Source organism: Enhydra lutris, unplaced genomic scaffold, assembly GCF_002288905.1.
Source record: "Enhydra lutris kenyoni isolate GAN:26980312 unplaced genomic scaffold, ASM228890v2 scaffoldscaffold8, whole genome shotgun sequence".
Lineage (NCBI taxonomy): Eukaryota > Metazoa > Chordata > Mammalia > Carnivora > Mustelidae > Enhydra > Enhydra lutris.
Window position 1 is genome coordinate 45,936,545 of NW_019154092.1, and position 140,253 is coordinate 46,076,797.

The following is a 140,253-nucleotide window of genomic DNA, read 5'->3' on the forward strand; positions in this document are numbered from 1 at the left end:
ATGGTGAGTGCTGTGAAGTGTGTAAACCTGGCGATTCACGGACCTGTACCCCTGGGGATAAAAATATATGTTTATAAAAATAAATAAATTAATTAATTAAAAAAAAGTTAATCAGTTAATCATTAACTTTAAAAAAGGGAGATATAAAAGAGCATATATACAATAACATCTCATTTTGGTTAAAAACTGCATATAAATATACAGATGCGTTTTTTTAAAGATGCAGAAAATAAAAAGTGTTATCCGTGGTTACCTCTGAAGTAGGAGTATAGTTGTTATAAGTTGAATCATGGTGTTCCCCAGAAAGACATGTTGAAGTCCTCATACCCTGGTACTTTTTGGATCATATTTGGAAATAGGGTCATTGAAGATGTAATTAGTTAAGAAGTCATACTGGAGCAGGTTGGTCCTTACTGCGATATGCTGCTGTCTTTACAAAAGAGAGAGGCACAGAGAAGAGATAGCCACATGAAGACACAAACACACAGGAAAAACATCATAAGAAAATGGCAGCAGAAATCAGAGGGGGTGGCTGCGGGCCACTTAACACCATGGACCAGCTACAACCACCAGAAGCTGGAATAAGAAAAAAAGATTCTCCCTTACTGGTTTCAGAGGGACATCTTGCCCCCACCCAGATTTTGGACCTGTAGCCTCCAGAGTTGTGAGAAAATAAATTTCTAGTGTTTTAAGCCACCCGGTGTGTGGTGCTCTGTTTCGGCAGCCCCAGGAAACAAATACAGTAACGCTGGTCAAACTTTTGCTTAATCTTACGTTTTCACTTTCGACAAATCATATATATTAATTTTGTCATTTGGAAAGGCCATTTTAAGAAAGAAGGAAGTAATGAAAAAGAAGGAGGGAAGGAAGGACGGATGGACAGAAGGACGGACAGATAATAGTGGGACTGATATTTTTCATTGTTAACCACCTTGATGATGCCAGGGTGCATACTGGATAAAAGAATAAGAGAAGTGATGACTGTCCACAGGAACACTGAGATGTCAGCAGCACAGTCTCTCTCTTTTTGTCCCTCCAACACTCCCTCCCCTGGTACATAATTGCGTCTTAGCCTCTATTAAATTCCTCCAACTGCTAGCAACGTGCCCCCTGACTTGCTATTTCCATGCCCTGTTCCTCCATCAAGCAAGCCCTATCCATTCTCAGATCCTTTGCCCCAGGGCTCTTCTCTGTATCTGACATCCTTTTACTTATTCATTCATCAATCATTTATTGGACATTACTCTGGGCCCGGCAATGGACAGGAGGTGTAAAAATAAATAAGAACAGCCCTTGCCCACACAGTTCAGAGTCTAGAGCAGAAAGACAGGAAACAGAAAGTTCATTGGAGTGGAGGTGCTGTCACAATATGGAGAGGCTTGCAGGGGTGAGGGGAGACGTGTGGTGTGAGAACACTGAGTTTCCAGCCCCCTCACCTAGACTCAGAAGGGGGTGGGGACTAGGGAAGGTGAAGCACATGGAAGAATCAGTCCAACCAAAAGAGGAAGGGGGCTTGACCAGTGAAGGAAGAAGCAATACTGCACTGATCCAGAAATGGGAGAGACCCATGGTCCCCTTGGAGAAATATTGGGGTTCAAGTGGGCATTGGTGAGCCATGTTGCCAGAGTGGGAGCCAGGGCCCCATGGCCTCCAGCGGGTCAGACACGGCAAGATAAGAACTCTGAACTGGACTCTGCATGCTGGGAGGGAAGAGTCCAGAAGGTTAGCAGGGAAGGGTTATAGGATCAAAGTCCCAGTTTAGAAAGATGACCTTAGGAAAGACGTGGGAGGCTGTCTGCAAACAGTAAGGATGAAGACAGATAGAATCACTGGAAGGCCAGGCATGAAGAAGAAAGGCCTGTAGGAAAACACTAGGGTTGAGGGGGAAAGGGTTGGGGGGTGCACTGGAGAAGCTTCACCAACACACTGGTTGAGAAAAGGGAGCAGTAGAGCGCACCCCAGGAGCAGATCCTAGGCCTGCCATTTACCTGCAGTGCTCAATGGGGCAGATATTCAACATCTTTGTGCCTCTGTTTTTAAACCTATAAAAGAAGAACAATGTAAGATTTACTTCCTTGGGTTGTAATGAATTCTAAATATGGCAAATGCTGAGAAACTAGGGGGCACCTGGGTGCCTCAGTTGGTTGAGCATTGAGCTCTTGATTTCTGCTCAGGTCATGATCTTGGGGTCATGGGATCAAGCCATGTGTCAGGCTCTGGCCCAGTGGGGAGTACGCTTGTCTCTGTCCCTCTGCTCCTGCCCCTGCTCATGCTTTCTCTCTATTTCTCAAATACATAAATAAAATAAAAAATTTTTTCTAAAGATTTTATTTATTTATTTGACAGATGGAGATCACAGAGAAGCAGGCAGAGAGAGAGGCTCCCTGCTGAGCAGAGAGCTCGATGCGGGGCTCGATCCCAGGACTCTGGGATCACGACCTGAGCCGAAGGCAGAGGCTTAAACCCACTGAGCCACCCAGGCGCCCCAATAAAATAAAAATTTTTTAAAAATTAAGAAATTGTGTGGCATGAATTACACATCTATAAGTGTTACTGTTCTTATTCACACACATATACACGCACACACACACACACACCATATGTATATGAGTCAACAGGCTTTTGTGATATATGGAAAATGTGATATATGTGGAAAATGAGGGCTAGAGAATAACACTAACACAATGCTATGTGTCAGCCTAGGCACTGGTGCTTACCTGCCCTACTTCACTTTGAAGCGAACTTCATTCAGGTCTTTTCTTAGATGTGACTTCCTCTCAGAAGTCCTCCTGACTGCTCAGGTCTGGATTAATTAATCCTCCTTTGTATACTCCTATAGCACTATGCACTGCCCCTCCCAGCACTGACCACGTGGTGTGACCAGGCTCCTTCCCTGTCTGAACGCTCCATGAGGATAGGGAACAACTCCATGGTGCCTGTCATGGTATTCCCAGTGTTGGCATAGTACCAGCATTTAGTATAATCATGATGAGCATCTGAGTGAGTCATTTAATTAATTAACTAATTTGTCCAGATGAAGGGGAGAAGCTGGTGAAGTCACATTTGAACACATCCAGATTAAGGTGCCTGTAGGATATTCAGTTGAAATTACCTCACTGGCAATTGGATATGGGTTGTGGAGCTCAAGGTCATGTATCAAGACTGCAAATAGACAGTCTGCACTAGCAGCCTCTACAAGGGAAAAGAATCATGAGGGGGACCTAACAGGAAGTACTAGACATACTGGAAGAGATTGAGTGAGTGGCAATGGGCTGGTCTGACCTTGTTGCCTCTGACGTATGGCCCTCACATTTCACAAAACCAGACCTTTTTATAGACGGAGATCTCTTAGAGCCACTAAAAAACACCATGTAGGTTGCCATCTACCCCACTTATACATTAGCCCATCTCTGCTAGCTAACACTGCTTGAGTGCTTACCATTCACCAGATATTATTACAAAGGCTTTACTTGTATTATCTCATTTAATCCTCATGACAATGCTATGAAGCAGGTAAAATCATCCTCCTCATTTCACAGATGTAAAAACTAAGGCACTGAGAGCCAATCTATTGTAGTTTCCTCTTAAACATTAATGGAAGATAGGGGCGCCTGGGTGGCTCAGTGGGTTGAGCCGCTGCCTTCGGCTCGGGTCATGGTCTCAGGGTCCTGGGATCGAGTCCCGCATCGGGCTCTCTGCTCGGCGGGGAGCCTGCTTCCCTCTCTCTCTCTCTCTCTGCCTGCCTCTCTGCCTACTTGTGATCTCTCTCTGTCAAATAAACAAATAAAATCTTTAAAAAAAAAAAAACATTAATGGAAGCTCTCTAGGTACATTAGAAAACCAAGTTGTCTGGTTGACAGAGCCACCTAACTAGCAGGTGAAGACAGTCTCTAAGTTGGTAAGACCCACATGGCTTATGTAAAATGTCTGAAGATGTTATCTATTAAGAGCAAGGCCTTATCCTCCCTTAAGAGCAATGCCTCCTCTTGACTTTGTTCGCTGGCAATGCCTCCCTGGCACTCATTCCTGGCAGTTGATTGAACGCATTAAATCAGCCCACAGAAATAAGTCAAACTCTATTAGTCACTCTGTAAAAATGCAAAGTCTATTTATTTATTATGAGTTATTCATAAACATCAAGACTAGACTCTATAATTTAATACCACCTGCAATGATTCCTGAAAGTGGCAATATTTTAACACTGCGATCTGATTAATTGACCTGTTCAAACAGAGCTCCAAATCAAGCGTAACTTCCCTTTGGCAGAAGTGTATTCATCTTCATCTCAAAGCCAGCCTTCTCAACTCATCAGGGGAGAACAAAACAGCTCATCAAAAGAAATCAATTAAAATCATCTGAAATAATACATACATTCCACTAAAGAAATATTTATAAGTTCCTAATACTTCCTTTTTTAAAAAATACAAGGGGGCTCACAGGAGGCGCAGTCAGTTAAGCGACTCACTCTTGGTTTCGGCTGAGGTCATTATCTTAGGGTCCTGGGATGGAGCCCTGCATGGGACTATACACTCAGCAGGGAGTCTGCTTGAGGATTCTCTCTCTTCCCTTTCCCTCTGCCTCCCTTCCCCGCCCCTCAAATAAATAAATAAATCTTAAAAAATACATATAAGGAAGTACCTAGTTTATGATTTCAATTATATAATGTTTGAAAAGACAAAAATGTGTCTTTTGGTGTCAAAAGGCAGGACAGTGGTTTTGTTTAGTGGTCAAGGTGGGGAGACCCAATGCCTGGGATGGAGCATGGGAGGGACTCTGAGGAACTGAACATGTTCTAGGTGCGGCTTCCCTGCCTGTGTCACTTTGTGAAAATCCAGCATATGTGTATTTTATTTCTACATGTTACACTTCTCTAAAATGTTTGCAAAAAACTAAGGGAAAAAAAAGTAATTCATACTTGGGCAGTAACATCAGCCAGCGATTTAACTAAAACTGATGATATCCCAACTCTTCCACCTCCTAGATGCATTTGGTGGGCAAGTCATATTAAAGGAACCTTGATTTGCTCAGTAGTAATGTAAGAATAATACCAACTTCATAGATGGGTTAAATAATTATACATATATAAAAACATATATGTATAAATATTTAAATATATAAATAATGTCCATATACACAATCTGTCAGTCTGTAGCTTAGTATGCAAATTGGGAAAATTGGACACCCACATGAAGAAAAATGAAACTGGACCATTTCCTTACACCACACACAAAAATAGACTCAAAATGGATGAAAGACCTCAATGTGAGACAGGAATCCATCAAAATCCTTGAGGAGAACACAGGCAGCAACTTCTTCCTAGAAACATCACCAAAGGCAAGGGAAGCAAGGGCAAAAATGAACTATTAGCTCACTGAAAAAAATAAAATAAAACTTTTTAAAAAATGAACTTTGGGGACTTCATCAAGATAAACAATATTCTGCATGGCAAAGGAAACAGTCAACAAAACCAGAAGGCAACCTACAAAATGAGAGAAAATATTTGCAAATGACATAATAGATAAAGGTCTGGTATCCAAAATCTATAAAGAACTTATCAACTCAATACCCAACAAAATACCGGTAAGCTCCCTACCCTCACTGGGCTTCCTCCTTCTAGAGGAGACTCTGAAGGGTTTCACAGTCAGGTAAGGATGGTAAATTGCATACTAAATTCTTTCATCAGAGTTTCACAATGTTCAACAGGAATAAATAAACCCATTCACTCTCTTTTACCATCATGTCTCAATCTCACTGGATACTTTTATCATGGCATACCCATTAATTCTTCCAGAACCCTGAGAAGCAATGATGTAAGTTAAAATAACACCAAGAATTCAGGAAAATGAGAGAACAGTAAAGACAGTAATAGTCAGAAAGGCTTAGAGGAAATGAGATTTGCCTGGAGAAGTCGGTTCTCATTTTCAGACAAGTTTGCCCTCACACATTAAAGATGAGTTTTGGGGGCACCTGGGTGGTTCAGTGGGTTAGCATCTGACTCTTGATCTCAGCTCAGGTCTTAATCTCAGGGTTTTGAGTTCAAAACCCCATACTGGGCTCCACGATGAGCATGAGGCCTACTTAGCAAAAAAATAAAAATTAAAAAAAGAGGGGTGCTTGTGTGGCTCAGTCTGTTAAGCATCTGCATTCCACTAAGGTCATGATCCCAGGGTCCTTGGATCTAACCCCACATCCAACCCCAGCCTCTCTGCTCAGCGGAGAGCCTGCTTCGCCGTCTCCCTCTGTCTCCCCTGCTTATGATCTCTCTCTCTCTCTCTTTTTCTCTCTCTCTCTGTCCTGTTCTCAAAAAAATCAATAAAATCCTTAGAAAAAGAGAAAAAGAGATAGAGGAGTTTTGGTCTTTGGTTTGCTAAATATTCTAATACCAACATGCTTGGAACTTAGCTGGCTCCTCACATGCTTGCCCAAGGTCACATGCATTGTAGAGTGACCGTGTCCATCTCTTGGACCTGTAGAGAAGCAGGAATCTGAAGGAGGAGGCTTGCCAAGGAGGACAGGGATTCTGTAAATGTCACCTACTTCATGACTTCCGCTAAATCTGCCCTGGTGGCCACGGAGGCAGCCACTAATACACAGGATTCCAGAAGCTCACAAACATCCTGCCACACCTAAGGTGAAGAAAATAACCTCATATGCAAAAATCTATTTGATTATCCAAATATGTTGATGGGTCCCATTAAAGGAAAGAGCTATTCATTCCCTGGGAAGAGGTATTTTCTTACTTAAGAGCAATTCCATAATCCCTCATTATTCTACTTAAAAGTGTTTCGACTTAACAAAGATCTTAAACACTATCTAGCCCAGGGTTTATGGAAGTTTGATTGCAACCACCTATGAGTGAAATCAATTCAGTAAGTTTCAACCAACATTTTTCTCTAAATGAAAGAGACTGGAATGGAATAGATTAGAAAATATCAGGGCATCAGATATGGAGCAAGAATAATTCTTTTACTAAATTTTTATGTTTATGTATATATTTATATACATATATACTTATATGGGATAATAATATCAAATGTAACTGGAAATATTTAAAAGCTAGTGATGCAGCCTAATGCCTCCATTGTATGTACGCGTATATTGAAGTCCAGAGAAGTAAACCAACTTGCCCAAAGACACACAGCTAATGAGTGCCAAAGCTATACTCAGACTCTAGCTATCCTGAATCCTTGGTCAGTGCTCCTGGCACTAAGCTAATTGATTTTGTTCACAAACAAAATTACATCTTATTTCCACCTTTTAAAATACACATTCCTGATGTGAAGACTTGTTCAAAGATATATTTTCCATAACTCTCTGTTCATTGTCTTAAACAAAACTCTAAACAAAATCATAATGTTGCCCTTTGCTGAGATCTATACCAGACAGAAATGGAGCCTGAGGCAAAACCCAAAGGTGTTTAATTTTTTACCTAGGAAACTTCCTCACTAAATATGACAGAAGGTAATATAGCCAGAAGCACTGTAAAATTCCTTTTAAACAATGTATCTTTTAAACAGGTACGGCTTATAAAATAAACCATACTGTCCCATTTTCTCCTTTATGATCTAATTTTCTTGTCAGCAGAGCTTAGGTATTTTTTACCTGAAGAAGAAAAAGATTACTTCAAGCTGCAGTAGTGACCTTGCCCCCCCAACCAATAGGAGCTTGTTATAAATAATAACAGTGTGATCCTCAAGGTTTATAATGCTTTAAATTGCACAGCATACTCTCAAGGGATTTGGGTCAGGAAAAAAAAAACCTGAAAACATAGCATTTTCAACTAATCTCTATAGTGGAAAAGTTGATAAAGAGGAAGAAAATGGACATGAGTTTTTTTTGTTTTTGTATCTTTTTCTTCTTCTTTCAATCTTACAAATAATTATGCAAGGAACTTCAAGCTACTTAGAATGAACTCTGAGCCTGCAAAAATATATACATATATATATATTTATGCTCATGTTTCTGAAAAGAATTCTCTAAAACACTTACTGGCATGTAGTAAATACATGCTGACAGGTGTTTCAAAGACAACTTTTATTTTTGTTTTGTTTTTTCCCTCAGGGCGACTTTGTGAACCATCATTTCTCTTGAAAGGCTTCTCTCCCTGAGGTGTTCCACATATATACTATAATAATAAAATGAAACAGAGGCAATTCAAAATATATGTAAGAGATAATGTGGACAGAATAGATTTGATAGGAGCCCATGGCATTGGCTTGAGTGATGGGGAGACTTTCCATTGAAATGCCCTAGTCCTCTGACTTCATGTTATGTCCAGAGGAAAAAGAACTGTCCACCTCAGTGTCTATCCTGTACCAGTTTGGGGGCCCACCGAGCAATTGGGTTACTTAATAGAATGACTTTGTATAAATCATTCATTAGGCTCTGACCCAGCTCCATGAAAGGAAGGTCATGACTTACCAACAATTATCTTTCACATGTTTTCTTTTTAATTCAGTTACTTGCTACTAGAATCTCATTCTCTCATTAAAAAATAAAACAGTACAGTGTTAATAATAATCACTGTAATTATAATTAATACTTATTACTTTATTTGTGTCGTTCTCATAAAGGAGATGAATGTAAGTTCTAAGAAGGCAAAGGTTTTTGTCTACTTGGGCTTCACTGCTTTATTTCCATTATTTTAAATAGTTTATGGCATATAGTAGATGCTCAGTTATTGTGGCTGGAAATCCCCATTATACAGTTGAGAAAAGTGAGACATAGAAAGGTTTCTTGTCCAAGGTCAAACAGATAGAAATTGGCAAAGCCTAGATGTTGTCAATGTCACAATGTCACAATCTCATTTCATGCCATTCCCCAAAGCCAGAGGAGATAAAAAAAAAAAAAAAGTGTCCTTTCACAAATCAAGTAAGTCATTATTGCAGATATTAATAAGCAGTTCAAAAAAGAAATAGAAATATTCCATGAAATTATGAAAGGAACAGCCAAAACAACCTTGAAAAAGAACAAAGTTGAAGGACTCATATTTTCCAGCTTCAAAACGGACTACAAAGCTACAATAATCAAAACACAGTAGAGTTTACAATACATAGGTAATGGCTCATAGTGTTATTTAGTGGTGACCTGCTGTCATTTATTTCTACATGCCATGTTTTTCAGAACACCATATTTAATAATATTTGGGTTTTTCTTATTTGAAAGTTCTTCTCATAGAACTAAGTTCTGAAGATATAACAGAAAGTAAGAAATTGCATCCCACTAATTGACAGATAATCACTGTTAACATTTTGGAGTGTTTTAAAATCTCTGATAAATTTCTATGAATATAATTACTGGATTAATGGATATGATCTCAAGAATATGCAGTCTGAGCTTGGAATTGTTATGACAGAGCATTCTACTCACATAAAAAAGGCAGGAATAGCCTTCCCTGCTCAGTGATGATGGAGAAGTGTGTAGTTGCCCATAATTTGCTAAATGCACATTAGATAGAATATTATAACAAAATATTACAAGTATAATATTATATGTTACAATGTTATAATGTTTCTGTCTTATAAAGTAAAGGTATCCTCCCCTGTAGTCAGAACTCACTCTCCCAACAGCCATTTGTCTGTAGAAGCCATTTTTCAAGATTATTTATAATGGGAATATTTTGCTAACAAATTTAAATGATGTGAAAATGCTTTTCCATTTTCTTGCCTAAAAGGACTAGGAAGATCAGATCTATCAGCTGACACTAGAGTACATCCTTCTGACTCCAGACCCAATATTCTTCCCATTACGTTGCTTTTTCTTAGTATAAGATTCACTAGTAAACAGATTAGGGCTCTTGAGAATGTGGCCCAGATACATTCTGATGGGTATTAAAGTCAAAAATAAAGTCTAGTGCTTTGAGATTACAGAGTGACCAAAAATACGGCCAAGACTGGGAAAGGCTAGAGTAATGAAGAGAGTAGGAAGGAGTGGGAGAAGTATGTTGTTGTTCTGGCTCTAATTGCTGATCGCCCTAAGCAGAGTCTTAAGCTTGCACAGCCCATGAGTAAGAAGCTAAGGGCAACTTTCAAAGGCAGAGATTAACACCCACCCAAAATGTTCAACTTTCCATGACCCCCCTAACCAAGAGGAACTAAAATTAGATGGCCAAGTAACTGGGTTCAAGTTACACATGCACTGAAGCAAAGGAAATGCATGAGAGTGCTCAACACCAGATGGCCTGAGACAGAATGAGACCAGAGGCCCCTATTTTTCTTTATTTTTCACCATTACCAGGAAAGCCATTATTTTTAACAATTTAACATCTACGGCTAATAGAGGTAATTTTCTCACAGCATATACACAGGTATCACTGTATTCACATACCATAAACATTATAAACCATATGCCAAAAAATAGATGTTTTTAATGAAATAAAATTAATTTAAAAATAAATGTTAATATTCCTGTTCCACCCACCAGTGGATCATCTCACATCCTAGACTACACCCACGCTCCTGTTTGGTCAGCTGACTGATGCAGCCTATGTTCCTACTTACTGAGTCTTCTCTTCTTCTTCTTCAGATTTATTTACTTATTTTAGAGAGAGAGAGCACATGAGCAGGTGGAGGGGCAGAGGCAGAGGAAGAGACAATCCTCAAGCAGATTCTCCAATGAGTGTGGAGCTCAGTTCCAGAATGGTGAGATCATGACCTGAGCAAATCAAGAGTCAGACACTTAACCGACTGAGCCACCCAGGCCTTCCAATGTGCCTTCTTCTGTTTGATTCAAGTTATCTTTGTCTTAAGGGAGACTTGCTTGTGATAGTAACTGAAGTTTAATTTTTTTCCTATTCAAAATTTGTCTGATCTAGATTTTTTTCACATGATATTCAATAAAAGAATGATAATACCCAAAATGCTATGCTGAGTCTCACATCACAATCTCACTTCATGCCATTCCCCAAAGCCAGAAGAGATAAAAAAAAAAAAAGTGTCCTTTCACAAATCAAGTAAGTCATTATTGCAGATATTAATAAGCAGTTCAAAAAAAATAGAAATATTCCATGAAATTATGAAAGGAACAGCCAAAACAATCTTGAAAAAGAACAAAGTTGAAGGACTCATATTTTCCAGCTTCAAAACGGACTACAAAGCTACAATAATCAAAACACAGTAGGGGCGCCTGGCTGGCTCAGTTGGTAGAGCATGTGACTCTTGATCTCGGGGTCATGAGGTTAAGCCCCACTTTGGTTGTAGAGATTACTTAAAAAAAAAAAAAAAAAGACAGTATGGTACTGGCATAAAATGGAATGGGATTGATTGTCCTGAAATAATGTATAATGAAATATGTATAAGCCCATACACTTATAGTCAATTGACTTTCAACAAGGAGGCTAAGAAAACTCAGTGAGGAAAGAGCCTTCCCTATAAATGGTGCTTCGACAACTGGATATTCATGCCCCGAAGAATGAAGTCAAACTGCTCCCTCACACCTCATATGAAAATTAACTCAAATTAGAATGGTCTTAAATGTAAGAACTAAAACTATAGGACTCTAAGAAATCATGAGAAGATATTTAAAATCACTAATAATCAAAAAATAAAAATTGAAATAATTAGAAACAATTTTTCATCTCCCTAACTGATGGAAGATATTCTGAAGACCAGTTCAGGCTAGGTTTGGAAGAAAAGGTACCCTGATGTATTTTGATGATTATGTAAATTTGCACCTTCTGGAAAGCAGTTTGGTAACATGAATCAATGTTAGACTGCATATACAGCTTGACTCATTAATTCCACTCAAAAGAAATTATCTTTTTAAGATATCTGATAAAGATACACAGTTGTATATGTGAAAATTCTTAGAAAGCATTGCAAAGAAGAGCAGAAAACTGGAAGTATAAACATATAAATACATAAATTTATATAAATATATAAATGTCCATCAGTTAGGGCTTGGTGAAAACATTCACAACAAAATAATAAGCACCCATTAAAATTGTTGGTGGATACATATATTTTATTGACATGGAAAAACAGGGATAATTTATTATAAAGACAAAAAGGAAAGTAGGCATCCCTAAGCCAGCTGGGGAATACAGAAAAGGGAAATTAACACTCAAAGGAAATATCCAAAGTGCTGAAGTTAAATTTTGTGCTCCTCTCTGCTTTTTCATAGATCAGACCTGTCTGTATACTTCCTACCACATGCTAAAGTTTGATTTTTCTCTTATAAATATTTCTAAGAAGTACATCATGCACTTTAAACAGTTTCCTGGCCAGAAACAATTTGGATGTTGGAAATGACAGTTATAGGCTAATGTAACAATTCTAAATGGGCTGACAGGTGTTGAGAAGGCTGGAACCATCATTAGACAATTTCTTCCAATTATTCTAGCCAATGTCAGGAGGATCTGATCTTTGGATAATTGGGATTGATAACCCTGAGCTACTGGATAATCCCCAAAATTCTAAATCCTCTTATGCAAAAAAAAAACAATAACAACCAACATTCCCAAATAATTAGTGGTAATTCTTTGCAGTATAAAACATGAGTCTGATGAATCCTTCCATATTCACTCTTAGAACACTCTGGAAAAAGGACCTGTATGGTCCACAGATGTATTTATTCCTTCCAACAAGTTCTCTGGAGACAAGCATCTGTCAACACAACTTAAATCTAACCCACCCAAAAATAGAGCAAAAGTCAATAGCTTTGCTTCCCGTCTTCTTCAAGAGAGTGCTTACAGCATTAAAACAGCCCCTGGAAGATGAGAGATCAACTGTCTTATCACTTGTCAACTGCTTGAGCCACATTTCATAACGATTGCGGTCATATCTCTGATAGCCACAAAAAAGGTTCCCTAGACACATTACAGTATCCATAAGTCCATGGGATCAAGCAGCCTGTAAAGCCCCATAGTGAGAAAATGCTGAGGACCCAGTCATGCCTCAAACACTCCTCTTCCTTCCTAGGTCTCAGGCTACAGCACACACTCTCATAAACTACCCATGCATCACCCTAACCAACAGGAGATGGACATTCCAGGCAATCAATCAAGTGTATATTCAGTTTCACTTCTGAAATGCTCGATTAAATGTGGCTGTAAGTCCTTAAAGTTAAAAAAACAACAACCAAGTAGGCTTGAGTAAAGTGAATGATTCCAGCAAGTGTCACATCTCCAAGGGTTAGCTCTTTCCCAAGGAGAAGGAAAAGGACTACTTGTCATGTGACTCCAAAAATCACTAGTGAAGAAACCTTAACTTTCTACTCTGTCTCATTCATGAGAAATCTGGTGCTTCTTGACTAATGCTAATGCCAGCTCAATCGTCTTCAAAGATTTACTCCCATTATATTTGTCTTTTTCTGTATTCTGTCCATCCACGTTCTTGCCACCAACTCCATTTTTGAAACTCTATGGGATATATAAAAAGGATCACTACTTAGCTGTTGCAATTAGGAGAGGGACGTATTTAATGTCACATGGGAAGCACCTGGGTGCCTATATTTCTCTCCAATGGATCCATTTTCAGCTTTCACTCTGATCAAGGAGTTATTTTTCCTGTGAACAATGGAAAATCATCTTCCTCCAAGCACTAAAGGGTCAATCATGGAAAACACAAGGGCAGATGGCCAAAGCCTTGAGAACAACTGGAGTAGAAGATGAGAAAGCTATGGGAACAAACAACTTTTATCCCATTCTTGGAATAATAATAATAATAATGACAGTTTTGCTGGAGGTAATAGGCTACCCAGTGAATATAGTAGAATACTATAAGTAAAATAATTTTTTGCCCCTTCTTAAAAACAAAAACAGCATTTTCAGCCAACTGGGTCATGATAGAAGCAAGTGTAATCTCTGGATACACCAATAAGGAAAACTAGCTCCATGGAAAATACTTCAGAGAATAGCCACAGTTTATGCAATGGTAGGAGAGATGTCCAACTGGACAGAAACAGGGCTCCTTCTGTTTACATTAGCTCACCATTTCCTTAACAGGAAAAATTATATCAGAACCCAACTATGTCACTTTTAATTTGTTGTACATAATTATTTTTAAATGTACAGAAAACATGTGTAACTTTCATCCCAAAGCATGAGTTCCATCATCATGAACTAATAGATCTTCACAAATTTCTGAATGGAAGACCACCTCCAGATAGCATGGGAAAGAGATCTCCAAATATGGTGGACCCAAATGACCACAGCAGGCAGGATTCAAGCACCTGGCTGGGGAGGCACAGACTACGTAAAGAGTGGTACCCTGGAATGTCACCTACCTTATCAGATTTCTAATGTGTCTGGGAGTACTCTCTACATTTACTTTGGTACTTAGGTGACAAACATGTGATTCTGATTCTTCTTTCTAAGCAAGAAAAAAGGAGCCCTACTTTTTAAAACATTATCTGCTTATATTAACAAGCAAGGGTTCAAGCAGAGTTGCCTTCTTCGTACTGACCTGGAAAATACCTCAGTTCACAAGCATGATTTGCCTGAGGTGTAACAGGATAGTCAAAACTCTTCACAGAAATAGGCTTCGTTTTCCCCCTCCTTCCCCGCTCTCCCTTTCCTTCTTTTTCTCCTCTTCTTCCTCCTTCTCTTGCTGCTTCTGCTTCTTGTTGTCTTTTAGTGCTTCCAATGTTTCATAGTTACTATTATTCAAATATGGCTACAATTTCTAAGCCAAATACTAGTGTTTATTATCTACTGTTTCAGATGAACCATGTTACTGCTGCCTTTCTGAAAAGAGGCAACTGATTGGTGTTTCCCTCACTCTATAGATGCTTTGTTCAAATGTCAAATTCTTGCTCTTTCTGAAGGTATCAGTAATTATGCTGTACATTAGTAAAGCTTTCACCCAATACACTTTTGTGAAATACTATTATGTGCTAGGCACTGGATGCCTAAAGTTGAAAAAAGCAAAGTTCTTGCCCCCAAAAACTCCTAGAGGAAAAAAAAAAATAAGATTGCACCATATAAACCTAGGTACCATTATACAGATATGAACAAAGGCCATGAGAACATGAAGGACTTGGTGATTTGGGTGGTTGTTCCAATGTGGTTTACCAGTTGTCGATAATACTTTGGGACCTGAAGAATATTCCTATGGTGTCACTCAGTGCTCTGAGAGAATGGATCTACTTTCCCTTGTCAGGGATTGTACAGAGGATTTTACAGGCTCAGATCAAGCATAATACCACTATTACTATTCATCAGGCTAAAGGGTCATTTTTCTTGGATTCATCTCTAGGTGTCTTCTCTCCTAATTCAAGCTCCGTGGAGTCTTGGCTTCATAGGGATGTGAAGCAATTGAGTTATGTAAGAGCTAGATGAACAAAAGGTAGATGAATAAAAAGAAGTCATTCCACACTGTAGACTTAGAGAAATTAGAATGAAATGGGAAAAAGAAATGAGGAGGGTGGTCAAGAGCTCTTTCAGAAATTTATTAATAATATGCCCAAAACCACTAACTGTGCAATCATGTCTCCATCTATGATATGTATGATATGCTGTCTCAAAAATGGGATTGCAACTCAACATTTGAGTCAAATTCTATTTCAAATGTATCCTGGGGCAATTTAAAAAAATAATTTAGTAAATTTCCTTGTAAGACAGAAACTATTTTACAATGTGAATAATCACTCCCTTATTTTACGTCTCATAAGTTGGCGTTTTGTCAAAGCTGCTTAATGCATGTCGAACTGCATCTCATACTTGATGCTCAAAGAGAAAAAGACATACAGAGGAAATGGCCATAAACTGGCAAGCTTTTTGTCCATATGAAATCTGGTCATTAGGTTCATGACATCCGGGGTTCTACTTTTGGATAACTTGCACTGGGTAGACCAGTATTCCAGCAAAAAGGCAGCGTAAGAAAAGGGAAAGTCTACTCTAGAACACCCTGGTTTAGATAAAGAGAGAAAAAGAAATCTAAGCCAGTACTTCTCAAAGTTTAATGCACATGTGAGGCACTTGGATTTTTTTTTTTTTAATCCAGATTCTGATTCAGGAGGTCTGGGTGAGGCACAGAATTCTGTACGTCTAGCAAGTTGTTGGGTGATACCACACCTGCTGATCCACAGACCGTATTTACATGGCAAAAATCTAAGCTAATTCCTGAAATAGAGGCTTAGAAGTATACCTCGTCCTATGCAGTTTGCCAGGAACTTGAACATCCAGGTACAACATCCTTGAGGTCTCCAAACCATAACAGTGAGGAAAAGACAGAGTAAAAGGAAACTCCCTGAGACAATATTTCCTGTTCCTCATTTTCCTTACATTGCAACACTCCTATCCACCATGGGGGTGGGGGAGAAGGATTGGGAGTGGGGGCTCTTTGGCTCAGCTACCATAACATTTTCAGCAGTCTTTGTATTTCCTAACAGTAAGGAAAAGGCAGGACATACTGGAGATGGTCAAAGGTTGTAACTTTGATCTCAGGCAATATCGTTCCACTGAGCCACCCTACACTCACTCTTTCAACAAAATTAATGCAGGGCTTTTACCCTGGCTCTCTTCCTCTCTTGAGATGTCCCTAGAATAGTGCAGGATATGTAAAGTTTTTCCTTTGAACTAAGGCAAAGGGAGTACCTAAGCCCCAGAACACCTTTGGGCTCTGAACATGGTATCAACTTTGAAACTAACTGTGAGACAATGGTTTGATATTTTTAGAAACACATATGTACTAAAAAAAATAATAGATACACCATTGCACCAATTTTTTAAAAAACCATGGCCTAAATAAAGGTATATAAAGAACTTCTCTTCATCAGGGCCTTGGGATAATGTCTACATGTTGGTTTTCTCAACAAAGAGAAATCCATAATAGACTGTACCTCACATTGCCACTATCAGGCTCCATTTCTATGTGGGTTTAGAGAACTCCCTAAAACCACAAATCAGCCATAACATTCATGAGGACTTAACTTCCCATTTAGTTGGAGTAAATTAACAAAAAGGAGACTCAAAATCAAAATAGTGCCACCTAGAAATGGCAGACAGCTCTTCTCCAAGCTGGGAAAAAAAAAAAAAAAAAAAAAAAAAAAAAAAAGCTTGACATAGAAATAAATCAGTAAATCAGGACTGCTGTTTCAAAGATACTTTAGATAAAAGTAGGATATGACAGCAAAGAGTCTGGCAAAATGGCATGCCGCGCCAATTAATTATCCATTCTTTCTTCTTAAAATCACCTTCGTGATGTATGTCTTCTGCTTCAAAGGAAATCCGGCATAACATGAAACAATTTCTATCGCTAACTACCTTTTCCGTGTCCATAAAACCACTATTAGTGGAAGTCTAAGTTAAGCCACTCTAACAATATACAGTCACGTAGGATAGATATTAATATTCTATATGCTAATACACCCTGTAGATGCTTGTAAATATTAGAGATATACAGAGAAGGACACGGGAACATAATTTTTATGTCACCTTTTTTATTAACACAGTCTTTATTGTAAAACATAACCTGAGAGTGTTTCAAGACATAGGACATATCTGCCCTCTGGTGGAGGGATGGGATGATGACTTCAGACTTTACTGCTCTGCTTCCCACAGCAGAAATTGTGGACCTAAAGTAGCATCTTTATAGAAAGGGCAGAAGATTATGATGTCATCCTGACGGTGTTTAAAAAGACACACCGGGGGTGGGGGGGCACCTGGGTGGCTCAGTGGGTAAAAGCCTCTGCCTTAGGCTCAGGTCATGATCCCAGGGTCCTGGGATCGAGCCCCGCATTGGGCTCTCTGCTCAGCAAGGAGCCTGCTTCCCCTTCTCTCTCTCTCTCTGCCTGCCTCTCTGCTTACTTGTGATCTCTGTCTGTGAAATAAATAAATAAAATCTTAAAAAAAAAAAAAAAAGACACATCGGGGATGTCTTCAGAGTAGCTGAGTCACTTCTGCAGAGACACAGTTATATGAGACTTGGAGAAGGCCTACCTAAGAGGTCATCCTACAGGAAGCTGACAAGCCCCAACCCCTCGTCCCATGACATGTCCCAGAATCTCAGGGGAGGAAGCATTTCCAGTAACGCAGGACCCTTCCCTCACACCGTCCTCTGGCCCAAGGAGTTCCGGTCTCATGGTAGGGTCTCAGGAAGTCGAGGGCCACTTACAAAAACTGAAACATCTATCTTCATTGTTATTTCAGAGGCAGAAGGTAGCAGTGCCTTAGAACAAAGTGACGCAAAGCTGGGGAAAAGACATCACCTTGCTTTCCAAGTCATCACGGGAAGGGAGCGGCCATCGGATGGCTTCGGCAGTATGGGTGCATACACATGAGGCCACAGGGCCCTTCGGGGTGGGGGGGCAGGCACAGCCCAGCTTCCCAGCATTGACAGATGTTCCCATAAAGAGCAGCTCCACCTGCAGCCTCCCTGGAACCCACAGCACCAACCAGAGCCTCGGCAGAAATACTCTCAGAAGACCCTAGGAATAACTGGTTGTTGGAGATCCTGAAATCAGAGGACAGGAGGACAGGAAGGAGCCAGAAGGAAGAGTATTTGTTATTAAAAGCATCTTTTTCAGCTCAAGCTGCTGTCACCTGAGAGAGTTCCATCAGTCTTGTGCACAGTCGGGAACCTTTAGACAATGTCATGGAATTAAGCCTTGTCACAACTCACCAAGATGCCACATAAATATTGTCGCTGCTAAAACAGCAACAGCTCTGATGAATGAAGATGGATCAAGAACTAAGGAAACAGAAGAAACTACTTTGGGGAAAAATCTAAAAACCCAGACTCCACAGAGATAAAAACCCTAGAGGATCCTCAGTTGTCTAAACCTCAAACACTCAAGGAGCCTGTCGACATCTCTTATATTTTATCCCTCCCACCACTGGAATTCATGTTTCGGGAGTATATTCCAATAGGTCTTTTCCTTCAGGTGTCTGATCTCTCCCTTCTCCAAACTCTTCATCACCATTCATGTGACACTTGTTCCTAAGTTTTCACCTGTGAATCTTTCCATGTCACTTTTAAATGCCATTTCTGGGGTGCCTGGGGGGCTCAGTCGGTTGAGCGCCAAACTCTTGGTTTCAGCTCCGATCATGATCTCAGGGTCATGAGATAGACCTCTGCATCAGGCTCTGTGGTCAGTGAGGAATCTACTTGAGATTCTGTCTCTCTCTCTCTCCCTCCCTTCCCCTCTACCATCCCCTGTCTCCAAGCCCATGTGCAATCTCTCTTTCTCTCTCTCTTTCTCAGAAAAAAACACCATTTCCTCCACAGTGTCTGGCACTGACTAAGGGACCAATAAGTCTTAAACAAATACATTTTTATGAGTGAAATATTGTCTAAAGCACAGAAGACAAACCATTTGAAAAACTACACGGAAACCAGACTTCACCTTCACTCCTCCTGCTGTTTCCATGTCTTCCTTTAGAATAAATATAACATTGGGAATATTCCAGGAATAGGATATCAGAATCACAAGATACCTAAATCCTCACCCATAATTCCCACATTATCCAAGTTTTCTAAAATAAGATATACCACTTTTGACATCAAAATCAAAAGGCAAAAATATTTCAAATTTCCTCTACTTGATTACCTTTCTATTTCCCCTACTTAATTATCTTTCTTAATTATCAAACTATTTCCATCTACTTTTTTAGGGTGACCACCTTTTCAATCATCCAGTGTCAAAGCCTCGAATTTTCCTGGATTCCCCTGTTCCTATTTATTGCCTCTCAAATGCAAACCATCTCCGTGTGTCATTTGGGTTTTGACCCAACACCCAACAAAGGGGTCTGTTCGTGTTCTGCTATACAAATTGTTCAATGTGCCACCACCGTATTCATGCTCACTCCCTTTTCCTCACTGAACACTCTCTCCTACCTCCTCTCACCACACCAAATCCTCCTCCTCCTTTGAGGTCTACGTCAAGGTGCCCCTCTTCAGGGACTCTCTCTGTGAACCCCAAACTTCATAGTGATGACTTTCTTCCCTGAAACTAGGACACCTATAGTCCACAGGACACACCTGACAGTCTCCATTAGTATGACCATCTGTCTGGGTTTCCGTGGCACCGTCCCGGTTTGTACCTATATTCCTGGTGAAATACTTAATAGTGTCCCTTTTCCCACTCAGAAACACCCCAGTCTGGATAATAAACTGAGATCATTCATCCACCTTTGCAAAAATCTCACCTCCTTAGCTGACAGTAAATGACTCAATGATAGAGACTCTATCTAGCACACTCCTCTGTGCCCATCTGCACATTTGCTCCCAGTAGCAGCTCAAACAGCATTTGAAAATCAACTGGTTTTATTATCTTTGACAATGGGCAGGCACGGGATATGCTTATCTTGCTTATAAACAGTCTACACAACAGATAGCTCTATACGGAACTACTTATCCCTGCTCTCCACCTCCCTCCCTCCCCTACACACACACACACACACACACACACACACACAGAGTCTGGCCAAAGTACTCATCCCTACTCTTCCACAAGCACCATCTTTCTTGAGCTCCTTATTCCAGGTGGGTGGGGCCAGGAGTAGGGCTCCCTTGTGCCTTGTAGAGCCCAGAACCACACTTCTGGATTTTAAATGCTCTTACTAGGGAGTGTTCTGCAGCAAAATTGTAACAGTTTGTCACCAGTGATGCTCCTGTCTTCCTTTAGCACATCCACTACCCCCGTCATTCACAAAACAATTAAGGAACATTTGCCATGTCCTAGATACCATGCAAGGTGCTGGGGACACAAAAAGCAAGCAGACAGTCCTTCCTGGTAAGAACTTGGAATTTGGTGGCAAAGAAAGGCAACAATCAGAACACTGTATAACAGACGCTATTAAGAAACACATCATGTGCTAAGGGAGCACACAACAGAGATTATCTAATTTGAAGTGGTCTACTTGCATAAGTTGGGGGAGGCTTCACAGAAGTGACATATGAGCTGAGTGGCCAAATAAAGAATTAGAAATAAAAGTACACCTGGAAGATAATTGCAAGAAACATGCCCTGAAAACAGGAACTAATTACGTGTGCAAAAAACATGTCAGGCAAGGGACCTGGATGTGGAGGGGGAAAGGACAGTAAACATGACTGGAAACATAGACTGGAGCCAGACAGAACATCAGATAACACGCTTGGAGTTTGGGCCTTTATCTCATAGGAAAAGAGAAATCAGAAAAGGTTTGCTAGAGAATGGTGTGACTAGATTTGTGTTTTAGTAAGCTTGCTCTTGTAGAAAGCACCAAAATTCACAGGCAGGATGTTAGAGCCTGCTTTCCTGAAAGGAGAGGTTGAATGGGAAAGCTGTGTTTGTAGAGTAAATATGCTAGTTACACTTAGTGTATGTTTACATGGGATGGCTGGATATGAGTGGAAGGTCAATGGAGATTATGAAGGTGCTAAAGTCTTCTCTGCCAAATACTCATTCCACTCATCTGGTGCTCCTCATATCCACTCTCTGTTACTGGTTGAATTTTGAGGGAAAAGCAATGATGATACAGGAGGTAAGGGTAGGAGGAGACTGCAAGAAAGGAAGAGAGCTTCTAGCTTGAGCTACTGGGTAGATGTGATGCTACTAACAAAGTTGGAGAATAATACAGGAGACCCAGATTTGGGGGAGGTATAATGATGAGCTTGGTTTTAGACATGTGACATTAGAAGTATTGGTAGGCGTTCCAGATGGAGGAATCTAATAGGTTATAGAATTACCTGTGTTAGAGATCAGGGAAAGACTTGCTCTGGAGCTAGATACTGGGGTGCTATTGGAACTATGGGAGGAGGATGTCATCCAGGGAAAGGATGCATATCAAAATGAAATTCTTTTCATTGTAGGAGAGATGTAAGTAAGGCAAGCTGGGCAGGGGGACACCCATCATGTCAACTTTGATCTGTTGGCAGTGCCTCCTTGGAACCACCAAGAAAGATTCTAGGGCCCACATTCAGGGTGCCAAGATGGACTCACAAGGTTGTTAGTGGAGAATGAGAAGGTCTAGACATAGCGGTGCCAATACCATACCAGATTTAAGAGGTTGTGAGACACAACAGTGCAAATGAACAGCAAAAAGCACATCAGAAAGAAATGTTCAACAGGGCCAAGGGCCTCAGGAGATCACACAGAATCAAAGGCTGGAGAAGAGAAGTGGAAGCTGGACTGTCTCAGTGATTGAGAGGCTTGAGGAGTAAAAGGGAGGAGTTGAGGAACCTATACCTCAAGAAATCCCCAGGGTCTTTCTTCCCACTCCTGCAGTATGTGCCCAGGGAAGCAACAGACACGGCACCGTCCCCACCCACCATTTCAATGAGTGCTGACTTCTCTCACTCTCTCCCACACACACCCCCACACCAGGCCAGAAAGCTTAACTATCCTTTGATAACATTATGAAATAAATGAGGACTTTTCAAATTGAAAGACGAAAGCCAAAAGAACATCTCTATACAAAAGGACACAGGCCTGGGAGCAGGCAGGCGCTTTTTCACTAAGAAAATAAATAAATAAAAGGGAAGGAAATAAGGTGAAAAGGCAGCAGGCCTCTGCCCACCCAGGGATGGAGCTTTGAAAGGACAAGTGGGAGGGGGGCACCCTTCCCGGTTCCAGCAAAATTGGTGAAATGCAACAAATTTGAACACAGCCCTAAATTTCAAATTAGAGCTGCCTTTGATTGCAAATGTTTAAACTTATATTAAAGGAAAATGGCCATCAAGGGGATTGCTTCTGGAGCCGGGCTCAGCATGAAGTAATGGAACCGTTCCCTCATTAGAATGAATAAGGGACAGAGCCATGATGGAAACCTCAAGGATGGCTCGGCCCGGGCCGAGCTCGGGCCATTTTTTACGCCGCACTGACCCCTAGAGGTTCTCCCTTTCATTCGGAATGTGCTAGGCGTTCGGCCCGGGGGGAAATAAATAAATAAATAAAGGGAAAATGCGGCTCTACTTACTTAAAATCAAAAGGGGTGTGGCGGGCAGGGGACAAGAGGAAAACGGGATCTCACTGCCAAGGGTCACCCGTTAAAACCGCCTCAATAGAAGCCAACTCCGTCCCGGCACCGCTCCTGCCCCGGCGCCCGCAGTGAAGCTCGCCCCGGTATTAGACAGATTGGAAACAAGCGCGTGCATTTTATTTTTTTTAATATTTTATTTATTTATTTGACACAGAGAGAGAGAGAGATCACAAGTAGGCAGAGCAGCAGGCGGGCGGGGGGGGGGGGGGGGGGGGGGGAAGCAGGCTCCCTGCGGAGCAGAGAGCCCGATGCAGGGCTCGATCCTAGGACCCCGAGACATGACCTAGGATGAAGGCAGTGGCTTAATCCACTGAGCCACCCAGGCGCCCCAAGCGCGTGCATTTTAAACGTGCCTCGGGACGTCTGGGTGGGTCGGTGGGTTGGGCCTCTGCCTTGGGCTCAGGTCAGGGTCTCAGGGTCCTGGGATCGAGCCCCGCATCGGGCTCTCTGCTCAACGGGGAGCCTGCTTCCCCCTCTCTCCCCGCCTGCCTCTCTGCCTGCTTGTGATCTCTCTCTCTCTCTCTCTCTCTAATAAATAAATAATATCTTTTTAGAAATAAATTTTAAAAAATAATAATAAACGTGCCTCTGACTCCTGCCCCACGTGGCAGCTGAAACCCGAGCCCAGCCGTCAGCCAGTCCGGTCCCGGGTCCCCGCTCGTCCAGCGGTGGGAAGTTGGGCTCCTGGTCTGAGGACCCAGGCGGCCCGGGGGTCCTGTCTGCACCACCAGCCTGGCTTCTCCCTCTGCCTCCTTTCCCTCCGAAAGAGGAGGTGGGGTCCCGCCCTGCGATCGCCGGCGCCGTCAAGGGGATGCCTAGCGCCTCACGGCCGCAGGCTGGGGAAACCGTGGCGCGGCGAGCTCTCCCAAGGATCTTACACCACATACTTCCAGCAACTGAAATGTGGATGTTTAACACGCAGCCACTGGGGGATCTGCCCCCATACCGAGGAAGAAGAAAAGAAATCACCCACATGGAACAACGGGGGAGCTGCGATTCCAAGTCCGCAAGCCTGACTTTGGGGGGCGGTTGATTCTGAGGGTGCACCCCCCGGATCGCAGTGAGGGGTCAACCCCACTCAGGGCAGACAGGCCAAGTCGATCGGTCCCAGAGGGGCTGGGATATGGGCTCTAAAATTCAAATGAGCCACCGTTCTGGTCAGGAAATCTACACGGTGTCACAAATAGGGACAAAGGAGAATGTAAGGGTCTTTGGAAACAATAGTTCTAAAACCACGGCTCAATCCCTCTCCAAAACACCATGTAGGACCTTTTTATCCTTGAGGCAACTCAGACCTACCTAAGGGGCCATGCCCTTCCAGGCCATCTCTGGGTTTAAATTGGCTTTGTCTGCAGCTGGCCGAACATCGGGGCTCAGGGCTCCCTGAGGACCCGTGCCCCACAGAGGGAATGGTCACTGGGGTTAATGGGAGAAGCAGCACTGTGCCGGGTCCTCGTTCCCTGATTGTCCTGGTCCCAGCACGTAAGAGTTCAAATGAGGCTCCCAATCAATATTTCTCTGGGCAGTAATGGTCTCACCTACAAGAGGGCTACCCCTAAGCTCCTTTCCTCAGCAGTGATGATCATTAACACCTCAAACAAAACCAGCCTCTCCAGAGCACGCACCTGGGAAGAGGCTGAATTTATTGAAAAGTGGTGAGCCTGAGAAACACAATCTCAGATAAATCTCTTTATCCCTATGAACTCTGGAAGAAGGATTTTTAAGCCTGGATCTACATGGGTGGATGTTTTTTTCTTTTTAAAAATGAGTCCCTACCAGGGTTAGGAGCAATGAGGTGGGGGAGGCATGATTTCTAGTCTAAACACTTGATGTGATACCAAAAATAAAAACATGAAATGTCATTAAGCAACCCACATCCTGTGGCTAAACCAGTTGCCAGTTCCACGAAGATTAGAGTTGTGCCTTCGACACTGTCCCAGACACTATTCATCTGGCATTTCAGGCTGCCTTTACTACTGATAATTCAGTAATAGATTGGGCAGTGATCTGATTTGACGGGTGACTTAGCTGAAATAATTGGATTGACAATTTCCACAGCTGAGGAAGTTACACACCACCTTTCGCCCATTAGGATCTCGTGCATTTCCTTCAATAGATTCAAGAGCACCATAATTATTCACAAAATTTTCCAGCTTCCACTGTAGTTGTGGCTCAGAAAGTATGCCAAGAAGCTAAGCACGAGAAATACATAAATATGTAACCGTTTACCGCATGTATCCACCTTACTATTGGCAAGTCAGTCTACGGCTTCCACTCTCCTTTACAGGGAATCCTGACACAGTCCTAACACGCATAGGACCACATGTACCTTCAAAATATATCTTTTTGCACACACACATCTGAGTTTCAAAAAAGCATCAGATCAAACGCTGCTACCAAGTTCTAAGGCTTCACAGTGACATCTATAATCTCTAAAAAACGGGGAGAATACAAATCTTACCAATGACAAAAGGATGGGATTTGTACTTACTTTCTTCTCCTGTTCTGTTCGTTGGGCACCTTTCATCCAAGGGAAGGAGGCATTTCTTCTTGTCCCATGGGGCTAGAAGGTAGAGGACAGCAGAAACAAGGCAGCCAAGAACAGGCGTGGAAGTGAACGCTGCTGGCTAACTCCCGCCCGCAACTCAGCCCAAAAAGGCAACTGCTCCTTTCATGGCCTCTTTTGGCCTAGAAATGAGAGAATGTTGTTGTTGGTTCTCAACCTCAGGAGCTTCCAAGGTGAAATTCAAAATCAGCCCCATTTGCCGAGCATAGGCATGTCCCTCCAGGTCGGAAGGGGGGCAGTTTCGACGAGCAAGGGAACTTACTATAGGAGGCACATCTTGGGCTCCCCAGGACTAGCAGATCTCTGCACCGTCCTTTAGAATCCTCAAAGTTGAAACAGAGGCCTCGCTAGGGTTCAGTCACCGTGTATAGCGTCCAGAGGGTCTCAGCAACACCTTACTCTCTCAAGGCTGCCTCCTGGAAATGACTGGTCATGGAATGTACATCCCAAAGACAGCGGAGAGGGCGGGGTGCCTCTCATTGCCCTGGGGTGGGGGTGCAGCTGGAGGGCCAGCCAGGGGTTACGTCCTCTCAATGACCCAGTGACAACACTACTGTTCCTCCAAAGTCTACAGAAAACTAAAAATTCTATCGAGAATGTCTTCCTTTTCCTTCCAAATGTTGGGTTCGTATAGAATGATTACAATAGGGCAGAAAGCCTGGTAGGGTTTTTTGTGTTTTTTTTTAAAGATTTTATTTATTTATTTGACAGAGAGAGATCACAAGTAGGCAGAGAGGCAGGCAGAGAGAGAGAGGAGGAAGCAGGCTCCCTGCTGAGCAGAGAGCCCGATGTGGGGCTCGATCCCAGGACCCTGGGATCATGACCCGAGCCAAAGGCAGAGGCTTTAACCTGCTGAGCCACCCAGGTGCCCCCTTGGTAGGGTTTTTAAGACTATTATTTGTATTAAGAAAGTGCTAACTGAGTGTTATTCAATTTAGAAGGCATCACCACTGCCCCTGTATCTGAGTCAAACAGTTTAACTTCAAGGAGGGCTGGCAGTTGCCTGAAGGTGTGATTGTAGAAACACAGAACCATCAACTAAATGGAGGCAGTGGGTGTTAGAACTGAAAGTTGCCAAAAGTGGCAGGCGTGCCCCACAAAGGCTGTTGATCCCTTTGAAATACTTCCAATACAGATTTGGGGTGAAAATGTAAGTTATAACAAGGGTTGTGAAGATAACTGACTCTCAGGATGCAAATACCATGGCTTGGCGTCCTCGTGCATCACAAGACGGAAAAAGAGTTAGTTAGCGTTCTTACACCAAGGCTCCTGGGATTTGAATCCTGGCTCTGCTGGTCACTCACGCTTTGATCTAAGTTACTTAACCTTTGTGTGCCTCCGTTTCCCCATCTGTCAATATCACCGTCCTCATAGCTTCCCTGTGAGGGTTAACGGAGTTCGTATTCGTGGAGCGCTCACGACACCGCTTGGTACGCGGTAAGGGCTGTGCAATGCTCTGTATGTGTGTGTGGAATACAAACACGATGGTGAAGAGGCCTTGTTATTTACGGGAAAAATATTCTGAGACGAACAACAACGCCTTTTCCGTCAGCCATTAGATCCTAACTTTTTTTTTTTTTTGCACTGTGAACCCTTTAAGAGTCTGATAGGAGCATGTTCCTAAAGCATGACAGTAAGCTTTGGCGTACGATTTCAGCACATTTCTGGACCCAAAGTAGTCCACGGGCTCCAGACAAGGAGTCCTGCATTAAACTGAAATCAGGTATTTAGAGTGTAAAGAACCAAATTACATCCCCCTCAAATTCCTATGTTGAGTTCTAAACCCCAGTACCTCAGAACGTGACTTATTTAAAGAGAGGGTCTTTAAAGAGGTAATTGAGTTAAAATGAGCTCTTTGGGTAGACCCTCGTCTAAGCTGACTGGTGTCCTTGTAAGAAAAAGAAATCTGGACTCGGACATGTCGAGAGGGAGACAACCATGTACAGGCCAATGAGAGACGCCTCAGGGGAAATCAGACCTGCCACCCTTTTGATCTTGGATTCCAGCCTCCAGAACTGTGGGAAAACAAACTGTTGCGTAAGCCCCCTGTGGTCTGGGGCACGTTCTTTCAGCAGCCCTGGCAAACCAACACACAGGGTCATAGGAGCAGGGAGAATAATGGCCCAGGCCACACCAAAGAGCCGAAAGAGTTGCAAAGAGGAAGGACACTTATGTCTTGACACTGATGTGGGGATCTTGAAAAGAAGCGAAGAGAAACAGTTGCTGTTATGAATTCTCTGGAGACCTTGTTTCAAAATCCTACCTCTTTTGAAATTCTTCAACTGTCACAATGTGAGACCGAAAGAGAGTGTCCAAACGAGCCAGCAATAAATACAAAGCTTTCAGATCCAGATGGATTTAATTATGTGGTGAGAGAGAAAGACTTGGGGGCAAGTGCGTACAAGCACGGGTGATGTACATGTCGGTGTTGGGGGTGGGGCGTGGCGTGGCGGGGGGAGGCTGTGGCTGTCCTGTGTCAAACACACCAGTCCGCTTTGGCCAGAGAGCCGAGATGGTATCTCCCACGATACTTATGCTGTCGCCATTCATAATTGAGGGTAATGGCAAGGCCGCGTCTGCGGGCGGATAGGACGTGAATGTTAACACCGAATGATGGTTCTAGGAAAATAATAGCCCCATTCTGTGAGCCAACCCTGCCTGTTTTTTCCTTTCTTAGTGCAGGTCCTGAAGTGCAGCTCTGCACGCTGTGGGAATGGCCAACAAGAAGGAAGATGGAAGGCGAAGGGAAAGCAGCCTCATCATGGAAACATTTCCCTTTGATCTAGCCCTGGCTAGGATTACACAGTAGCCCTGGGAAAGAACCAGGATGAGATTCTGAGAGAGCCTGGCGAATACAACCTCCAAAGAGTTGTTTTAGAAACTCAGCACTGACTTTCAGCACCTGCTTCATGAAGCGCATTTCATTTAAGTACTTCGTGGAGGTTGATGAATGAGCTGGCACGGCCCATCTAAAATTTTCTTGAATAAAAACAATCCAGAAACTAGCTTGCCTACATTTTTTATGCTATTTTTAGAAAGAATGTAGCACTCGAGAAATATACGAAATTGATGACTTGTTCCCAAGAGTAAGAAAGTTTCCCATTTACCCTGCCTGGGTCATTACCTCAGCGTGGCCCATCTGAACCTGAGCTATCTTGACAGCCAGTAAAAAATGAAGGTAATGAGGCTGCCTCTCCAACCAAAGGCCAGGGAAAGTGAAGCATTAGAGAAATAAAGCATGCCATTTCAGCGAAGATGCGAAATGCTGAAGAAGCAATATTTGCTAAAATATCTAAATGTGGCTTCTTTCAACATGGGACGAGTGTGCCCATTTCCTTTCGGACTTTGACATAAGCCCTTCCTTTACATTTTTCTTTAGCATTCCGTTTTAAAACATATGTATTTCTATTACAAGATGTATTTTCTTACTTTCTTGTTCTTCCCAGACCCTCTGCTCCCCTCAGACTCCCCATTGCCACTTAGTAGAAGTCCTGTTATTTCTCTCACTTCTGGGGTCTTCACAAGGATATTGCCAGAAAGGTTGTTCTCTCGTTTTCACACAATACATTCCTTTGTAGAATCGTGGTGGTCCCTCATGCTGTTCTTCCTGTGAATGTTCTTTTTGCCCCCACAGCCAGAGTGGACAGGTGCGGAAGATGTCCTGCATGTTCCCTGGCCCTGGGCTCTGCCCTGGATCTGGTATCCACCAGCTGAGGGGTCTTCCTAAAGGTCCCCAGGACTCCTTCTTCTCATCTGCAAAATGGGGATAATAACCCTTCTCTTGTGGGGGTATGGTGAGTCTGGAATGTAAGGAGGTGTGTGTCTGGCATTGTTTATTATGTCATGAGATAGCTCTGGAAGTTCTGCTATGAACATAGGAGTAAGAACTGCTATGCTTTTTCCATGAAAATAAAAATAGGCCGTAATAGGAAAAAAGGATCTATCCTAGAAGTGTTTGATCTGTGTAACTTCTCTCCGCACTAATAGAAAGTTTAAGGCAGGGAGGGCCACTCATTGCAGAGCTCAAACCCTTTTCTAGTGTGGCGCCTTAATTAATGTGACCACAGGAGTTACCCTGGGCTTATGCCCCATGGATCCTTTCCCCTTGTCATCTGTATCTTTACACACAGTTCGTAAAGTAGCTAGATCGTTTGAAAGAGCATCACTGGGTCAAACTGTTAGCTATTTACTAAAGTCACTAATCCAGTAGCCAATTTTCTATTCTTTAACATCACCATAGAAGACCAAGTCAGATGCCAGCATTATTTTCTTCAGGAATTAACCAAAACCTGTCACCAACACTGTCTGACAAAACAAAGAAATGAGTCGGCCACCAAGGAAGGAAAGAAATGGAAAACTGAAATTTACAATAAGGAAGATGCTACAATCATTGGAGCGACACTGACCAAGATCTACCCAGAAAGTCCGCCTCTTGGCAAAGCGTCAGGAGGCTCACACACTGATAAATGAGAAAGGCAACATGCCCTTTTCCAGACAGATTGGCTGGATCTATTCTGTGCATCAGCCATATGGTAGATGTCGTGGCCAGAAATCCCTCCTATCCATATTTGTTTAATGCTAGGATAGCCAAAGAAATTCTCATCACTAAGAGTGAAATAGCTTAGTGTCTTTCTCAAAAGACAAGAAAGAGATCATTCAGAATACTTAAAAAATGTTAAAATGAATATCAGTTTAAGTTATGAATCCATAAGAATATCATTAAGATTATATGATAACATTTTCCTCTTGCACAAAGAATGTGATCACCACACAAACAGCATCTCCACATTACAATGGATTAGACCAGAGGACAAAGGTGATGTCTAACGCATGTGTTGCATTTGGAGAGTAGGTGATATTTGCATTATTGTATCCAGCACAATCCTGAGCGTAGATATCAAGGTGAATGGATGCAACTCTCTGAAGCAAAATACAGAATGAGGAAAAAACAGAGCAGTTGACTCATATGTGTATCTGACTTTCATTGAATTTAGAATTTCCCTATGCACAGAATATGAGGCTACTCTTTTGTTCAATCCTCTCAATAATAAACAAAACCCTTTAAGATGTGTTAAGACTAAAAAAGCTATGTTGGGGCAGCTGGGTGCCTCAGTCAGTTAAGTGTCTGCTTCAGCTCAGGTCATGATCCCCGGGGTCCTGGGATCCAGCCCTGCATCAGGCTCCCTGCTCAGCAGAGTCTGTTTCTCTCTCTCCCTCTGTTGCTCCCCCTGCGTGTGCATGCTTTCACTCTCTCTCTCTCTCTCTCTCTGTCTCTCTGTCAAATAAATAAATAAAATCTAAGAAAAAAAAAAAGATATGTTACCAACTTTTGTTATTGAAACAGCAGAGTAATGCAATGCCCTTCCACAGATGAATGGATAACAACAAATAAACAAACATCCCTGCAATAAAAGAATGAACCATGACTTAATCTCAAATGCGTTAGGCTAAGTGAAGGAAGCTAGTCCCATAAAGCTGTATACTGTATGATTCCATTCACATGACATTCTACAAAAGACAAGGACTATGGGGAATATAGAGGGGACCAGTGGCTGACAAGGGTTTATGGTAGGGAAGGGGTTGACGGCTAAGGGGTGGCACAAGGGAATTTGGGAAGGTGGTTGTGAGAGAACTTTCCTCTCTCAGTTATGGAGGAGGATATACATAAATCAGTCACTACTCATAGGCCTCAATACTCAAGTACTCAAATACTCCAAAAGCCTGAACTTTAGTGCATATGATTTTAAAACAAATATTTTTTTAAAAAAACAGAATGGTATGTAATCCTTCAGGCATGGGGGAGTGTTTTAGAATTCTCTACTCACCCATCCCCCATTCACTTCTGGGGACTAACATTTACCTGAAAGGCAACATAGAATGCACAGATATCTTCATAAAGATTTTTTTTTTTTTTTAAGTCTCTGTCTTCCCGCCAAGCTTTTGGCACCATGGACATTTGTGGGTGCTGTTCTGTGCCTTGTAGGATTTGTAACAGCATCCCTGTCCTCTGCTCATTTGATGTCAGTAGCGACCGCAGCCTCTCCCTTCTTTGGGAGACCCACAGACGTCTCAACACCACCATATTCCTGGTGGAAGGAGCCGGGGAGAGGCAGGCAGAAGTACTCCAGACTGAGAATCACTGCTTCAGACTAATGTTTAGAATTACTTTATAGAGTCGTATATGTCAAACTATGTATGGTATACTAAATAGGAGATTTAGTTTTTGAGGGTAATTTTTTTTTAAGATTTTATTTACTTATTCGACAGACAGAGATCACAAGTAGGCAGAGGAGGCAGGCAGAGAGAGCTGGGGAGCAGGCTCCCTGCTGAGCAGAGAGCCCGATGCGGGGCTCGATCCCAGAACCCTGGAATCATGACCCGAGCCGAAGGCAGAGGCTTTAACCCACTGATCCACCCAGGAGCCCCTTGAGGGTAATTTTGACTATATATATTTTCATTTTCTTTGATGACTTTGGAACCTCAGGACTCCCCAGATATGATAACTCTATTTTGAGTTGGTTTACCACTTTTACTAGAGGCATAAGTTTAGAACCAAAAAAACTCTAATATGATAGAGATGGATTATTTAAAAGGATGGACTTTTTAAAAGGTCTGAAAAGTATTAAATTAAAGGTAGGAAAGACCTATGACTTTGTAATTGCTGAAATAATTATTATTGCTCAAGTTTAGTGGAGATTATTGCTTTTTCTTTCCAGGGGGCAAAGTGTTTGCAAGATTACTCAGTCTGTGGCCTTGTTGTTTATTCTTACACCATTTATTTGCTCCAGATTAAGAAAAAAGAAAGCAGTTACGTCTTAATTATCTTATATAATTTGTGAAGAAAGAGCAGCAAAGAGATTCTCTTGCTTATTTTATGTGATAAGTACAAAGAAGTATTCCTGTGTAGTAATAAAAGTTGAAAAATGAGGCTTTATTGGAATGGCACTAAATGCTAATTGCTCTTTAAGTATGATCATTCTAGAATACCTAAATACTAATTTGATTATCAACAGAACTTTGCTCAAGATCCTGGTAATAACCAAGTTAGTATATGCTACCAAAATATTTACCACAAAGTGTATGGTAAAGAATTTGGCATCAGTCAAAAAGGACAAGGGGCACCTGGGTGGCTCAGTTGGTTAAGTGTTCAACTCTTGGTTTTGGCTCAGGTCATGATCTCAGGGTCGTAAGGTCAAGCCCCCTTCCCCATCCTATGACCCCCCAACCCCCGGTCTGGCTCTGTGCTCAATGTAGAGTCTGCTTGGGATTCTCCCCCTCTCCCTTCCCTTCTGCCCCTCACCCCAGTCTCTCTCTTTCTCCCTGTGTCTCCCTCTCTCTTAATTAAATACATAATAAAATCTTTAAAAGAATTCTTATTTTAAAAAAAGAAAGACCTACCATGGTCTTCAGTTTGTGAGAGGTAATGTATATCATACTTGATAGGAGTGTCTCTATCTTAATTAAGGGTTTTAGCTGGTATGTATAGAAGAATGAAACTCAACCATTCTCTCACACCATACACAAAGGCAAACTTGAAATGGGTGAAAGACCTCAATCTGAGGCAGGAATCTACCAAAATCCTAGAGGAGAACATAGGCAGTAACCTCTTCGACATCGGCCACAGCAAATTCTTTCAAGACAAGTCTCCAAAGGCAAAGGAAACAAAAGTGAAAATGAACTTTTGGGACTTCATCAAGATCAAAAGCTTCTGCACAGCAAAGGAACCAAAAAAACTGTTTCAGTCAACAAAACAGAGGCAACCCATGGAATGGGAGAAGACATTCACAAATGACACCACAGACAAAGGGCTGATATCCAAGATCTATAAAGAACTCCTCAAACTCAACACCCAAAAAACAGATAGTCATGTCAAAAAATGAGTAGAAGACATGAACACACACTTCTCCAAAGAAGACATACAACTGGCCAACAGACACATGAAAAAATGTTCATTATCACTAGCCCTCAGCGAAATTCGAATCAAAACCACATTGAGATATCACCTTACTCTTACACCTGTTAGAATGGCCAAAATCAACAGAACAGGAAACAACAAGTGTTGGAGAGGATGTGGAGAAAGGGGAACTCTCTTACATTGTTGGTGGGAATGCAAGTTGGTGCAGCCACTTTGGAAAACAGTGTGGAATTCCTCCAAAAATTAAAAATAGAGCTACCCTATGGCCCTGCAATTGCACTACCGGGTATTTACCCCAAAGATACAGATGTAGTGAAAAGAAGAGCCATCTGTGTTCATGGCAGCAATGAACACCCAGTGTTCATAGCAGCAACGGCCACAGTCGCCAAACTGTGGAAAGAGCCGAGATGCCCTTCAACAGGCAAGTGGATAAAGAAGACGTGGTCCATATATACAATGGAGTATTATGCCTCCATCAGAAAGGATGAATACCCAACTTTTTTATCAACATGGACAGGACTGGAGGAGATTGTGCTGAGTGAAATAAGTCAAGCAGAGAGAATCAATTGTCATATGGTTTCACTTACTTGTGGAGCATAAGGAATAACATGGAGGACATTAAGAGAAGGAAAGGAAAAGTGAATTTGGGGAAATTGGAGGGGGAAACGAAGCATGAGGGACTGTGGACTCCGAGAAACAAACTGAGGGTTTTGGAAGGGAGGGAGGCAGGGGGATGAGTGAGCCTGGTGGTGGGTATTAAGGAGGGCACGTATTGCATGAAGCACTGGGTGTGGTGCATAAACAATGAATCTTGGAACACTGAAAAAAATAAAATTAAGATGTTTTTAGAAAGGGGGTTTTAGCTGGGAGTGTCAATAGGTAAGCTGTGTAGACCAAGGACAAGAGGGTTATCTGAGGAATTCAGACCTGGTCCAAAAGGATAGAAACCCAGCAGAAATGTGACTCAGAACATCAGATAATCTAAAGGCACTTGAGCAAGACCAGGCAACAATATTTAAAAAGGCATGGGGCTGGAAGAGTTAGTGGCAGGGAGAGCAGATATAAGTCACTATAGTAACCCAGATAGGGTTAACAAAGCCTGATATGAGTAACCTAAGAAAAATGATAATGAGAAGGAAAACTTGAAAGAACTCTGGGTGACTTATTGAACATTAGCACACAAAACAAAGTCTAAATTTGGGCATGTACCAGTTAGCAACAGCTTGTTGGGGGGAGATTCATTCATTTCATGTTGATATTATTGATTTAACAAAAAGCCCAGGGGAGGTATGATCAGAGCTGGTCCAAGAATTCAACATCGCCATTGAGAATCTGGCCTCTTGCTGGGTTTCCAGTCCACCTTCCTTGCAGTGCTGGTTTTTCATCTTCATATTTGTCTCTTTGAGGTCACATGACAGTTGCTGAAGATCTAAGCATCAGATCTTAATCAGGAGCATGAGGGTTGGCACCAGAACATCTGCGAATGGCTAGTGGGTTAACCAACCCTCTGTGCCTGCCACAGATGGTTAAATAAGGAAATGGAAAAGATAAGAGGTTTCCTTTTCTATTTGAGGATATGATCCAAATTTAGGCGTAGACATCTGAATTAACAAGAGAGCGCACTAAGTGGACATGTTCGTCAGAGTATAGGTTTCTTCCTTGTCACATTTATCTCTTCCCTGAATTCCTCCATATCAGGTAGGGATCTCCCATCGTTACCTCTTGCCTCTCCACTGGTCTTCAGGGATATGGCAGTGGAGCCTATTGGATTTCATTAAAAAAAAAAAAAAAAAAAAATTAGAAGAACAAAGATTGTGACTGTTCCCTGAATGAGTTTAAAGTTCCAGGAAAGCAGAATGTGTTTTGTTCACTGAGTCACTGTGTTTCCCCAGGGCCGAGTGTGAGGTGACTAATCCATCCCTTCTCACAGCAGCTTTGGGAACACTCAAATCTGGTTTGCTCCAAGGCAGCACCACAGTTTTTTAAAAATAACTGTTATAGCTATACAGCTGTGATTTCCTCATTTATAACATTATACTGAGTGACTCTATGTTTTGGGGGACACAGGGGAGGGAAAGAGAAAGATTTTCAAAGAAGGCATTCATGCCACCATAAACAGCATTTTTCACCGTGCTGTCATTTGTATCTTTCTCCTTACGTTTCCAAATGTTTCTATTTTCACACAACTAGCTGTTGTTGGGTGCCAGGCAGTTCAGTGTAAATCACATTGCTATCAGGGCACTGGGACAGCTCATCCTCCACTTCCCCCCTCCCCAAAATATCCCCTGCTTGGGTTCTCTCTTCGTCCAAGGAACGCTTGCCCAGTCAGAAAAATTCAGGGTAGCTCCTCAGAAAGCAGATCCTAATCCCCCCAAAAGTCACTCGGCTTGTTTGGAGGGAAGGGGCTGCTACTCTTGTGAAATGCACACCACACACCAGCCGCTGGCATACATATTCTCCATCGAGAATTTTGTGGAGGCTGCGGCTACCTCAGAAGCGCAGGTTATCACAAACCTTTGCATCCAATGGCAAGAACAGCCTCCTTGACTCCAGGGGTCCCTGAGCCCCAGATAAGGAGTCCTGCATTGAGGTAGTGGTCTTCAAACCCTTTTAATAATAAACCCTTTCTGGGGTGCTTGGGTGGCTCAGTCGGTTAAGCATCTGACTGTTGGTTTCAGCTCAGGTCATAATCTCATGGGTGATGATCTCATGGGTTATGGAATCGAGCCCCGTGTAGGATCCCCGCCTCAGTGGGGAGTCTGCTTGAGATTCTCTCCCTCTGCCCCTCACCCCACACAATCTCTCTCTCTCTCTCTAAAATAAATCAATCTTTAAAAAAGCTTTCAAAAACAAAAGCATATATCCCAATTATTTGGGGATATTTACTTATAAATTACATGCATGTGCTACTCTACTAATATGTGTATAATAAAACACTCAAAAACTTAGATCTCAAAAGGATGAGAAGCAAACAAATATCAAAAGGGCATATTTTTCTCACCCCTGGTGAATGCTTTTATTCATGCCTTAGATGCATGTGTAGACACACCCCACTTTAAAGCCCCTTTCCCCAGCGCCTATGGTCCAGTTGCATCTTGCCTCTGGACTTCCTACAGCATCAAGCTCATGAAGCAAAAAGCTGAATGTACTACAGCAGAAAGAAAATGCTAACCCCCCAGAGAAAAAGAACTCCCAACATTCTGTGACTAAGTAAGAAACTGCATCTGTTCCCACCTCTTATAAAAGAGAAGTAATCCCAGTAAAGATTGCTTAGCAGAAGAGATCAATGGAAAAGCTTTGACCATTCCCACATAAAAGAAGCAGGTTTCCTATTAAAAAAATAAAAATACAAAGCACCCTGCCCTATATAAGCTTTCAGGAGAGTCACACTGCACTTAATAAACCAAATTGTGTTGTTCTCTGAAGTCACAGAAAGAAATGCAGCTTGAAACCCAAGTGAGGAAGAGCATTGGAAGGTTGCAGGGCATTCTAGAAACAGAAGACCTCTGCATATTTCTGGCCAGAGTAAGTCCTTTAACTTGCCTGCTTCTTAGATTCCTCAACTCTTAAATGGGGATAACGTGCCTATAACATAGCTTAAACGTAAGTTAAAATTCAAACATGACATTAACGGGGGTGAGTGTTCTATAAATTATGAGATGCTATAGAAGTAAAATAAAAACGTGTCTTCCTGCTATAAAAACAAAAGCTGAGTAATCAACAAAGTAACTTACATATATATGCCCTTCTAGAGAAATCAGTGTGTAACTTAAATTTTTGGAGCCCACCCCAGACCCTTTGAGACATGCGGATGATATCTCTCTGTTCCTGTTCCCAATCACAAAGCCATCTCCAGCGAATCCTGTTGGAAGTGTCTGATGGAACCATCGTCGTAAACCTGCACCTTCCGCGGGGGCCGTTGCAGTGTATTTTGTATGGAGGTCATGTCTGAATCCCCGCAGCGAAGGCAAGCGGGGTCGGGGACTGTGACAGCCCAGGCAGGGGCTACGGGCCCACAAGGTTTAGTTCGGCCTCCCTCTGCTTCTGTGGAGAAGCTTTCCGTCCTTTCTCCTCCGCAGACATCCCCGCCTGTGATGGAGCAACTGTCTCAGCAAATGAAAGGTCACTGAATGAGCTCCGGAAGCTTTGGGGACCTACACCCCAACCTAAAGCACCTTGTGTCCAGGAAGCACGGGCCAGACTTACACAAACATTTTTAAAGCTTCAAAATTTATTGCTGTACATTTTCGCATAGCATTTACTATGGAAATACTAATAGTGCAAATGTTTATTTTGGACTTTGTAGCATTTGAGAGATCACAAAGCTTTTTTATATCTTTTGCAATCATTTATGAAGATCTATTTTATTCAACTTATCTTTAAAATTCAAACGAGTAATCTTATATTCAGAGAGATTACATAATGCTTTCTAGATCTCTTTTCTAGGACAAAGAAATACACTGGAAGCCACCGGGGGCGTTCCTTCCCTCGATAATACATACGTCTCGCAATACCTGTCCCAGTGCAAGACTCATTGTTCATTTACAAATTCATTCAGCAAATATTTATTGACAAAACTGTTATGTGCTGGGCACTGTGCTAGGCCCTGGGGACCTTAAGATGAAAAGATGCAGTCTCTGCTTTCACGGTGCTTACAGTCTAAATGTAGAAACGGACATGCAAACAAATTTACAATACAATACAGTAAAGTGCTTCCATGGAGGTATTTACAAAATGCAGTGAGAACCTGGAAGAGGGAAGAACATCTGCCTGGAGAAATCAGGAACAGCTTCAGAGAGGAGGTAGCCACTGAGCTGAGACTTGACCAATAACCGGGAAGTTGCCATGTAGACAGGCAGGCAAAGGGAATGACAGGTGCAAAGACACAGAGGCCCAAGGGACACTTCAAAGGACTGAGTAATGCGGTTTTTCTTGCGCTGAAGGTGCAGTGGGGAGAGTGGCAGGATGAGGCAGACAGATGGGTGGATTTCAGACCATGAAGAGCCTTTTGATCATTCATCCATTTATTCAACAAACATTTATTAAGTGCTTACTATGGGCCAGGCACTAGGCTAAGTGCTGGGGTTGAAACAGGGAACAAGACAGACACATCCTCGCTCTCATGGAGCTTACATTCTAGTAAGAGATAGACAAAAAGTTAACAAATAAATACAGATGTGGAAGAATTCTACAAAGGAAATAAACAAGAGTGCTGAGGCAGAACATGAGTCTTATGGGGGGTGGAGAATAGTTACAGTTATTAGAAAATGCCTCTTGGAAGTGACATAAAACAGACATCTGCAGGGGTTATAACAAGAGCAAGCCCCAGCGGAGCGCTCACTATGCACCAGGCACTGTGCTAAACACTCTATAAACAGTATCTCACTTAGTCCTCACGACAACTCTATGAGGTAGGTATTATTATTCCTATTTCACTGAGGAGGAACGGGCTCAAAGAGATTAAGTAACCTGACAAGTCACACACATGGCAAAATCAGGGTTCAAACACAGGTTCTCTTCACTGCAAAGTGCTCACTCTTAAAAAGTTCTTAAAATAATTCTTAAAAATTACACAGAGAGGTGTGAAATTTTGAGTGTGGAAACGATACGGTCACGTTGGTTTTGAGGACCATTCTGATGACTACATGGAGGAGAAAAGGGAGCAGTGGAGAGAGAAGGAGAAGGGAAGGAAGGAGGGAGGGAGGGAGCAAGGGACTGAAAGTCCAGAGGAGAGGAAAGGAGGTTGTAGGAAGGTGGTGTTTGCGGGAATGGAGAAGAGGTATGGGTGTGAGAAGTGCATCTAGCAGTTCTAACAGGACTGATGGGACAGTGGATGCAAGGGAAAGAGTGGCATCTAGGATCACTCATGGGCGTCTGCCTTGAGCAATTGGATCAGAGGACTTGCTTTTACCCTAGTTAGGGAATGCAAGATGGTGGTAGATTGGGGGGATAAGATAATGAATTTCATTCTGGACATGTTGTCCTGTGGATATCTTGGGAATACCTGGATTTATGAGATGGTCCCAGTTGGACACCATGTAATGGCTTTCATACCTTGTTCTCTACCTGAGCAAAGTATAGAAGAACAAAAATCAAAGTTGTATATGTGTGTACATTGTGTTTTTGCTTTTACAAAAGCTGTTCATAAAAGCATGTCTATCTTGGTTGGATAACTTTGTAAAAAGAACATGTGACCCCCAAGGTGAAGTTACCCCAAGCTTGATAACAAAAGAGAACTCATGAACTTGAGGAAGTCTAAGAAAAGCCTTTGGACATCCATTCTAAGTAGTTACAACAGGTGTTAAAAAGAAATCAGTATTAACTTCCTATTGCCAGCCCCACTGGGGCAGTTTGATGGGCCCAGAACATGCCTCCTTGGCCAATGGTCTGCCCAGCGTCTGCAAGCATCCCTCTCATTTGCCAGCGAGACTGCTCTGAGGATACTAGTGGCCTAAGGCCCAGAGATCCAAGTTGAACATAAATCAGGAATTCCAAAAAGGTGTTATTTACGTAGTTTGGCATAAGGTCCAGAGAGACAACAGCCCCACCTAGCCAGATGTATTGCTTTGACTATTTTCTCCCCCTTCCTTAGGAACGGGAAGGGTGCTGGAGGTAGCCGTAATAGAATGTACATGTGGCAGTTACATGGACTTGGTCACACTGGGGACCACATCATTTCTGGGTCTAATGTTAGAAGAACTCAGAGTGAAGAAGTACGTATACCCTTCCCACAGAAAGGTATTATTTCTCAAAATGTGTTTAAATTTGCTAATGAACACTCCCCTCCTTTCCTTGGCATCAGATTAACTTAAACATGTTTTGATTTTAAAATTCACTTAATGACATTGTGCCAGTTCTAGTAATTTAGGTATCAAGGAATTCAAGCGGGAATGAAGTTACACTGAGGAGTTTTAACAACAACCAGACGCTAATACTGCGGAGGCCAGGTACTGATTAGAAAAGTGATACGATCTGGCTCACGAAGCACCTCCGTCTAGAAAGCTGCGTCTCTCTGTGGCAAAGAGTCTAACCTGCACCTGCTAACTCGCAGGGCCAGTGGACATTAGAAGATCCAAAGTGTCCCAGAAAAAAACCGACAGACGTGGACCTGGCAGTACTATCTGGAGGGTACCTGCGTACCTCACTCATGCCCAAGGGAACAAAATGCTTTATTTTTATAGAACTAACAAAAGTACTAGTCACGGGAGAAAAAAAAATCACACATACTAGATGGTAACTTAGAAGTCAGGGGAAAGCGGCACGTTTCCACGCTTTCCGGAGGCGAATTTCAAATGCATGAGCTACTCTCCACCTCCGTTCGAAACCTAAGGCCCAGGGATCACAGCTGACTATAAATCAGGAATCCTAAGGGGGGAGGCTACTTATTATGTGTGCTCTTTAACAGAAAGAATTCCAATCAGTCTGTGAATATAATCATTTATTTGTCTTTACAGTGATGATGGAAGAATGTACAGGTGTCCTCTTTCAATAAAGTATAAAAATCTGTTTATATACAGTGAAGTCACAATAATCTTTAATTGGGAGATTTATTTGGTACTCCTGATCGGTTCATATTAAAACAGGGGGAAAACAAATATTTCACGTCAAGTGCTACATTTCCAGTAGATCGCACCTGGCATCAAAAGCTCAGCTTCATCTTAAGGGTCCTGCTTGAAATTACAAAAGTCTAATTTTAAGTCCTAGGACTCAAAATAAACATCATTTTTTGAATAATAGATATATACATCAAAAATACATCTAAAAAGGCATTGGTTAGCGCTCTTAAAAAGCTCTATGTGCTCGGATATGTTTTTTCTTACAAGCAAAACCCAGTGGAAACGCTTTTGTTCAATTCTAGAAATTTGCTCTTGGGGAAAGTTGGTCGAAAGTTACCTGTAAGGAAAAACAAACAAACTTAAGTACTGCGATGATTTCTCAGGTGAGGTCAGCAGAACTTTAAAAAAGTACTTAGAAGCTTAATTTCACTTAGAACCACATTTTTAAAGCCTTAACATTTAGTTATAGCACTTTGCACATAAAAAGAGTTTCAACATATCCCCTCATTATTTCAAGTGCTTTAATAATAAATTTATACTCATGTCATTTTCAGAGAAATCAAATGTATAGCTTTGTATGCTGACGCAAATATTTTCTATCTATAATTAAACCTGTACAAAAAAGGAAATCATACAAATAAAAAAAGAAAACCGTAATAGACAGCTAAATCCAAACAGGTTTTTTTGCCCTTCTTCTTATTTTTTCTTATTAATATAGAATGTATTATTTGCCCCAGTGGTACAGGTCTGTGAATCATCAGGCTTACACATTTCAGCACTCACCATAGCATGTACCCTCCCCAATGTCCACCACCCTGCCACCCCATCCCTCCCACCAAACACAAAATTTTTGAGAGAATTTAGAAAAACGTCAACTAACCATGATTTATTTTACTTCGGAGCATTTACGGCTGACAAGCACTGAAGCCTTCTCATCATTTGACCTGGCTGATCTGGTATGGAGCAATTGCTGACAGGACTATTTATAGATCTGATCCTGTATCCCATTTGTAGCTAAATATTTTGACATCTTTGGTTTTTACAGTTTTCTTCCTCTTGCAAGCACTCCTAAAATTTTGATAACTTGGCTACCCCGTTATGACTGTAAAACTTTAACACAGTAAATCTCAACCTGTTGTTGAGGACATACATAAAACAATTAAATCAAGGCCCACGTTGCTAATAAGGAGCGTGAGGGAGCCGTGTCACGATGAGGCTGACAGACCCGAACGGAACTACATGGTGCTGGTTCCATCTCTTACAGCCATGTGACGAGGGCCATGACCTACCCTTTGGTCAAGCCCAGTCCTACCTATTCTGCAGGTTATCATGAACATGTAATGAAGTCCAGCAGCAGTGGTCTGGTTTATGAAACACTTTAAGTGTACAGGAAGCTAAATGAGTCAGTTAGGCAAATTTAATTTGCTAATTAAGGAATGCTTCTAATTCTTCCACAACCTTCAAGTCCACTAGCCTGGTCTAATAATACCATTCTCAAGTTTGCAGTGTGATACATACACTATGAAACTCTCTCTACCCAACATGCCGAAATAACAGCTATAGTAAGTATATATTAAAAGTCTAATCACTCAGTATTAATTAGTTTGTTCCCACCATTAACCACATTTGTGCCAGGCAGTGAGCAATGCCAGCTTTTATATGAGCAAAGTGCCTCGTCCCTGACACATGCTGGCTCACATAACTTAGGGTGCCGCCTTGATATGCACCTGCAAAGTAATCTGCAAAGCCAGCAAGGGTCTAGTGAAACCTCAGTTAGATGATCCTCAACTGTCTTAAACTGTTTTTAGAAGAGCCCGAGAGACAACAAAAAGCTGGAAAGCTCTGAAGAAGAGGGGGGCTTTTCTAGAGTCGGTTCTGAGAAAGCACAGACACCGTCCCGATGGCCACCCCGCGTTCCAGAGACAGTGTGGCGGAAGGCCTCAGATGAAAGAAACACGGTTCAGGCCTCCCTCCAAAGGATTTGACAAACACCAACCACACTCATCAGAGCCCATAAAACATACCCTTGCCAGAGCAGAAAACAAGAATTAAGATGAACATGGCGTCTCCCTGTCCTCAATAAGGGGGAAGAAAAAAAAGTTAAAATAGCACTGAACTGGATTGCAACATTCTGTGTGTTCAGAAAATGGTCACCAAAGGGTGACACTGTCACTGAATATGTAATGGAAGGCATTACAATTATTACCTGATTTCTCATCCCTGCGGCATGAGCTGCACTCCCGGAATTCCCACAAAGGCACAGATGGGATGGGATGGTTGTGTGAACCATGAACTCAGCCTCCCCGCACAGAGTACCCCGTCTATGTCTGTACCAAACAGGCCCCTGGCCCTCCCCACAGTGGTTCCAGGGAAAAACCTGGAGCCATCCACACCACTCTCCCCCGTCACTTCCACTCACTCACCTGATCCACTCGATTCTGTCTCCAAATACATCTCAAATGGACCTTTGCTTAACTCTTTTTCTCTGCACCCACTATCAACACCCCTGTGAAGCCACTGTCTCTCTCGCTGCCAGACTGCAACCACCTCCCCACTGGTCACCCTGCTTCCAGGCTCTCCTGCTCCCATCCTCTTTCTCAGGGAACAGCCGCAAGGATCTTATAACCATTTTTTTTTAAAGTTTTTTTTTTTTTATTTAATTTGACAGAGAAAGACACAGTAAGAGAGGGAACACGAGTAGGGGGAGTGGGGGAGGGAGAAGCAGGCCTCCTGCTGAGCAAGGAGCCTGATGCAGGGCTCGATCCCAGGACCCCGGGATCAGAACCTGAGCCAGAGGCAAATGCTTAATGGCTGAGCCACCCAGGGGCCCCCACAAGGATCTTATAAATGAGCACATCTCATCACCTTCCTCAGGCTTCAGTGGATTCCCACTGGCTTTGATGTTAACCAGTAACCCATAAGGCTAAGTATGATTCGATTTACCTCTTCACATTCTCCCAACCCTCCCCAGATTACATTCTAACTGTGAAGATCTCTTTTTTGTTCCCTAAAGGCAGCAACTTCTCCTTGTTGTTTCTTTTGACGGGAACCCTTTCTACCCAGACTCTGGCCTACCGCTGCTCGCCCCTGAGACTCAACGTCAACGTCACCGCCTCAGAGAGGCTTTGGTGACCCTTCACATCATACCAGCTCCCCTGCCACCGGCTCTCTGGGTAGTTTTGCTTTTCCTTCGGAGCACTTATCGCAGTTGGTAATTACGGAGCTATGTCAGCATTTTTTCAATACAACTATACAGTAAGTTCTGTGAGCACAGGGACTGTGTGGTCGTGGCCACCACTGTGTCCCCAGAACTAGCACTGAAGGTAAGAATGACTAGTGGGATGAGGGGCAGGTCCCCAGACTGAAAGGGACAGGCAGGACAGGTCCCAAAACAACTGGAGTTAGGACTCTCACTCTGTTCCTTTTCCCTCTGTCTCTCTTTCTCTCCCTGATACCCTTCAGTTTTGGCTTCAAAGGACACAAATAAATAATCGGCTTATGGGGAGCACAAAATAAGACAAGACCCACCAAAGCAAAGCAGGATGGCAGTTGGAAAGCAAGGTGCCGCACGAGCCCTTGGGGACTTGACCACAACAACCTAACGAGAAAATACAGCCATCAGGACACTGCCTGTGACACTCACGTGAGCTCATAATCGGGTCCAAGTTTGTATGCTGTAAGGTAAATTATTTATTCTCTTATAAAATGACCTTCCCATTCTTTCTGTATCAAGCCTGCACTAGAGAGAACCTAGAAAAAAAGAGGGTCTTTGCCTACCTTACAGCCATAATTTTAAGGAGGGCACAACAGACCCCAGAAAGAGCGTGGTGGGGACAACAGCCACCTTCATCTCCTGCAGCCACTGCCCCCTACCTGGAAGAGTCCTTTGTCCCTTCCCCTGCCTGTTTCTAAGGACACCTTGCAGGTTTTCCACCTGGCATTAAAGAAGGAGGTTAGATCCCTTGCGAGTGGCTGCAGGGCCGTGAATGTCTGCATGTCAAGAGGACGAAAGGACAGGATTCTTAAACAGAGAGGAGGCCAAAAACAGTACCTGCCTGTCTCTGCAGCAGAGAAGCTTTTTTAGATTCGGCTGAGGCAGGCTACAAAGGCCAAAAGCAAGAAAAGAAAACACCTTCAGTGGTAAATCTCTCTCTCTGCTCCCAGTTTACCTGATCATCTTCTTAGGCTTCATCTCCACTGTCCATTTCAATATCCATCTCTTCCGTATCAGCAGCTCGGGACAAGATGTCTGCCATCAGTGCTTCTTCCAATTTTTTGCGTACTTGCTGTACTCGCTCTTCCTGTTTCCTTTTACAAAATATAGTAAAAATACACTGACAGTCTGGCAAGTAATGGGAATATGCAACTGGTACTACAGGTTATCTTTAGTTCAAAATCATGCAAATTCCTGAGAAGAATACATTTCCTTCTCCCCAGACTTTGCAAGACTTTCTCCTACGCCCACAAAACCAAACTGCACAGAAGGTGAGCCTTGCCAAAAAGAGGAATATTTAGATAAGCAGGTATTCCACACCTCACAGAGAATTCTGGTAGGAGTAGATTTAGCTCAGTGACTTTTTCTTCAACTTCAAAAACTTCAAGACTTGGGGTTATTGTTATAAAGGATATTAGAAATAACTTGAAAGCAGGAATAAAAGAAAAAATTATATGGAGAATAAAGAAGAGATTTTTTTTTCAACCAAGCAGAGAGATGAAGTGAGGACATGACTGAGTTTGGCATTCTGCGGCTATGTTAGGGGAAAGACAGAGCTCTCTCCCGGGTTCCCAGTCCTGCTGACAGCAGCATCGTAAAGAAGCCAAGACCACAGGACCCTATGTACCACGGAGAGAAACTGAACAGCATCTCGTTGACATGAGTGGCGTGGTTAAGAACATGCCACAAGTTTCTCTGTGTTTGGGGGATTGCAGTGGAACCTCAAAAGTGAAAGTTAGTAATACCAAGTCATAAAAGAAAAAAAAAAAAGTTTCTGAACCATTTGATAGGAAACAAAGCACAGGAAGAAAGTCTATTGTTATGTACTTAAGGTTTCAAAATCAGAAAAAAATTCAGTCGTTCCCTGACAGTACAAGAGAGGGATTCCCAAAATAGTTGTTTTTGTTTGTTTGTTTGTTTGTTTGTTTGTTTTTTGACAGAGAGAAATCACAAGTAGGCGGAGCAGCAGGCAGAGAGGAGGAAGCAGACTCCCCGCTGAGCAGAGAGCCTGAACCGGGGCTCTATCCCAGGACCCTGAGATCATGACCTGAGCCGAAGGCAGAGGCTTAACCCACTGAGCCACCCAGGCGCTCCCCTAAAATAGTTCTAATGAGGCAAGCCAGTAAATAGCAATTCACATCCAGAGCCAAGAGAGGAGGCCAAGAAGAAACACAAGAGAAGGGAAAACAATGGAAAGAGTCTTAGGAAAAAAAAACATGAAAGGGAAAGAAGCAAAGGTATGGGTAGAAGCGTTAGCCCTGACTTTCTAGTGGGACAAAGCACTTCTTGAGACCAGAGGGAAGGCAGTTAGGATGGATGTCAAATGGGAAATGGAACAGTAACAAGTAAGAGACACAACAAGGAATACTGAGGGTTCCACAGTCAGGGTAGGGTGGGGTGATATTCTCTATTGATATTGAGGAAAACAAAGCACAGCACTGCTCGAACCTGGGAATGCACAAGGGTAGGAGGGGAACGTTCTGGAAATTGGTGCTAAGATTCACTGAGTATGTGCACTTCTTGTGTCCTCAACCATTTGTAAAGTTACATTTACTAGATTCCATCTGATCTATTTCATGAGACTCTATCCAAGATGAGAAGCTAACAGAAATCACATAGGCACAAAAACTTTAATGTCCTCTGTACCCAAGTCCAAAAACAGCACAAGGAGTTAAAAGGTATAGGCTTCCACTTTTTATTGAATTTTCACAAAGAAGGAGACTGTCACTGAGTTAGTCTGAGCTCTCTAGCTTCTGTCATATTAAAAGGAACTGGAGTTGAACAGATTTTTATATAGTTGGAGCAGGGTCAAGAAGAACACACTGTTTATTTCTTACATAGTTAGTTAGTCTTGCCTCTGGCCTTGTGACTCAAGGTTTATGACAAATGGCATATCAGTCGCATTAGCAATCTCTCACTCCTAATAAGAGAGTATGAGAATCTGCGCAAGTGCCCTAGAGTAATCCTGTTAGGAAGAAAATAGAGCAAATTGTGCTTTTGGCTGGAAAAGTATATCTTAAACTCTAATGTTTGCTTGATTCTCTTTTGTCTTGAGCATTACTTCCCATACTTATGGAAGCTGAAATTAGAGCATTTGCCCATTGTGGCAGGAAGAATTCTAACATTGCCCTGGCCCTGGATAGACTCCTTAATATAATTTCTTCCCCCTTAAGGATAGGCAGAACTTGTAAATAGGCCGGGCTATCCCTCTATGACTAGGTTACTAATAGACAGACCTTGAGTTAATCAAAAGTGATTATCCCAGAGGGCCCAGCCTAATAAGAGAAACTTCTAAAAGGGGCTATGCCCTTCCTGGAAAAAAGCTGGAGAGGGAATGTGGAGGGGACTTCAGGGCAAGCACTGCCATCTGACTCTAAAGCCTAGAAACAGCCCTATCCCACATCCAGCAAGATACTCAGAGGCCCCAGTCCTACAACTAAAAGGAAATGAATTCTGCAACAGTCACAGGAACCTGAAAGAGGACTCTCCAGAAGGGAATGCAGTCCAACCAACACTTTGGTTTCAGCCTTGTAAGACCCTGGGCAAATAATCCACTTGTGTCTGGCCCAGGCTTCTGGCCTATGGAACTGTGAGTGGTTGGGTGTTGCTTTAGGCTGTTAAGTTTGTGAGAACTTGTTACTTATAATAAAAAACAAATACAGGGACACCTGAGTGGCTCAGTTGCTTAAGCGAGGGACTCTTGATTTCAGCTCAGATCTTGATCTTGGGTTGGGAGATCGAGCCCCACCTCCAGCTCTGAGCTGTGGTGAGTCTGCTTGGGATTCTCTCCCTCTCCCCCTCCCCCATTTGCTTGAGCTCTCTCTTTCTCTCTCTAATAAGTAAATCTAAAGAAAAAAAAAATAAAAAAAAATAAAAACAAATACAGAAGGTGCCTATGTGGCTCAGTTTGTTAAGAGTCTAACTCAATCTCAGCTCAGATCTTGATCTCAGGGTCATGAGTCCAAGCCCCAAAAACAAAACAAAAAAAAAACCCCAAATACATCCATGGATGAAAACATTATCAAATATGCTAATATATATGTGTGTTTAATAGTCTTTAGTTAAAGGTTTAATATAAACAGAATATTGGCTGCACAGTTACAGAAAGGGTAAAAGTTCCATGTGCAGTAATTTATTTAGAAACTGCATTAATTCAGTAAGAAATGTTTGCTTAATAATTTCTGTTACTACAATGAAATCAGATGGAAAATTTGTTAAACAAGTTTACCCTAAAAGGAAATCACGCAGATCTGGCTTTGAGATTTCCTCTACCATCAAAAGATCTGCTGTTAAAGCCATCAGCATTCCCATGACATCACTCAGAGGCCCTCAGTCAACAGCCGTGATGACCTGGCAGAAACCCTGCTGATTAACTGGGTATTCATTCCAAGACAGGTAAGAACTTGTCTCCAGAGGAATTTCCTTCCTCGAGGGTAAGAATAAGCCAAAGAGCAAGGTGACTCCTCCCCGTGATTTTACATTTTGTTTTTCTTTAAAAATAAAGCTGATCGTAAATTCCATACAATCAGTAAACATGAATGCAACTTTGAGCTATGCTACATCTTTGCAAAAGGAACTACTTTAAAGCCCAAGAAAGGCTTTCCAATTACAAATGTAGCTAGACTCATTCATTTAAAAACATTTTCATGCCAACTTTTTATGGATTTAGAAAAAAAAATACAAACACAAAACATATTTTAAAATTATATGATTCAAAAGTGCCACCTGCTGGTTTTGTCTAGGAATAATACTCCAATAAAATCTGATTTAACATTCAGAGGGTAGAAATAGTGAAGTAGACACACTGTCCTATTTTTAAAGAAAATACAATACACTACAGTCTCATTATAAGGTAATGATACTCAAATTCATAAATCCCATATAAGAATTTCTTTCTGGTCTTAATATCTGAAATAGTTTGCTTCTTTTGAGCACAATTTTCTAGGCATTACCAATGTGGATTGTATGTTTTCTTTTCACTATTTGCTGCTAAAAACCTAACTTGTGCAGAGCGCCTGGGTAGCTCAGTGGGTTAAGCCTCTGCCTTCATCTAAGGTCATGATCCCAGGGTCCTGGGATCAAGCCCAGCATTGGGCTCTCTGCTCAGCAGGGAGCCTGCTTCCCCCTCTCTCTGCCTGCCTCTCTGCCTACTTGTGATCTCTCTGTGTGTCAAATAAATAAATACAATATTTAAAACAAAAACAAAAACCTAACTTGTGGCCCCGTCTTAGGAAGCAGAAGATGGTAAGACATGCAGCTTTCTCCTTGCCTTTCTCCTGACTCTGCTTTACTGCTTTATGCACTACCCATTGCTTGATCTTTGCCATTTGGCTTCTCATCTGGCTTTATTGTGTGTGTGCCTGTCTTTGAAACCACCTGAAATCTTTACTTGAAACAAGATGAAGTGGAGATAAATAAATCTCTAAACTGAGCTTAAGAGAGTAAATATAATCAGGATAAGCAAACTGAACTCTAAAACACAACTCCGCTTAAAGCAGCATGGTTGTGATCTGCTTTAAAGAGAGACTGGTTTGCAGAGAAACCAGTGCAGGAAGCAATCACAAAAGGCATCACTGAATGCGAGGGATACTTCAGAGCAGAAAGCCAGAACTCCCAAGTGCAGAAGACACTCAGTGACAATGTAGAGAGAGTACAACCGATGGGTCCTTCGGATACCACCATGACTTCCACCTTTTTCCAAGCATGTATTTGTTTTAACACCTTCTGTTAATTTCACAAAAGATCTGTTAAAATGTATCCAGTGTAAAGAACAAGTTTTTGAAGCTATGTTAAACGGCCTTACCTAATGTCTTCATCTGTGACAATGAAAGCCTTGCAGAGGGGTTGAGATGTGTTCAGCCAAACAGCGGGGTTCTTTTCCACAGCAGCAGAGGAGACCTGCCCTGTGATTGGTGCAGAGCTGGTGTGCAGAGCGCTGGCAACAGCAGATAAGAGGGTCTCATCATTACTACCTGGACCAACTCCTGCAATTAGAAATATATACCAGCTAAATTTTGGGAAATTTCTAGATGCGCTAAGCAAAGCTTATGTAACCTAAAACAACTGATATTTTTATGTTTGTCTGGAATCATATATTTAAAACTGACACAAGCCAAAGAAGTAAAGGATAATATCGTATCTACTCATAGTTACTGTATACTAAAGAGTTCACATTAAAAGAAAACAGTAACAACAGACTCCTGGGTGGCACAGTCAGTTAAGCATCTGACTCTTAGTTTCGGCTCAGGTGACGATCTCAGGGTTGTGGGATCGAGCCCCATGTGGGCTCCAAACCCAGCACAGAGTCTGCTTCACTCTCTCTCCCTCTGCCCCACCACCCAAAATAAAAAACTAAACCTTAAAGAAAAAAAAAAAAGTAACAAAATGGCTGAGCATTTCAATAAAACTTTAACACAACTTCAAAATACATTTTCCAAGCCAACTTTTTAAAGTTGGCTACATTTCCCCAAGCAGGGTCAACTATTTTAGTGATCTAAATGCATTCTAAAGTCATATTATACCCAAGTCTCCCTATTAATGTATCCCTAAAGTCCTAGAAATAGTTTCTCTTACAGTTTTTAACATTAATTTCTACCAATATCTCCAAATTTTCTTTGTTTTGGGATTTCAAAGGAAAAGCCAATGCAAGCATGTTCTACCTACAGCTTTCACATCTTTTTCAAATGCCAAACAAAATATCCAAATTAATAGTATAATTGCATACCTTGACTATTTCTAGGGGACTACTGGTAGGCAACATGACCACATTTAAACGCATTGCTTAAAGTCCTAAACTTATTAAACCAGTTAAAGCAATAATTTTCAAGAACATAGAGGGATGACACAATGTCATAACCATGAATGAGGAGAAATTTTGAGCAATCCACACTATCAACATTTAGAAGCCAAAGTTCTAATGCTTGAGAAGCAATGCTTCTCTATAATTGGAATTAACATGGGAAATGACAGGCACACTAGGTAACTGAGTTCTACAACCCAGACCGCACTTGCTGCTGTTACTAGACCGAGGTGCACCTGTTCCCACGGCTACAGGCAGCAGGAGTTGGTGCAGGGAGAGGCAAAAGAGTTGTTAGCTGTTCTTTAGGTAAGAGGAAGAGTGAAAGGGCAAGTGTTGGAGCCAGATGCTGCTTTGAGCAGGAACCTTGAGAAATTCTGCCATTCAGCTGCATTTGGTTCTAAAAGCAGCACATGGGTTAATTTATATGATGAACCTAACCTAAAGCCAAAATTTTTAAACAGAAAAAAATCTGAAACATCCCTGCAACACACAAGCTTTTCAGATCCATTTTTCCTGGGTTTACTAAAACACAAAAAGAACATCATCCAGCAAGGCATCCAATCCCCCAGTGTAAAGACCCTGTCTTCATCATTTCTGATTCCACAGCAGCTACCACAGAGCCTGGCACAGAGCAGGTACTGCCCAACTGGATTTGGATAATACCTTGAAGACCTTTAGGTAGTTCCATGGTTTTTATAATTTGTTCTGTTACATCTGATGCACTAAGTCCTTGTAGCCTCTTCTCCCAGAAAAGCTGTAAGGCAAAACATCACTTGTTAATACACATTCTTGGGACAAGAAAGTAGCGCATCGATGCTGCTGAATGATGAAATTGAAATCATTTCAATAGTTTCCTAATTTCCCCATCTTTTTCCTTATAGATACTAAATGACATTCCAAATATGAATTATTTCAACACATCACAATTCTTTCAATGACATTAATCAAAAGATGTTTTATTTTATGCAATCTACTCAATTGTTACAGTACTACAGATTTTTATATGCCATCTACTACTACATATAGTACTTCATAAGGTCTCTTCCAAAGAATATAACTTGAAGCTTTAGAGATTCATTTGGTATGAAAATTTAATGTTATAATTTATGAGGGAAAAGAAAACACATTATGTAATACCCCTTCATCCAATATCATTAGGGAAAAAGCTCCTCCACCTGTGTGATTTTTCTACAATACTGAAGGTTAGCCCTTTGGCATACTTTTAAGGGGTAAAGAGCCAGTTTTAATGGAAATGTCTCTAAAATGTTTTGCATACTCCCTTGCTCTTTAAAAAGGGTGTCCCTTTCATGGGCAACTTTCCCCCTGTTGTGTGGAGCCCAGGTCACCTTAGTCGCTCAGTGGCCCTACATCCTCATTCTGGGCTTGAGTCAGCACACTGAAGGCTCCTCACACTCCACAGGGCCACTGCGGAATGCAATTGTTCAAACACTAAATGGTCCAAGACAGTTCTGCTGTTTGCTTTTATAACCTTCCTATACTTCATTTTCTCTCTTAGTTAGTTATTCTCAGTAATGTCATCCATCTGTTCCACAGGTATTTACTGAGCTCCAACTAGGAGCTGCACTGTGGACACAGCACTAGATGAAATACACTGTGTCTTTGTCCTGAAGCCTTATCTCTTTCCTAGGCTCTCTCTTATTTACTACAGCCCAAAAACAGATATAGGAATTCCTTAGGACTCCATGTACCTGTCTTTAACCCTGGACACATGGGGCCTGTCACAAGTAGGTACAGAAAAAAATATTGAATGCCCACATATGGAGTAACAGGACTCAGAGTGAGAATCTTGAGGGACACACAAACCTAAACTGAAACCGCAGCTCTAGATGCCTAAACCTTCCATTGCCTCTTTTGTAAATGTGACAGCAATGAGGACAGCATAAGATTAACGTGGAGTCTAACAAGGCCATATCCGTAAAGAACCTGCCAGAGAGTAGGCGCAAGGTTTATCGTATTTACTTTTAGCAAATTTTGACCACTCTGAGGGCTTATATTTTGACTCTGAGATATATGAAAAATGCCAGGTAATTGCCCTCCAGATAAATGCAAGATACAATAAAATCTCCTTATGGCAGAAGAGTAGTATGTTGGATCTCTAATAACCCCCCTGTGAGCACCAAGAGTGACCTGCAATGGAACGCTTCACTCTCTTCTCTATGGTAACGACTCCTTACATCTCCCTATAAATTATGTCATCAGCAGAAAACATGGTCAACATATATGAGGACATGAATGCATTAATCATCATGGGTGAACAATAGTTAGGTGAAGGTAATAGTTGATAAATGTGATAAATGTCCCAAGAAACCCCACCTGTTATTTACTTTTTGTGGGAAATAATATCATCTATGTACTGATTATCACAACTATGGAAAAAAACAAAGAAAACAAACGCCAGTTAATTCCTAATGAAAAAGGAAAAAGTATCTGGAAGAATCAGTGAGTATGAGATTAGTAAGTGCTTTTATAATGAAATTATAACTTAATTTGCAAAATAAATCAACACTACCCAAAGTATGGAAGTTATGTACAGATATGATCACTAATATTTTACATAAAATTCCAATTTTAGATATCAAAAGTTCAATTTTTTACATTCTACAATTTTTCACTCTCAATTTCTAAATTCCTATTAATTGAAAGGTAATGATACAACACTTAGAAAGGATTATTTTGCAGAATAAACCTTGAACTGAGAAACACGTGTATGGCTCTAGATTTCAAGTCCTGGCATCATCACATGCCATCTGACAGCCCCCAACTGAGCCTGGAGTTGAATCAGATATGCACCAAAAACCTCTCTATAAATGAAATGCTTATGCCATGAAAATGGAGATACATGGATTTACGAGTGCGTATGTGTGTATGTTGAACGTGTATTTCTACCCCCACTCACGCTCCCCAGAGGAGGCGGGAGATATGGGAAAGGCCAGAGAAGGAAGAAAAGGCTAGTTTGATCAAAGATGACGCATGGAGGGTACAGGTCACCAGTGCCCTGCTCTCCGTCCCTTCCACCACTCATTCAACACTAATCAGCTCACCTAATTTTTGTGAGAACTGAAATAGTCTTCAAGAGATAGATGTCTCTTTACAAATCCATATCTTCCTAACTCACCTTCCCTACATTCATTTCCTCAGGCCATTACCTGTTTTGTTTTGGGGCTGGAGGCTTCTTTGTAATTTAAAATATTTTTTTTAATTGACATAGGCATTATGCCCAGTGAAAGAAGCTAGTCTTTTATACACTGTATGATTCCATTTATATAATATTCCAAGGAAGAAAAAACTATAGGGATAGTTGCCAGGGATTAGGGGTGGAGGGAGGGTCTGAATACAAAGACGAGCACAAGGGAATTCTTTGGGGGTGCTGTAATTGTTCTCTGGTTTTTAATATATATGAACTTTCTCCAGCTGCTAGAATTACCATTTTCTTTATTTTCCAAGCCAGTTCCTTAAGGAATGACCAATATGCAGAGTCCATCCTCTAGGCCCATTTCAACGTTATTACCCCATCCCTTTCCTCATTTCACCAAATTTACTTTAGGAGGTAGTCAGCTCCTCTTACCAAATTCAATGACCTTTTCTCTTTACCTCTGATCATTTTATAACCCTGCATGCTGTGGAGAGGTACAGGGAGAGGAGAAGTCTTCTTCTTCCTAAATTTAAAATTTCCTGACCTGCTCATTTGTGAATTCCTTGTTTATACTAGGTGACAAATCGTGGCCATCTGGAGTTCTTATTACATTACTTCTCCAGCCACTAAAAGTCCAAAGACAGACAGACTGACAGAAAGAAAGAAAGATGAATCTTCCTAAATTTGTAAGAAGCCTCCCTCTACCATAGCTATCCAGTCTCTTTCAAAACACCTCCAGAAGCACTGTGGCTTTCATAAATCCTGACCTACCCACTGAAAATCCGATTTCACCTGCCAAATCCATTGATATTCTCAGTGTAACCCTGTTGCCTGATGTGAGGCCAAATAATCAATTTAACACTTTAAAGGAATGGTGATTTAATATTTAGAGAAAATCCCAAAATTTGCTATCAACCTCAGTTATTATCTTTCTAATCCCCACTAATTAGACTCTCCAGATGCCTCTATACCCTGGTGTGGTGTTTGTTTGTTTGTTTGTTTGTTTGTTTTTGTCACCCTCCAGCATGTAAGAAAACTGAAGAGCTCCAATTTCGGAGCTTCACATTATATTGCCAAAAATCTGGGCAATGCCCTATCCAGCTGACTAGCTGATGGAGAAGCAGAAGCTGGGATTAAAGGTAATCCCAAACCACAACAGTGTCTAAAATATCAGTGACAGGGGCTGCAGGGCTTTAAAGGAACCACCCTTCTGGATGCTGGAGCTCATCTCCACACCTTTGCTCCTCACAAGGACGGAGGAAGTACCTCTACCCCACCAGTGGAAGTACAGATGGGTGTACTTCGTCTATCTCAGAGTCCTCGGGGACAAACAGGGTAGTGTGTTATGAAAGCTACTTCTTTAGTGAGAGGATCAATCTGCTTTCTGAAAATAAGACCAACCCAGATACAACTATAGTAGCATTTTCTTTTCTTAATTGCTGTGGATTTAACTGGGACTTTGGGGGATTTGTTCAACTTGGCTTCCAGAGGATATCCAAAGAAGACGATAAGGAAGAAACAGGGATTGCAAAGGAACTGCTCAAATCACACACAAACGTACATCCCTATTCTGATGCACTGGGAACTTGGGCTAGTTATGTTGATTAGTACTGCCCTCCAAACCCTGAGCCTGATATGTACTATGAAGGAATCTGCTTTTCTGCGGAAGTCAGGACAAGATGGTTTACTGGAAAAAATTAATCAGAGGATCAATCCAAATTCAACAAATATTCTTTTAGTACCCACTATGTGTGAAGTATTTTGCTAGGCTCTGGAGAGAGTTACTAGGATAACTGGCCATCGCTGCCCTCTCAGTGCTGTTTGGTGGGAAACTAGCAAAACGCTACAAAGTAGACCATGACAACCACAACAATGCAGATACAAACTTAACTTCAATTTGGGAGAATCTTGGAAGGCTTTCAGGAAGAGGCAGCTCTTGAAAGAAATGTGTAAGAGTCCTACAAAGCAGCAAAGTAAGCCAAGGAAATAGCTTAAGCAGGCAAGGATGGGAGACGAGAGTACCAGTCAGTATTTCTATGTGTTCTCACACAGAGGGATAACCACAGCGGCTTATTTTAAATGTATATCCCAAGGTCTCAGCCCTAGGGATTCTGTCCAGTAGGTCTGGGTTATGGGGCCAGATTTATTATATACAGACATAGGTATATGTCTTAGGTGAGTCTGATGCAGGCCCAGGGATCTCAGTTTGAGAACAACTGGTTTGGTTTGTGTTGAAAGAATGGTAGTGCACACATAGGGCTGGTTTATACTGATCACCAAGATCTCTGAGTTTTATTCCTGATTATACCAGAAAAGTAAAAAAGTATATTATTCTACTCTGTCCTTGCAGAGAACTGGAGGAATATATTTGCCTTTCTCTTCCTCACTGCAAGAAGACATGTGTCAAGGTATATTTAAGAGCATATCAAATTGTTTAGGCATAAATAGAGAAAGGGCTGACCCAAATTTCTGCTGATGCTCGGTCACATTCTCTTGGTGGAAAAGAGGAGGAGGAAGAGGACAACCTACCACTTACCCACCACCAAGCCCCATCCAGAGGCCCGGTCCTGTGCTCAGTGCTTTATGTACAGAAATCCAATTAATCTTTCCTACAGCATTTTGAAGAAGACATTATTAGTCCCATGTACAGTCACTTACCAAGGGTTGCATAACTAGTCAGTGGTGCAGCTGCAATTCAAACTCAGGTCAGTGTGATTAAATGGTCTTGATCTTAACAATAACAGCTCTGCAAGAGCATTTACATATTTGGCTCTATGTTAGATCAGAAGGTAACAGGCCTCACACACTTCCACTCATGAAATCACAGGCTGACAAAAGTTTTTAAAAATGCCAAGAAAATTGTTGAGTTACTTTTTTTTTTTTAAAGATTTTATTTATTTGATAGAGATCACAAGTAGAGAGAGAGAGAGAGAGGAGGAAGCAGGCTCCCCGCCTAGCAGAGATCTCGATGTGGGACTTGATCCCAGGACCCTGAGATCATGACCTGAGCTGAAGGCAGAGGCTTAACCCACTGAGCCACCCAGGCAGCCCTATTGAGTTACTTTTAATCCATTTGCCTACTAAGTAAGACTGTGTAAGTCGTCAATTGTAGGCAATTTGTGCTGATACCTGCCTCCTCCTTGGGCAGAATTAAGAGACCCAGGCTTGTAATGTTTAGGCTAAAGCTAGCATGGAGTTTTAAGATACCAAACCATAATTTGGGGAAGCTTACATGATAAAACCCAAAGAACCGATGTTATATATATTCTCTGCAAATTAGCTTTCTTAGAATTAATTGCAAGTACCGACCCCATTGAACATCAAATTTTTATTTGGTGGATGGAAATTAAAGTCTGAGACCCCCTAATCCAAGAAAATGCTTTCAGATGAGTCCCACTAACAGCAGAGTGGTAGCAGGCATTTCATGAAACAGGAAGGGGGAGTGATTTAGTGAGCATACAAAATTGAAGACTTTGGAATTTTTTCTATAAGAATACTATTTTAGGTTAATTATATTAGTAATCTATTTCTCATGAAATATTAAAAAGCATGTAGATCAAATATACCAGTATTATTTTCATCAACCCTTATATTTAATTTGAAAAGCACTGCTGTGCCTGTGTATTGTTCAAAAAAAATTCACTGATGGGGGCGCCTGGGTGGCTCAGTGGGTTAAAGCCTCTGCCTTCGGCTCAGGTCATGATCCCAGGGTCCTGGGATCAAGCCCCGCATCAGGCTCTCTGCTCAGCGGAGAGCCTGCTTCCCTTCCTCTCTCTCTGCCTGCCTCTCTGCCTACTTGTGATCTCTGTCAAATAAATAAATAAAATCTTTAAAAAAAAAAAATTCACTGATGAAGAGAAACTGACCTTCTGTTTATGCTCATAGCATCAACTTGACAGTAAATTGTCAAGGGCAGGAAGGGTAGGAAGGTTAACTTCTGAGTAGCAGAGTGACTGGTAGTGGGCTTGAGTTCAAATTCTTGCTTTGTCACTTACTAGTTTTATAAAGTTAAACAACTTAACGTATCCACTTACTAGTTTTATAAAGTTAAACAACTTAACCTATCTCAATGTCATTTTCCAACCCTAGGGAAAGGGAAAATAAAAACAATCTTAAAGAGTTTCAGAAACTAAATGAGGAGGTTTTACAAACACTTGAACATGCCCAGTACAGAGTAATTATCATTTTACTACATTTTTCAGCATACTGATCACATAATAGCATTCAATAAGTAAATGGACATCTTATTAAAATTAATAAATATAAACAAATCAACAAATTATCCACTCTGAAAGATAACTATTCATACATGAAGACTGAGCACATGCATTTGAATCTGCCCTTCCCTCCCAGATTTTCAGCTGGGGTTTTCTTCCTATAAATATGTTAAAACTCCTCCTTTTCCTCCTCTCATCCAAGCCAGACTGCCTCTCACCTAGACCAAAGTTGGTCGGGAGAACTCTGATGAGCAGGACCAGCCGCATAATTTGCAGGACTCAGTGAAATGAAAATGAAATCATGAAGTCCCTTGTTCAAAAAGTATTAAGAATTTCACAATAGCAATAGGCCTGGGCTGTCCTAAGCATGGGGCCTGTGCACCCGCACACCCATGACATCCAAGGTGGGAAACACAGTGCTGGGGGAAAGGAGAAACTAGCAGGGAAAGGAGACCCCTGTGCCATGCAGCAGGATATAGGAAAATGCTGTGATATAATCTCATTCTGTGAATTTCATAAAAGAAGGAAGATGACGGAAAATAGTTCTGGCTGGGCCTATGCACAAAGGAATCTTCCTATAATTCCCAGTTAAAATAATGCAAGGATTTTTCTTTTAATTTTATTTATTTATTTGCTAGAGAAAACACAAGTAGGCAGAGAAGCAGGCAGAGAGAGAGGAGGAAGCAGGCTCCCCGCTGAGCATAGCCCAATGCGGGGCTCGATTCCAGGACCCTGAGATCATGACCTGAGCCGAAGGCAGAGGCTTTAATCCACTGAGCCACCCAGGCGCCCCAATAATACAAGGATTTTTCATCCCTCCTGCCACTGCTCATTTGGAAGACTGTGAAAGGATCACTGCCAAGGCCCCCACAGTTGAGTAGTATGAGTGAAGAAGGAGGGAACCCAGGGAATGAGGAAACCATAATGGGGAAGATCAGTGGGAAGCCCAGAGAAGGATCAGAATTTTGTTCTATTTAAAGTCCAGTGGATAACATGGGTAGCTTTTAATTAAGATTTCCTGAAACTGTAATTTTCTTGTTATTTTTACTCCATCTATTTCCATGTTGTGATGACAGTAAAGCCCTTAGAAAAACCTCAAAAGGGCTCTGAGCTTATTTCAAGAACGGAAGGTAGGAGAGAATCAGGGAATGCAAACTACATTTCCATTATGCAGTGAAGCAGGAAGAGAAAGAAAAACAAAACAAAACAAAACAAACAAACAAAAAAACTTGAACCAGGAACAACGGTGCAAAGAAGTTTCCGTCTTGGCATCATTAACATTCTGGGATGGACAATTCTTTGTTGTGGCTGCTTAGTGGCATCCCTGCCATCAGCCATCAGTGCCATATCTGCCATCAGCACTCCCCCCATTGTGAGAACCGGAAATGGCTCTAGACATTGCCAAACTTCCCTGGGTATATGGGGGAAGACGGTACAAAATCAGGTCTGGTTGAGAACCCCTGGTTCAGAGAAAGACAAAGAGGACAGGTGGGAGGTTTACAGTGCTAGGGGCCCAAATCTCATTGCTGAAACAGAAAGAAGAGCCCTCCACTGGTAGATGCCATGACTGCCGCCAGCTCCTTTCCCTACTTTCAAGAGTCTCGATCAGAGATCATCACTCCTGAGCCTTGTAAGAACCATCCCAAGGAGCTTGGAGCTGGGCACGTCTTCTGTCACTGCCAGGCAAGGGTGTAAGACAAAGCTGAAGTGGGAGAAATATTTCTTACCTTAAGAGTTGAAATTTAAGGCACTCCCAGATAGAAACATGGTTATAAACAATAATCATTTTTAATAATTCAGACACACCTAAGATTAAATGGTCTTTTATAGGCCGGTCTGGGATTCTAGAACCATTTATAAAACCATTTCTACTGGAAGCTGTAGAGTTTCAAATAACTGAAACATGACATTTTATATCCCAACCTATAAGTTAGAAAGAATCTGTATGTACAGATTTTAGAAAGAGTTCCTTGTTATTCCCAAAGGGTCAGAGACCACATGCATGTTCAAATCCGCCACCGACTACCAAGAAAGGCGCACCTCCATTCAGAATGATTTTAGGTATTCAAGTCTAGGTAGAGCAACAAAACAGAACCAAACATCTTGAACGTGTTAATTTCCATAAGATCTTAATGTCCTATCTACAGGTAGGACCTGAGCAATTCTAAATTAAAAGGCCAGAGAAAAAGCATCTCACCAAACTGAGCCACAGGAAACCTTAAAACTGATGTTAGCCCTCATATACTGTTTGAAAATACATCCTCCCTTACCTTTTGAAATTATAATCTCCACCAAAAGAGTAAACTGATTATATACAGAAACATACTGAAATTTCGATAATGAAACCAAGTTCATCTAAAATTCCTATATATCTGAACTATTTCTCACTGTTTATTTTGAATATGTACCACAAGCTGAACGTTAGCTCCTATGCCAAGAAGCTGTAACCACAGACTCTGTGCTGACCAGAAAGCCAGGAGCTCAAGCGCAAGGGCCCTGAGCCTCTTCAAATATCCCTTCTACAATAGACCCCTCCAAGTCATTTACCCTTTCTTTACTTATCTTTGGTCTCAGAGGAGTAAGTATCCTGCTGCTTTTCTCAGATTGTCTCTACACTTGGCTCTTGGTCATATCTTCGGCCTCCTCCCGTTCTTGCCCCAACAATTTGCCCAACTTCTCTTCCTACATTTTCCATCTTCCTTCTTCCTCTCCGTGGGCTTCTTTCCCTGAAGAGACTGATATACTCCAACACTGATAACCTAAAAAATGTCCCTATGCACACACACAACTTCTCCCTCAAACCAGCTCTATCTTCCTCTTTCTACTAGAAAAGAAACTTTCCCTCTATTTCCTGGACCTTCCATTCATTCTCTTCCTCCTAAACTCTACTCTACTCCTATTAGTATATTAATACTGATCGCTTCTCAGCCTTTTGGCCAAGATCAAGTGTAGTATATTAACACTGACCTGCCCAAGGTCACAGTAACCTCGTAATTACCAAATCCAGTTCCTGACTCAAGCCCTACCTCACTGTTGAAATCATCTGCTGTCAGAAGACTTAGGAAAGTCTCTTTTATGACGGTTCTCTATATGCTTCTGTATTTTCTATTACTGTTAAGAAACAAATTAAAACTAATGGTAGGAGTCAAGGAAATAAGACTATGAGAATTTTTTTCTAACAAAAACAAATATTTACAATGCATGAATGGGATATACCTTTTAAAGAATCTGTTAATAATTTGTAAAATAGAAGAACTTAAAGTCACCTTTAAAATCTCACAATTTTAAGAATTTTACTCAGCACAGTCTTCATCTCTGTGAAAACCATCATGTTAGACATGGCGTTGGCACTCACATGTTTTAGAGATGGACCTACGGCTATGTAGAAGGAGTACAGGGTAACAGGAAGACACTGGTTTGGGAGCTGAATGGTTTGATCCTGGACTAAACTACTAAACAGAGGTACTGCCTTACTTACCCGAGTCACTTAATCTCTTTGATTGTGTTTTCACTAGTAAAATAGAAATCCTAATCACTGTCTTATCCGTCTCAAGTCATCAAAACACTGATTTAAAAAAATGAGGAAATTCTTTGAAAATATACAATTTTTATTGAATTTCTCATTTTCTAATGTTAGAATTTCATAAATTCAATGAATATTTGATTCACTTTTCTAAGGCTTTTCCTAAGCTAATCAAAGAACAAAGGGCCTTGTCACGTATTTGTAGACTAAAGCAAAACCCAGAAAATGTGCACTTTATATTCACTGACTCATGAAAAGCTAAATATGCAAGACCCTGGGTTAGGGCTATACAGAAGAATGATGTTTCCGCCCAGAAGGAATTCACTGTCCAGTTCATAAAGTGCTCTATTTCAAATCAACCCCGTATGACATCTGAGTTGTCTAGTTCTGGTCAGCAGAAACAACTTAACTTAAATACCATGGTCTGTAAACATCAAAGTCAAACCCTAGCTGCCTCCTCATTTTGTGAGAGTGGCCCAGGATGAAAGGGCAAGATCATGACAAGAAAATTACTATGTAAATCAAGGAAAAGCTTGACTCATGTGGCTGTGCAAACTATAGTGAGATCTGTCGTTAAGGCAAAAGATAACATTTTGGGCAAAAGAGGCTGGAAGAATGACGCAAACAGCAAGACTCAGAGTTGAGGGGATGGATGGGCAGTACCATCCGCTTGTCTGAAGATTGTCATGAGCGTTACCAAACGAGCCTACACAGAGCGGGCATGTAATACTTGTCGAAATGTTAGGAACAATCTTAAACCACTAAATTTGAAAATTATGAAATCTACAAATACTAGAAAAACATCTTCTTAAATTTGATACAAGAAGAACTAGAGGGAGGCCTGGGTGGCTAGGTCAGTTAAGTGTCTGCCTTAGCTCAGGTCATGATCCCAGGGTCCCAGGATCAAATTCCACACTGGGCTTTCTGCTCAGCATGGAATCTCCTTCTCCCTCTCCCTCTGCCTGCTTCTTTGCTGCTTGTGCTCTCTCTCTCTCTCCCCGTCACATACCTACGTACATACATATATACATACATACATAAATTTTTTAAAAGAAGAAAAAATAGAAAATATGAATATTCATCTACATACCTATCAAATAAACTGAACCTAATTTCAAGCTTTCTCATTTAAAAAAAGTTGTGGGGGGGCAGAGGAAGGAGATGCCTCACAATGAACGCTCCAAACACAGAGAAAAGTATCAATTTTATACAAACTCTTCAGGGAACATAAAAGAAGGATCACCTCCTAGCTTATTATACAAAGCCAGCAAAACCTCCATACTAAAGATTGAGAAGAAAGTTACTAGAAAAGAAAAATGCAAATCAATCTCTTAGTGAATATAAATGCAAAAAATCCTAAACCACATAACAGCAAATCTAAACAACAGTAATAATGATAATACATCATGACCACGTTTGGCTTAATCCAGGAATTCAAGGCTTATGTAACATTCAAAAAAAAATCAAGCAGTGCAATCCACCACATAAACTAATCACTGTAATTCAATATATTAACAGAATAAAGAATAAAAACCATTTCACCATTTAACTAGGCAGAGAAAAAGAATTTGATAAAATTCAATACCCATTCACGAAAAATATTCTTAGCAGATGAGGAATAGAAATGAATTTCATTTCCTTAATCTTAAAAAAGGTATTTACCAAAAAAACCTACATCAAGTATCATATTTAATGGAGAAACACTAAAATCACTCCCTGGTAACATGAATGAGAGAGAGATGTCTGCTATCTCTCCTATTCAAGACTGTATTAGAAGTTCTAGCTAGTGAAATAAGACTAGAAAAAAAAAGGTTTAAGGGTCAGCAGGGAAGAAATAAAATTCTCAATTGCAAATGACAGGTTTGTTTGTTCATGTATAAAGTTGAAGAGGCTCACTGACTACTTTAATAAGTGAATTTAGAAAGATAAATGAGTACAATGTATAAAATCAAATTTTTCTATATATTAGCAACAGACAACTAGAAAACAAAAATAATTTAATGTAATCACTTAGAGTAGCATCAAAATACATCAAATATCTAGAAATCAATTAAAGATATACAAGATCATTAGACTAAAAACTAAAATTTTAATATAATGTTATGTTTTAACGGAGGTATATATAAGATTTGTGCATTGTAAGACTCAACATTGTAAAAATGATAATTCTCCCCCAAATTGTCCTGTAGATTACAATCCTAGCAGCTCTGGAGAAGAGTGGACAAGGTGAGTCTAAAATTTATATGGAACTGCAAAAAAGTCAAAACTAATCAAGATAATCTTGAACAAAGAATAACAAAGCTGGAAATATATACTACCAGATATCAAGACTTTTTATACAACTACAGTAATGAAGACAGTGAGTTATTAGGAAAGAAGAGACAAACAGACTCATGAAATAGGCCTGAGTGTAGAAACTGATTCACATGTACAGATATACCAAAAATAGAACTGGAAGCCCAAAAACTGACCTTCATAAAACCTCCACCCTTTCCCATTTCATTTATGGCAGATGTGACAATGCAGAGCAATGAAAAAGAATGCTCTCTTTGGTAATGATGCTGGGTCAAACCTGATTATGTCCAAGAGGAATAAAGTTATTTCTAATGGGCAGGTTCTCAAAAACTTTACTTCCCGCTATATTTTACAAGAAAGGTACTGGAGGATTAGCTACAATTAAGGGTGTATACTGAGACAGAAGAAGACAGAAATCTAGGCAAGTCCAGGGCAGAAGTGTACCACAGGAAATCCCTAGAGCCACAGCTACCCAGCAGGACTAGTGGACGAATCCAGCCTAAGGGGAATCAAGGTGATTCCAGGAAAAACACAAGATGGAACACCATGGATTTCAGCATAAGAAAAATATTACTGATAGGCCTGTGGCAGAAATAATAAGGCATTAGGGAAGATTAACTATAAAGAAAACTAGCATACAATTCTTAAGATTAACAACAACAACAAATTATGAAAGCCATTCTGATGATGATGATTGGGCATTATTTGACCTACCCATGAATATTTTCAATCATAATAATGTAGACCCTATTAAACCAAAAACATGATAAAACTATGTTGGTTGGGAACATGACAGCAGCGAACTATGTACTCATTTACCATTGTGAGAAATCAAGAAATAATGTCAAAAATTAACAACAACAAAAAAAATAGCAGACTAAGTATATTATTCAGAAACACAGAGGCAATTATAAAGGAAAACAGCGAGAATTAAGAATAAATTCTTCTGGAAATGAGACTAAAAGACATAAAAAGTAGGAAACTACTCTTTTGAAACATAAATTTTTTAGTATTTTTTTCATCTATATTCCTATGTTACCTAGATAAATATTAAAACTTTGAAAAATGTCATGGATCTCCCTACATGATAGCTGAAATATTTTTTAGATGGACTACAAAAATACATGATGATTAAAGGTTACTATGAATGAATAACCCATGGATTCATTAATTTTTTAAAAATTTACATCTAACTGGGGCGCCTGGGTGGCTCAGTGGGTTAAAGCCTCTGCCTTCGGCTCAGGTCATGATCCCAGGGTCCTGGGATCGAGCCCTGCATCAGGCTCTCTGCTCAGCAGGGAGCCTGCTTCCCTTCCTCACTCTCTGTCTGCCTCTCTGCCTACCTGTGATTTCTGTCTGTCAAATAAATAAATAAAATCTTAAGAAAAAAAAAATTTTTTTTACATCTAACTTCTCACCGTAACTACTACCTCCATAAAAACTGACAAGTCTTCAAACCAGTTTTCTCTCCTGGGCTCTAATCCATCATCTTTTACTACCCAGAGATCCCATGATTGCTTTAAGGGTACAAATTTTCTAATACTCATATTCAAATTTTATTATTTTTTAAAAACTGAGCTACCCCTCAATATTTCCATATTCCTATCAATGGTATCTTTCTGCCCATTACCTAAATTCTGAGACTCCTCATGGGCATGGCTGATAAGTCAACAAATTTTGTCAATTACTTTATGACTAGCATGAAATAATTTCCTGTAGTTTAATTTCCTGTAGTTTCTTCAGTGTTCTCCTAGCCTTAAGTCATTTCTCATACTACATACAATAACCAGATTAAGACTTCTATCTAGAATGTTCTCCCAATACTTCTCCACTGTTGAAGAACACATATTCTCTCCTTTGCTCTTTTTTTCATTGCACTTTATCATACCATGATAAATATATACGTATTTGTCTGTCTCTTTCCCTATCACAGTTGGAGATAAGATCTGTGAGATCAGGAGCTATTCTGTTCACTGCAGTATCCCCACTACTTAGCTAAGTGCTGGCACAGGTTGAAGACTCAGTTAAAGTATTTTTAATTTAAAAATTTCATTAATTCATAACTCAACAAACGCATATTAAACACTAACATAATGGAGATACCGTGGATAAAGCAATGAATAACTAATAGAGTTAGAGCAGAAGAGAAGGGAGAGATGCTAAGGCAGAACTCTAACTCCAGACTTGATAAGAGGTTCTCTGAACAGGTAAAGGGATATCTAAGTTCAGACTTGAGTGAGGAGTAGAAAATGGGTAATTAAATGTAGGAAAGAAAGCAGCATGAGATATGACCAGAGAATGCAAGGGCAGGATGTGGGCATGGGGTGGGGGGGGATGAATAGCACATTCAAAACTCTGCAAAAAGTTTGTGATTCACGTGTAGAACAAGAAAAGAAAGAGAGGCCAAGGAGATAAGCAAAAGCCAAATTATGAAGTACTTTGTGAGTCATGTCAGGTGTTTTGACTTTATACATCATATTTAGTGGCTTTTTCCTTAAAATTTAACAGGAATCATTGAAACGTCTTCAGAAGAATAGTGCTATCAGATCTTCACATCAGATGGAGCTTCTGAATGCAGTATGAAGAATGAACTGAAGAGAATAAGACAAGAAGCAGAGAGAGGAGATGAAATGCCATTTACCTGGCATAGAGATGGAGCAAGTGAGTATTTACAAAGTCAATGGGACTTGCTGGCTAATTAGATGTTTGCAGTAAACAATGGGAAAAGTTTAGGATGATGCTCAGGGTTCTGGTTTAGGCAGCCAGGTAGACAGTGGTACTTTCACTGAGATATAGCACACAGAAGAAAGGGCCGGTTTGATAAAACGATTGAGATTACAAGATGAATTAGAAGTGCTGGTGATACTTCCAAGCAAACAATGTTAATAGTGGATTGATACAAACAACTGAAGCTCAGAGTAAAGACATAAATTTGGAAATCATTAACATATAGATGATAACTGAAGCCATGAGAATGAATGAAGACATCCATGCAGGCCTTATATAGAGAGAATGCACAGTATTCCCTGGGAAGCCCCATGATTTTAAAAGATGGATAGAAAAAAAGGAACCGAAGAAGGGGAGTGAGAAAAAACAAGGAAGGAGGAAAACCAAGAGTACAGAGTCACAGAATAAAAAAGTATTTCAGGAGCCAGGGGTAGTCATAGTGCTTAATGCTAAAGCAGGTCAAGTAGTGCAATTTAAGGACTGAAATTTATTTAGGATAAAAAAAAAATTTTTTTTTTTAATTTAAAAAAAGGACTGAAATTTGTCCATCCAATTTAATAGGAATCATCAGCAATCTAGATGAGAGCCATTCAAATGGCTGAGCAGGAACAAAAGTGGGAGTTCATAGATATAAATACTAAGAGATAAGGTAGGTATTAAATACACACAATTCCAAGAAACTTGACTATCAAAGGAAAAGAAAGAAAACAAATCTTAAAAGGGACACAGAGTAAAATGAATAATTTTTTTAAGATAGGGAAGATTTGTGTATATTTAAAAGCTTTGGGGAAGAAGCTATTTAGAGAGAGAAGTTGATGGTGAATTGTAGTGGACATAATCCATCGAGTGAGATCTCTGACAAGGTAGGAGGGAAGGCATTTGGGGAGCACAGGTGTTGGAATTAGCCTTAGGCCACAAGGAGATGCATTTACATTCAGTTCAGAGGGGTAATAAAAAAGCTATTCCCTTATTCAAAATCCTCTAAACACTTCTCATTTGCAAAGTTAAACACAAATGCTTTAGTTTGTCCAACTACATGGGTATTCAAATAAATGCAAATTTACAATGAAATACCGTTTTTTTATATATTGAGTTACCAATAAGAAGAAGTACCGATGATGCTCAATGGCAATGAAGGTAAGCTAGAACTGTGTGCACATAACTTATCCACAGACTTTTAAATGGGTGCAACCCTGGGGCACCTGGGTGGCTCAGTCATAAAGCATTTGCCTTTGGTTCAGGTCAGGATCCCTGCAGACGGAGCCCAATATTGGGCTCCCTGCTCAGCGGGGAGCCTGCTTCTCCCTCTCCAGTTCCCCTGCATTTGTGTTCCCTCTCTGGCTCTCTCTCTGTCATAAATAAATAAAATCTTTGAATAAATAAACAAATAAATAAATTGGTGTAACCCTTTGGCAATTTATTTGCCAGTATCTATCAAAAATCATTATATATTCACACTAATTGTTTTCTGGGAATCTAGTCTGATGAAACAACGTAAAATATAGGAAGGAACGTACATATATAGACTCCCTGGAGAACTACCTATGATAGTGAAAAATTGGAAATAACACTATCGAAATGGTCAAGTAAATCATGCTAGCATAATACACAGTTGCTGGAGCAATATAAATTAATCATAAAATCATAGCACATTAATTATATAAAACATGGATAACGTGTATAATGGTATGTATACATATTAAAGTATGTCTATATATGTATATATTCTGTGACTATCAAAAGATGATCAAAGATACTATCAAAAGATGCATTAAAATATTGAAAAAATAGGGGCAGCTGTGTGGCTCAGTTAGTTGGGTGTCTGCCTTCAGCTTGGGTCATGGGATTGAGCCCCGCATCAGGCTCCCTGCTCAGTGGGGAATCTGCTTCTTCCTCTCCCTCTCCCCACTCATGCTCACTCTCTTTCTCTCTAATGAATAATATCTTTTTTAAAAAGTATTGGGGGCACCTGGGTGACTCAGTGGGTTAAGCCTCTGCCTTCAGCTCAGGTCATGGTCTCAGGGTCCTGGGATAGAACCCTGCATCCGGCTCTCTGCTCAGCGGGGAGCCTGCTTCCCCGCTTTCTCTGCCTGACTCTCTGCCTACTTGTGCTCTCTCTCTCTCTCTTTGTTAAATAAATAAAACCTTCTTTAAAATAAATTAAAAAATAAAAAAAATTGAAAGAGTATAAAAAATGCTAAAATACTATTGTAATCATATTATAAAAAAAGAATTATGAGAAATTTTGTCTATCCCAAATTTTTTCTCTTATAAATAAAGCAAATGATAACATGTTTAAAATTGTAAGGACTGACATTTAAGGAAGCCCATTACAACATTCTCAACTCCCACTACTTCCCATGGAAACCCTGATACCCAAACAACTTATCTTCTCATTCCTTGCCCATTCCCATTTTAAGAGCTTTGCTAACACTACTCTCCCTAATTGGAATGTCTTCACCCTCCCATCTGCTTTTCTAAATCCACTCAATCTGCAAAGTCCAGCATATGTCCTGTATCTTTTCCAAAGACTTCACCAACCCTCCTAGCCACAGTAAAATCGTCCTTCTGGAACACCTATAGCACGTGTCTATACTATTTATTTGAACCTTTGTACAGGGGATCTTTCCTACATCACCCAGAATAATGCTTTTAAGTAGTACCAGAAAACATGTCATCTAGTTCCTCTGCCCAGGCAGCCAATGTTTCTATCTAGAGAAAAGGAATATAATATCCTCTATGGAATTCCGTGCTTTAGCTTGTCTATTTCTCAATCACAAAATCACTAATATAGGACAATACTAGAAGTAACCTTCTGAGGTTAGGAAGAAGTAAATGCTATTAGAATGTCTAGAATGAAGACTAATTTTATGGGTTATAATAACTAAATACTGAAATATTTTACAAGCTTTTCATACACAATGTCTTTAGAGTACACATATTTTTAAAATTTAATCTCATCTTAAAAGTTTCTTCTAACATATTTTAAAATATTCACTCCTGGTTACTATCAAAAAGACAAGAGGGCACCTGGGTGGCTCAGTGGGTTAAAGCCTCTGCCTTTGGCTCAGCTCATGATCCCAGAGTCCTGGGATCGAGGCCCACATGGGGCTCTCTGCTCAGCGGGGAGCCTTCTACCCCATCTCTCTCTGCCTGCCTCTGCCTACTTGTGATTTCTCTCTCTGTCAAATAAATAAATTAAAAATTCTTAAAAAACAAAAACAAAAACAAGGGCTATTCAGTGCTAGCAAGGATGTGGAGAAAAGGGAACCTTCGTGCACTGCTGGTAGGAACGTAAATTGGTACAGCTGTTATGGAAAACAATGTGGGGTTCCTCAAGAAATTAAAAATAGAACTCTCATTTGATCCAGCAATCCCATTTCTGAGTACATATCCAAAGGAATTGAAGTCACTTCCTTTAAGAAGTATCTACAACCCCATGTCACAGTAATATTATTCACAATAGCCAAGACATGGAAACAACGTAAGTGTCCATCAACAGATGAATGCTTAAAGAAATATTATCACCCATCAAAAGGAAGGAAATCCTGCCATTTATAACAACGTGGATGAACCCTGAGGGCATTATGCTAAGTGAAATAAGTCCGAGAGAGAATGACAAATACTATATGATCTTACTTACATGTGGAATCTAAAAAAGCTGAACTCATAGAAACAAAGAGAAGACTCGTGGTGGCCAGGGGTGGGGGTGGATGGAGAGGAAATGGTCAAAGGGCATAAACTTCCAGTTATAAGATGAGTAAATTCTGGGTTCCTAATGTACAGCTTGGTGAACATAGATAACAATACTGTATTGTATACTTGAAAGTTATTAAGAGAGATCTGAGCTATTCTCACCAAGACCACCACCACCACAACAAAAGAATGGCAATTGTGTGAAGTGATGGCTGCGTTACCTAACCTTATTGTGGTTATCATTTTGCAGTGTATATGTGTATCAAGCCACAATCACACTGTAGACCTCCAATTTACACAAGGTTATATGTCAGTTATATCTCAATAAAACTGGGGGGAAAAATCATTAAAAAAAAAAGTCTGACTTCTTGAAGAGAGTAAAGTTTCTTATCTTTTAAGAGAAGAATTAGCAAAGACAAGGAAAAAATCCAGGATCAAATATAACATTTAAATCCACTTCTTTGCTGATTTTTAAATATTTATATTTTGGTTAAAAAAAGTGAATATTCTGTAAGATATGTAATTAATATTCAAAGACTATCAAAAACATCCATAGCCTCTGAGCACCCTATAATAATTAAAAAGCAGCAGCAATGGTTCAACAATGAAGCTTCTTTGAGTTGAGGATAAAAGAAAAAGCAAGAGACCAGAAAGTATCAAAGGTGACAGCATCAAAGAGATAAGAAACAGAAACGTGATTTCTTCATATATTGAAGGAAGAAAGCCGGGAAACATACCCTTAACAGCAAAATCATAATTTAATTAGGTTAAAAAGATTTCTGGACATGCTTTACATATTTGACCAGAAAAGGACATTTCAGTGATCTTACTGTTTGTGATAATAGTCTTATAGTTGGTAGAGTACCCTTCACCCCACTCCAGATATCTTTTTAAACTAATGAAAGGAAAAGCACTTATCAAATATGCTGATAGTATACATATAAATATATTCACCCTATCATAACCAGGTTTTACAGATTCCATCTCTACCATGTAGTTTTAATTATAGGCAGAAATCCCTGCTGAATTCTGTTTAATGCATTTTTGTTCACATGCCCTAATTTGTAATTTTAAAGCTAAGGCAGTTTCAAGGAATCAATACACTAGAAATTTATAATTCATATATTTTACTGAGTTCAAATCAGACTGTCATATGGTGATGCAGGCATAGGATGTTATATAAGACAGAATTATTAATTTATATGATTGCTTCACATCTAAATTAATCACTTCAACCTATTCAAAGTGGAACCTAGTTAAGATCCAAAAATCTAATCCTAGTTCTAGGTCTCAAAATTCAACCCTCTAAAAAGAATTACAATACCAATGGCTTGAATACCTTATTAAAAGACTGTGACATAGTTAAGTAATAAAAACATTTATATCCACAGGAACCTCAAAAATAGAAACCTCTTTGTCTAGTTTTTTTACTGGATGATCAAAATAACTTCTCCAAATGGACTATCTGGCAATTTATACTGCCAATCTGGTTCAGCGAGGCTGTGGAAAAGCACAGTTGGAAGAATTATTTTTGCCTATTTTTTTTTTTTTTGTCAACTACCTCAACAATGAGAGCTGATTAGAATGTATCTGACATATACATGTCAAAATATAATTTAAATCAACATCTTTCCTTTACTTAAAAACCAGGATCTATACTGTCAGAATGACATTGTGATTTTCAAAACATTAATATAAAAGTTGTCTCTGCTATTTTCCTAGAGTTGCCCAATGCCCAGTCCTTTATTCTGAAATCCTATTAGTGCGACAAAAGTCAAATATTACCTCAACTCTAATGCTGAAGATAAAGACAGGGGAAAGTCAACTAATGTCTTGGTATAATCAAAAACAGCAAAAACTGTCAGGTGACATGAGGATAAAGGGAAAAACAGTTCAAACTTTTGGAGAAGTAACCTCCTAAATAATTTTAACACTTCCTGTCTGTGCAAGCTAAAAGGAAGATAAAACCCTCAAAAGATCTGAGTTAAAATGACATAAGATGTGGGGGGGGGGGGTTAACTTTTTTGACATATTCTTTTCATTTGAAAACAATGTAATATACTTTAATAAAAGAAGGAAAATGTAAAACTACCCAATGTATCAGTGAATAAGGAGCAACTGATCTGACTACTCCAGCTTCAAAAATCTCCATTACCAGTGTCTCTACAGCCAGGTAAACACCCGGTGAATATAATTACTACAGTTGTTCAAATCTGTGACTGAACTTAGGTACAGAGAACAATTAAATTACTGTTTAAGTCACTATAATTTGCTACTCAATTCGTCTGTAAAATATTTGGGTTTATAGACTGAGAATTATTTGACAAGGAAAAGATGAGACTAAAATCCATCTACTACCTATTCTCAGTAAGACAACTCAAATTTCCAATATGGAACTATTATTACTAGTTATTCCACTTTCTTTATCTTTTGGGCTTTTTGAAGCAAACTGTCTTACCCAATTACATACTTTGAAAAATTTCAATTGATAAAAATCTTTACAAGGAAATGATTTAAAAATCACCAAAAAGCCAAAGGACAAGATGTTCAAGACTTTAGACAGTCTCTAAGAAAGAATACAATCAGGGAATGGCTTTATCAAGGTGGGCAAAGTTCAGAATGGCAGAATTCCTTCCCTGTTGTCATGAATATACTAAAACTACCAGTGGTTTGGTGACTATCACTGGGTGCAATAGTAAAACAGAAGGGAAAAGCCTGGTACAGAATGCCAAATGGCCCAAAGAAAACCTAAGTGGTGACAAGAGCCTAAAGGCACATGCAGGTACGCATCTTTTATATTGGATGTGATACACTTACATGGCCCCTGTTGAATCTCTTGGGGACCAACAGTAAAGCAAGTTTAGAACTTCAAATCTTGAGACATCTATAGCAAGATGCTGATCCAATGTGGCTCCAAATATCTTCTGTTTTCCTGGCTCACCTGAAGAGGAAAAAACACTACAGAGGATGTGGGAACTGAATTTCTTTATGTAGTTTCTTCTAGAGCAACTGTCTGAAAGTTTTGGCCCAATCCTTTATGAAGTCTGGAGGTGAGACACTTGAGGGACTAGTGAAAAACAAAATTCAAAGGAAAAGGTGGAGTGAGGCATCTAAACGGGGAATATGAGAGCAAAAGATAATCGTTGTCGGTAAATCAGCATTTCTAATCTATAAGTGGGAGGAGGCAGAGAAAGGAGAGAAAAAATATGCACAGATGTTTCTCCCTCCACTCCCTCACCCCAATTGCTACTAAAAATTCCCGAAGTACCTAAGCTTTTTGACCATAAATAGGGAGTGAATAAGCAAGGTTACTTGGAAAGCTAAGTATTTTGTCAAGTCTTCCTCCCCTGTCTATGTGACATTATTAAGCAGCAGGGAGGCCTCTCAGATAATACTTTTTTTCTAAGAACAGATTCTGGTGCAATACAGCTTGAAGCAATAAAGAGAGAGAAATATAAACTCAATTTCTGCAAAAATGGAAGTCACAGGACAATATACCATATTGACAAAGCTTATTTTAATTCTGTTTTTCAAAAGGGGAGGGGCAGCTTTCATATAATAAGAAATCAGAACAAAAAGTAGTCTCTATAAATAGAAAATATTTTTAAGCTAAGCAACACAAACTGCATGGTTCATCCCCTTGGGAAATATTATCCCCTGGAAAGATAATCTTTAGGAAAAAACTAAGATTAGCGGAAGCAAATCTGATGTACATTACCACACAAAGCATAAAAATGTAGTCCATAATATTAATTTAGATTCATTTTTAATTAACTTTTTTCCTAAAACATTTTACCTAAATATGATATTATTCTCCAGCATTCATGCAATAGCCTAGGACATAAAACAGTTTTCTTTCCAAATATTTTCCATTTTAACCAGTTTACTTGAACTATGTCTGGTAAAAATACCAGAATTTTCTGACAAATAAGACTGGAGAGTCAATTAGATCCTTACCTGCCGTGGCTGCTCATTCATTCGTTGTGGGTCTGATTTCACTTTATTACTAGGATGATTTGTGACTTTGGTTACTGGTTGTTTGAAAATTGATGCAGTTTGTCTAATTGGCAATGTTGTATTCAAGTCTGGTTTACCCTGTGGATATAAGCATGTTTTCATCAGTAAATATTACATATAATATAATTTGATGAAATAATTTGTTATCCATTACTTTCAAGCTTTTACTTAAATTCCAGTTAGTTAATATATGGTGTAATATTAGTTTCAGATGTACAAATAATGATTCAACACTTCCATACATCACCCAGTGCTCATCACAAGTGCCCTCCTTGATCCCCATAACCTATTTCCCTCATCCCCCCACCGACTTCCTCTCTAGTAACCAACAGTTTTCTATAATTAAGAGTCTGTCTCTTGGTTTGTCTCCTTTTTTTTTAAGTTTTTGTTACTTACTTAAGTAATCTCTACACCCAGTATGGGGCTCAAACTCATGACTCTGAGATTAAGAGTCACATGCTCCTCTGACTGAGCCAGCCAAGCACCCCTGTTTTGTTTCTTAAATTCCACACGAGTGAAATCATATGGATGGAGCTGGAGATTATGCTAAACAAAGTCAGTCAATCAGAGAAAGACAAATACCATTATCCATTACTTTAAATCAGATTATTCCAAACTTCTCAATCTCAGCATTATAAATACTCAAGCTCACATCTTTAGCACTTCATTATCCAAGACATACATGAAGTTTTCTCATTTAAAAGCTGTGTACTTTAAAATATAAGAAAATTATGAAATTCATAATTAATTTGATTAGCATGATACTGGGATTTTTAAATGAACAAATGCATTTATGGGTAACACAAAAAGGAGGGTTTTCAGGGGCGCCTGGGTGGCTCAGTGGGTTAAAGCCTCTGCCTTCAGCTCGGGTCATGATCTCAGGGTCCTGGAATCAAGCCCCACATCGGGCTCTCTGCTCGGCGGTGAGCTTGCTTCCTCCTCTCTCCCTCTCTGCCTGCCTCTCTGCCTAGTTGTGATCTCTGTCTGTCAAATAAATAAATAAAATCTTTAAAAAAAAAAAAAAGGAGGGTTTTCAGAACAGTAATTAGTACAGCAATCATCTCAACACTTGAGAATGGAGGAAAATAATGGCATACTTGGCCACTGAAATGTGAACTGGTCAGCTATCAGGAGGCCAGACTTACATAAACCCACATAAGTTAAATTTCACTCCCATATAAAAAGAGAATTAGAGGGGCACCTGGATGGCTCAGTGGGTTAAGCCTCTGCCTTCGGCTCAGGTCATGATCTCAGAGTCCTGGGATCGAGCCCCGCATCGGGCTCTCTGCTCAGCAGTGAGCCTGCTTCCTCCTCTCTCTGCCTGCCTCTCTGCCTACTTGTGATCTCTCTCTCTCTCTCTCTGTCAAATAAATAAATAAAATTAAAAAAAAAAAAAGAAGAACCTGGACACACACCAAAATTAGAGAAGGTAAAATTTAAAAAAAAAAAAAAAGAATTAGAAATGGAAGTTCTAATTCTAGCAAACAGAACTCAATTTGGCTACAAACTTAACTAATTTTAATCGACTAGTAAATAAAATCTAAGATGTGTTCTAGTGAAGTCAAAATGTGGCAGAGCTGTTATTAAGTTCATTTGCAATGAATGTTCTAACAACCACGGGAGGTAGACGGGCAGGGGGACAAGGAAGGAGAAAAAAAAAACAAAATGTGATTTAATCATTGTATATTCTGATTTTGGATATATGTGTGTGTGTGTGTGTGTGTGTGTGTGTGTGTGTGTGTATATATATACACACACACACACACACACACACACACACACACACATATATGGTCATCTGTATCTGAAAAAAATATACCTCTGGTATTTTTGACATAGAAATATACTTGATAAATCTATAGGATAGTCAATGAATTTTTGTCTTTTCAACCATCCTCAAATAAAAATTGTGCTATCAACTTCCAGGCTGCACAACAATGGTTCTCAAACTTCAGCACACATCAGAACCACCCAGAGGGTCTCTTAAAACAGAATCCTGGGCCTCATTCCTACTAGAGATTGATTCAGTAGAGATCGGAGGTGGGGCCTGGGAACTCACATTTCTACTAAGGTCTCAGGTGATGCTGCTGCTGCTGACCCAGGGACCACTGGGAGAAATGCTACTCTGAAACAAAGATTGCAAATTGGTGGCAGGAGAACCAAGTTTAACCTGTAGATGTATTTTGTTCAGTTTTTAGTGTTTAATAAAATGAACAAACATCTACAAATCTAGAGATATCACATAAAATCCAGATTCTAGCTTCTCTTAAAAACTCAAAAGATCTAGAAATACTGGACTTGATTAGGCCACAGCAGGCCATAACTAATTAATAATGGCTGCTCACAAGAGGTGTCAAGGGTTCTCTTCTAGCAAAATTTCTCAACAACTCATGTTTGCATTACCTGTCTGAACCCTAGGTGTTGAGTTTGTGACCTCTGCTTTAAGAATGTTACCAATGTCTTGGGGGTGCCTGGACAGCTCACTTGGTTAAGCAACTTCCTTCAGCTCAGGTCATGATCTGGAGTCCTGGGATCGAGTCCCACATCGGGTTCCCTGCTCAGCAGGGAGTTTGCTTCTCCTGCTGACCTCTCTTCTCTCATGCTCTCTCTCTCTCTCATTCTCTCTCAAATAAATAAAATCTTTAAAAAAAAAAAAAAAGAATATTGCTTGGGATTAACATCCTTTTGGGGAAGTTAATCTGAAGAACCTAAAGACCTATCTAAAATATTCAAAAAAAAAAAAAGTGTTACCAATGTCTAGAAAGGTAAGCATCAGAATATATTAAACTGACAATTAGCACAATTATGGTATTACTTGGACCCACTACTAAATATGTCTCCATTACCATCCTCTCCACACCCCCCTTCCGCCCCCCCCCTCTTCTCTGTATGTACTGGGCATGCTTGTCCTTCCTCTGCCTCAGTCTTTTTCCAATGTATGCGCTTACCTTTATGAGGCATATTCATCCTTTTTTTTTTTTTACTATTTTTTTTTAGTAATCTCTACACCCAACATGGGGCTTAAACCCACAACCCCAAGATGAAGAATCGCCTGCTCTTCCAACTGAGTTGGCCAGGGGCCCCAAGATATATTCATCTTAAATAAGACTAACAATGTCTCTTAGGCATTTAGCTTCCTATTTTTATAGATTTTCAAAAAATTATTTAGAAGTAAGCCAATTTGACTGACAGGCTGCAAAATAACCACTTAGAATGCCATCTTTAAAAGTGTGAAGCCCAGGAATGTGTTTTTTTTAAAGCTCTTCTGGATGGGGCACCTACCTGGCTCAGTCGGCTAAGCATTCAACTCTTGATTTTGGCTCAGGTCATGATCTCAGGGTCCTGAAATTGAGCCTCCTATTGGGCTCTGCGCTCAGCAGGGAGTCTGCTGCTCTGCTTCTCTCTCCCTTGGCCCCCCCTCCCCATTCACCTGTGCATGCACACACAGCCACACACTCTCTCTTTCTCTCTCAAATGAATAAACGAATATTTAAAAAAAAAAAGAAGAAAGAAAGAAAGAAAGAAAACTCTCCCAGTAATTCTGTGATGCACAGGTTTGGATACCCCTCGTTTATGACATGTAGAGCATTCTGAGGCCATAGGTGAAGCTACCCAAACTCTAAAATAGTTAATATTCAACCTTAAACTTATAGAGAACTTTTCCTGTCACTAGTTAAAATTAGTATGTATCACTAAATAATACCTTGTTTGGTTTTTAATGTTTCCACTCTTTATTAAAGAACAATATACTCTGCTGGTATTAGAACAAGACGGCATCAGCAGACACAGAAGTATATTGCAACTTTTTTTATGAGGAACCGGTGGAGCCTCTTAAGATTCTCATTGTTACAAAAATGACTAGAGACAGCAGGGTCTATTCTAAATGAATCCTGAATTCACAAAGACTGGAAGGAAGCATGAAACATAAAATTATTGGCGCTACAGTGGTAAGATCGTTATTTGTTTTTTCATTAACTTGTGTTTTTGATGCATTAAGTAAAAATTAGAAGAAAAATCTGGCCAGAAGTATTCAAAATACACAACTCCACTGTCTGATAAAGAGTGCATTCCTCAGTGGGATGGAGTAAGAAATTATTCAAGAAGCTACTGTGTTACTTTTATCTTGATCTTATTTTGATTTTTATTATGTTTTCTCCCTTTAATTGGCTTGAAAGCTCTGAAGACAGAATTTTTGTACTAATTAATTTCGTATTCCAAAACAGTGGCATGTGATCTGAAAAACTGGACTAACTGGTTTTCCCACACTGTCACAAAAACACTAAATTTTATTAGGACTCTCACCCGAGGAATGCCAAAGAGTCATGTTCATGTCCAGTTGTATGTCTGAATCTTTTTTTTTTTTTTTTCAAAGATTTTATTTATTTGACAGAGATCACAAGTAGGCACAGAGGCAGGCAGAGAGGGGGAAACAGGCTCCCCGCTGAGCAGAGAGCCCCATGCGGGGCTCCATCCCAGGACCCTGAGATCAGAGGACTTGAGCCGAAGGCAGAGGCCCAACCCACTGAGCTACCTAGGTACCCCCGTCTGAATCCTTCTAAATAACGACTAATCCGTCATAAACTTAGGAGTTATAAAGCAAACACTTTAATAGTTGTAATCTTTCTTTTCAGTATAAGAAAAAGTAAAGCAGAAGTTTCTTGTATCACAAATTAAAATAGCAAACACACATGGGGCGCCTGGGTGCCTCAGTGGGTTAAATCTCTGCCTTTGGCTCAGGTCATGGTCTCAGGGTCCTGGGACAGAGTCCCGCATTGGGCTCTCTGCTCATTGGGGAGCCGGCTTCCCTTCTCTCTCTGCCTGTCTCTCCGCCTAGTTGTGATTTCTCTGTCAAATAAATAAAATCTTAAAAAAAAAAATTAGCAAACACACACATTTTAATATTAGAAAAGTTTCCCACCTTGCTAAATCTCGGTATATAAGCTAGCCCTCAAATCAAAATTTAATGTATTTTATAATAATGTGTATATTAGGCTGGAAGCACTCAAATAACTCAATTTTTGAGACTCTCTTCTATCCCCTTAGGTGCTGGGAGGAATACAAAAATAAATCTATAAATTCTTTTCAAAAGTTAAGTTTATCTTTTTCCAATAAATACCTGAGGTGGATCTTTGTACACTCAGAAAGAACAAATATTCAATAAAAATTAATTTTTAGGGAGCCTGGGTGGCTCAGTGGGTTAAGCCGCTGCCTTAGGCTCAGGTCATGATCTCAGAGTCCTGGGATCGAGCCCCGCATCGGGCTCTCTGCTCGGCAGGGAGCCTGCTTCCTCCTCTCTCTCTGCCTGCCTCTCTCCCTACTTGTGATCTCTCTGTCAAATAAATAAATAAAAAATCTTAAAAATTAATTTTTAAAAATATAGAATCGGTGACAGGGGAAAACAAATTTCCTTTTGAAAAGACTAATAGTGATCAATACTAGCACTGAGCATCAAAAGTGGACCTAAAATTTTTAGAAGTCTGGGTGAAAAGAGAAACATTAAATCATATAGATATCACGTCAGAGAGGAGGAAACATACCAATTAATAAGGAAAACAAAGCTGTTCTGGTATTAAGTCTAGAAAAAAATTAAAGGCACTAATATCACAACAAATATTAAGCAAATTTCAAATGCTTTTTCTTTTTCAGTGACCTCCCTTAAAAGCCAAGAACATAAAATTTAAAGGAAACTTGGAGACTGTGGTTCTTAAAGGGACTAAATACCAGTGTGGTCTAATTATCATGTAGCCTTTCGGTTGACCTACCTTGACTCAGGCTAGAAAAGACGGTAATTAAAGAGGTGGATGAAGAACATGTGTCATCAACCAGTGATTTCTCAAACATTTCTACATTCCTACCGGCTAAAAAATATTTGAAAATACCTCACCTACATTTCAAAGCGGACATCAAGACTATTTCAAACTTTAATGTAAGTAATTGCAAAAAATGTACTACAGTATTTTAAATGTTGACATTTTGATAATAAACATATCACTTTAAGACGTATCTAACACCATCTAAATATACCCACCAACCACTTACACATGAACAAACTCTTTAATGGTTAAACATTTTATTTCACTCCTTTTTCTCTTTGAATAATTCCATTCCCAAAGTTATTTCCTATTTTCAACTTGAAAACTTTTCACTGATCATTTATACATCATGAGATTATTTTTTAAACTTCTTGTGATCATAAAGTACTTAGTGATTTAAAAAAAAAAGTTAATAAATTTCTGGTTTATTACCTCAGTAGCATGTAACTGCCCTAAACAGTAAATTACACATTAGTAAGTGAAATAAAAATTAGATGTATTAAAGAAGAGATTTTTTTAAATTTAGAACTAACTTCATGGGCTTGGATGAGTATTACTAGCTGCTAGAATGGGCCAAGATTTAGAACCAATTCTGTTCCTACTTCTCATTTTTTTTTTTTAAAGATTTTATTTATTTGACAGAGAGAGAGAAATCACAAGTAGGCAGAGAAGCAGGCAGAGAGAGGCAGAGGGAAGCAGGCTCCCTGCTGAGCAGAGAGCCTGATGTGGGGCTCGATCCCAGGACCCTGAGATCATGACCTGAGCCGAAGGCAGAGGCTTTAACCCACTGAGCCACCCAGGCGCCCCCTTACTTTTCATTTTTTAAAGATGAACACCAAGAAAACTTGTTCGTATAAATGAGTAAATAGAATGAGTTTTATTGTCAATCTCTGAACTTTTTTTGAGTTATATGTCAAAATATTGCATTGTGAATCATCAAAAATTTTTAATAATTAAAATCTACATTAAGTTCTCTATAAATTTTAGACAAAGAATTATACTGGCAGAAAGACTTAACTGTTACCAAGTAATTCATTTTCTTGGCATCAATACCAGTATCTCAAATTACTCCTTTACTAGAGATCACACATTCTGCACCACGGTAATACTGCGGACAAGTAAAAAGTGTGCTCTCCTATAAAATGAGAGAAGGTAGACTACGAAAAGGGAACAGGAGAAAAAAGAGCCTGTACCTCCATCTCAGGTGCATGCTTAGTTCAACTACAGGAAAGAGTACACACAGAAGTTAAGGATACAGAAATACTTTTAAAATCATCCCTGTTGTGTATACCATGTAAGCCGTCACACAGCATAGTCCGAACAGCAGGAATTTAATTTTTTATTCTAAATAATTACTTTTCCTAGCCTGGCTTTGAATTAAAGCTGAATGACAGTTTGGAACTGTACATATTCTATGACAGAGCCAAAAGGACTCATTTTTATCTTAAATCCTGCAAATTTTGTACTTCATTTTAAAAATTAGCCATGTTTTAAGTTTTTTTGTATTTTTTTTTTTAAGATTTTATTTATTCATTTGACAGAGACAGCGAGAGAGGGAACACGAGCAGGAGGAGTGCAAGAGGGAGCAGCAGGCTTCCCGCCGGGCAAGGAGCCCAATGTGGGGCTCATGCAGGCCTCATGCAGGCCTCGATCCCAGGACCTTGGGATCACAACCTGAGCTGCAGGCAGACATTTAACAACTGAGAGATCCAGGTGCCCCTTAAGTTTTTTAAAAGATTTTATTTACTTGAGAGAGCAAGCAAGCATGAGCAGGGGGAGGGGCAGAGGGGAAAGCAGACTCCCCACTCATCAGGGAGCCAGAAGCAGGGCTCAAGGCTCTATCCCAGGATCCAGGATCATGACCTGAGCTGAAGGCAGACACTTAACCAACTGAGCCACCCAGGCACCCCAAGCCATGTTTGTTTTAATGTAAAAACGCTGTTCTACCTACCCAAAACGATCAAGTAAAACTAATACGTCCAAGTATCATTCAAGTACCATCCTAATTCTATGGCTTTCCATATAGTACATACCCCCCAAGAGATATTCATACCCCAATTTGAAAAGCAAAGACTATTTTTTCTAAGGTCACTTTTCTCATCTGTAAATAACCACTCATAAGATCCTTACAAAGATCGGGGCACCTGGGTGGCTCAGTGGGTTAAAGCCTCTGCCTTCAACTCAGGTCATGATCCCAGGGTCCTGGGATCCAGCCCCACATCGGGCTCCCTGCTCGGCGGGGAGCCTGCTTTCTCCTCTCTCTCTGCCTGCCTCTCTGCCTACTTGTGATCTCTGTCTGTCAAATAAATAAATAAAATCTTTTTTTTTTAAAAATCCTTACAAAGATCAAACAAGGTGATACATGTATGAAGCTGCTGCAATGCAGCTTTCGCTCAGTCACTGAACAAATTTGCCTACTGTGTGCCAGCCACATGCTGGGTACAAGACCATCATCAAAACAAAAAGTCCCTGCTTCAGAGCTAACATTCTGGGGGTTAGGGAAAGACAATAATTAACAAAATAGGCATGTATTTTATAGTCACATTGGCTTGTAAATTCTGAATAAATAGTTGCTATTTCAGGAGCACCTGGGTGGCTCATTGGGTTAAACCTCTGCCTTCGGCTGACGTCATGATCCCACTGTCCTGGGATCGAGCCTGCACCACAGGGCTCTGCTCAGCAGGGAGCCTCCTTCCCCCACTCTCTCTCTGCCTACTTGCGATCTCTGATTTAAAAAAAAAGAAAGAAAGAAAGAAAGAAATTTAGGAACTTAAACCTATTAAGCTTCTCCAGGAGGAAAGCCATCTCCTGCTTCACGAGAGGGGAGACTGAGTGGTATCTTTAGACCAAACCAATATTATCATCAAAAAATAATTTCAGATTTATTCCAGTTAGTTAATGCCTTTTCACAAAATCAAGAACAGTGCACTTTACTATCTTTCAAATTTTTTAAAAATTGAGATACAATTCACATACCATAAAATTCACCATTTTAAAGTTTACAATTCAGTGTTTTTTTAGTATATTCACAAAGTTGTGGAAACTCCATAAGCTTTTGCAAAAAAGTAAAGAATATCTGGAATCTATGATTTTGTACTGAAAAATCCACTTAGTGTAAAATCCCAAGTGAGGAACAAGATTTTTTAAGATCAATGGGAATATAAAAAAAAAAAAAAAATTAGGTGGACTACACTTTGAGCTCATTAAGAAGGACTTGTTAAAAAAAAAAAAAGGACTTGTAGTTAACTGAAAAGCTGGAGGATTGAAATTCATCACTGAAAACAAGTTTTGAAGAGTTCTACTTGAAAAATAACTTCTTGCAGCTTTAGTGAATAGCAGGTCATTAAAGGACTTATGCAAAAGATGGGAATGAGTTTCAATCCAATACTTACAGAGCAGCTCTATTCAAACTAAGGCAGCTACTCTGTGAAACTGTCTCCTTTACATCCGGCCTGGCACTAGCTGTGTACACATCCTTCGGAGAATTGTGGAAAGAGTCACACAAATTATTTTCTGTAGGGTTTAGTTCTCTTCCTGACCTCTAGGTCTATAATGACAGGGACTTCTCTTGCTATATCTTCAGAGTCTGTAATAATGCCTAAGCACAGAATGTGCTAAAAAAAATTTTCTGTGGGATAAATGATTGCATAAAATGTCTATTATACATGAAACTTTGGTTATGCAGACCTTACTCTTCAAGTCTCATTTTCTGCTTTAAACTTACGGGAGCTAAATAGGTGGAAAATATAATTTAATACAGTCTACAATATCCATCTCAATTTTATTATGTAAAGAATCGTCATCTGTATTATCTGCCTTGAGATTATCAATGTAAGAGAAACAGTCCCAAGACTTCCTCCATCTATTACTATTTAACACATATACTTGTAGGTATCTGGCCAGTGTCTTTGTCTGAGTCACACAGACAGCCCACAGTCAGGACCATATTTCAACTGTATACTGTTCTAACATTTACCAAAATTAATACCACTGCACATCACATTCCTATATCAGGAGTAACCAAATAGTCAATTCCCTCTGATCATACATTATCACCCATCACTCATCCCCATAATATTCTGTACATCCATTCATCTATCCCATTGTTCAGTGGCTTTTAAACTTTTTTGACCCATCCCACTCCCAATCTTATACTGTACACTCCTGAATGACCGACTAGGCTTTCCTAAGTCCTCGATATTTTCTCTAAACATTCTCTCCAGCTCCTGCACTTACTGACTTGGCCATCCCTTGAAGATACTATTGCCCCTCAGGTTCTCTCAAATGAAACTTTTCTCTTTTTCTCCCTCCCCCAACTCCTTTCTCCCTTTTTCCTTCTCACTCTCAACTGCATATCCAAGGGCCAAGAGGTGGTATAGGTTTTATCGTAACTCTCTATTTTTCTCAAATAATTTCTCCATTTTTGATCCTTTAAAAATACCAGTTCTTTGAAGCTCATATCTGGCTATACTACATTTTCCTCTCCTCCCTTTCTCCTTACGTCGCTAGACTTACAGTTTCCATTTCAGTCTTTCTCTCCATCCCAACTCTTATCCTCCTTCTGAGAGACCTCATTATCCATATGGATAATTCACCCAACATCCTGAGTCCTTCGATCTCTTCCTCTGCCTAACCTCACTCAATTAAAATTATAGCTAGTAACTACACCATCTCCAGTATCTCAATCAAGCATCCAACTCTCCAATTCCTACTTCCTATCATTGCAGCTCACTTTCTTGGAACCGCCCTCTGCGTTTCTTTCACCCCAGCAATACCTCCTGTCCATTGACTGCCCTATTTTCTCACTTGGCCTTAACCACTTCCACATTCCACCCTACCCAGCACAAGTTCTATGGTCCACCATCATCATAGTGCAAATGTGCCTGACTTTCTTGACCTCTGCAGTTTCTCCACTTGTGCTACAGACCCCATTCTTCTCAAACTTGTCAAAGTCCTTTAAGTTGGGAGTTTAACCAAATGAGCATCTCTTTATCTACCATCTGGTGAATCTCTTCTCTATCCAAACAAAATTTACTGAAAGATTTGCCCATGCTAATTTTCTCTCTTACTCATTTTCAACCCTCTAAAATCTGGCTTCTGTTGCCACTGAAAACCAAGGTTATTAATTAGCTTCATGCTGCCAAATTCAATGGAAGTTTCTCAGTCTTCCTCCACTCAACCCTTCAATGGCATCAGTGTAACTGACCACTCTTCTTTTTGAAGCTTTCTCCTCTCCCATGTCTCTATCTTACTAGACATTCTTTCTCAACCCACTTTGCTGATTCCTTCTACTCTAACCAAGTTCTAATTATTGGATTTTCTCAGAGGCTGGTTTGGGATCCTTATGTCTGGGTAATCTCCTTTAGTCCCATCACTTAGAATACTACTACCTATGTGCCGATGACCTTCCAGCTGAGACCTCTCAATCAGCATACCAACTGCATTCATGACACTTCCGTTCGGATGTTTAATAAGCAACTCAAACTATGCATGTTTAAAATGTGTTTTATCCATCCATATAAATTCTAAGGTGACCTCAGTGAATGGTAACCCAATCTTCCCCCTCATCTAAAAACTAAGGTCTCACACTTGAGTATTTTCTTTGTCTTCTTCCCCACCCAATCATTAGCAAATCCTGTAAATTCTATATTCAAAACAGATCTAGAAACTGTTTCTTTCCACCACCACATGTCCAGGCTATCATCATTTAGCAGCAGACTACTAGAAGACACTCCATTCAATGAATGCTTAATACACTGATGAAGAGGACACCAGCAACTTCGGAAAAGATTTTAGTTACTTTCTCTAAAGGTCAGGACTGTTGGTAGAAGGAATGAGGTCACTGTTTCCAGTGTGGATGGAAAGATTCTAGAAGAATCCAAGAGGCAGTTCTTACCACACAGTGTGCTCTACCAGGTGCTGGTAATTAGAACTGACCCTACCACAGAGCTCGTTAGTACTAGTTGACCATAGGGTCCCAAGGATACAAATAAGTCAGCCCCCTAAGGTACTACTGGAATAACTGAAAAAATCCCTTATCTGTTCGACAAAGGCCTAATTTGAGATAAAATAAGTGAGTTGGTCCCTCATATCTTTTGCCAAGGCCTTGCTTCCTCTCCTGCTTCTAAAACAGTCATTATTAACTTCCTTAGCTCTATTTTCCTTTGAGAATTTGATAAAGATAAGACTCTTTCCTCAGAAAAATGCATAACAGAAAATACTGCACTCAGTTCAAAGGTTCCTGGAGGGCTTCCTGAAGAATGTTCTCTCCGGTTGGACACCTGCCTGTCTTCTCCATTTGCCTCTTTCATACGCTGAAGGAAAAAATAATAATGTTCCTTGGTCACGCATTCTAAATATTGTCCTCTCTCCTCCACCTCTCATTCAAGCTCTGTAAGAGTAGTCTAACCATTTCTATGGGGAGAGGGGTAAAAATGCACATAGATGCCCATGTCTTTAAATGCACAGAAGCTCTGGAAGGCCATACAAAACAACCGATTAAGAATAGTTTCCTCTCGGGAAGAAAACCACACATGAAAGGCTGGAGAGGGAGACTTTTTTACTGACTATTCTTTCATCCTGTGTACAAATTACCTAATCAAATAATAATAAATCTAAATTTTAAAACTTTTAAATAAGCAGGCTACATTTGCTTCTAATTTCTCATTTCCCAGAAACTTTCTAGCATTTTAAGGAAGATTTCTTAAGACCAGGCCCCTCAAAACTGGTTATGAAAGGTTATCAGATGCCTTCTAATTTGGAAACCAATGGTTACTACAAAGTCTTTATCTTCCTTGACCTCGACATGTCATTTAACAAAAATTTTCTTTCCTAGGCTTTTAGAACACCAAATTTTCTTGATTCTCCTACTACCTTTCTGGAAGTTCCTTCTTACTCTCAGCAAAATTAATTTATTCATTTATTCACTACTAATAGTGTGACAAGATACTTTTCTCTTATTTGCACCTTTGTTAAGCGATTCTAACAAGCTATGACAATCTACAATGACAGGAGTTCTCAAAGCGTGACCGCAGAGTTCCTGGGCATGCACCAGATCCCTTCAGAACTCCAAGAAATAAAACTTGTAACCGGTCTTCTTTGCCCCATCCCCAAACTTGCTCTTCCTCCCCTATTCTTTTATCAACCTTCACCCCAAGTGACTCAAGCCAAAACTACAGCAGGTATGAACAGTTCTCTCTACAATCATCAGTACTTATACCTAATTTCTCTTGACTGAATCTCATACCTTTCCATACCGCCTGCTATAGTGTTAGTTGCCATTACTTTTCTAGACTACAACAGCCCACTATCCCTACTTCCAGTTTCATCTTTTCCCAAATCCATTCTCCACACTGCACCCATTCTAGATCCAATACCCAGTCTGATTCCCACCATCACTACCTGTTCACTTAGTTTCTCAAACTGCAGATACTGCCCCCAAGATATATTAGATCACTACAAGAATTTTTATTATTTTGTTGAGAATAATTAAAATAAGCACATTCTACATCACCCAGTTACATACCTACGACACAGCCATATAGAGCCCAAGACTGTATTTATAAAATCACAATAGGCTACTATCATAAACCAAAGTAATTTATAAGAAATCAATAATGGCAGACTTATACAACTAATTCCATACAAGACAACATGATGCTCTTTATTTCCCAATGTATCAAATCTGTGTGAATAGAGAAATGTGATGAAAGAACTGAGTCTTTCCAAGGTATTAGTAGCACTGACAAGCCAATCTAAAAAATTAACTTGTTGCCTACCAATACATATTGTAAGCATTTTATAAAAATACATATGTCACATTAACGTTAGGGAACCTGGACAGTATTAGTTTTGTAGCTTTAATTTATACACATTTCAGTGCTAAGAACTAGAAACATAAGAATTTCATTTTAATGTTTACACATCTGAAACACTGAAACAAAAGGAACTGCTAACAACAAAACCAAACTACTGGATTTCCCAAAACATATTTTGTACCCAGAATCACTCTATTCTTTTTTTTTATCCAATCCCGGTCTTTCCAATTACATTTTTAAGGAAACTTACCCTTTTAGGAAATTAGCTGCCTTTTTAAAATTGAGGGTCATATCTCTGAAACCTTAAAACATCCCTCTTTAAAAGATCAAAGCCTGGATAAATGCCTAAATATTTAGCTTTCTAAGCAAAGGTTTTGTTGTCTTATTTACATATTGAGAGGCATAGCTCTCAATATTGTCCAATACAGTAGCCACCAGAAATATGTGGCTATTTAAACTTAAACAAAACTAAAAATTAGTTATTCAGTCTCACTAGCCACATTCCAACTACTCACTAGCCAGCCACACATGGCTAGTGGCTACATTTCCATCACCACATAACTCTAATTTCTTCCTCGGAGTAAGCTTCGGAGAAAGCTGCTCATCACTTCAAACTCCATACTGAGGATTTCCAAATCTTTGTCTAGTCTTTTTCCATTTAACCTAATGGAATAGCTCCAGCAACCTAATTGATAGATACACTTTATCCACTAGAAAGATGGAGGTGGCAACTGGAAATAACTATGGTAGTGGCAAATCAGTAAGGCACAATATGATCAAGAATGGAACAGATTTTCAGAGTAAGGTTAAGACTGAGACTGAGACAAGAAGGAATAGGTACTGCAAAAACAGTAAATATTAATCAAAAGATAATGCCCATTCCACTGTACCCTTTCATCCTAAAATAACTGCCACTTTGCAAACATCTTCAAAAAATATTTTCTATACCATACCTGAAGTATTCTGCATCCAGTAAACTTACTTTTGATATGTAACATATACTAAGATCTCAGTTTATAATCAGTCATTATAAACTACAATTTAACCTATTTTGAAGTTTATTTTAATAACATTTCAAATTCTTTCAAGGGTTTTTTTGTTTAAGTTTTATTTATTTATTTGTCAGAGAGAGAGAGAGAGCACAAGCAGGGCAGTGGCAAACAGAGGCAGAGGGAGAAGCAGGCTTCCCGCTGAGCAGGGAGCCCTCTGGGGACTAGATCCCAGGACCCTGGGATCATGACCTGAGCTGAAGACAGTGACTTAACCAATGGAGCCACCCAGGCATCCCTCTTTCGAGGGTTTTTAAAAACCTCAAAAACAACACAATTATGCACTTTAGCCAAGTTTATAACTATATAGCAAAACTAGCTAACACTCCCATTTACCAATTTATATCTCCCAGTGTTCTCCATACTGTATTATTTTTTTAAAAGCAATAATACAGAATTAGCCACAAAGACATTTTCTGCTTTTTCAGAGATAGTCAATATTGGCATTACTCCAAAAGAGAGCTTATTTTTAAAACTTCAAAACTCCATTTTTGTGACTGTTTAATTAAAATAAAATCAGGTGCAAAAATAAGACTATGCCCCCCCCAAATTCAGACAGAAACTTCAAAAAACAATGACAATGAAAGGCACTTTCAAAATAATGTATGGTATATTAATTTATTCAATATTTATGACCACTATAAACTTCTGGAATGAGGTGGATATTAACTCAAATAAACATGAAGCAAACATTTACTAAGTACCTACCGTGTGCTAGGCTTTGGACTACCTACACCAAAAAAAAAAAAAAAAAAAAAAAAGACAGTCCTTGCCCTCATGGAGCTCACAGTCTAGTGGAAGCAGACAAACAATCACAAATACAATGGCAAAGCACCAGGGAGGCATTATGGAAGAAGGGACTGGTTCTGCCTGGAGAATGCAGGGGCAGGCTTCACAGAGGTGGAGACAATGGAGCTGGGCCTTGGATGAGGAGGAGTTCACCAGATGGAGGGGAAGGGGGGAAGCGCATTCCAAGCAGAGGAAACAGCACATGAGCAAGCAGAATCTTGAAAGCACATGCCATGGTGCAGGACGATGAGCGGTCCAGTGCAGCTAGAGCATAAAGGTGCACACAAACTAAAGAGACGAATTAGTTTTTGGTTTTTAGAGAATCATAACTATCAAGAACACATCTTCATATACTTAGTGTAGTTTAACTGTGATTCTGAAAACAACAGGGCGGCCTGAAAGCATCCCATTCATTTCATAAATATCTGACCCCTTTTGATAGGTACCCAGCATTGTGGTTAGAGTTTTTTTTTTTTTTTAAGGCAGTTTTAGAAAACTAAATCTTAATTTTGCTCTATATATTCAAGGAGAAAAATCAACCTAAAATAAGGGTTTTCTTAAGCTTAATCACAGAGCTATACACACTACAGTCTCTTGCTTTCTTTTACGCTTCCTCTACCACCACCATCTTTTACCCTTAACACCTTCATAGCTATCAACCCAAAGTAACCCCCACAGTTAAGCAACAGAGAAAGCAATTTCAGCCTTCCCTTCCCATCCCGCCTATAAACAAGGTACCTAACAATGTCCCTACGGTAAATCGATGCATGGTAACCAATGCAACAGATGAAGAAACAATGTACTCGGTCCCCCATACCAATTTTTGGAAATTAGACTATTATTAACAAACTATTAAGCTGAATTCTGAATAAAGAGAGACATAAAGCAGAGACCTGTATCATCTTCAGGAAGAGTAAAAAGATACAGAGGAAGAAATCTTGGGTCAAAAAATTTCCATGTACACTGGCCACCAAGCAATGTTCACCAAGGAAGCTTGGTGCTTAGGAAAGTGCAGTGGAGAAAGGAGAGGAACTCACATGGGTCAAATACTTTATTAGATGTTTTCATATAAATTCCTATTTATTCCTTGCAATAATGCAAAGGGAAAGAGTTCATTACCTTAGTTTTACAAATGAGAGATCTGAGGCCATCAGAGGTTAAAAAGAGTTACCCATGACTTCCTGAGCTAATAAGTGACAGAGCCAGTACATCAAGCCACGCCTGCCTGGTTCCAAAGCCCATCCCATCCTACACACTGCCTCGGGGTTCCTAAAATGAACACAGTACTCCCAAGCAGCATGAGAGGTTGTATCAAGGTTATATACACCCTGGAAAGAAAAACCCTTACTTTTCCCTCCTCTATTTTCACATAGTCTGTGAAATGACCGTGGTGGAAATACATACAGATCTCTGAAATTTGAAGGAAAAAAATGGAATCAAAATGGTTATATAAGATTAGCTGCTCTGGGGGGGGAGCTAAAGTAAAGATATTGGGTGCTCTGATATAATTGATAAAGATATTGGGTGCTCTGATACAATTAAATTAGCATAATAATCCAAATGCTACTGTTTAAATTCTTATACAATAAACCATTAACTAAGCAGCTCAATAAAATTAAGAGCTAATGGAAAAATTTCCAACCAAAAATTTCCAATATTAGGATGTGAATATTACTGCTAGAAGTCATTAACCTCAACATCATCAAAAGTCAAAATAAAAATTGCCCTTTCTCAAATCCTAATTCTGAAAACTGATAGGTAAGCATAAACTATGTGGTAAGCGTACTTGCCACATTAAAATTTTGCCTCTTTTTGGGAAATAGGAACTATTTTAAGGAAAAAAAAGAAGAGACAATTAACATAAACACAGAAATCTTTTGTAAACAGTCCCAGTAGGCCAAAAATGTTATGTTGGCCTAGACAGATACTGAAATACTATTTTCAACTATGCACAATTTACTTACGTAAAGTACTGCCAACTACCAGAAAATTAATCATATCTGTAAGTCCAAATACTTTGGGTGGGGGGGTGTGGGGGAGAAGAGATTGGGAGTTTCAGGCAGCCAAAACTCTAGTGACATAATTACAGTGTAAGATACTTTGTGGAGAGCTTCTGAAATAGCAACCATATGCTCTAAGTAAATTCACCAACCTTATTTTGATTGAGAGGATCATTCCGCAGTCTCTGTTTGTTCTTCTGTAATTTACTAGGCATCATCTTTCCAGTTCTGAAGTCAAAACTGCTGAGGTCAACAGTATTTCCCAGGTACCTTGCCAACTGAGGTTTGCTTCTGAACTTCTTACCACTCGGACTAGAAGAAAGAGAACATTCATTGTACAAAAGATAACAATGTTTCCCCTAGATCTCTACATAAACATTTTTTCACATTTTTCTTCCTATCCTGATTGTTACCACACCAGAATTTTACATGTTTTACATCTTTGTTCCTCAAAAAAATGGCAAAGTTTTAAAGGAATTTCATAGCTTCCCTGTAAGAAGACATAATGTAACACAGAATATTACACTCCACTAGGTACACCAACAGAGTACATAACAGATGTTACCGCAGATTAGCCCACCAGCCACCCAGCAGCCACGGAGAGAATCCCCGTACAAACTGCACGCACAGCACAATGCGCACACTGCAAATGTCTTCAATATTACAAACTTATCTCTAAACTGACTTCTGAAGAGCTTTTTTTTTGTAAGTATTACATACACACAATGTTAGCAGTGATCAGAACTTCAGAAAAAATTCTTCTGAAGTCAACAATCCTTATTAAAAACACGCACATAAAAACACTTGGAATCCATATATTCTTTGGGCTACCAATCTGAACTCACATTTACAAAAGAAAAAATATTGAATTCTGACAATATTTAAATGCTCCCTAATGTAACTACTCAAAGCAGGAAACTAAGGCAAACATTTGCAAATGTGTTTGTACATTGCTGACATGAGTTTTATTGGCCAAACTCCTACGTGAGAAGCTTATCAGGAATAACTTACTTGTCATAAGAAATATTGTCGAAGCCGAAAAATTATAAAAGTGCCAGAATTATACAGAAAACTAGTCTTTCCTAAAACTTTTTTTTTGCTATCTAGCATTCATCTATAAGAAAATTTTTATAGGAAGAATGCCCCATCTCATCTAATAAATTTTCGGAGCCAAATTTGCTAAAATCAACGTTAACGTCAGCATAGATATGTTACCAGAAGAAAATTGTAAGAATTCTAAAATATTTCTCCAAAAAGCCAACATGTCCTATCTAGAACTTAACCTTGTACGAACTGACCACAATAAATGAAAAATAATTGAAGAGGAAGACAACAGAGTATTTTGGCTGGGAAACCAAGCAATAAAGAACTGCCCTGGAAGAGTAAAACTTCTCTTTGGGTCAAATCCAAACCAACACATTGCACTTTGTCACAAACTCTATGGTATTCTGCCACCAATGACTTCAAGACAGAAGATGATCATCACAGCATTTTCTTCCCCACAATCACATAATGTAAGTATTCCTGCAACACAATTCAAGTTCTAAAATGCAACCTACAGAAGGAGGTCACAACCGACATTCTCAATCAGATATCACTCTGATGAGACACCTCATTAGTGCAATAAAAGCTGAGCTTAAGAGTGGACTTAGCTTCGACAGACTAGTGTTCCAGAAGATGAAAATACCAAGGTAGCAACCTCTCCCAAAAAGATAAGCACTATTATTTTTAAGGATCTAGCTTAGAGACAACTAGAAAGTCATTCTTCAAGAAATCAATTGACTAATTTCTCCAGTGAGCCCTGCAATGAGTCATTCCTTATGAACAGGTGAAATGCCCGTTACCTACTGCAGCGGAAAGCATACTAGAGCCTCACTACAACATTCCTCCACAGACCAAAGCTCATTAGAGATCAGTTTTAGACACTCCTCCCCAAACTAAGAAAATCTAAATACTTAAGAACTCAGGTAAAAGGCCATACTCATGGGGCGCCTGGGTGGCTCAGTGGGTTGAAGCCTCTGCCTTCGGCTCAGGTCATGATCCCAGGGTCCTGGGATCGAGCCCCGCATCGGGCTCTCTTCTCAGCAGGGAGCCTGCTTCCCTTCCTCTCTCTCTGCCTGCCTCTCTGCCTACCTGTGATCTCTGTCTGTCAAATAAATTAATTAATTAATTTTAAAAAAAGCCATACTCATGAAATGTGATTGCCTAGTTTATGATCTAGATTAGCAACTTAATATGGCTTAAACTGTTCCTATGTTTATTAATTTTAAAAACCAAATGGAAACTGAAAGGTCTAAGACACTCCACTGATAACTAAATTAGCAATGAAGTAAGAAAGTGGAAATCAAGTTTTAACCGTTAACATACCCCAAAAAAGGTGGAATATCAACTAGTAACCAGTCTGGTATTCATACCAAACTCACTGTCCCCCATCATAAGATGGAACTCTATGAAGCATCCGTACTGGATAGCTACAAGTATTCGTCATACACACTGTTGCCTTCAGAACAGTGGTACAAGCCATTTTCTTCTCTGTAACTGCTATAGTTTGTGCTTGGTGCTTTAAGGAAAGTCAACCTGGAGGTGCCTGGGTGGCTCAGTTGGTTAAGCTGCTGACTTCAACTTGGGTCATGGTCCCAGAGTCCTGAGATTGAGCTCTGCATCGGGCTCTCTGCTCAGCAAGGAATCTGCTTCTCCCTCTGCTTGTGCTCTCTCCCTCTCAAATAAATAAAATCTTAAAAAAAAAAAAAAAAAAAAAGGGAACGTCAACCTGCCTGCCCCAGGAGATTTTTAAACAAGGGACCTTCCTCCGTGCAGGATGAAAACAAGCATATAGAAAGGCAAGGCCCAAGAGAATGGTTAAATAAGAATTCTGCCCATCAGATATAAAATATGTGCACAGCACCAAAACGAACCTGGCAGTGGCAGATGAAATAATGCTAGATTAACAAAAAGACTGCCTGTCACTTAAGCTCTGGTCTTAACCTAGACAAAGTTACCAGTCTGCCCTCTAAGATGGCTGCAGTAAATTGCAGTCCCCCACACACCAGAACTTAACGTGACTAAGCTTTTATTCTAAAAGCAGCAAACTACAACTTAGGAAAATTACTTTTTTAAAAAAAATTCTAGAAGACTAGTGAAGGATATTAGTCATTTCAGTTTCTAACCAAAGTGATTACTTCTAATCCCAGTAATGAAATACTAATATTTCACTTTCAACCACAAAAAAAAATTCCCTACCAACTGCCCCCAGATATGCCAGCCCTGAACTGACTTGTGATTTCACCTTTAACTTCTCTACCTTTCAAATACCCTAAAGGAATGATTAAATTAAAATAAAGACATGAATTTTTTTTCATGTAAGAACATTTCATCATTTGAACTGTGTCTTTGCTTTCATTTTTTTTTTTTAAAGATTTTATTTACTTATTTGACAGAGATCATAAGTAGGCAGAGAGGCAGGCAGAGAAAGAGAGGGGGAAGCAGGCTCCCTGCCGAGCAGAGAGCTCAATGCGGGGCTCGATCCCAGGACCCTGAGATCACGACCTGAGCCGAAGGCAGAGGATTTAACCCACTGAGCCTCCCAGGTGCCCCTAAACTGTTTAAAGCACTTCTTAAGCCTAACTCCATCCTTAGAGGTTTCTAAAGATGATCAAAAAGAAAGAAATTTCATTTGGCATCTGACTTTCAACTTTAAAAAAAAACTTCATTGAGATACAGAAACTACTTAAATTGTGGTCATCTTAATTTAGTAATATTCTCATTTTATCAACTCTATAAATTCACGTGCAATCATCATTCCCTGAGCTAACAACTGTCACATGCCTTGCCAGTTTCCATATAAAAACTAATTCTTCTGAAAACCTGTTGCTTGCCTGTGCAACTGCACTCTGAAAACACTCCCCTAACACAGCAGAACCTCTTTTTTCATGTTACTTGGGTAACACGGATCATCATGATGTTTAGTCAAACATTATGAGGAGACCAGACTCTGAGCAAACACAAATATATCTTTAAACCAGTTTCTAACAGGATGAACTGGGGGAATGGCAATAATCAGAGTGCAATACGGTGAAACTGGCCTATGAGTGTCAAGGAGCACTGCGCCCGGACAGCAGATGGTGGCTATACGGCTGAAGATCGTGTTCAGAAGTGCATCACTTGCCAACAGTACTTTGTGAGGAATAATAAAAACCTCCACACTAAAAATTCTCTAAACTACAGCACTGGAAACGTTTTGAGAATAAAGAAACATCAACTTTCTATTGTTTTCTACCTTCTTTTTTTTCTTTTCTTTTTTTTTTTTTTTAAGATTTTATTTATTTATTTGACAGAGGGATCGCAAGTAGGCAGAGAGACAGGCAGAGAGAGACATCAGGCTGAGCAGAGAGCCTGATGCGGGGCTTGATCCTAGGACCCTGGGATCATGACCCGAGCTGAAGGCAGAGGCTTAACCCACTGAGCCACCCAGGTGTCCCTGTTTTCTACCTTCTTTAGATGTTAAAGCTTACTTGTTAGCTACGAGTACAGAGTAAAAGAAAAAGATTTCTCTAACTTTATATAACAATTGTCTCCACAAGTCAAGTTTTGGCTGAGACTAAGATCTGAAATTAAAATTAACTTTTTGTACTTCAGTACAAAAAAACATGTAATCAGAAAACTGCCAAATCAATTAATTTAAATAATACATGCCATTGCCTCAAAGCCGAATGTCATACACACAAACAAATCTACCTACAAGTCATCCCCATCTCTAATTCCCTTCCTCCCAATCCTTACATGCAGGCCTTTCCTAAAGTGACCCGTCTCAGCCCTCTGTAGATTTTATCTCCTCTTGCCTTACTTAGATTCTCCCATCTCCTGTCAGTTACTAAATCCAGTTCCTTCATTTTCAGCTTTGAATCCATCCTTCCTTTCCTTTGTTGTTGCCTAATCAAGTCTTTATCACCTTGGGTCTAAATCACCAGGACAAGATAAGTGACTCTATTTGCTTGTCTCTGCATTCTCAACTATCCAAAGACTCTTCCTAAAACACCACTCTGACCAGAGTTCCAATTTAATAGCCTTCAATGACTTTAACCCATTAGCAAATGGAAGCCAAACACCTTAGCCCTGCATGTAACATTCTTTTTCCTCTACCTCCTACAAGCTTTAAAACCTACTTTCCACTCTTCTTAACCCAGTGACCTTTGCTCCAACTATATTGGTTTATTTATTCCGAACAGGCCGAATGGTTTCCCTCTTCGGTCCTTTACTGAATATCTTTTACCTTTTACCTGATCTATAATGCATGACTCCAACCCTGATCCCCAAGAGCCCAGAAATACCAATTCACACTATACTTCTTCCATAAAACTTTCCCAGAATGAAGTAGTGGAATGTTACCTGCCAGTAACAGGTAAATAATCATGAACTGCTTATTGGCATCTCTTGTATTCTAGTTTTGAAATACTGAATTCTGCATGGTTATAAAACTTTTTATATAGTTTTATCTTCACAAAGAGCATACTGAAGTAGTCATTTATGAATGAAATTATCTGATGTCAGATTTGCTTCAAAACAATGAAGGTTGAGTCAGGGGTAGTGGATTGGGATATGGAAGAAATAAAATTAACAATTGCTGAAATGGGTACTTGGTAATTTCTTATATGATTTTCTCTACATTTATATATCCATTTGAAAATTTCTATATTGAAATGTTTAGAACATAAACATTAAAATATACAAACTGAATATATTCCCTGAAAAGTGGAAAGTAGTTTGTTTGCTTGTTTTTTTAATATGGAGTTTGGGAAAACTGAGCACTAAAGAATTTCCTTAGCAGTTGGGGCTGGAGTAAAGAATTATTTTTAAAGCATCATTAAAGAAAAAAATTATATACAATTTGACTGCTGGTAAAATGTGACAGCATTCCACCTTTTTGATTAAGGAATCACCAACACAATTTAAATGGTATAAAAGACCTTAAATATAATCCAAATTATGTGCCAATCATTCTCATTCCATAAACTAGCATTTATGTAACAAATATTACATGCAAACAGTATATTACTGATAGCAAATTCTATTACCTCTATTATCATAGTTGAGAAAAAATGAAAGCCAGGGTGATCCACTAAAAAATAAAAAATGACTGAATGCAGAATTTTACCTAATCTCAGCCCACTGCCTTAAGGTACTCACTTTTTGAGAAAGGAAAAAGGAAAAACACTGGTTATTCTGGATGAATTGAGGGCTGGACACTTGTGGAAATGTCAGAAATTAAAAACATCTGGGAGTTATTTCAAGCTATAATGGGGAAAAGGGGGCTGAATATTGATGAAACAAGCATGGCCAAGAGTTGATCACTGTTAAAACTGATTGATGAGCTCATGGGAGATTCATTATACTTGCCTAATTACTTTTGCTCTTGCAGGTATTTGAATTTTTCCACAATAAAAAATAGGCAGGTAAGTATTCCCCAAAAGACTGTATTTTGAAAAAAGAGCTAGGGGTCTCTGGAAAAGGCCTTTTTAAAGACATGCATACATGTTGGAAATCATTTTAAGGACACTCATCCTTGATCTTATCTATGGATTCTTCCAGTATAAAAACAATAAAAGAGCAGAAACATATATATGCACGGAATGGAAGGCAATATGTCAAAATATCAACAAAGTATCATCGCCTTTGCAAATGACCAGCTTCTATCCCACTAATTAAAATTATGAAAAATTAAATTTTGAGTTTATATCTCACAAATGAAACTTTTTAAAAGCAATTTGAAAAAAATCATCAATTTGAGATTATTTTTAGAATATATGTGTATCGGTTCCTTTTGAGCTATGTACTTCCTCTCTTACAGGTATTGTGGGGGTTCTGGCAGGTGAGACTTTGCATGTCAGCTTTTAAAAATCAAATGGAGGACAGATGGCAATGTTGCACCCTAACAAAATTTCCTCTAGCACAACACCAACAGCTGTGATGGTACAGCTGAGAAAGAACTACCAGAGCACAATTTTCACCATTTCCAGATCCAGGGTTCAATCAGGCAATATCAAGGAAAAAAAACTGAAAGTGCTCCTGGGTGGCTCAGTCAGTTAAGCATCTGCCTTCAGTTCAAGTCATGATCCCAAGGTCCCTGGATCAAGCCCCTTGTCCAGCCCCCTGCTTAGCGGGGAGGTTGCTTCTCCCTCTTCCCCCCCCCCCCCCCCTTGTGTGTGTGCTTGCTCTTTCTTTCTCTCTCTCTCTCTCAAATAAAGTCTTTAAAAAAAAAAAAGGAAGAAAAAAGACTAAAAGCAAGTCAAACCTGCAATAATGCAGTAAGCACATAGTAATAAACATTACACTTAGTTCCTCCCTCCAACTAAAGAGATTTTTTTTTTAATTTGTCTGTAGGGCACATTTCAATTGTACCTCAACTCTGAAAGAAGCACAGGAGCTTTGTGCAGGAAACATATAAAACTATCTCATAAGCTACATTTAACCCTCAAGTTACAATGTGATTTCTTCTAATTTAAGTGAAACCTTTTAAAAATGAAGATGACCTATAGCTTGCTCCTTAGGCAACATGCTGCCTATATGAATATCTGAGAAATAATAGGGTCAATCCTAAGTTAAATATATATGGAAAGAGCGAGTAAGAGACAAGGTGGGAAACATTTCTGAACAAAATGACCACTTCTATTATCCAGAATAAAACTGCTTTAAATTATGTTGATTTACAATTTTTCCCTTTTTTTTCTTCTCCAATATTACACAGAGCTGGAAGATCATCTTTCAGTACAACAGCTTCAGTACCAAAGAGGATTTAAAATTTACCCTTTGTCAACTTAAGGTACAAATATAATAGTAACTAATTGCATGGTTTTAGTAGCTTGCCAAGCTCAATAAAGTAAATTAGGCATGAAATGTTGCAATATTTGAGGATTACACATAGGGATTTCTATGGGAGGCAGGAGAACAGGGTGGTTAAAAATTCTGGGGTTAAATCCCCTGCATCAGGAATCTAACTCTGCCCTTACCAACAGTACAACCTCAAGCATGTTACTTAACTTCCCTGTCCTAAGTCCCCATCAGTAAAATGGAGAATTGTACCTATAGATAACAGTGTTAGAAGAATCCAGTCAGATAATATATGTAAAGTATTAAAAAAAAAGAATACTAATGGCTACCAAAGCTATGAGCGCTCTGACACAGAACACACAAAGAATTAAGGCATTAATTGAGATCCTATGCTAAAAAAAACCTCAGACTCAATGAAATTCAAATGTAGATTTCTCACTTGTATCTTTGCACTATGAGCATTTTACTTACCATTGTACCTATATCTCTAAAATGCTTTCTGGCCTTCCATAATATCCTCAATATTAATGATGAAAATAAGGAACTAGAAAATGTTTAGACTTCCTATCTCAACAAATTTCACTCCAGCACACCACCAGAAAATATAAAGCAAAGGCTAACAGGTCATTTAAGACTTGTTTCACACATTTTTAAGAGTCATGTCAATTGGTAAATACTTATTTAGCATCTATGTGTTCAGCACTGTACTAGGAGGAAAGACAGCTATGTGAGAGAGCCATAGGTTCTTCGTAAATAAACAGTACAGTAACAGATGGGACACCAGGCTAAACTACATAGTGATGGCCAGAAACCCAATTATTAGGGGAAAAGACAATTTACTGAAAGCCAAAGAGACTTTAATGTTTAAGAACTGTGATGATGAATTTCTCCCCTGGTCCATTCAGCTAGTTTTTCCCAACAAAGACTAACCAAGGCAGAGGTTTTTGTTGGTGGTGGTGGTTTTTTGTTTGTTTGTTTTAAGATAAAAGACCAAAAAAAAAGAGGGAAAGGCCTGGTTGAACTCTGACATGCTTAGTGACTCAGAATTCATGCCCTCAAAGCAGCATACCAATCTCTGGTAGCAAGTCAGATATACCTATACATTTTTTTAAACCTATGTATATGTTCAGCTCATACAACTTTAGTTAATGAATTGTTTTCCTTAATTAGTCCTTAAACGTATCTGAAGCTTTAAGAGATCTACGTATTTCTTTCAGTGATGTGAAACTGAATCCTTGTAACACAACGAGGTGCAGGTAAAAATCATATGCACTTTACAAACTGACAAACCACAGGACCAGGAAGTGTAAGTGACAAGCTCAAGGTTGCACCAAATGGTTTTGCGCAGTTAGAAGACCAACTCCTGACCTCTTCATCCCTGTGCGCTGCTGCCTTCCCTAGAGACTTCTACCTTTATCATTCATTCATGATTTTATAGACCTCGGTTTTACTGCCTCTGAGTCCTCTTCTTTCCAGAACAAAGTGAAATAACTTTAGTCTCTCTTCATGCACCTGCTCCCTATGATAATTTTAATTGTTCTCTGGTTCCCCTGTATCCTTTTTTCAGGGAAGTGATCAGGTACAAATGCATCATAATTTTGACACAAGAAACAAAAACGTTTACTATTGTTTCCAAAATCCAACCACATATTTTATAACAGCAGCTTAACAGTTTGCCATGATTCCCAGATCTTTAACCCTAATGATAACTAAAAGTCTAGAAACCAACAAGTTTGGACTTGATAAAAAGGCATGAGTTGGCTCCTATAGGGTCCTATGCAGAGGAAAATAATTTCAAAAATACCAATCAGCAACTGCAGGGAACCAAAAACTAGAAATGACAGGAGTCAAGTAGACCAGTTAGAATATTACTGTTCACATAAGGGTAGTTTATATGACGGCCACAAACTTTCAGAAACTATTACCAATGGATCCAGCACTTTATCTAACCACACCTTTTTTAAAAACACACTTTATATGATAATGTATGAACTGCCACACACTATCAGTAATCCTGACAGGAGGCATAATTACACTGCTTAACTGGCAACTCAAGGCACGCCTTCCTATTAGAACCTGGTAGTCTCAGGAAACAGCCAAAACACCATTTTACCAAAATTTGAGGCTTTCACGATTGAGCTTAATTTCAGACCAATTAATAAGTGTAAGCCATACCCTACGTTAACAGGCACAGGTTTAAATTAATCTCCCCAGGGGCAGGCTAATTCAGGAGTTAGCATTATTAGAATCTGTGTGAACAAATGGGTGCAGGTGTTCACATTACCAATGGGAGAGTTAACTCTTAAGCCACCTATTAACAGAGATGCCTGGTGTTTGTGAGGTACTGGTTTTTGGTTTTTTTTTAAGATTTTATCTATTTATTTGACAAGGAGAGAATCAGCAATAGAGGGAACACAAGCAGCGGGAGTGGGAGAGGGAGAAGCAGGCTCCCCTACGAGCAGAGAGCTCAATCCCAGAACCCTGGGATCATGACCTACCCAGGCACCCCGAGCTACTGGTTTTTTAAAGGTTGAGGCATTTATGGGGATGCTGATATGCAAAGTGTGACAGTTTGGTTGAAAAAGAATGTATTCACCTTCACTATGAGTAGGTGCCCTCCACCATCATTCATCACGGCAAAAGGAAGTCAAAGTCAGAAAAACTGCTGTATTACAAATACCACATCATGCTACCCTGGGTCCCACTACCTCTGAATGTAACCTCTCAGAAGGTTATCAAGAGTGAGTGTTACAATCCTGAAAAGTAACTAACATGTTGTAAGTAGTCAGTAAACAATTCAAGACAACAATCCTTCCAACCCTGAACTAAACACATGCAGCACAAATCTATTCAAAGTGTCTTTTCATTTTGTATAAATAAGTAAAAAGCAAATCATGCTGCACTGGCTAATAAAAAGATTTTAATTCTGAAAGTATCACTATACTGGTTTCTCATTTACTGTTAAGATCAATTTGTTTGGAAAGTTCTTTTTAAATTAACTATATCAGTTTTTCTACCATAAAATATTTATTGAGTTTGTATTTAAAAGTTAAATACATTTGTATTAAATACACTTGTAAAAATTTACAACACATTTAAAAAAATATTAAGTGACCACAAATCAAAATTAGCACTACGGCAAGACGCCTTTTTAAATAACTTTTCCAGCTACTGCAAGGAAAACAACAAAAAACACTTTGCAATAACCCAAAGTTAGTCTGAACAAATACGTCATCCCAAACCAAACAAACTATATCCCAGGAGAAATGCCATAGAGAGTGAAATTCAAAGTCTAAGACGCTCTACTGAGAACAGACTAGCCACCTATTCCTCAAGGAGTTCAATCCCAGACACAGAATATTCTTGTAAAAATATAATTGGCTATAAGTCAATACATAGTTCACAGAAAGAAAGTAGCATATTATCCGCTTAGAAAGAAAACATAAGTTGTTAATGAAAGAATGTGCAAAAGTGAGCAATTGTGAATAGCACTAAATGAAACAAGTGAACTTGAGAGGAGTAACAATTGTTCCACAATAACCTTTTCAGTATTACTGAAGTAAATTTAGTATTTAATAATGGGGAAATACAAGATAATCACCTTTGAATGTTTAGACTAAGTTTGCCATTTTATCATTTAAGATTTCAAAACAAGCGGTCTCTGATCAAGTGACAAAATAAGTTCTAATGCAACACCACTTTCATTTCTTTTTCTTGAAAAGGTGAAATAAATTTACAGAAACTATTCTTCCATATATTTGAACAACCATCAGGAATATGTTCATATTTACATATTTTCCGGCAGTGATCTATTTAAAAGTACTCTCAATTCATAAACATTGTTGAGTGTATGTATGTGTATTCCCCTCTCCCCCCTGAGGGCCAGTGTATTAACCTACTTGATGAAGAAAGTAAATCCTTTAAAACTTTATTCCAATGGCTAAACGGCTGGCAACGGGCTCCAGCACGCAAATGTATTCCCTGAAAAATGATTCAATCAGCCCAAAAAAATGGCCCTCCACACCACTGAATATAACATGTTTATACTCTCTTCTATAAATAGGATGGTTTATTTTTAAAAGTTAGTAAATTTTTTGATAAGAAAATTCCACTGATATCAATAGCCACAGGCACTTTTCTCAGCTTAGTGGATCATCCAATGACATGGACAGCATGACCACAGGACTGCAAGATCACATCAGGGTGAAAACCTGAATCATGCAGACCAAGATTTCTCAAACTGGTGACATTTGGGCCAGATAATTCTTTGTGTGGGGACCATCATGTGTGTTACAGAGTATCTCACAACATCCCTGGCCTGTAACCACTAGATGCCGGGATCATACCCTCCCAAGGTATCAGAACCAAAAATGTCCCCAGACATTGCCAAACATCCCCTGGGGGACATATTTTGGTCTAGGAGTCTAACAACATATTACAGTGTTTCAGTTTTCAAAAGTGAGTAAGTTCTGCGACACCAAGACAGTTCCAGGAAACTTCAGGCATTCCAAGTAGCTACTTTATACCAAACTTTCCTGGATCTCACAAAGTAACTGAAACCTTATTACTGCAGATAGCGAATTCTTCCACATGTGCATGATTAAACACTCTTGTGATGATGAATCTGGGAAAGGCTGGGACAGGAGCCAACAGTGACTGGGTTTTATAGTTTCGATGAATTACACCTTCTTTTAACCCTTCTATGGACTAACCATCCTTGCGAGAGAGTACCCTTTTTTCCACCAAACATTTTCCCCAGCACCGTCAACATTAAGACGCCCTCCGGGTTCTCACCATTCAGACACTGTGCCTGTCCTGTCACTGAACTGCGGTCAACTCTAACCCAAGAGCTCAGGGACCTTCAACTACCAGACCAGCCTGTCTCTGCCACTTCCCTCAGGCCCTGCTCTCATCAAGACATCCCCTGCCCAGGTCAGCTGCTGTCCCTTGACCCCGACCTGACCCCGATGACCCCTCCCCGCCCCCAGGGCGGTACCTGAAGTAGTAGACATCGCTCTTGCCGGCACTGAGCCCAGATTTTCGGATCACTTCCTCCTTCTTCCATCCGGGGGGGAGGGCCGGGCAGTCCATCCTCTTCCCGCTCTCCGTGGCCCGGGGTCCCCTGGGCCCCGGCCCCGCGCTCCCCGACGGGAAAGGGACCGGCTCCCGCCGGGGGGCGCCGCCGCCACCGCTGCTGCCGCCGCAGCCGCCGCCGTCGCCGCCAAGGCCGCCGCCGCCACTCGGGGGACGGCCGCGGCCCCGGCCCCGGCCCCGGCCCCGTCCCCGGCCACGGCCCCGGCCCCGGCCACGGCCACAGACGCCGCCGCCCCGGCCCGCCTGCTTCCACCGCCCCCGGCCACGGCCGCCGCCCCGAGCGCCTTCCCTGCGCACGCCGCTCACCGGGGACGGGGCGAGCGCGCTGCCCTGGCCCCCCTGCTCTATGGCGGAGTCGCCGCCAGCGCCGCTGCCGCCCGCCGCGCTCTCCCCCTCCTCCTGCTCCGGGCAGCAGCGGCCTCCCCCCGGGTGCGCGCGCATCCAGCCCCCTCCCCAGCCGGCGCTGCGCTTCTTCCGTAACCGAGCCCTTGGAATCCCGGAGACCCGCCCCGCCCGCAGCGCGGCGCGCGGGGGACGCGCGCAAGCATCATAGAGCGGACGCGCACAGAGCGGCCCTCCCGCTCGGGGCGTGGCCCCGGCCACCGCCTCTTAGGTCCTCCAAGCGCTCTGGGCGGCCATATTGTCTCCGCCTCCTCGAGGACACGCCCCCGGCCCCACCCGCTCCGCCCCCGGCCGCGCCCTTCCGGCCCCCGGCCCCCGGCCCCCACCGCCACGGCGAGCGCAGAGCCCGGAAGGCGGGTCGGGCCCCGGAGTCATTTGTGGAGGAATGTCAGAAGGACTGCGGTTACTTAATTTCCTGTAGGGTTAACTTCCCTCTCTATATGATTTTACCTACGTTTGCTTCCCAATTAATGCGTAACAAAATATCTCATTTTATATTCGCTAACTCGACAGTTCATTTAAGGAGGTGATAGATAACCCAATACTCCCTTTCCCGCCTCTACCAAAATTTGCCAAGGAGCTCAGATTAAAGAAGTGGGTCAAAGTGTCCCATTAGATGAATATCACTATGCTCCAAAGTGATTGGATTCTGGATTTAGATCCCTGGATTGATTATCGTCCAGAAACTTTGTAAAGCTTTAAGGAGGAAAATGGCAACTTGGAACATTCCCACCACTTCTACGGGGTTTACCCTTAAATTCTTAAAATGACCAGAACCCCTGAATCCACCTAGAATTTATCATATTTTGGAGGATTTTTTCTTAGTTTAGACTTCCTTGTATAAAGGCATTTGACAATTATCAGTGGCCTTTGGCTCGGTGAATACTCCCTTGTGTTGAAAGACTAACTTAACCCATTATGACAACCCTTTAGGAATCTGGGTGGAATTCATTTGGATCTGCCAACTCATCATTCAGAACTGAGTTTAAAGAACAGTGTCAAAGTGATTAAGAAAACTGATTTAAATTCCAGAGAAGCACGTTTTCTATGTGATGCTTAATACTTATAGAAATGTACTATCAAAATTCAAGATGATATGTGAAGAACTGTTTGGAAGACTGAAAAATGTAATGCACATTTTATCAGATTGATGATAAACTTCGGTTTTTGTACACATAGGACTTAAGAGTTGAGGGCTGAGTTTATTGTATAGAAAAAATTGATTAGGGGCGCCTGGGTGGCTAGGTAGTTTAAGCCTCTGCCTTCAGCTTGGGTCATGGTCTCAGGGTCCTGGGATCAGAGGAGCCTGCTTCCTCCCCTCTCTCTGTCTGCCTCTCTGACTACTTGTGATCTCTCTGTCAAATAAATAAATAAAATCTTTAAAAAAAAAAGAAAAGATTGATTAATGGAAAATCAAAATTTATTTGACACATTTGCAATATATGCAAACACTAAATCATACACACAAATCTGAATCTGAACTTAACCTTAGATATCTTTTGATGTCTTTGATTTGAGAAACACTAAGTTACAGCTTCCTCCAGGAAGACATTCTAAAAATGTGTCTAGCGAAGAGTTGGAAATTCAAGTCAAATTCTCAGGAGAGTGGTCAGTTCTGATGTGTTTTTAGAAGTCATCTTGTGAAAGTGGTAATTGAAGGTAACTCTGCAAGCAAATAAGATCTCCGAGGAAGAACGTAATGGTTAAAATAGTAGTAATAGTAATTTTAAAATAATAAAAACAAAAAGTGGACCAAGAATCAAATCTTTTTTTTTTTTTTTTAAAGATTTTATTTATTTGACAGACAGAGATCACAAGTAGGCAGAGAGGCAAGCAGAGAGAGAGAGAGAGAGAGAGGAGGAGGCAGGCTCCCTGCCCAGCAGAGAGCCCGATGCGGGACTCGATCCCAGGACCCTGAGATCATGACCTGAGCCGATGGCAGAGGCTTAACCCACTGAGCCACCCAGGCAGCCCAAGAATCAAATCTTAAGGAACACCTACAATTTGGCTCAGGTGAAGGAGTTAAAGTCAGAGAAAAATGAGATCAAAGTCTGGATGACAAACACTCTGTAAAAAGGATTTTGATTTTCACACCTAATTAAACTTAAAGGATGAACAAAGCAAAAATCTTAGTAAAAATGGTATTTGAGACAATGCATGGGAAAAGATACACTTTTGGAAGTTTTTATTATTCCATGCTTTGTCATGAAAAGATCAAGTGACATAATGGATATAAAAGGCATGTTTAAAGGAACAAATTAGTATGAGTTCAAAGTAATTACTTTGACTTCTACTACCAGATTCCATTTACTAAATCATAGTTTAATGTTCCCTCAGTTAAGAAAAATCTCAAATAGGTTTTTCAGAAGCTTTTCTGGGTCACAATTTGAATTTTCTGCTGTGATACCATAATGCAAAGTCTAAATTTTTTTGTGGTTTTTTTTTTTTTTTTTTTTTTACTCTCCCACTAAAAGAAGAAAGAAATCTAATTAAGGAAACATTAAATTCTTACAGAGTCTGGATTGAGATCCTAAAAATATTGAGACAAGGTGCTAAATACTTAAAAGATAGATCACTTTGTTTCTCTTAAAAATTGGACAAATAATATACCACTTAACAATTATGGAAAAATGCACTTTATATTACTCCTTGACAAACAGGAACGTTTTCTCAAGCAGTAGAGTTGTGACCAAATTTTTCAGTTTTATCTCTCTTACAGTGCAAAGGGTCTTGCTAGCCTTATTTTATGGCAAAAGTGAAAAACAACAACTAGGGAGAATTATGAAATCTGGTCCATTAAACAAACAATAGAGATTTAACCACCTCTGATCACTGCTTCCCAGGTGTAAAAGCAGGTGCTAAAACACCAGCTGTCACCTCTGGAAAACTATCCATTCTTTAAAGTGTTTTCTCCTTTATTGTTTACCTGGAAAAACCGAGGTTAAGCCCTTAAAGAAAAAGCAGTTCCCAAGAAAAACACCTACATATTAGTTTGTGTTTTTATTAAGAAAAATAGAACAAATTCAGTGAATGAAACTAAAAAGGCCTGTGGGAAGGTGGGGCTTGTTTTGAGATCTGTGTGTTTTATTGATAAATACATAACCTACATTTAAATGAATGAGTGTAATAAGATGCTCAGTAAAAGACATATTTAAACAATGAAACCCCTTACTTTTTTTCCAGGAGAATATTTGGATCAAATGACGGCAGGGGCATCACTTTCCTCTTTCACAGAGTTCAAGAAGCATGGTCAGAATTTATCAAGATATTAAATACAAGCGAGGGCATAGCCAAAAAAACATTCTCCAGCTCCAATTAGCAGGTTTTATGATTCACTGAGTTGGCCCAACTACTGTTCACCTAATTCCCAAGCAAAATGAAATGCTGCTGGCCTGGCATGTCAGGAAGCCGACTGACACTTTCAAGTACATACAGGATAAATAAAGATTTTTTTAATTGCTTTCCACTTGGAATGACTACAGAGGAATCTTGCCCTGCAGAGTTCAAACTAAAAAGAGAAGAGTTAATTATTTGAAAGGCAAGAGAAAACAAGAAGAGGTAAATTTTGAACCAAGGAAATTTATTTCAGAAGACAGCGTCCAGTACTTTAAAATTGTCCTGCTCGCTGTTACATTAGCTATAGGTAAGTGGCTGGTATTAAGTGTTCAGGATTAAGGGATGGAGAGATGCTTATTTGATTTAACTTCCTAAAAATAGAAAACACAGTACTACCAGTAAAAAGAAAATGCTCTTTAGGTTTCAGAGCCCCATGGTACCACTTAACGTGATAAACAGTGGTTTTTTTTTTTTTTTTTAAGATTTTATTTATTTATTTGACAGAGAGATCACAAGCAGGCAGAGAGGCAGGCAGAGAGAGGAGGAAGCAGGCTCCCTGCTGAGCAGAGAGCCCGATGCGGGGCTCGATCCCAGGACTCTGAGATCATGACCTGAGCCGAAGGCAGCGGCTTAACCCACTGAGCCACCCAGGCGTCCCTAAACAGTGGTTTTTAACCTTAATTCTGGCTGCAAAACACCAGAATGCTAGGACACATGATCCAAGAAAAATGAGGGCTGAATGTGGCTGGTGTTCAGGAGAGGGGGAGGGGCAGCAACCCTGTAAGTAGCTAAATGCATCTTGCCAGTAGAGTTCATGCTGTAAGTGGCTTTCACTTATGTCTCTGGAAGTAGCAGAGCTAGGACTAGAACCCAAGTCTCTTGACCCCAAGTTCAGTCTTGTGTGCTTAGCTGCTTTCAAACAGCCATATTATCTCTGGCTTCTTCACCCTGGAATTCGCTCCTTTGTTTCCACCACACACATACACACACACCTACACACACCTCAGTGCCTTTCTTTTGCTGACTCCGACTTATCCCTGAGGTTTCACCTGAGACATCACTTCATCCAGAGAGCCTTTCCACAGTACCTCCACTCCTGCACTCTCTGGGCTGTCTACTACCACTAGGTATATCCCCCGTCCATTTATTATAATTGGTTGTTTCATTGTCTTTCCCCTTACCAACCTAGAAAGTTGTTCCTCATGTTCACCATGGCATCCCCATGCAGAGTAATAACAGCTGTTCTAGTCAGAAAATATGATTCGGTTTCCACGTCCCAAGAGATATTTAACAATAAATTTGACTTAATTAAAGGTGAGGGTTAAATTCACTTTATAAACATGTTTGATGATAAGATAGTTATATCATTTTCTTTACAGTAGTCTCTTCTACATGAATTGAAAGTAATTTTATTCATCAGTTCCTCAAAAAGTTTGTGGGATGTGTACCGTAAAAGATTTAATCACAAAATGAGAACTTACATCTAAACAACCATTTCTGAATTTGTGTATTTCTCTACATTTATGTTTCTGCTCTTTGACTACAAATAAGTTGATTCTTAATATTCTCTAAAATAATGTACACACACATCTATTTCGATGTCTTTTGTTTATTGTGGAATCTTTTACAAAGTTTTCCTCTGAGTATTTTCATTTTGGCTTTGCTATTTTCTAATTTACCCCTAGTCTATCTTTTTAGCATAGCTTAAAAAAAAAAAAAAAAAACTAATAGATAACCCATGATTTGGCCTAATGATCCCATTCTGAATTACTTTCAGACTTTACATCCCAACCCTTCATCTACCTCAAGACTTCCTAACAAGTTTATCACAACTATACAGTTATTATATAATATACAGGATATATATTATATAACATATCATATTGCTTATTTCCAAGCATCTATTATTATTTATGTCACATATTCATCTTCATAGCTTGGAAGTCCCTCTGCTGAGGTGGAAGATGGGAAGAGCAGTGAGCGGGCAACTTTCTCTGTCACCATCTGTGAGAGACATATTGCTTAGTCTGGTCCAGCACCCACTACCAACCTCACTATAGAGGCTAGGAAATCTAAATACTCACCCTCCCAGGCAGTCTTAGGTGAGAACAGGGGCGAGCGGGGAGTGATTCTGAAGAAAGTTTTTATTTCTCTATTAAAACAAGACAAAATAAGAGAGAGGGTTGATAGGGTTGGCCCTATCCTCTTCCCTTTGTTCCTGCCTTAAATATGGACATGATTTCTTGAGCCATGACAGCCATCCTACAACTACAACGTTTGATTAGTGGAAAATCAAAATTTTCCATTGATTTCCAAAATTATCATGTTTTACTCTTTAATACAGGCAGCCTAGAATCTCTAAAAAAAAAAGAAAGAAAGAAAGAGAGAGAGAAAAAAAAGCAAGGAACACAAAGATAAAAGGCAAGCACCATAAGATAGGAGAGCCAAAGGATAGAGAACTTGAAGAAACTTCCTGAGCAGCTGAACTAAGTCTTGCAACTATTTATCTCCGGGCTACTGTATTACATGAGAAACTAGACCATTTTTGGACTAAGCCCCTTTTGGGTTCTTAGACAACTGCAGCAGAAAACATTTTTTACTGAAATACAACTCCTCCCCTCAATGGGTATATCTTGCTGAAAAATCAGGCAGCTCCCAAGCTTAAAACCCCTGGGTAAGAGATTGCAAAGAGTGAAGGAGAGAGTCCGAGAGAAGGGAAGGGAGCAAAAGCGCAAAGGAGTAGACTTGGTCAACTGGGTCCCTGGCAGTAGCAAAACAAGAACAATCTGTCTTTCATACCCTGCTGGAAGGAAAAGCACTCCAAGGGACCACCTCTAACTCAGCTCTAATTTTTCTTGTCTTCTCATTCAACATGCTCTCCCCTGGCAATGGCATCTACTCGACAGATTTAGCCACAGGAATTGAACCCTACACTTGATGCCTAGCATGGCTTAGGCAGCACTGGCAAGATCATCCTATTATGTAGTTCTTCACATGAAAAAGAGAATCACACTTGTTGGCTACCTTTGAGGTCTTGAAGGACCCAAACTTGGCACCCCATCAATCATTCGTGAGTAGAGAATCTAATCAAGAAATAAGGGAATAACCAGGGTCCTAGGATCGAGCCCCGCATCAGGCTCTCTGCTCAGCAGGGGGCCTGCTTCCTCCTCTCTCTCTGCCTGCCTCTCTGCCTGCTTGTAATCTCTGTCTGTCAAATAAATAAATAAAATCTTTAAAAAAAAAAGGAAGAAAGAAAGAAAGAAAGAAGGCAATAAGAAAGGCGATGCTCCCCTCCAAAAAAACTCCTTTCTCACTGAGAAAGATTAGGTTCGAGGACACATCATCATATGAGAGGTGAATGGGCTTGTTACTGAACCCAAAATTCAATAGACTAACCTGTGAACTTAGGACCAGACTATGTGGTCTCCATGTACTCTCTAGGGGTCCAGGCTTTACTGTTCATCTTTATAACATGACCAGAAATAATCAAGCATAAATGGGCTGGGCAGGCAACAAAATGCCAGAGAAGAAGAGAGAGAAGGGGCCGAGCTGCAAAGATTCTATTCCTTTTCACATTCCTCATTCATTCTGTCTCTTCAGAGAATTAAAGCAAGAGACCAGAGTGCTTAGGAAAAACAAAACAAAAACATCTCTCTGTTTAAAAACTAAAGAGGCATTTCCTTCTAACAGTAGTATCATTTGTAAATGCTGAAAATTGTCCCTTTCAGTATTACATTTCAAAACCATACTTTTTTTTTCTGAGGAGTTTGGAAAATATTCAAATGAGTTTATCCTAAACTTAGAATAACTACATTACAACATCTGAATGGTCTAATAAGATAGAAGGACAAAATACTGCCATAATATTTCTGTAAAGGGAAGCAAGTTTTGGTATTTCGCTGGGGTATGTATTACAGGGGCAGGGGGAATGCAAGGAAAGAAATGTAATTTTATTCAGGTATAGCTTTTGCCTAGTCTTGCTTTATCATGGAATGGATGAGATAAGGTAATAATCTCTGAACATACTTTGAAATGTAAGCCTCTTGTGACCAGCAAGAGAAGGTGAATTTTCTTTGCCAGAGAAATATCATTTTGGAGTATATGCTATTGAATCATTCAAAGATACACATGAATGGGAGTGGGGAATAGGGGGAGTCGCAGGTAGAATTTTTGTATGTCCCTTGCTGAAATAATTGGATTACTGAATATAGAGGGATAATCAGAATACCAAATGTTAATATTCCTTTTACTCTACTCCTACTTTGGTGTTAGTCTTGTCTTCCTAACCAGAGGCAGACCATGTCATATGTCATTTCCACCCCTGTAGAAGCAGTACAACGACTCGACTACTGACTTTTCTTTCTTGCACTAAGGTTATACTATCACTGGAATCTTCAGCATAACAGCCTATCCTTAACTCACTTCCAAATGTTTTTTCTCTCAGTATCATTTCGACCAGACCATTCTTGGGTTCTTATGGTTCTTTCTCACTGAGTCTAATCAGGTAAAACCCTTCAATTGATTACATTTCAACTGTTCTCTGAGGTTGGTCTAAGCCCCAACCTGTTTTCTGCCTATCCTATTTCTTCTCAAAAGATACTATTTAACTGTTCAGTACTTCTTCCCAAGTCGTCTTCCAGGTATGTAAATGTCCTATTTTCTGTGTATTATAGTATTTCTTTTTTTTTTTTAAGATTTTATTTATTTATTTGACAGACAGAGATCACAAGTAGGCAGAAAGGTTGGGGGGGGGGCGGGGGAGGCAACTCCTTGCCGAGCAGAGAGCCTGACCGGGGCTCGATCCCAGAACCTGGGATCATGACCCGAGCTGAAGGCAGAGGCTTTAACCCACTGAGCCACCCAGGTGCCCCTATTATACTATTTCTTTATTCTATCAGGACAGTCTTAAAATCTTTCCTGTCCATGAGCATAGAACTTCCAAATAGCATTCTCATGTTTTACTCTTTAATACAGGCAGCCTAGAATCTCTAGACACTTGAAGAAAGCCCTTAACATAGAAAAACAGAGAAAAAAAGGGGGAGAAAAGTAATTTTGGAAGAAACAGGCAATAAAATGAATTGAATAAACTTTTTTAAAAAATCTAATTAATATACTCATGTTTCAGGATAAACAGGATGATATTAAAGAGAAAAAATCAGAGAACAAGAATGAGCTCTTAGAAATGTGACTGTGATTGCAGAATGTTTTAAAAATTCAATAGAAGTACTGAAAAATTAAGTTAAGAAACTCTTCCAGAAAAATATTGAAAAAAATCAAACTAAGAGGTCCAATATCTGACCAATAAGAATTTTAGAAATGAAGATTTAAGAAAAGCAAAGAGGTGCAAATAATCAAAATATATACATTTAAGAACATTCCTTGGTCATAAACTTCCAGACTGATAGGCCCCAGTACAATAAAGAAAAACATAAACTCATCTCTACATAGAGCATCATGAAATTTCAGAACACCATAGGTAAAAGAGAGGTCCTAAAAACTCCCAGAGAATAGAAGATTTACATACAAAGCACTGAGAATAAGAATACCATTGAAATTCTCAATAACACTGAAAGCTACAAGGGGAAAAAAAAAAGGCCTTAAATTTTTTTTTAATTATTTTCAAATGTGGAGAGAGCCAAGATGTCCATCAACAGATGAATGGATAAAGATGTGATTGTAATCACATCTTCTTTATGTGATTGTAATCACATCTTCTTTATATATATAAATATATGTGTGTTTATACATATACACACATATATATACATACACACATACATATATGTGTGTATACATATACACACACACATATACACACACATACATACATACATACATACATACAATGGAATATTACTCAGCCATCAGAAAGGATGGATACTTATCATTTACATCGATGTTGATAGAACTGGAGGTTATTATGCCTAATGAAACAAGTCAATCAGAGAAAGACAGTTATCATATGGTTTCACTCATATGTGGAATATAAGAAACAGAACAGAGGATCATTGGGAAAGGGAAGTAATGAATGGGAAGTAATCAGAGAGGGAGACAAACCATGAGAGATTCAGCTATAGGAAACAAACTGAGGGTTCCTGGAGGGGAGGTGGGTGGAGGGATGGGGTAATTGGCTGATAGGCATTAGGCATTAGGGAGGGCAAGGAATGTGATGAGCACTGGGTGTTATATGCAACTGACGAATTACTGAACTCTACACCTGCAACTAATGGTGGACTATACGTTGGCAAATTGAATTTAAATTTAAAAATAAATTTCAAACTAGAATTCTATATCCAGTCAAAAACCATTTTTCAGAACTACAATATGGGTATTAAAACATGAATTTCCTAAGGGGTCTTTCCCAGGAAGCCACTGAAGGATGCACTCTACCAGAATAAGAAAGAAAAACAAGACTGAGAAAGATGAGCCAGGGAAGGATTTCAGTGAAACAGGAGAGAAGCCAAAGAATCTCCAGGATGATGGGAAAGGAGCTCCTAAGAACTGTGCAAGTGCCCAGAGAGCAATATTCCAGGTTGGAGGGAGAAGACAGAAGTTATAAGGAGGCACATCTCTGGTGGGGGGGTGGGTAGTGGGCACGGAAAGAGGATTGGTTATCTATGCTGTTGCCTAGGCAGAAATTATATTAAAAATCTCTTGGAGACTGTGGAGGGAAATTCAGTGGAAATTACACAGAATATAGAGAAGAAAAGGAATAGAATTATCGTTATAATATTATGATACTATGTAATTTATAGTAACTTTTTTTGTTGATTTAACCACCAATTGGGGAGGTGAACTACATAAGAGGAAGCAGCTAAGAAAGCAGAAAATTGTTGCCTCTGAGGAGTGGGACTGAGGAACAGAGAGAGATGAGAGTAGTCCTGCATGTTTTCTTTTCATACTTCTTAGTATTTAATTTTTTGAACCAAGTGCTTGTATGATTTTGTAAAAATATAACCATTTCTTTTTTTTTTTAAGATTTTATTTATTTGACAGAGAGAGAGAGAGATCACAAGTAGGCAGAGAGGCAGGCAGAGAGAGAGAGAGAGGGAAGCAGGCTCCCCGCTGAGCAGAGAGCCCGATGTGGGGCTCGATCCCGGGACCCTGAGATCATGACCTGAGCTGAAGGCAGAGGCTTTGACCCACTGAGCCACCCAGGTACCCCAAAATATAACCATTTCTTAAAAATTATATTGTTGCTGCTTTTTAGTACCTCACTCACAACCTCATTGACATTAAAGATAATTTTCCCCTCCAATTTATAGATGAAGAAACTAACCCACTGAAAGGATAAATTACCCATCAGAGCTTACCTAACTGGTAAATAATAAAGCAGTTCTAAAACCTGGACTCTTTCAGTTACACATTGTGGTGAACTACAGCTTCACCTTTGTGAACATATAATTTTAAGTTTTTCACATGGTGATTAATAATTCCTGGTGAGGGCTTTATGCATGTGCGGGTCAGTGTTGTGCATTATACTGTCATTCTTTAAGTTGACATGTTCAGCATGTAGCTTACTTACCTTCCTCAGGCTCCTAGTGTATAATTTTGAATAACTCTTCATATGTTTGTTAGCTGATCTGAGTTTCAGCGATTACTCTCAGCTCTAACTCTGAGCTTAAAGATATTTTTAGGACAGAATGATAGACCCGAACTGTTCAGTGTCAGTTTTCCAATATGACTGCTTGGTAAAGTATTAGTTGAAGGTGAGGTGTTTCTTGAAAATCAGAGTTTCTATAGGCTCCCTGTCTAAAGGATCAAATATTACAGTGGCAGCCTCAGGAGAAAGAGTAAAGCTTGCTCTCTTGATGTCATTTCTTTCCCTTAGTCATCTCTATCTCTTAATCAGGGAATAATTATTCCAACATAGAGGGTATCATTAGAGTAAAAATGTATGAAAGTATTAAAGAAATGTTAAAAAATTAATGGGAAATATTTTTCTTTGAAAGATGTATAAACATGAAAATGTTTATAAACTTTTCTGCGCATGTAACTTGTCTCTAGTAATTATATATGAAGAAGGTATTTCTTGGAATCTAATTAAGAATAAAAGGAATTTTGTATGGATTTTTTTGCATCTACACCTATGTCAAAATGAAATGGTTTTCCAACTGTATATTTTTTGTGGTTTACACTAAAATAACATTGGAATATGTACAATAGAGTTGCTATTAGCCACCACAACTTGCAGAATTCTATAAATAACTGGTCCTGAATAATAAATAGCGCTGGAAGAAACATAAAGAAAATATCCCAAACTACATTACATTTTACAGAGAAGTGGAGAACTAGTGCATGAAAACATAACAAGAATTATTTTTTTTTAAGATTTATTTATTGTAGAAAGAAAAAGAAAGGGAGGGGGCAAAGGAAGAGGGAGAGAGAATTTTAGGCAGACTCCATGCTGAGAGCAGAGCCCAACTCGGGCCTCAATCTCACAACAGTGAGATCATGACCTGAGCCAAAATCAAGAGTTGGGCACTTAACTGACGGAGCCAAGTGCCCCAAGAGAAATTTGTTTTCATTCCAGCAAATACTTCCTGCAAATTTTTCAAAGCTTATGATTATACAAATCATGATCTATTACAAAGGGGGAAAATACTAAGCAATTAGCAAAACCACAGAAGAGAAAATTGACAAATTTTTCACTTTTTGTAATAAATAGGAAAAATTGTATGGTTGCCAGGTAGTTTAGTGATAGTTTTAGTTAATATTGCATCCATTTTGGACAGAAAAATAACAGATTTTTAAAATCAGAACTCCATGAGAAGCACAAGGATTCCCCAAATGCATACTTTCTTAAAGGTCCAAGTATATAGTTTTCTGTGTACCTCCTATTTTAAAACAATCTCAAACTACCAGAAAAATTGTAAGAATATTTGTTTCCTCACTATTTGGAAGTAAATTGCTAACATAATGTTCTATAACCCCAAATATTTTAATGTGTAATTCTAATAAACAAGGATATTCTCCTTTATGATAACCACAATAAAACCAGCAAATCAAGAAATTAACATTGACAGACAACCATGATCCTCAGACAGCATTCAAGTTCTGCCAGCTTTTCCAATAATGTCCTCTACAGCAGAAGGATCTAGTCCAGAGTCATACAGCACATTTGGTTGTCATTTGAAGATTTCAGGTTGGTTATTTTGTAGAATGTCCTTCAGTTTGGGTTTGTCTGATGTTTCTTCATGATTAAACCCGGAATGTGCATCTTTGGTAGGAATGTCACAGAAATGACACTGTGTTCTTTCTTCTCCTTACAACTTATCAGCTGACACAGGATTTCTTTTTGCCCCATTACTGGTGGGTATTCACTTTGATCACTTGACTAAGGTGGCATCTGGAAATCTTCAACATGAAGTTACATTTTTTAACCTTTGTAACTTATACATATTTAAGTATGTAAATTAAACTTTTAAAAATGATAATAAAACACATTTGATGGTAGGGAGACAAACCATAAGAGATTCTTAATCTCACAAAACAAACAGGGTTGGGGGGGTAGTTAGGGAGAAAGTGGTTGGGTTATGGACATTGGGGAGGGTATGTGCTATGGTGAGTGCTGTGAAGTGTGTAAACCTGGCGATTCACAGACCTGTACCCCTGGGGCTAATAATACATTATATGTTGATAAAAATTTTAAAAATTAAAAAAAATGCATTTGAATATGTTTTAAAACAACTTTTAATTCATTGGAGGCCATTTCAACTTGGTGGCTTAGCTCATTTTGCACAGAGCTCAGAACATTGCTTACTAGTTCCCTCAGGTTCCTACCATATAATTTTGAATGCCTCTTCATATTGATTTTTTTTTTTTAGTTGATCTGAGTTTTCTGAGCTGACAGAGATTACTCTCAACTATACTTCTGAGCTTAAAGAATGTTTACACCAAATGATAGCTCTGAAAAGTATAGTATAGTATTTATTTGCCTGGGATTAAAGCATCTGCATTTGTTTTCTATTGTGGGATAACAAATTACCACAAGTTTTGCATCTTAACACACATTTATGACCACATAGTTTCCATGGATCAGGAGTCTGGGTGCAATTTAGCTGGGTCGTCTGCTCTAAGGGGATACGGAAGGCATTGACTGGGACCAGCATCCCAATTTGAGGCTTAGGTCCTTCTCCAAGCTCACTTGATTGGCAGCAGTATTCCTTCCTTGTAACTCAGGGCAGCCTATGCCTTCAAATCCAACAGAAGAGTCTCTGATTTCTGCTTCTGATCCCTAGACCCTCTTTTAAAGGGTTCAGTGGGTTAAGTCAAGCTTATCAATTATAATATCTCTTTTGATTAACTCAAAATAAACTAATCAGGGATATTCATTACGTTTGCAAAAGCCCTTCACATTTGCCATCTGAATTAGATACTTGAACTTCTGTTATTTCACTGGCTATTGGCTTTGTTACTCAGTTCTGACTCACCTTTTTCTTTTTTCAGTTTTAATGTAGAGTTTCACATGTCTGAACACATAAAACTGTACAAGTAAAAACACTGTTGCAACATTGTGAAATACCAGGTGAGACTTGAAAGTGTCTGCTCTATGTGTGCTCACCACAGAATAAAAGTTGTACAATAATAAATGCACAGCACACCGAGTTGTGATACTTTCATAGTAAATAATTTTAACACTTATTGTAAATTATTGTAAATTATTGTGAATTTTTAGTGCTTCTTGCCTGCTTTTTTTTTGGTAAGGAATGAAATCAGGTGTCAGATACTATTGGGGGTTCCATCTAGAGGTAAACATTTATTAACATCCTCTCTAGTTTCTGGATCAGTTCAACTGAAGAGTGTACTCAGTTTACAATGGGCACTGATCAAAAATATATATACCATTTGAAATTGCTTATCTATATGATCCTGGAATTTCTGAAAACTCTGTGATCCAAACCAGATAAAGAAATAGGTGCTGAGGTCGATATATGAACATCACTCACAAACCTAAATGGCAAATCTATGGTTACCATTCTTTAGTTACTTATTGGTAAGAATTTAAAAACACAACCTTATAAAATAGAGTCATAAGGTTCTACTTTAATCTACAGCAGAGACAATGATTGAGGTGGGTGTTTCGGGTGAAATTTTACTTGATTAAAGAGTCTATTGCTCTAAGATTATTTATTTACTTATTTATTTGTTACAGAAAGAGATAGTGAGAGAGGGAACACAAGCACTGGAGAGCTGGAAAGGGAGAAGCAGGTTCCCTGCTGAGCAGGGAGCCTGATACGGAGCTCGATCTCAGGAGGCCAGGATCATGACCTGAGCCAAAGGCAGAGGCTTAATGACTGAGCCATCCACGTGCCCCCAAGAGTCTATTGCTTTAAAAGAAAATTTGAAAGTCATAAAAAAGTTTGAACAGAATAGTAAAGGGAAAGCTGGATCTACAGGTAGTGAATGAATCCAGGAAATTCAGAGCTTAATTAATTAATAGTTTAATTCAATTATTTCTTGCCCCTTGGTAATCCCTCCCTAACTTTACCCCTTTCCACAGAAAGCCACTAATCTGCTTTGTGTCATTATGGATTAACATTTTCTGGAATTTTATATATATGTTATCATCCAATTGCTCTTTTTTTTGCCTGGCTTCTTTTACTCAGCTATTCATTTTAAGATTCACCCATGTTGTGATGAACGTCAATTGTCCATTCCTTTTTACTGCTGAGTAATGTTCCATTCTATGGATGTATCACTTTTATCTGTTCATTACAGATGGACATTTGGGTCGTTTGCAGTTTCAACTCTTTCAAATGAACCTGGTAAGAACTTCCATGTACAAGTCTTTGTGTGGGCATCTGTATTCACTTCTCTAAGTCAAATAGTTAGGAATTGAATGACATATGGCAATGCTATGTTTAACATTTTAAGAAACTGCCATGCTGCTTTCCAAAGTTATCGCATTGTTTTGAACAGTGTATGAGAGTTTCAGTTGCTCCACATCCTCATCGACATGTGGGATAGTCCATTTTTCTTGAGTTTTCTCAATGGGTCTGCCCTGGTTTTAAGTTACATTTCTCCAGTGACTCATGATGTTAAGCGTCTGTGAAGTGTCTGTTCAAATCTTTTGCCCATTTTCTTGCTAGGTTGTCCAGTGTATTTTTAATGAATATGTCTGGAAAAGACTTGGGCTTTAAATAACCCATTTCCATATGTTGGCTCTGGAAATGATACATCAACCGTTTTGATTTCCAGCAACTTCGAAGCAACTGCTACTTTCCTCTCCTATAATAGATCTGTTCTTGCTGCAAGAATCTGTTCTATGCTGCTTGACACCTAGTGTATTTGAGATCCTCTACCTCTATATTTTTATCTTTCATACCCTGTGGCAGATAATATTTTTGGAGATATGAGTACTAGAATTGGTACAGAAGCTATTGAAAGCCTCCTTACGATCAATGTAGAATGGGAGAAGGGTTTTGTGTCTTGATTTATGATTATCCTTCCAGGGAGAGCATGCCAACTTAAATGGAAAACTTTTCTCTAGTTATCTCAATAAATACATGAGATATTGCCAGTAGAAATCTAAGGGAAGCCTTATTTTATTTACCTTTAGACTTAGCATTACCTATTTAAAACAAGAGAGGTTGATTGAAAAAAATAGTTAAGCTCTCTTTGCTCCCTACCATCCCAGGGGAGATATTTTGGATTCTATAGGCAGTGATTGATACCACTTTACTCTAAATCTTGAATAGTTGTCTCCAAAGGAAGCTGTGTGCATAACTGGACTTTGAAATCAATATTGTCTGATCAAACAAAATACAGATAAAAGAATGAAGTCACACCCAAAATAATCATGGTCATCTCTTTTTCCAACTGTTGTTGACAGTGCGGGGAGGGTGTTAAACATTTGCTCTTAATATTTTAATAATGAAAAGGACCTCTGCTCTACTCCCCCAGAGGCAATGTATTTACTTTATCTCTCTCTCTTTCTTTCTTCATCCTCTCTTTGCTCTTCCCCCAGGCCAGAATAGGTATTTATTTAATTAGTGAGAAGGAGGGTCTGACAATCATAAGGCCAGGTTGGGTTAACATGCTGTGGCTCAGCCTTCAGAATGCCTCCTGGCTCGCCTCCCCGGAGGCATTGCTGGCGTGCGGTGCTTCCAGGTTCTAACCAGGCAACCGGCAGGTGAGTTGGGCCTCTTGCGTGCCCCGACAGGCCTCTGCTGTCTTAAATCTAGCTGCTTACCCTGTTACTGGGTGGGAAAGTCAGGTTGGCTGTTCACATGGGACTATTTATCTTCAATTCATGGTGGGGAGGGCGATGAGGTAGAGGGGGGGAAAAAAAACTTTTCCCTTCAAACCTAGTTTTGTGGGGGCACATGGGTGGCTCAGTCAGCTAAGTATCTGCCTTCGGCTTGGGGGTTCTGGGATCAAGCCCCATGTCAGGCTCCCTGCTCAGCAGGGGAGCCTGCTTCTCCCTCTCCTCCTGGCTGTGCTCTCTCTCAAATAAACAAATGAAATCTTTTTTTTTTTAAGATTTTATTTATTTGACAGACAGTCACAAGTAGGCAGAGAGAGAGTGAGAGAGGAGGAAGCAGACTCCTGCTGCACAGAGAGCCTGATGCGGGTCTCTATCCCAGGACCCTGGGATCATGACCCGAGCTGAAGGCAGAGGCTTTAACCTACAGAGCCACCCAGGCACCCCTAAACAAATGAAATCTTAAAAAAAAACACAAAAACAAACCTACTTTTGCCACTAATAAAGTTGAGAATGAAAACATCGTCTGTGTCCTTGGGTCTATTTCTGAGTTAGTAGATTTGGAGGGGATGAGCTATGGGCTGTGAGATTTAAAAAAAAAAAAAAAAAAAAAGCTTGAACTGACTTATATAAATGTGTGACTCGATTCAGTTCCTTTCAGGGAAGCATTGCCCAATTCAAAGGACGTGTGCATGATGCCGTTTGTGGTGAACTCTGTTTTTTTGCTCCACATTCTGTACATTTCTTCAAGACTAAGCTCCCTTCTCCCAGCTACTCCTAAAGTATTGAGATAATTTGTAAAAAAAAAAAAAAAAAGGGTGTGTGTTACACAAACATTTACTGAGATTTGCAAAAAACAAAGGAAATCTTAAGTAAAAAAATGTAAGTAAAAGAATTTTCAAGGTAGAAAGAGCTGATTCAAAAGCATTCAATACAGTTACAGTCTGAGAACACAATGTTAATGTGAGAATCTGCCTCAGCAATTTTTCCTGAACCGTGGTTAAAGGTGACGCAGGGCAAGGGTGACCCCACTGGAAAAGGTATTCAATGCCAGCAAGTCTGGCTTGTTGCTGAAGCAGATGTATTCTACTTTATTGAATTAAACACATACATAATATTTTTATGGCATGCATTTTCTCCTCACCCTCTGTGTTCTTTGTGATTGGGGTTGTAGCAATACTTTAGGAAATGGCCTGATCAAAATTAATGGGCTTTCAAATTCTATTATGTCTTAAAATTTGCCTTAGATATAGAAAAACAGATAATAGCAACGTAAAGCTGATTTTATCTTTCTCACGTTTAGTGAGCCAGCTAGAGGCACAGACTCCAATGAGACCATCAGAGAACTCTATAATTTTCATTTTTATTGTGAATTTATTATCTATAAAAATATGTATACAATCCTGAATCTGGCCATTAAAACTTCAGTGAGGATAGTGGAATAATGCTGGTGGATGAGATTATAGAAGCTCACCTCTAACAAAAATTTGGGAGGCCTTCTCAGTTCTAATATCCTAGGACAATTATCCTGAACTTTGTCCACTGAAGTCTTTTCTCTAATTTAACACCTAATAATACTTCCTTATCCACTTGAATAAAAAGTTTGAATTAAATAGGTTATACAGAGAAGATTTTTGTGATCAGAACAGTTCAAAAATTTGAGATATATGAATCTGGAGGCTTGCCAGCTATATCTTTCTTAAATTCTATGAGCAAAATTCTGTCCAAAGGTACAGAGAATGAACTCAACCCAATGTCCAAGAAAGTATTCTTCCAAAATTCAACACTGTAAACAAATTAATCTGTTGCCTATTTCATCTAAAAATTATGTCAGTATCCTCTTCAATAATTCCAAATCTAAATTTTTACATCAATTTGAATTAAACTTTAGGCAGAACCATTCCACGATTAACCTGTTACTCCACGTTAGCGTTTGTGTAATGAAATCATTTGAAAATGGTGATTATTGACAGCATATGTTATCCATTTGTTGACCCTGAAGCAAGGGCTAATCTGTTTAAGCTTAATGTAAATCCTTGTTATTGAAGCTTTTACATAACTGCCACCTCAGTGAGCAAGAATCATTTCCAGACAGATATTTCAAATAATGTCAAATAAAATTCCAAGTCATCTATAATCCTTGTGCATTTATCTTTAAATTGTCCTGCTCTTTGTAAGCTTGTATATTTAATTATACTCCACAGACCTGGCACTTGAAAAGTATTTGGCTGGGTTGCCTGGGTGACTCCGTTGGTTAAACGACAGCCTGATCCCAGGGTCCTGGGACAGAGCCCCGCAGCAAAGAGCCTGATTCTGCCCCTTCTACGCCCTCTGCTTGTGCTCGCTCTCTCTCTTTGACAAATAAATAAATAAATATGATCTTTAAAAATAACATAAGAAATAAAAGTATTTGGCTCTTGAGATTGTGCTTTTCACATCATCAAAGAGTACAGCTGAACGACCTGAGAGGTACACGCTCTACCTAGGAAGAGTATGCTGAGATTTAAAAAAAGCACTGGTTTAGGAACCAGGAAACCTGCTCTGCTAAACAGCTCAATGACGACAAGCAAGTTATTTAATCTTTCTGGGTTTTACTTTCCTCCTCTGTAAAATGACCCAGTTGGACTCCATAATTTCTATGATCTCTTCTAACTCTGAATGTTTGAGCGAATACAGTTTTAAAATATTTTGGCATTCATTTGCAAAGACGTAGATGGAACTAGAGGGTATTATGCTAAGCAAAATAAGTCCATCAGAGAAAGGCAATTATCATATGATCTCACACATATGTGGAATTTAAGAAACAAAACAGAGGAGGGGCATCTGGGAGGCTCAGTGGGTTAAAGCCTCTGACTTCGGCTCAGGTCGTGATCCCAGGGTCCTGGGATCGAGCCCCACATTGGGCTCTCTGCTCAAGCAGGGAGCCTGCTTCCTCCTCTGTCCCTCCCTGCCTCTTTGCCTACTTGTGATCTCTGTCAAATAAAAAAATAAAAACAAACAAACAAAAAAAAAAAAACAAAAAACAAAACCAGAGGATCATAGGGGAAGAGAGGGAAAGATAAAAGAAGATAAAATCAGAAAGGGGACAAACTGTAAGAGACTCTTAATCATAGGAAACAAACTGAGGGTTGCTAGAAGGAAGGAGGATGGAGGGATGGGGTAACTGGGTGATGGACATTAAGGAAGGCACGTGATATAATGAGCCCTGGGTATTATATAAGACTGTTGAATCACTGAACTCTACCTCTGAAATTAATAATACATTATATGTTAATTAATTGAATTTAAGTTTAAAAAATTTTGAAAGATAAATAAGAGAAGAAGCAAAGATGAAAGTGGGGAAAGCCAGAAATAAAACCAGTAAGTGTTGGCGCCTGGGTGGCTCAGTGGGTTAAAACCTCTGCCTTCAGCTCTGGTCATGATTCCAGGGTCCTGGGATTGAGCCCCGCATCATAAATAAAATCTTAAAAAAACAAACAAACAGTAAGTGTTGCTCCTTGTATCTAAAATAAAAAAGAATAAAATAAAATATTCTGGCATTTGGTATAAAGCCCCTTCACATATACTTTAGCATTTATCCTCAAACGAATCCCTAAAGTAGACAAAGCAGGTCTTTAGAGGATAGAGGAGTGGGTATCATTTTATTTATTTATTTAAAGGTTTTATTTGTCAGAGAGAGAGAGAGAATAAGCAGAAGAGGGGCAGAGGGAGAAGCACGCTCCCCACTAAGCAAGAAGCCCAACACGGGACTCGATGTCCGGGACCCTGAGATCATGCCCTGAGCCGAAGGCAGATTCTTAACTGACTGAGCCACCCAGACTTCCCAGGAGTGGGTATCATTGTAGGTGAGGTGACTAAGGTTGTGAGAAGTTTGGTGATCAGAGATTACCTGTGTGAGAGATTACCTGTGTGACAAATAACAGGACTAGAACACGAGCTCAGGTCTTCCAGTTTCCACAAATTTCTGTGTAGGCCACAAAAAGACGTAAGAGAAAGCATAACTGTTTGGAATCCCTAATTACATGCATGAGTTACTTCTACGATCCATACTGACTTTAGTTACTAAGACCATGCTAAGCTCAAAGTAAAGGTAAATAACAGAAAAAAAAAAAGTAACAAAATTACCAGTGCTCTGTTGTGATAGGAATATGGGGGTAATTACAAGAGATGGAGAGATAGCAGCTGTGCTCTGGGTGGGTAAGTTTGAGACGGCAGTGTGGAGCAAAGTTATGATTCAGTTATGGCCACTCCTTCCCAGAAATGTAGAGATAAGCCACAGGAGGCGGTAGGGGAACAAAGCAATGAGCAAAGACAAGGAATTGGGAAACCCTCACTAGTCAGCTGGTTAAAATGCAATATGAGTCTAAAGAAAACTCATAGACTAAAAGTATTTGAACAGCAAAAGCATATGAGAAACACAAAATATGTACCATGTTGCAAGGAATTAAAATTAGGAAAGGATATAAATTCAATGGTTATATTGCAATAAAAAAGATTTGTGAATACAAAATTATATGTCAATATGAGTTATAGGATTTAGGAAATAGATGCTGGAATATTAAGGGGTAAAGGACGTGATGTATGGTTCCCCCCTTCTTCAATACAAAAGTTTTCTCCCAAAGCTGCCAAACCAGCTGATCTTTAAGGATGATCTCAATTATGAATTGATGGAGTTCAACTCTTTGAGGGTAGTGCATTGTATTAGCTTTACAATGAGGACCCATGCACCAAATACAGCATACAGAGGGCTTTGGTAGGACCAAGAGCTAAGAATGGTTTTGACATTTTAAAATGGTTTTTTAAAAAAAGGATATTTTAAGGGGCGCCTGGGTGGCTCAGTGGGTTAAGCCTCTGCCTTCGGCTCAAGTCATGGTCTCAGGGTCCTGGGATCAAGTCCCTCATTGGGCTCTCTGCTCAGCGGGGAGCCTGCTTCCCTTCCTCTCTTGCTCTGCCTGCCTCTCTGCCTACTTGTGATCTCTGTCTGTCAAATAAATAAAATCTTTTAAAAAATAATAAAATAAAAAAGAATACTTTATGACACAAAAATTATGAAATTCTGAGGGGCCTGGGTGGCTCAGTCGGTTAAGTGTCTCCCCTGGGATCGGGTTGTGATCCTCCAAGTTGGGGTCCCTGCTCGCCTCTGCTTCTCCCCCCTCACTCATGCGGGCTCTCTCTTTCGCTCGCTTGCTCTGCATTTTCTTTCTCTCTCAAATAAATAAAATCTTTTAAAAAGTATGAAATTCAAATTTCAGTGCTCATAGATAAAGTTTCGATTACAGCTATGCCCACTGTTGATGTATTGTCTCTGGCTGCTTACACTTACAAAGGCAGAGCTGAATATTTGTAATGGACACCAGAGACCTTATGCCTAAGAAACTTAGATATTTACTACTTGGCCTTACAGGAAAAGTTTGCCAACCTCTGTGTTATATAAAAACCAGTATATATTACAAATTTCAGAAAACTCGGTGACTTTTGTGCAAGAAACTAAGTGACCTCTATGCAGATACTCAGCTCAAAAGGAAAGTGGCCTTTTAGGACAGCTAGATTAATTGGGGCAAGCCCTTTAATTCACTCAGGAGGTGACAATAAACTGCACTTACTCATTTCCTGCATTATAAGTATCATTTTTAAGTTGGTTTTAATTGGACAGTTGATCTTTGCCCCTTCCCACAAGTCTTTGCCTTTTCCCATACCAACATGCAAAGGAAATTCTACTGTCAACTCTATAACTGCCCCAAGGGATATGTGCACTGCACAAAGGGCTCTTCCAGAACCCTTTTCCAGGGTGGGAATTTCAGGCACTTTGGTAGTACCCTGGAGGTGTGAGAAGGTATGATGCCCTTAGGTAGCGCCCTTCAGATCTCACCATTTCCATATAAAGAAGGTCTTAGGTCCATCTCTCCTTTGATTTGCCAGACAGACAATCTCTGTACAAACCAGAATAGATATGCTCAGCTTTCTGTTGCTATCTGACACAATCATTCCTGACTGGGGGGCATGGAGTGGGGGAATCCTACCCAGTTCCATAAGGATTTGGGATGTCAGCAGGGCTTATAGACAGAATGTATTAGCAATGTTCTTGCTACTTGGTCCCATACTTGAAGGTAATATACTAAGCTCCTGTGTGGTTCAAGGTTTCTGTGAAGATCAAAGAATTAACAAATAAGAAAGTATTTTGTAATGATAATGAAATAATACACATGAAAGCATTCCTGAACTGTGCCAGGCAATATGACTATAATAGTTACTAGTTATAATAGACGTAGTTGTTATTCAGCTAAAAGCTAGCCAAGGTTAAACTGAAAAAAGAAAATATCAGAAGTCTTGTTGTTTTACATTATAAGCACATTATAGACAGTTTAGCTGCCCTAATCCTGACAAATACAACATCCCTTGCTGTTTGCTCTTCCCAGTGACTCATGAGGTATGTTAATTTGCTAGAGCTGTTGCAACAAAGTGTCACAAACTGGGTAGCTTAAACAATAGAAATTTATTGTCTCACAGTTCTTGAGGCTAGAAGCCCCAAATCAAAGTGTTACCAGAGTTTGTTTCTTCTGAGGTAAGAATGTGTTCCAGGCCTTTCTCCTTGGCTTGATGGATGGCCATCTCCTCCCCATGTCATTTCACAGTCTTCCCTCTGTGAGTGTCTGTGTCTAAATTCCCTCTTCTAAAAGGACACTGGTCATATTGGATTAGGATTCACCCTAGCGACTTCATTTTAACATGATTACCTCTGTAAAAACTGCATCTCTAAGTCACATCCTGAAGGTTGGGACTTCATCATATGAACTTGGGGACGATATAATTCAATTTATACCATGAAGGATGGTTTATTTGGTGAATTTAGGTACAAAATCCTTTTTGTTGAAGACCTAATCCTTTGGTGACCCCTTGATCTTAGTGAAAGATGTTCTCCCTTATTTTCTCGATTTTGAGACATGTCTCATTTTCCCTGCTAATCTATCCAACCAGAATGGAAAAGAGCAGATAAGCTTGCCCTCCACAACACTGCAAAGGATGGGTAGTGAGTTCCAAGACCTACATGTGGAATTCAGGCATACTCAACTTGGTGTTCGGTCTTTCAATATACAGATTTTTTTCCCCCAAGAATTTAGGAACAATAGGTTAAGAGTGAATCTACCACCCTCTGCAGAGCATAGAAAATGAGGGGTGTGGTTGTGGTTGAAGTCAGTCTGCTTGCTGGCTTAGCTACAGAGTATCGTGTAAGCAGAAGCCACTCAGGATGGGCGTTCATCTGTGTCAAAGGGAAAAATCCAAAAGACTACTTTTATGAGAACATAGGAGTGATAGGACCCTAACAAAGACCAGACTTCAATACTTCAATACGTTCTGTTGGGGAGCAAACTCATTAAGAAACACAAGGCATTGAAGAAGAATTTCTTTATGTGCCTTGGGTATCTGTGAATCTGAAAATTAGCCTATTTATTTTTAAACATTAAACCAAGTTTATTTGAAGTTTTAATAGAAGCATTTCAGCTAAAATGTTCATTGTCGCAGCTGGCCTTTTCCATTGTTCCCTGAGTGCGCTCCCGATGTTTAAAATATAGTCTTCATTTTCATTGTCATGTACTAACATGTGCTGCTGCACATTTAATGCAGGCAATTACCGAAAATGTCTTTGATGCAGTAAGACAGGTTCTACCTAGTTCTCCTCCTCTGACATTGCAGGCTTCAATGATAAATCTGGAAGAGGGGGGAAAAAAAAGGAAGCCCCAAAACCTTTTTATGAAACCTTATGAAAATTTATAAATAAATTTTTATTTAAGCAGCAGTTTAAACATTAACTATAGGTCTCCCCTGCTACCAATAGTTGCTAAATGGTAACAGAAGTTGAGCAGGAAGCTCCCACTGAGACACGTGGAGAGGCTTTGAAATAATCCTTAGAAGAGACTGTAAAATGACTATTGTCAGCTACTTGCTTGGGGGAGTGTGAAGGAGCAAAGGCAGAAATCCTCAGACTTAACCTTTTGTGGTAGCCTGGTTTCCAGCCCATGCATTTGTTTACATATGGACCCCTTTCCACGGTGCAGGAGAGAGAAGGGTACCTTTTGGCTGAAACCAGCAATAAGAAATGGTGGTGACAGTCACTGAGCTCCAGCTGAACTGGATTATTGGTACAACGACTATAATGAGGAGGAAAGAATCTAGCATTTCCTGAACACTCAGTGACTAGGTCAGCGTTTCAACGACATTAATGTGCCTATGAATCATCCAAGACACCCTCTTAACAAGCATGTTCAGAAATCAGTGGGTCTGGGACAGAGCTTGACATTCTGCATTTTTAACAAGTTCTCAGTGACTTCTAGCTGCTGATCCTCAGACCAGAGAGCCTGGAGCCTGAGCAAGAGCCTGGATCCTTCATATTTAATACTTATTATAAATTTAAGAGATAGATATTATCATTACCTTTTACAACGGGCATTGAAAGAGAGGTTAAAAAAATTCATAAATGAGGAAAACTGAAATTTGACAGATAGCAGAGTTCTACTGTCTCCAATATTCCGATAATACCCCATAGGAGCACCAGATGTTTTATTTTATTTTTAAAATTTGTGTCTCAAATATGCCTCATCAACTGTGACATTCGTCTAAAATTCAGAACCTTAAACTCCACTACAATCTATAAAGTTAGAATTTCTAGGGGTGCCTGGGTGGCTCAGTCATTAAGCGTCCGCCTTCAGTTCAGGTCATGATCCCAGTCACGATGCCAGGGTCCTGGGATCGAGCCCTGCATGAGCCCTACATGAGCCCCACATGGGGCTCCCTGCTCAGCGGGAAGCCTTCTTTTCCCTCTTCCACTCCCCCTGCTTGTGTTCCCTCTCTCGCTGTGTCTCTCTCTGTCAAATGAATAAATAAATTCTTTTTTAAAAAAAAAGAGAAATTAGAATTTCTAGAGAACATGCCTGGGAAAAGGTATTTTAAGTTGGCATCTAGATTATTCTTGTGCTCAGGAAAGTCGAGGAAACAATGATCATGCAGGTCACACTGTCGTTCTGAAAACTCAGGTAAGGAGTGCTGGTGTTCTTTGTTTATTACATCCCTTGGAGAGAACATTGTCTGGTCTGGCGAGAAGGATCTCAGAACCCCTTTACTGCATTTTGACTTCACTGAGAAGGGTTGCTGATGTGCAGGGAATGAAACTTGTTGGGTTTTGTGATGTAAGGGATAGGTTTAAACCTGTATCTTATAACAGGGAGCAAAAGTATAGTATCTAATTATGTCGCTTTAATTGTAAGGTGAAAGGGGAAATAGGCACAATGTTTTCCTTGCTTCTTTATCAAGTAAATAATCTTTGTCTACCAGTTCAATTACAGAGCATCTGTATTCTAAAATAAAAGCTCAACTGAATAATGTTTCCCATGTCCAAAGTCCATAATTAAAATTTTTAGTTGGAACTGTCAGTGAGATCAGGGTAAGATTGGTTATTTATCTTTGCTTTGAAAGAGTGACTTTGTACGGAGGAGATTACCCATAAATTGTTCACTATACGTCTGAATGATAAATAAAGGGCCAAAGAAGTAGACTTTTCAAAGTGAACATTGAGTTACTTCTTTTAGATCACTGACTTCTTTTCTGGCTTTTAAAAAAACACATTTATTATACTTCAATACTATACATTATGAAAAAGCATTCTAGGATCTTGATATAGTTAAGTTAATGTACTTAAGAAATACATAATGTATTAGCTTAATACATTCCATTACTAATTGAACCTATAACTTAATAACTAGAAGATGTTGGATTTTCTCATATATTTCTACATACTGAAGGAAATATAATTATATAAGACCATTTTCAAGTATCACATCTCCTCTTAAAATCAGCAGACTATTCAAACAGGTCATAGGACTTGTATTACTGAAATCTCACTATGACATAACTTCACTGAGGGTAGAATTTGTTGCAGGCTAGTCCAACCCATACAAATAGTGAGACATTTAGAGATAGTCCAATCTGAGGTCAAAGCCTAGAGTGGGCCAGTTGCTTAACTCTTCTGAGCCTCCATTTCCCCTCCTCTGTAAAATAGAGACATTTTCTTCTTGAGTTATGTATTAGATAGACCAGAGAGAGAACAATGGGTAAGCACGTGGTAGGTGATTACTGAATAGTAATTATAAAATGATATTATTGCTGAAGTGCCAAAAGAACTTACTTTTAATGATTATCATTTACAAGATGATATCAAAGAGTGAACTCCCCCAGCACTCAGATAGCAAAATTCATGGGTACTTACTTCCTCCAATGGACCACAGTGAAGTCACACGATATCTACATTTTATTTATTCAAATTCAACTATATGCACTTGACAAGAAAGAAAAGAAAAATGGAAAGAGGAAAAAAGTTCCCCCAATTTTAAATTATCTAGGCATTTTAGCCCAATAGCCCACTCAGTGAACCAACACTCTGGCATAAACACAAGTTGAGAAATATGGATCTTTCTATCAGTTGGTCTTGCCTCCGATGGGCCTCTCAAAATACAGACATTTCATGGTGCAAAGTATAATTCTGGCATCTTGAAATGTGTATTTCTGTACAAAATATTCCTAAAGCACACATCAATAATCGTACTTTATCTGCTGCTCAACTAAAGAAACAATGCTCTGTTTCAAAGCTGGAGGGAAAACCAGCTCTATTGGAACTATTGAGAAACAGTATGTTTCCCTCTGAAATAACAACTTCCTGAGGAATTTTCCAACGCAATTACAAAGAAAACTTTTTATTTTGCAATTATTATAGACTTAAAAAAATTGGAAAGAAAGTTACAAAAATAATTCAGAAAGTTGTTTTCTACCTTTTACTCAGTTTCTCTGTCAACAATGTACGTAACCATAATCAAATTATCAAAAGCAGGAGACAAACATTGGTGCAAAACTGTGGACTGCAGAGCTGATTCAAATGCCTGTTTTTTTTCCCCCCAACGTCCTTTTTCCGTCCCAGGATGCGATCCAGGATCCTAGCTCTCATTTATTTGTTTCGTTTTCTCAGTCTCCTCCCATCTGTGATATTTCCTCATCTTTCTTAGTCTTTTCTGATTCTGATCTGTGCCTTCATGAAGGGAAAGAAAAGAAAGTCAACATTTTATAAACGTCCCAAGTAAGGATCAATTTCTTAGGTATGCTGTATAAATCCAAAACCAGAATCTTTTCTGATTTTGTATTAAATTAAATTCAAAATCAGAATCTTTCCCCTTCAGTGGATTACTTATTGGTTTGTCATTATACATGTGAATGTAACAGATGCCGTTATCTGAATGAAGATAACAGCCTGAGTGAGAACAAAAGTAACAAAGTGCTTTGCTCTTACATAGTTACTAACTTGGAGGAAGGAACGATTTCAGACCCCAGCGGAAGAATCTGTTGGTAATGCTCCGTGTCCATCACCTCAGGTGGGTTGCATACTGAACAACTCTGACTTCAGGTTCTCATTACCACTGATTTCTTGATAATCTTTCTGGCTTTTACTCAAAAGAAAAATAACTAAAACTTATAGACAAGTAAGAATCATCTCATGTGGAAACTCTTTTTATGGAGTGATGATTTTAACAGCAGTAATTATCTGTCGGGTGCCAGTATGTTCAAAAATATCCTTCAATTATAAAAATTAAATGGGCATTAACTGCACAGATAGCATCTTTTAAGGAATTTTACAGTATGGTAATAGAAATGGAAAACAATAGTTGAGACCTAGGAAGTTCAAAAATTTTGTAAACATGATTCAGAAGATGGTAGTTATCAATTTATACACGTTAACTAATAAAAAGGCAAAATGTTCATCGCACTTTTGGATATCAGCAGCAACTATGTAAGTTTTTTCCCCCAGCTTTATTGAGGTATAATTACAAATAAAATTATATATATTTAGGGTATGCAACATGATGATTTAATATACATATACATTGTGAAATGATTACTACAATCAAGTTAATTAACACAGCCATCACCTCACAGAGTTAGTTCCCTTTGTGTGTGTGTGTGTGTGTGTGTGTGCGCGCGGGCGCTGAGGCTAGAGGACTCTCTTTTTCATTTTTGTATTCTTTTATTTGTAAAGATGTGAAAATAAAACATTAAGGTTTATTTAGGTTCTAGTTTGTGATTATTTTTTTAAAATAAGCATTGTGTTAAATAAATAAATAAATAAATAAAATCTTTAAAAAAATAAATAAAAATAAGCATGGTATTTTGGAATAAATTGACACTTAGAGAAAAGTTGCAAAGATAATGAAGAGAGGTCTCTCTCAGCCCTCACCAGTTTCCTCAGGTGTTTGCATCTCACATTACCATGGTACTTTGGTCAAAACTAAGAAACCAGGGACACCTAGGTGGCTTAGTCATGAAGCATCTGCCTTCGGCTCAGGTAATGATTTTGGCATCTTGGGATTGAGCCCTGCATGGGGCTCTCTGCTCAGTGAGCAGTCTGCTTCTCCTTCTGCCTCTATCCCCCACCCACTTGTGCTCTCTCTGTCCCTCAACTAAATAAATAAAATCTTTAAAAAAATTAAGAAACCAACATTGATGTATTTCCACAAACTTGAGATTTTATTTGGGTTTCACCAGTTTTCCCCATAAATGTTCTCTTTCTGTTCTGGAATTCGATCTACATTATGTTTAGATGTCAGGTCTTAGTCTCTTCTAACCTGTAACACTTCCTTTTACCTTGCTTTTTGTGACGTTGCTGCTTTTGATGACAACTAATCAATAGTTTTGTAAAGTCCTTCATTTGTCTGAGGTTTTCTTATGATTACACTGAGGTTCTATGTTTTGGGCAAGATTTCCACAGATGTGATGTTATGCCCTTCAGAATGCATCTTACCAGTGGTTTATGATACCTATATGATCATTTGATTGAGTCAGTGACTGCAAGCCTTCTCCACTGTAAATTTGCTATTCCTCTCTTTCCATCCTCTATGCTTTGTAAGTCACTATCTAGTCCACCTATAAGAGGAAGAGATTAAGCTCCACCTCCTGGAGGAGCTTATCTACATATAATATTTAGAATTCTTCTATAAGGAAGATTAGTTTATATAGTACTTAAAAACCTAACATTATTAAGTTAGCCAACTGATGTTGAAATAGTGCCATTCATTTACTGCACATATGTTTTTGGTAGCTGTTAAAGTATAAGGCATACTAGGTCCCTGCCCTAATGCAGTTCACATTCTAGTAGGAGAGAGAGATTAAATACAAGTAAACAGCAAATAAACGGTTACATATTTGGTGTTATAAACAATACTCGGTCTGTCAAGAGAGAATCTGATTCTGGGGGAGGCCATCTGAGAGAGTGTGGTTTGGAAAAATCCGTTGGAGGTGTTGACATTTGAACTGAGAACTGGAAAAAAAGAGCAAGCCAGTTAATATGAAAAAACTTTCAAATGATTGAGCAGTCTAGAGGCTGGAAGGTCCTGTGGTAATTTCATTCATCAATTTGACTGGGCCACAGGGCGCCCATATATTGGTTAAACATTATTCTGGGTATGTCTATGAGAATGTTTCTGGATGAGATTAACATTCACATTGGTAGAATGAGTGAAGTAGAGTGCCTTCCCCAATGTGGATAGCCTCATCCACTTCTGTTGAAGGCCTAAATACTGCCAAAAAACTAAGTGAGAATCTGTTTTTCTTTTCTACATGTCATAGAGTTGAGACATTGGTCTTCTGCTTTCAGTGCTGGACTCAAACTGGAATTTACACCATTGGATCTCCTGGTTGTCAGGCCTTTAGGTTCAGACTGGAACTATATCACCAGCTCTCCTAGGTCTCCAGCTTGCTGATTGCAGATTACTATACACCCCCAGAATAGTAAGGGGGCTGGTGTGGCACAGGTGCAAGGAAGAAATGATAAACCGTTATGAGAAGAAGGAAGAAAGAAAGGTCAAGTGTGCCCTGGTGGTGCCGTGAAGACTATGGCAAGAAAGGCATTTGATTTTTACTCTAAACGTTGTGGGAAGGCTTTAAAAGGTTCTTAACAGGAAAATGAAATTATAGATCATTAAAAGATCATTCTAGGGCCCATAGATGGTAAAAGGTGAATGTATGTCGCCTGGACATGGGGTGTATCAGTTGCAAATTCAGAGGAGTGGAGAGTTTTGAAAGCATGGCCAGAAGCAGAACTGACAGGCCTTGTGTATGTATCACGGTATGTTTTCACATGGTGTTTTCTTAATATAAAAAGATAAAGATAACATTCTTACTAGACTTTTAGGTTAGATTTGTGTTAGGAAAGGGTGGGTTCGAATTCCTAAAGAAGGGCAAAGATGTATGTACAGGGATGTTTATTACAGTAGAAAATAAGTGATAAGTGCCTATCAATATGGAATTGTAAAATAATGCATCCTCTAAAAAGAATACAGTACATTTTTTTTAAGGATTTTATTTATTTATTTGACAGACAGAGATCACAAGTAGGTAGAGAGGCAGGCAGAGAGAGAGAGGGGGAAGCAGTCTCCCTGCTGAGCAAAGAGCCCAATGTGGGGCTCGATTCCAGGACCCTGGGATCATGACCCGAGCTGAAGGCAGAGGCTTTAACCCACTGAGCTACCCAGGCGCCCCAAGAATACAGTACATTTTTGTACATGGAAAATAAATGTTCAAGAGATACTAATTGAAAAAACATAGTGCAGAAAGTCTGTATGGTATGAGCCCACTCATCTAAATTAGAAATGATTATCACTATGTCTACCTTATACTAAGCATTATAAGAAAAGGTCTGATGTAGTATATCTATATATTATTAATAGTGGTTAACTCTGTTAACAGTGGTTGTATCAAAGTGCAGCGTGGTTATAGAAGATTTTCACATTATAGTCTTTATTTTTTGTCTTCTAGAAAATCTTAAACAATGGATAAGAAGAAAAATAATTTTTAAAAATATCAGGGACACAAGCAGTACTTCTAGGATTAACAGGAACTTTAATGAATTCTTTGAACCAGCTTTAAAAACTAAGTCCTATACATATAAATATTACTTCCTTTTTGAGTTTATAGTAAACTCAAATCAGGGACATGGAGATTATTGATTAAACTGAAATTATTAACATCTCCAAAATGATGCTGAAACCATATTTATTCATTTCCTCTGTATTAACATCAAAAGCAAGTAAATGTATAAAGGTTTTTCGATGTCATTTGTTCTGACAATGATCTCACAATGGTTTTTGCAGTTTGGTAAAGAAATAGATGTGGAAATATATTTGTGAAATAAAAAAAACCCTAAGTTGTGTTTTATGAAAAGACTATTAAAGTATGGTTATCTCTGAGCACCTGAATTATGGATTATTATGGATTATTTCCATTTTCTTCTTCCTTCCTTCCTATATTTTTCCAATTCTCCACAATAATCACGAAATTGCCTTTGCAATCAGAAAAAGAGTTCCCTTTTTTTTTTTTTTAAAGATTTATTTATTTATTTATTTGACAGACAGAGATCACAAGGAGGCAGAAAGGCAGGCAGAGAGAGAGAGGGAAGCAGGCTCCCTGCTGAGCAGAGAGCCCCAAGGAGTTCCCTTTTTTAAAAATTGTTACGTTAAAGTTAGGTACCTATAAATGTAACAAAATAAACCTGATCTATTTCAGTTTGCTTGCACTTTCTATATGACATCCAGTAGTTCTCTTTCCCTCAGTGGCTGAAGTTTGCAGACTGTATTTACAAGCTGGGACCTAATGACTTGTATTGTGACCACATTGGTCCCCATTTCTCCAAAATGACAAAGAAAGGCTCATTGAGCACAACCTGATGAGCCATGTTTTAAATGTCATTACTAAAACAACTATGCAGGCTTTTCATCAGACTTCTACAGAACCACAAAGAAAGGTCAGAGCAAACAGAAGCTTACACCTTCTCATAGCCGCAGTCACATGGTATGAAGCAAATATTTTTAGGTAACACGGAGAAAAGTTGAAACTGCAACTTTGGTGTGCATTGGGATGTGCAATGAGAGACAGAGAGGGAAGAGGTTTTCTTCATGATGATTAAAGTTTTTGCACAAAGGGTTTGAGATCCTTGGATGAAAGCTGTTAAGTAAATACTGCATGATATGCATATTGCGTGACAGTGTGTCATAATTATAGTTTGCTTTCAACCATCTGAAGCCTTTCTGTGTTTTCTGATTTCCACTTCTAAACCTTATAAATTATTTCTGAGTCATCAGCCTTTCACCCTAGGGGCAACTCACAAAATCCATAAAAATGTGGCTATTTTCTTAAATCTCTTTTCTAGCAAATGCGTTCCTCTTTAGCCTCAGAATGTAAATTCCCACAAAGAAAAGCAACTAAATAATATTTCTCTCCCTCTCTTATATCCTCCCTTCTCTAAAAATGTCCATTTATAATTAAAAGCCCACATGCGAAGATCAGTTCTTCATTCCAATTGGGGACCTGAATCTAATGAGAAGAGAGAAAGATGGTAAAATGGAGGAAAGGATGGTAAAAATGCTACTACAAGGTCGAAGTGCCCAACCCCTGGTCAGCCCACCTGACACTTTGGGCTAGATAATTCTTTATTGTGAAAGGCTGTCCTGTGCATTATAAGATGTTCAGCAATATCCCTGGCCTCTACACACAAGACTACTAATTGGCTTTTGCCAATTCAGATTTTTCCTTTGACCTCAGAGTCAACCTCTACCTACCTAGCTACCTACCAACATAAAATACAGACACTCACAAACACCTTCACACTTTTCATGTTAAAGCCCTTGAACACTGTCTAGAGTTTCTCCTCTGAGCCATATGTGGCCAATTTGACTAGGAGGAGAGAAGCACTGGTAACTTTCCCACACTTCACTGATGTGGGTGTTCATACTTTTAATGTTCATGGTGTTTTTAAGTGACATGGTTGTTTGTGTCTTTTAATATTCATGGTGTCTTGACAACTGAAGCTTGTAAATGTCTGCATTTTTTTAAATATGCTGGTCACACTGCAACCCCATGCTCTCCCATGAATATTGGTTCAACCATAATTTTATTTAATTAAATATGTTTACCATCTAATTAAAACCAAGAAAGGGATGTATAGAATTAAAAAAGCACTTCCTAATTCATTCCACAACAAAGCAACACATGTTACTCATATAAACTGTATTTTTATGCCTCTTATTATATTCAAATAGTGTTTATTCTCCCTACTTCAAGTTGTCTGATGTTTGAAGCACGAAGGAAAATGGGCAGATGGAGTGATTTCCTCTATGGAAGAAACATTATTAATAAATTCTTCTCTATGAAAAACCCTGACAAGTGGATTTACCATTACTAGATTCATAATCATGAATAAGCACCTTAGTCTCTGCTGGCCAGTTTCATTTTGGGTAAAATGAAAATGATAATCCCTACCTTCTAGGGCATGTTGAATGAGATAATCTGTTTTAAGCTTTTAGCCCTGTGCCTGACATATAGGTGTTTTATTAATATCATTTCTGTGGTACTTCCCTCCTTTGTTCCTAGCACCAGCTAAATAATTTGTGAGATTCAGTGCAAAATAAAAATGAGTGCTCCCCTTGCTCAAAATTAAGAATATCAAGATGACAACAGCAAAACATTAACCCAATGAGGGGCCCTTCCAAGCATGGGGCTCTCTCGGTGTTACTGCATCAGCTACATGCTCATAAACCCAGCACTGCTTGCTCCCCTAGTGTTTTCAAGGTTCCATTTGTCTATTCTACTACATTAAAAGTCCCTCTTCAATTTGACAATTCACAGGTAAGTAAATGTAACTAACCACGGAGGGCTCGACTGCGTGGCTTGGTTTTCAATGCTGGCTCACTTTTACTCAAGTTGTTGAGTGTTAGTGGGCCTAGAGCTATTATAAAGGAGCTATTTTACTCTGCCATGGCATTTCAGGGGTTTGTATCATTCTCAGCATGGAGGAATTTAAAAAAAATACCTTAGTTTTCTATAAGAAATTGAACACTTGGTGATAGCTCAAGAGGCACTTAGTGGCCAAAAAGGCACTTAATTGAAAAGTTCTTTATCCAGAGTAATCAAACAACATTCACAAAGAAACAGCATAGCTTTAATTATTTTAGATCCTAGATGGGAGACCTGGTCCAGAAGTCTAGAGCAAAATACCCAAAGAGGAAGACTTGGTCTCCAAACTGAGCCCCAGTATTACAGGTTACTCCTTCTTAAGGATGCATCAGCAGGTCCTTTAAAGGGCTTGTCAAGGTTCTCAGATCCTACTTGTAAGAACAGAATCCTGTAAAAAAGCAAAATATGTGTGTGAATGTGTACAAATACAAAGATACACAGAGAAATGTCCAAATTTCCTCTACTGGAACACAGACACACACACACACACACACACACACACACACACACACACACACACACA

The 140,253-nt window shown here is 39.6% G+C and overlaps 1 protein-coding gene across 1 annotated transcript; it reads right to left on the minus strand.

Annotated features, from left to right (window-relative positions):
- Nucleotides 1-40,801: 40,801 nt before the first annotated feature.
- Nucleotides 40,802-105,466, minus strand: LOC111142583 (methyl-CpG binding domain protein 2). Its single transcript, XM_022495872.1, has 7 exons — nucleotides 104,868-105,466; nucleotides 92,200-92,359; nucleotides 74,520-74,657; nucleotides 51,614-51,704; nucleotides 49,955-50,135; nucleotides 45,107-45,245; nucleotides 40,802-41,274 (listed from the first exon to the last, which is right to left on the minus strand). The coding sequence occupies exons 1-6, from the start codon at nucleotides 105,404-105,406 to the stop codon at nucleotides 45,119-45,121; spliced, it is 1,236 nt and encodes a 411-aa protein (XP_022351580.1). The 5' UTR covers nucleotides 105,407-105,466; the 3' UTR covers nucleotides 40,802-41,274; nucleotides 45,107-45,118.
- Nucleotides 105,467-140,253: the final 34,787 nt, after the last annotated feature.

Coding starts and splice junctions, on each gene's coding strand:
- LOC111142583 (XM_022495872.1), bottom strand. CDS start 105,406: ATGCGCGCGCACCCGGGGGGAGGCCGCTGCTGCCCGGAGCAGGAGGAG. Junction 51,705..74,519: donor TGAATGAGCAGCCACGGCAG/GTAAGGATCTAA, acceptor TTTGCCTTACAG/CTTTTCTGGGAGAAGAGGCT. Junction 45,246..49,954: donor GTCACAGATGAAGACATTAG/GTAAGGCCGTTT, acceptor ATTTTGTAAAAG/GAAACAGGAAGAGCGAGTAC.